This window comes from Salvelinus namaycush, chromosome 1 (genome assembly GCF_016432855.1).
Source record: "Salvelinus namaycush isolate Seneca chromosome 1, SaNama_1.0, whole genome shotgun sequence".
Classification (NCBI taxonomy): Eukaryota; Metazoa; Chordata; class Actinopteri; order Salmoniformes; family Salmonidae; genus Salvelinus; species Salvelinus namaycush.
In genome coordinates this window covers 52,149,656-52,293,834 of record NC_052307.1, presented here as the reverse complement: position 1 = coordinate 52,293,834, position 144,179 = coordinate 52,149,656, and the positions used below count along the sequence as shown (strand labels likewise).

The 144,179-nt window shown below is 43.2% G+C and overlaps 4 protein-coding genes across 11 annotated transcripts; 3 read left to right on the top strand and 1 right to left on the bottom strand.

Annotated features, from left to right (window-relative positions):
- Positions 1-17,089: 17,089 nt before the first annotated feature.
- LOC120045335 (oxidoreductase HTATIP2-like) lies at positions 17,090-23,698 on the top strand. The gene is made up of 6 exons (XM_038990219.1): positions 17,090-17,274; positions 17,720-17,909; positions 20,032-20,139; positions 21,673-21,810; positions 21,902-21,963; positions 22,260-23,698. The coding sequence occupies exons 1-6, from the start codon at positions 17,159-17,161 to the stop codon at positions 22,474-22,476; spliced, it is 831 nt and encodes a 276-aa protein (XP_038846147.1). The 5' UTR covers positions 17,090-17,158; the 3' UTR covers positions 22,477-23,698.
- A 2,475-nt stretch (positions 23,699-26,173) lies between these two features.
- Positions 26,174-28,525, top strand: LOC120055744 (transmembrane protein 208-like). The gene is made up of 6 exons (XM_039003685.1): positions 26,174-26,341; positions 26,639-26,734; positions 26,819-26,878; positions 27,070-27,206; positions 27,404-27,488; positions 27,594-28,525. Exons 1-6 carry the CDS (start codon positions 26,336-26,338, stop codon positions 27,732-27,734), a joined length of 525 nt encoding a protein of 174 aa, XP_038859613.1. The 5' UTR covers positions 26,174-26,335; the 3' UTR covers positions 27,735-28,525.
- A 12,042-nt stretch (positions 28,526-40,567) lies between these two features.
- LOC120045303 (katanin p80 WD40 repeat-containing subunit B1-like) lies at positions 40,568-49,989 on the top strand. 4 transcript variants are annotated; one of them, XM_038990201.1, is made up of 20 exons: positions 40,569-40,778; positions 41,280-41,415; positions 41,534-41,664; positions 41,804-41,921; positions 42,068-42,168; positions 42,596-42,637; positions 42,993-43,076; positions 43,716-43,831; positions 43,968-44,039; positions 44,177-44,327; positions 44,792-44,976; positions 45,334-45,476; positions 45,620-45,667; positions 45,973-46,040; positions 46,206-46,454; positions 48,061-48,210; positions 48,424-48,500; positions 48,665-48,739; positions 48,825-48,941; positions 49,220-49,989. In XM_038990201.1, the coding sequence occupies exons 2-20, from the start codon at positions 41,376-41,378 to the stop codon at positions 49,353-49,355; spliced, it is 2,103 nt and encodes a 700-aa protein (XP_038846129.1). In that variant the 5' UTR covers positions 40,569-40,778; positions 41,280-41,375; the 3' UTR covers positions 49,356-49,989. The 4 variants fall into 4 exon arrangements, with proteins under 4 accessions (XP_038846137.1, XP_038846129.1, XP_038846121.1 ...); XM_038990193.1 differs by having other exon boundaries at positions 41,275-41,415; XM_038990187.1 differs by having other exon boundaries at positions 40,569-41,415.
- Positions 49,990-51,168: 1,179 nt separating this feature from the next.
- On the bottom strand, positions 51,169-116,623 carry LOC120045246 (kinesin-like protein KIFC3). Of its 5 annotated transcripts, XM_038990179.1 has the most exons (20): positions 116,372-116,623; positions 69,999-70,119; positions 68,161-68,312; positions 64,576-64,741; positions 64,041-64,210; positions 63,408-63,551; positions 62,947-63,228; positions 62,479-62,652; positions 61,345-61,492; positions 60,871-61,113; positions 58,465-58,640; positions 58,090-58,194; positions 57,808-57,938; positions 56,938-57,061; positions 56,296-56,425; positions 55,964-56,193; positions 55,653-55,799; positions 53,788-53,914; positions 53,430-53,476; positions 51,169-52,905 (listed from the first exon to the last, which is right to left on the bottom strand). In XM_038990179.1, exons 2-20 carry the CDS (start codon positions 70,078-70,080, stop codon positions 52,897-52,899), a joined length of 2,787 nt encoding a protein of 928 aa, XP_038846107.1. In that variant the 5' UTR covers positions 70,081-70,119; positions 116,372-116,623; the 3' UTR covers positions 51,169-52,896. The 5 variants fall into 5 exon arrangements, with proteins under 5 accessions (XP_038846107.1, XP_038846108.1, XP_038846109.1 ...); XM_038990180.1 differs by lacking the exon at positions 53,430-53,476; XM_038990181.1 differs by lacking the exons at positions 69,999-70,119; positions 116,372-116,623 and adding an exon at positions 69,631-69,852.
- Positions 116,624-144,179: the final 27,556 nt, after the last annotated feature.

Genomic DNA, 144,179 nt, shown 5'->3' with positions numbered 1-144,179 from the left:
CCACCGATAAAAGACAGTACTGTGCAGCCGTCTTCATCAACCTGGCCAAGGCTTTCGACTCTGTCAATCACCGTATTCTTGTCAGCAGACTCAAAAGCCCTGGTTTCTCAAATGACTGCCTCGCCTGGTTCACCAACTACTTCTCAGATAGAGTTCAGTGTGTCAAATCGGAGGGCCTGTTGTCCGGACCTCTGGCAGTCTCTATGGGGGTACCATAGGGTTCAATTCTTGGGCCGACTCTTTTCTCTGTATATATCATCGATGTCGCTCTTGCTACGGGTGATTCCCTGATCCACCTCTACGCAGACGACACCATTCTGTATACATCTGGACCTCTTTGGACACTGTGTTAACTTCTTACGGATCATTGGGATGCTAGCGTCTCACCTCGACATCATCCGGTGAAATTGCAGAGCGTGAAATTCAAATGACAGAAATTGTAATATTAAACATTCATGAAAATACAAGTGTCATTCATAATTTAAAAGCTTAACTTCTTGTTAATCCAGCCGCATTGTCAGATTTCAAAAAGGCTTTACGGCGAAAGCACACCATGCGATTTTCTGAGGACAGCGCCCTGCACACAAAAGTATTACATACATTTTCCAACCAAGTAGAGGCATCACGAAAGTCAGAAATAGCAATAAAATAAATCACTTACCTTTGAAGATCTTCATCTGGTTGCAATCGCAAGGGTCCCAGCTACATAACAAATTGTCATTTTGTTCGATAAAGTTCTTCTTTATATCCCAAAAAAGTCAGTTTCATTGGCGCGCTAGACTCAGTAATCCACCGGTTTCCCTCGTTCAAAATGCATACAAATGAATCCCGTAAGATACCAATAAACTTCTTCCAAACATATCAAACAACATTCCTAATCAATCCTCAGGTACCCTAATATGTAAATAAACGATAAAATGTAAGACGGAAAATACCGGAGACCATTACCGGAGATAAATAACGAAGTACGCGCACTCACCGGAACGCGCTACAAACACTATAGCCAAAATGGGAGCCACTTAGAAAAACTACAAATTCTAGCTCCTTTTTCAAAAAACAAGCCTGAAACTCTTTCAAAAGACTGTTGACATCTAGTGGAAGCCCTAGAAACTGCAATCTGGGAGGTCTTCCTTTAATATTCCCATTGACAGCCATAGTAATCAAGGGTGAGCTGAATTTTTTTTTCTGGATTGATTGTCCTTGGGTTTTCACCTGCCATATCAGTTCTGTTATACTCACAGACATCATTTTAACAGTTTTGGAAACTGTAGAGTGTTTTCTATCAACGCTACCAATTATATGCATATCCTAGCTTCTGGGCCTGAGTAACAGGCAGTTTACTTTGGGCACCTCATTCATCCAAATTTCCGAATACTGCCCCCTAGCCCGAAGAAGTTAACCTCCAAAAGAGCTTCAATGCCATACAACACTCCTTCCGTGGCCTCCAACTGCTCATAAACGCTAGTAAAACTAAATGCATGCTTTTCAAACGATCGCTTCCAGCACCCGTCCGCCCGCCCGACTAGCATCACTACTCTGGACAGTTCTGACTTAGAGTATGTGGATAACTACAAATACCTAGGTGTCTGGCTAGACTGTTAACTTTCCTTCCAGACTCATATTAAACATCTCCAATACAAAATTAAATCTGGAATCGACTTCCTATTTCGCAACAAAGCCTCCTTCACTCACGCCGCCAAACATACCCTCATAAAACTGACCATCCTACCGATCCTCGACTTCGGCGATGTCATTTACAAAATAGCCTCCGACACTTTACTCAGCAAACTGGATGCAGTCTATCACAGTGCCATCCGTTTTGTCACCAAAGCCTCATATACCACCCACCACTGCGACCTGTATGCTCTCGTCGGCTGGCCCTCGCTACATATTCGTCGCCAGACCCACTGGCTCCAGGTCATCTATAAGTCTTTGGTAGGTAAAGCTCTGCCTTATCTCAGCTCACTGGTCACGATAACACAGCACGCGCTCCAGCAGGTATATCTTACTGGTCATCCCCAAAGCCAACACCTCTTTGGCCGCCTTTCCCTCCAGTTCTCTGCTGCCAATGACTGGAACGAATTGCAAAAATCGATCGCTGAATTTGGAGACTTATATCTCCCTCACTAACTTTAAACATCAGCTATCTGAGCAGCTAACCGATCGCTGCAGCTATACACAGCCCATCCAATCTACCTACCTCATCCCATATTGTTTTTATTTTACTTTTTTGCTCTTTTGCACACCAGTTTTTCTACTTGCACATCATCATCTGCACATCTATCACTCCAGTATTAATTTGCTAAATTGTAATTACTTCGCTACTATGGCCTATTTATTGCCTTACCTCCTCACACCATTTGCACACACGGTATATAGACTTTTTTCCTATTGTGTTATTGACTGTACGTTTGTTTATTCCATGTGTAACTCTGTGTTGTTGTTTGTGTCACACTGCTTTGCTTTATCTTGGCCAGGTCGCAGTTGTAAATGAGAACTTGTTCTCAACTGGCCTACCTGGTTAAATAAAGGTAAAATGAAATTTAAAAAATACTACCTGTTCACTCACTACTGCATGTCAACGCATGACTTTAACACCATCATCAAGTTTGCTGACGACACAATGGTGGTAGGCCTGATCACCAACGGCGATGAGACAGCCTACAGGGAGGTCAGAGACTTAGCAGGGTGGTGCCAGGATATCAACCTCTCCCTCAACGTCAGTAAGACCAAGGAGCTGATCGTGGACTACAGGAGAAATAGGGGAGAGCACGTTCCCATCCACATCGCGGGGGCTGTAGTGGAGCTGGTCAAGAGCTTCAAGTTCCTTGGATTTAACATGGTCCACACAAAGCCTTGAATTTACCGGGGTCATCGACGGCCATGGCTGTGGATTCCCCTTGTGTGGCCATAATGCCCACTAAAAAAGGTTGTTGTCCTGGCATCACCCCGCTAAGTCTCTGACCTCCTCCTTGTACGCTGTCTCAATCGATATTGGTGATCAAGCCTACCACTGTGAACTTGATGATGGTGTTGGAGTCGAGCATGGCCACGCAGTCGTGAGTGAACAAGGGGTGGAAGAGGGGATTACGCACACAGCCCTGAGGGGCCCCCGTGTTGAGGGTCAGCGTGGCGGAGGTGTTGCTGCCTACCCTCACCACCTGGGGCCGGCCCTTCAGGAAGCCAATTGCCGGAGTTACCTCTCATTCACATAGCTCTCTCAGATATTTCAATTCTTATTAGCCAATGCTCGTCAAGTGTCGGATCCATCTCAGACATCACAGCTCCAAAGTTCAAGTGAAGACAGGCACATTGAAATGCAATGGTGCGCGTCTCTCTTATCAAATTCCGAGAACTGTCCACATTTACTTTTCTTCAGCCCAAAAGATGAGTAATGAACAGCAAAAGCAATAGCCTATGCCAATTTTATATCCCCCATAGTACAAAAGTTTAGTTAGCCTACTTATTAAATAGGTCAGCTTGTCATTCTGTGCCAGAAACAAATATTAAACAGACTCTGTGTCACGACCGTCGTATGAATAATTGGACCAAGGCGCAGCGTGAGTAGAGTTCCACATTTTTATTTTTTATGTTTTTTATTTTATTATAAATTTTACCCCCTTTTCTCCCTAATTTTCGTGGTATCCAATCGCTAGTAATTACTATCTTGTCTCATCGCTACAACTCCCGTACGGGCTCGGGAGAGACGAAGGTCGAAAGCCATGCGTCCTCCGAAGCACAACCCAACCAAGCCGCACTGCTTCTTAACACAGCGCGCCTCCAACCCGGAAGCCAGCCGCACCAATGTGTCGGAGGAAACACCGTGTACCTGGCCCCCTTGGTTAGCACGCACTGCGCCCGGCCCGCCACAGGAGTCGCTGGAGCGCGATGAGACAAGGATATCCCTACCGGCCAAACCCTCCCGAACCCAGAGACTCTGGTGGCGCAGCTAGCACTGCGATGCAGTGCCCTAGACCACTGCGCCACCCGGGAGGCCCCAGAGTTCCACATTTTAATGATAGTGAAACTTCCAGAACAACAAAGATATAACGATCGTGAAATACGTAGCGCACATAGGCACTCATACAAAACAATATCCCACATCGCAGGTGGGAAAAAGGACACACTAATTATGATCCCCAATTAGAGGTAACGATCATCAGCTGCCTCCAATTGGGAACCATACACACACACCAACATAGAAATATAAAACCTAGAAACCCCCCTAGTCACACCCTGACCTAAAACACCATAGAGAACCCCGAGGGCTCTCTATGGTCAGGGCGTGACTCTGGGACCGTTGTGGGACAATAGATCCCAAAATCATACAACCACTGTACATCAAACAAACTGGTAAAAAATGCCTCATTATATGACAAAAAAAACATCCAGGTTTTAAACAATTATGTTTATGGTTAAATAGTTTCAAGATGTTGACTGCCTCTGCTCAAATTGCAAGGTGTGTGATGTTGCGGTGCACATCAGGCACTGGCCTTTCTCTCCTAACGAACAGTGCTTCCAGTACGTTGACAGAATTAAGCCTTTAGACGTTAATATTAATTACCCTACATTATATTTGCCAAACATGACTGGCGTTAAGGTTATATACAGTATATGTAATTACAAATCTGATTAAAGTTTGGCTACATTTTCTGGTACGTCCCTCATGTCAACATTGGTGTGGACATGTGAGGCTGTAGCCAATACGCATATATCACCTACACTTTTACAGGCAAATGATTTATCTACATTTACACTTGTGTTTTTCTTAACAGAATAGCTAGTGTTTTTTTTTTTCGGTTTTCGAATACATTTAGTTGGCTATTTTGTTTAATGGCCTTGGTGCACTGGCAGATTGGGCACCTCTTGAAGGCCAAATGGCTTTGTCCCTAAAATCTAGAAATGTCAAACCTGGTCCACAAACACCCGCACAGTCGTGAAGAGGGCACAACAGCACCTGTTCCCTCTCAGGAGGCTGAAAAGATTTGGCATGGGCCAAGAGGAAGGCCAGAAAAATTTCCACCGTATCCAGCCGCCCAAGGCACCAGCGGATTGGCTCTCGGACAACAGGCTCCAAGACAGCTTCTACCCCAAAGCCATAAGACTCTATGCACACTCACAAGACTTTATACACTGAGTATACAAAACATGCTCTTTCCATGACATAGACTGACCAGGTGAATCCAGGTGACAGTGTCACACCCTGATCTGTTTCACACGTCCTTGTGATTGTCTTCACCCCCTCCAGGTGTCGCTTGTTTTTCCCCGTGTATTTATCCCTGTGTTTCCTGTCTCTGTGCCAGTTCGTCCTGTATGTCCAAGTCAACCAGCGTGTTTTCCCCATGCTCCTGCCTTTGCTATTCTCTTTTTGCTAGTATTCCCGGTTTTGACCCTTGCCTGTTTCTGGACTCTAAACTGGTTTTGACCTTTTGCCTGTCCACAACCATTCTCTTGCCTACCCCTTCTGGATTATTAATAAATATCAAAGACTCCAACCATCTGCCTCCTGTGTCTGCATCGGGGTCTCGCCTTGTATCCTGATAGTACAAACTGGCCATGACAGACCCTGCACGGAGACAGCGTGGCGGAGCTGATCCAAGTCTGCAGGGAGTCACTATTGGGAGGCATGAGGAGCTACTACAGGACCTGTTGGAAGGGCTTCGTTCCCTGACGGAACACCACGACCAAGGGTTTAAGGCTACCATGGTGCTAATTAAGGAGTTAACTAATAGGCTGTCTGCCATCCCTGAGAAACCCCAATCTCCCGGTACATTTTTTCCTTTTAGTGGTGAGTTGGTTCAGCCTACCCCGGTTCCCCGAGAACCCCGCTTACCTCCTCCGGAGAGATATTTTGGGAATCCTGGTACCTGTTGGGGTTTTCTTTCTCAGTGCTCTCTTATTTTTGAGCTACAGCCATCTTTATTCCCTTCGAATCGATCGTAGATAGCGTATATTATACCTCCTGGAGGTTTTCAGTAAGGTTTTCAGTAAATCCAACGGCCAGTCAGAGCGAGCCAACCAGGACGTAGAAACCACCCTGAGATGCCTGGTCTCAACCAACCCCACTACCTGGAGCCGACAACTGGTCTGGGTGGAGTATGCCCGGAACACCCTTCCCTGTTCGGCCACAGGACTCTCTCCTTTTGAGCGCTCTTTGGGGTATCAACCTCCACTCTTCCCAGAACAAGCGCAGGAGGTCAGCGTACCCTAGGCCCAGATGTTTGTCCGCCACTGTCGACGTACCTGGAGAAGAGCTCGGGCGGCAATTCTCAAGACCAACTCCAGGTATCGTCGACAAGCGGACCGTCAACGTACCCCAGCTCCCCGTTACCACATTGGGCAGAGGGTGGCTTTCCACTCGGGACCTGCTCCTTTGGGTGGAGTCCCGCAAACTGTCCCACCATTTCATTTGTCCTTTTCCCATCTCTAGAGTCCTTAGTTCCACTGCTGTCCGTCTTGTGTTTCCCTCCATATTCACCCTAACTTCCATGTGTCTAGGATTAAGCCCGTGTCTCACAGTCCTCTGTCTTCTGTTTCTATGCCCATCCCTCCCCCCGGGTCATCGATGGCCAGCCAGCGTATACGGTGAGACGCCTCCTGGGGGTTCGACCATGGGGCAGGGGTTTCCAGTACCTGGTTGACTGGGAGGATTATGGCCCTGAGGAGAGGTGCTGGGTCCCTCCCTCATTGCCATCCTGGACCCGGCCCTCATCGCTGATTTTCACCACCAACACCCGGTCAGCAAGGTATGCACCCAGGTAGGAGGCCAGGGTGCCCCTGGGGGGGTACTGTCACGCGCTGATCTGTTCCACCTGTCCTTGTGATTGTCTCCACCCCTACAGGTGTCGCTTGTTTTTCCCCGTGTATTTATCCCTGTGTTTCCTGTCTCTCTGTGCCAGTTCATCTTGTATGTCCAAGTCAACCAGCGTGTTTTTCCCGTGCTCCTGCCTTTGCTATTCTCTTTTTCCTAGTCCTCCCAGTTTTGACCCTTGCCTGTTTCTGGACTCTGAACTGGTTTTGACCTTTTGCCTGTCCACAACCATTCTCTTGCCTACCCCTTTTGGATTATTAATAAATATCAAAGACTCCAACCAATATCAAAGACTCCAACCATCTGTCTCCTGTGTCTGCATCTGGGTCTCGCCTTGTGCCCTGATAGACAGCTATGATCCTTTATTGATGTCACTTGTTAAATCCACATCAACCAGTGTAGATGAAGGGGAGGAGACCGGTTAAATAAGGATCTTTAAGCCTTGAGAGACTGTGTATATGTGTGAGGGTGAATGGGCAAGACAAAAGATTCAAGTACCTTTGAACAGGGTATGGTAATATTTGCCAGGTGCACTGGTTTGTGTCAAGAACTGCAACGCCGTTGTGTTTTTCACACTTAACAGTTTCCTTTGTGTATCAAGAATGACCCACCAGCAAAAGGACATCCAGCCAACTTGACACAACTGTGGGAAGCATTGGAGTCAACATGGGCCAGCATCCCTGTGGAATGCTTTCGACACCTTGTAGAGTCCATGCCCCCACGAATTTTGGCTTTTCTGAGGGCAAGGGGAGGATAAACACACCATATACACATTCACTCACACACATGACACTGATGCATTCACACACAAAAAAACACACACATTCACATACACTACATATGCACACATATAACACACACGCATACTGACACAACACAAGCACACACACACACTTTTACACATCATATGCTGCTGCTACTCTGTTCTTTATTTTACTCTTACTATTATCTATCCTGATGCCGGTCACTTTACTCTGCCTTCATGTACATATCTACCTCAAATACCTCGTACCTCTGCACATTGATCTGGTACCGGTACTCCCTATATATAACCTCATTCTTGTGTATTTTATTCCTCTTGTTTTACTATTTTCCTTTTTATTATAATTTAAAAAAAATCTGCATTGTTGTAAGTAAGCAAACATTTCATGGTAGAGTATACACAGGTTGTATTCAGCGCATATGACAAATAAAATTTGATTTGATTTGCTAGACCCATGCTCTTACCAACTGAGCCACACAGGTCCAACAAAACCCCAGACATCAATATACTATATCCAATCTCAATCAAATAGGCAATCCAGTGGGCCAATATGCATCCTCTTACACTATAGGCTGGGAAGCTTGTCTTTGACATTCGTCCTACACAGAATAGGAGGGGATTTAACATCAGCAGGTCTGACTGACAAGAAACCCCTCATCCTCATCCTCCTATAGTGATACACTGTATAGCAGCAGGCAGGCCAGATGTACCAGTGTTTCCCCTAGTATTATCTCTACCTGCTGGGAGCTGGTAGGAGACCTATCTCTCTCCAGACCCTTCCTGGATCCTATTGTTGAAACCTGCTCTAATCTGTTTGCTCATTTAATGACCCTATTGTTTCCTAGGCCAGGAGAAGAAGGTCTCAGTGCTGCTTGCTCCAGGCTCCATGGGCAGGAAAGCTCCTCCTTGCTGCATCGATACTCTGCTTAGCTCTGGGCACAATATGCAGTCCCTGTGCCTGATGTCTGAGCCTGTAAGAAAGGAGGACATTTCTGGTCTTTCTATTAAGATGGTACTGTTTTCGACCAATCAGAAGTGTTGCAGCTGGCCGCTTTGTGAGTTTGAAGCGACCTAGCTATGATGATTCATCATTCGTCGTTTCACTGAATGGTTCAAAATGGAATGCTTCACACCTATATTCAGCTTCTGAGTGACAGCTGAGGTTGTGTGTAAACCGAAAAACAGAGAAACATGGATTTAGGAAAATTATCAGCTTATTGACAGTTTAATAATGTGTTCTTCTGTGATCTTAAGCTTACATGCATTCATAAATTGAGTAAAAGGTGATGAAATTGAGATGAATTAGAATTGAAATTTATGACAATGAATGGATATCACACCAGAAGGTCACTGCCATAGAAAAGGACAGGGCATCATATTGACTATTGTTACCACCAGCTGAATCAGGAGAGACAGCAACAAATAAAGGCAACAGCCAAGTCTAATGATGTACGTCTCACGACACACACACTGACCGCCACAGGGACCAGTGGACCATCAAACCCCTCGTCTCGACTTGACAGGCTCACTCTAATTGAGCTAATCCCTGTCCCATGGGGCATGAACACACACACACGCACGCACGCACGCACGCACGCACGCACGCACGCACGCACGCACGCACGCACGCACGCACGCACGCACGCACGCACGCACGCACGCACGCACGCACGCACGCACACACACACACACACACACACACACACACACACACACACACATAGAACACACACACCCTGAGAGTAAGCCTCCAGTCTCATCTTTGTTCCATGTGGGCAGCAGAGCTACTGATTGGGAGACAATGGGCAGCAGATTGTGCTGTCAGGGTCCATTAATTGGCATCATTAGCATCACACTCTGGAGTCACAGGAGCTGTGTTCTTCCTAAACCCTAAGCTGTGTGTGTGTGTGTGTGTGTGTGTGTGTGTGTGTGTGTGTGTGTGTGTGTGTGTGTGTGTGTGTGTGTGTGTGTGTGTGTGTGTGTGTGTGTGTGTGTGTGTGTGTGTGTGTGTGTGTGTGTGTGTGTGTGTGTTTCAGTGGGGCAGGATGGGGACAAAAAGTACAGTGGTTAACATCAAACCTTGTCAGCGATATAAATTCAAGAACCAATCAATTATTTGGCACCTGAGACATGTTACAGGCATAGCTGTTGATTGACAGTCAAAAACATTTTATTTGATTTAAATTCAAAATGTCAACCTATGCATTAGCCATACGACTTACCCAACGGAAATAATCCACAAAGTCCTCTTAGGCAACCTAGTCGATGGTCAAAATCACTGACCACTGGCATTGCCCATCAATGGCACTTCCAGTTCCAATATCCAACCGCGGGTCTCTGAAAAGGAAATGGATCCACGCTGCTGCCATACATCCACTGTGGCGTAAGCCACTGCTTCCTCCATTCGACTTGTTGTCTGATCAATGCAGGAGACAATGTCTCAACAGGTGTGACAGACAGGGGCCCAGCGGCAGCCCTCCACCCCACCGCTAGCTCCAATTAGCACCCACTGCTAAAGAACAAAGAGGAGATATTTCACTTTCATTTCATTTCAGCAGAGTGCCAGTTAAAGGCCTCTTCTATCAACCTCTCTCTTTCTCTTTCTGTCACGTTCTGTCTCTTTCTGCTGGCATCTCTCAAAGATCATTTCTCTCTTCATGTTTTGTATGGCTGTGGCCAGTATGGAGTCGATGCCTTGTGTTTTAAGTGGTAGGGGTGTTGAAATCATGGGGTGTTGATTAATTCATAGTAGACTGACTTGCTTTTTGTGTTTTAGTGGGGTTGAGTTCATGAAAACTCCTGGAGGTCTGAGGAAAGGAACAGCGTGTCTTGAAAGGTTGCATATTGCTCACAGAGGAAGTGACCACACTCAATTGCCATGCTTTCAGTACTTTCACATACCGTATCTAAATATAGAGTGTCTAACACATTCATATTTTGCAATACTTTGTAACACTATAACAGCATACCTTAATATTAGTAATTGTTTTCGTACCATAACATATCGGGATTTCTGGTGCATTTCTGAGTGAATTCAAACTATTGGTGGGTTCAATATGGAGCTCATTTTACATGATGTTCAGTTTATACATTAAATTCCATTGCCATGGCCATTCTAGAGGGTGAAAATTATTTCATTATAATGTGATGATATCACAAACAAATGTGTTGATTTGAAATAGTTAACATACATTCTGTTTCACTTCCATGGTGATTGTAAATCATAAGAATACTGACCACATCACAATTAAATGTATAGCAGCTTCAGTAGAATGTTTGAATTTAGAATGTTTGGTTGATAGGCGACAACTCAGTTTTGGTGGCAACAATCAACAAGACAACAAGTGGGACTAGAATCTGCTATCTAAGTTCTCAAGAATGAGCTTCTGGCACCAAATCAAATCAATGAAAATGTATTTATAAAGCTCTTTTTACATCAGCAGATGTCACAAAGTGCTATATAGATACCCAACCTAAAACCCCAAACAGCAAACAATGCAGATGTAGAAGCACTCCTTTAAAATGCAGGAACCTAGGAAGAAAACTAGACAGGAACCAGGCTATGAGGGGTAGCCAGTCCTCTTCTGTCTGTGCCGGGTAGAGATTATAAGAGTACATGGCCATCATGGCCAGATTGTTCTTCAAGATGTTCAAAAGTTCATAGATGACCAGCAGGGTCAAATAATAATCACAGTGTTTGTAGATGGTGCAACAGGTCAGTACCTCAGGAGTAAATGTCAGTTGGCTTTTCATAGCCGAGCATTCAGAGGTCGTGACAGCAGTTGCGGTAGAGAGAGAGAGAGAGAGTCGAAAACAGCAGGTCCGGGACTAGGTAGCACGTCTGGTAAACTGGTCAGGTTTCGATAGCCGCAGGTAGAACAGTTGAAACTGGAGCAGCAGCACGGCCAGGTGGACTGGGGACAGCCAGGAGTCATCAGGCCAGGTAGTCCTAACATGCTGACTACACCGCTCACGTCGCGTTGCAAAATATATTTAGACATACATGTTCTTCAATTATTGCACCCACACTGCTCGCGCGCGCCAATGAGCGTCTGCGTTGCCAAGCGCTAACATAGAAGTCAGTTCTATTTTTGACACTGATCGCGCCGCAAGTCCTGCCTCTCCCATCTCCTCATTGGTTAATAGAAGCTGATACCCACGTGCCATCTCCTCATTGGTTATACCGACGTGGGTGACTGAAAGACGAATGGAGGTCGGTGGTGGTAATACACCTTATGAAAGTTAGTTGCCAATCGCAATATAAAGTCCAAAGAAGAAAAAGCCTGGAAGGAGGACTAGAAATGATTCGGTTGACCATTTTATGTGTGGATTAATTGTCGGAGTAGAGGACCTTGTGCATTTCAGGTAAAATAACAACTCAACGTTTATATCACCGGACAAATTAGCAAGCAACAGCAAGCTAGCTAAATAGGACAAATTAGCTAGCAACTGCAAGCTAGCTAGCTAAATTGCCATAAATGTTTAATGCTTTTCGACCTGTCCCCAAAATAATGTAATTGGTTCAAAGTTGTTTTGATATTTTAACCTGCGTGTCGTGATCGCGTTTGCTGTGGGGGGGGCAAAATCAATTTGTGCACGATGGCGCATGATGGCGCACGATGGCGCATACGCGCGGCCGGTTTGGGTACGGTGTAAGGCATGGTCCTAGGGCGCAAGTCCTCCGGGAGGGGAGGGTGAAAGGGAGAGAAAGAGAATTAAAGGGAGCATACTTAAATTCACACAAGACAACAATACCCCCGGACAGGCCCAACCAGGCAGGATATAGCCCCACCCACTTTGCCAAAGCATAGCCCCCACACCACTAGAGGGATATCAACAGACCACAAACTTACTACCCCGAGACAAGGCTGTGTATGGCCCACGAAGATCTCCTCCCCGCACGAGCCCGAGGGTGAGAAAAACCGGACAGGAAGATCACGTCAGTGACTCAACCCACTCAAGTGACGCACCCCTCATGGGGACGGCGTGGAAGAGCACTAGTAAGCCAGTGACTCATCCCCCGTAATAGGGTCAGAGGCAGGGAATCCCAGTGGAGAGAGGGGAGTCGGCCAGGCAGAGACAGCAAGGGCGGTTCGTCGCTCCAGTGCCTTGCCGTGCACCTTTGGACCCCTGGGCCAGACTACACTCAATCATAGGACCTACTGAAGAGATGAGTCTTAAGTAAAGACTTAAAGGTCGAGACAGAGTCTGCGTCTTTCACATGGATAGGCAGACCATTCCATAAAAATTGAGCTCTATAGAAGAAAGCCCTGCCTCCAACTGTTTGCTTAGAAATTCTAGGGACAAATAGGAGGCCTGCGTCTTGTGACCGTAGCGTACGTGTAGGTATGTACAACAGGACCAACTCGGAGAGATAGGTAGGAGCAAGCCCATGTAATGCTTTCTAGGTTAAAAGAAAGTAAATCTGCCCTAGCCTTAACAGGACACCAGTAATATGATCAAATGTCTTGGTTCTAGTCAAGATTCTAGCAGCCTTGATTAGCACTAACTGAAGTTTATTGAATGCTTTATCCGGGTAGCCGGAGAGTAGAGTATTGCAGTAGTCTAATCTAGAAGTGACAAAAGCATGGATAAGCTTTTCTGCATAATTTTGGGACAAAATGTTTTTGACTTTTGCGATGTTACGAATATTCTTGATATGTTCATCAAAAGAGAGTTCAGTGTGCCTCCCAAGTGGCACAACGGTCTAAGGCACTTGAGGCGTCACTACAGATCCGGATTCGATCCCACGATGTGTCGCAGCCGACCAAGAGAGCAGTGAGGCGGTGCACAATTGGCCCAGCATCATCCGGGTTTGGCTGGCAAGGATGTCCTTGTCCCATTGCACTCTAGCGACTCCTTGTGGCGGGCCGGGTGCATACACTCTGACTTTGGTCACCAGCAGTACAGTGTTTCCTCTAACACATTGGTGCGGCTGCCTGCACGGGTTAAGCGAGCAGTGTGTCAAGAAGCAGTGCGGGTCCAGAGTAACGCCAAGGTCCTTCACGGTTTTATTTGAGACGACTGTACAACCATTAAGATTAATTGTCAGATACAACAGCAGAATTCTTTGTTTCTTGGGACCTAGAACTAGCATCTTTGTTTTCTCCAAGTTTAAAAGTAAGGGTTGGAAATTTTGGGGCTTCACCATGTTTCATCGAAATGTACAGCTGTGTGTCGTCCGCATAGCAGTGAAAGTTGACTTTGTGTTTCGGAATGACATTACCAAGAGGTAGAATATATACTGAAAACAATCGTGGTCCTAAAACAGAACCTTGAGGCATACCGAAACTTACAATTTATTTGTCAGAGGACAAACGGTCCATAGAGACAAACTGATATCTTTCCGACAGATCAGATCTAAACAGGCAAGAACTTATCCGTGTAGACCAATTCGGGTTTCAAATCTCTCCAAAAGAATGTGGTTATCAATGGTGTCAAAAGCCACAATAAGGTCTAAGAGCACGAGGACAGATACAGAGCCTTGGTCTGACACCATTTAAAGGTAATTTACCACCTTCACGGGTGCAGTCTCAGTGCTATGATGGGGTCTAAAACCAGAGTGAAGCGTTTCGTATACATTATTTGTCATTTCTGTTAATTACTGACATTTTTTGTGAGTTTGGTGGATAGGGAGCCATTTATTATGTTCAACATAGGAAGGCCAAGTACAGGAAGTAGCTCTTTCAGTAGTTTAGTTGGAATAGGGTCCAGTATGCAGCTTGAAGGTTTAGAGGCCATGACTATTTTCATTAATATTTATAATTAGTTTTTTAATGATCATGATCTTTTCGTCGAAGAAGTTAATGAATTCATCACTGCTAAAGTGAAAGCCATCATCTCTTGGGGAATTATTATTTTTAGTTAGTTTTGCGACAGTATAAAACATTTATTTTGTATTGTTCTTATTTTCCTCAATTAGGTTTGAAAAATAGGATGATCGAGCAGCAGTGAGGGCTCTTCGATATTGCACGGCCCTGTATTTGCAAGCTAGTCGGAAGACTTCAAGTTTGGTGGAGTGCCTTTCTGTTCCAATTTTCTGGAAGCTTGCTTCAGGGCTCTAGTATTTTCTGTATACCAGAGAGCTACTTTCTTGTGACAAATGTTTTTGTTTTAGGGGTGCGACTGCATCTAGGGTATTACGCAAGGTTACATTTAAATCCTCAGTAAAGTAGTTAACCAATTTTTTTGGACTTCGATGTCCTTGGTTAGGTGGAGGGAGTCTAGAAGGGCATCTAGGAATCTTGGGTTGTCCGAGAATTTATAGCACGGCTTTTGATGATCCTTGGTTGGAGTCTGAGCAGATTATTTGGTGTGATTGCAAACATAATAAGATGGAGGTCTGATAGTCCAGGATTATGAGGAAAAACATTTAGATCCACAATATTTATTCCACGGGACAAAACTAGATTCAGGGTATGACTGTGGCAATGAGTAGGTCCGGAGACATGTTGGACAAAACCCACTGAGTCGATGATGGCTCCGAAAGCCTTTTGGAGTGGGTCTGTGGACTTTTCCATGTGAATATTGAGTCACCAAAATGACTACAAGGTCCGATAGGAATTCAGGGAACTCGGTGAGGAACGCTGTATACGGCACAGGTGGCTTGTAAACAGTAGCTATAAAAAGTGATTGAGTAGGCTGCATAGGTTTCATGACTAGAAGCTCAAAAGATGAAAATGCAGTAATTTTTATTTGTAAATTAACCAGTCTGTACCATGGATGACAGAGGAACATCAATATCTTCCCGGGTACACTTCTCACACGGTAAGTACCACTACCTACCATACTATCTACACTGGTTTTCTTTTTAAATCAATACATTTTATTTCCAATGTACTTTTCATTACTTTATTTACAGTTTACTCCACCCCAGCTTGTGCAGGCAGAGAGCCCGAGTTTCTGGGAGCCAAGAAGTACTGGAGGTACGAGCTCAGAAACAAAGCCATGATCCTCTGCCACAGCCAGCACTTGCCTGAGCTGGACCAACTCTGCCTGGCCGACTGGCACATGGAGGTGGAGCGCAGGGCTCACTTTTACAGTGTGGGAGTAAGAGAGACACTGGGCAGAATGATCCAAGACATCAGAGAGTGAGCAGGAGCAGAGGAGAAAGGATGTGTTGAAAATAGAGAAAAAATGTATTTTGTATAAGTTGTATAAGTATGATAAGATAATGTAAGATAAGATAGGCATATGATTAATACATAAATAATAATTTAATTGTGTATTTTTTTGTGGAAATTTTACTCCATGGGAAATGGATGAAATGAATGAAAATGGAATTGAGCCGGAGGGGATGGCTGCCTTTTAATGGGCTCCTAACCAATTGTGCTATTTTGTGTGTTTGTTTATACTTTAGTTTATTTAGTAAATATTTTCATACCTCTTATTTTATTAAAACTGCATTGTTGGTTCAGGTCTTGTAAGTAAGCATTTCACGGTAAGGTCTACACCTGTTGTATTCGGCGCATGAGGCAAATAGCATTGTATTTTCTATTAATCAAACAAACTCGATTAAAGGTTGAAAAACCATTCTGTTTGTGTGTGTGTGCATGTACACGTGTGTGTGTGGCAATGGTTTATGAGACTATATTTGTTTTCTTCTGTCTCATCCTTTAATCAGTACAGGCCACTCTGATTTATCATTGAAGTCAATATAGTGTGACTATAAACTATTATACAAATGACAAATTCAACCAAAACTGCAATTGACAAAATTGCAAATGAAACCAAAATAGTCACCAACACATTTACCCTCATGACAAAACTATGAGTGGTTTGCTTGTGTGTCTGTGGCTCCATAGAAGGGTGAAATTAAAATGACTTGGTTGGTCTGCCATCAAACTTACCAACAGTGGCTTGAAGTCCTCAATGACACATTTTCTCTTGTGACCAGGAGGAGTCTGAACAGTTGGTCTGAACCACTGGCTGTAAATTAACTATGAAAGGATGGTAACAGATGAACGGATATAAGACAATGCATGTACACAGATACAGAAGCTACAGCTTACTTTTTATTTAATTTCTGAATGTGAACAGGTGATTGGGAATACATGGTTTATCCTGTGATAAAACCGTGTTTGATGTCATTTCATATCCCTTGTACATTTATTTGGACAATTAAAGACACTGACCACATTATGACAAAGACTGGCAGAAATATAGTGTTACCAAATGCTCTTTGGTACTTCCTGACAAGTAGTCACTGTGACTGTGTGTTTCAATGCCTGTAACTTTACTGCCCTCTGTCTAGACTATTGATACGTGCACAGTAATCGTGCGATGACAATGATGTTAATTACTGTAAAAAAAAAAAAACTTAGCAGCCATCAAATAAAACTGTCAAAGCTAGGCTTCTTATTGAATAGATGCATTCGATGTATTTGTGTTTCAATAAAACAATAACTATTCAAAACGTCTTCACAGAATATGTTTGACAGTGTCTCAGGCAGGGTTTATCGATTGAAAATCCTCGATTGGTAATTTCATCTGTTCTACTGCGCATGCCTATCACATATGACTGCAGAACCGGATGTATGTTTCTATGGGCACATCCATTTGTTTAGTTACCTCGCTGATCTGTTATGAAACTACTGGAAATCAGTTGGGGTAAAGCTCTTGGCTTCTTCGCTGTTCTGCTCGCTGTCATTGCAGCCGTTTTACAACATCTAGAAAACTGCGAAGAGACAATATACACCAGGTGAGAGGCAGATGCTAATGTTAGCTAGCTAATCGAAACTACACGGACAGATTGGTGACAATTTACCATGTCAGTCTGCGGTCAGGCTTGGGAATTCTAGCATGTACTATACAGTAACTAGCTAGTAGCCTACTTGTCTGTTTTACAGCTAGTTGTAATGCTGTGTGATTGCCTTTGAGGGAGGCTTGCAAGAAAGTTGTTCCTAGGCCGTCATTGTAAATAATAAACATTTTTTTAACTGACTTGCCTAGTTTAAATAAAGTTTAAATAAAAAAGGTTAATTGCCTTATTTAACTTGCTAGTTGTAGAGCGTTGACAGTTGTAGGGCGTGACACACACCTGTGTTGGAATAAAACTGCTGTATCATGCTGCTTCTGTGTAAAATAGCGATCAACCCATTAGGTCTCTCTTCAGTGGTGAAGCAGTGTCTTGTTTTGTCCTTCAGGATGACACACGACCTGAAAACACTGGCAGAGGACTTCAGACAGAAGAATAAAAGTTGTTTTATCCTGGGTGCCTCTGGCGAGACAGGCAAGGAGTTACTGAAAGAGATTGTGGAGAGGAAACTCTTCTCGAAGATCACTCTCATCGGAAGGCGGCAGCTCACATTTGAAGACAAAGCGTTTGAGAACCTGGTAGGTGTGCGACTTGTCTTATTGTCAGTGTATTGTTGCCTTTTCAAGAAGGGCTGGTTTCCCAAAAGCATCTTAAGGGTAAGTTCATCGTTAGAACCATAGGATCCTATGGTTCTAAGATGAATTTAGCATTTAGATGCTTTTGGGACACCGGGCTCTGCTCTATTTGGCAAAGTAACACACCCATGAGTAGGGTGTTAAGGGGGGAAAATTAGCTTTGGTTCTGGTGTTATACTTTGTATTCTATGTCACAGAGAAGCTTGTCCGGAATACAGAACACTTTATTTCATGAGGAAAAGATTTACCATTGCTGAGATATCTCATTTTCAAGTTCACGGGAAAGGTCAATGTTCATTGCTCTTCAATAATGGCACCAAATCACCTGTATTGTGTTTAGCACGTTTTTTAAAGATGTTACTCCTTAGTCCGAGGACCTTACGTGTTCTGTTTAAAGGACGAATTGGCTCTGGAAACCAAAACAGCTCAATACTCCATCTAAACGTGAATCGATTCTCAGTTGCGGTACAGTTCTAAAAATATAAATCCCTCTACTTTCATATCACATCAAAATAATTTCACAAATGCAAAATACACACCTACTGTACACAGTTGCAGCCGACAGTATTTGTCAGTGACAACACGTTTGTGTCGTCTGTCTTCCGTCTACACACGGGATCAGAGGCGCAGATGGCTAATTAGCACTGTTTTCCGTAAACAAGCGCTGTAACGTGGAAATATGGCCTTGTGGGAACCCTAACCCTATAAAGGTGTGTATCAATTTAACCTTTTTTTGTTGTTGTATAATTTCTCACAATTATGAAAGATAAGGTCCTTATGCTTCCAAAACCGTACCACAAGCAAGGCATGTTAATATTCAGGCCGAGCGTTGCGACTCTTAACAAAACTCCCCCCTAAAGGAGATGCCTTCGTCCAATGACACTTATATCTAATGTAACGGAACTGAGAGTCATGATCAAGGGCTAGGGCTGATGTAGAACAGAGATTTTTCAAATAAAAGTACAAATTCTTCAATTAAAGTGCTGTACATAATTACAGTAATTTAAGCCCAATAATTGAAGGTAGGGTGGTCATATCATTAATAAATATTAATGCTTTATGCAAAACTAAGATATTAACAATTTATGAAATTAGAGTACTACTTTATGCAAATTAAATACTTAAGAGACACACACGCACAGCCTAACACAGACACACACTTCTCAGCATCCCCATACATACAATCACACAACACACACACACACACACACACACACACACACACACACACCACATCAAGTACAGCCTAACACGGATACACACAGCCTAGCATAGATGCATACTTCTCACTAAGTCTGAGCTGTAACACAGAAGGCTACTGGTCTAATAAGATAGAAGTAAGCTAAGGTACGCCTACCATTGAGTTGGGTTACATTGTAATGTTAGTTTTTGTGTTAATGAGTTACTCTGGTGATGGGAGGATAAACTGCAGTAAATAATTAGCCTAGGCACAGAAGAGACAGTGCGCTGCCAGCTGCTAGGACCAATCCCTGACAACCCGTACATCAAAACGTAGCTGTGAAGCTCTACTTTGTGAACTGCAGCCTGCTATATTTTTTTTAGTGTCTCTGAAAACATCTGACAACTGAAGTGAAGGAAAAACTTTGTTTCAGTCAAAAGACATCCCATGACCGTGAAACACCCTCAGGACTTTCCCATACTTATCGGCAATACAATGTCACATCGATCTTACTCTGACACACCGATTTCGATCTTACTCTGACACACCGATTTCGCGGGTTTCACAAAAAGGTCTGTTCCACAGACTTGAACGTTCTTTGCGTGGCACTTGCTTTACGTATGGGCTCATATCGCGTAAATATCATAACCTACAGTATTGGGATCTTTAGACATGGGGAAACAACTGCCACATTTTATGTTTTCAAATCATTTTAATACAGTTCTCGTATAGCGTCCGTTGTTTGTCGCATCACCGAACACCCTACCATGAGCTTTGAATAAAGTACATTCAATACCATTAAATGTGTGTGCAGACTACAACAAAGCCTACATCCATTATTCCACTCTAAAGATTGGCCTCGTATTGTTCTCTGTCCTCTTTCAGGTGCAGGAGGTGGTGGACTTTGAGAAACTGGATGACTACGCTGCAGTATTCCAAGGGCATGATGTTGGCTACTGCTGCCTGGGAACGACCAAAGCCAAAGCAGGGGCTGTGAGTTCACGGTCACTGATAGAGAGACCCCTGTGTATACTGTAACTGGATGAGCAATACGAATATGATAGGGAATTCCTAACAACTATACATAGCTGAACATGTCCCATGAGGGTCACTAGAAAAGAAAGAGGATGTCGACACCCGCCATCTTAGATTTTTCTGGAATAATTTTTGTTTTGAGAAAAAGACGAGATGAGCATTCGATTAGCAACGTTATTTTATTGAAATATAATTTGTTCTCTAATTTATTGCATCCAAATTGGCAATTTTAATTTCTAGGAATCATATAATAATCAATATATATAGTACCTAACATCCGATTTGGACCAACTTTTTTCTCACAATGATTTCTCCAATAGTCAAAAGCTACCCAGGGACACCCCACGCCAATCCCATCCCAACGACAGGTATAGAAACATCCCTTTTTCAGGACCCTGTCTTTCAAAGATAATTCGTAAAAATCCAAATAACTTCACAGATCTTCATTTTAAAGGGTTTAAACACTGTTTCCATGCTTGTTCAATGAACCATGAACAATTAATGAACATGTCCCTGTGGAGCGGTCGTTAAGACACTAACAGCTTACAGACGGTAGGTAATTAAGGTCACAGTTATGAAAACTTAGGACACTAAAGAGGCCTTCCTACTGACTCTGAAAAACACCAAAAGAAAGATGCCCAGGGTCCCTGCTCATCTGCGTGAACGTGCCTTAGGCATGCTGCAAGGAGGCATGAGGACTGTAGATGTGGCCAGGGCAATAAATTGCAATGTCCGTACTGTGAGACGCCTAAGACAGTGCTACAGGGAGACAGGATGGACAGCTGATTGTCCTCGCAGTGGCAGACCACGTGTAACAACACCTGCACAGGATTGGTACATCCGAACATCACACCTGCGGGACAGGTACAGGATGGCAACAACAACTGCCCGAGTTACACTAGGAACGCACAATCCCTCCATCAGTGCTCAGACTGTCCGCAATAGGCTGAGAGAGGCTGGACTGAGAGCTTGTAGGCCTGTTGTAAGGCAGGTCCTCACCAGACATCACCGGCAACAACGGGCACAAACATTAAGTACTGCAGTGCATCTCCTCCTCATGGACTGCCCCAGATTTGCCAGTTCTTGCTGTGAGATGTTACCCCACTCTTCCACCAAGGCACCTGCAAGTTCCTGGACATTTCTGGTGGGGAATGGTCCTAGCCCTCACTCTCCGATCCAACAGGTCCCAGACGTGGGCACAAACCCACCGTCACTGGACCAGACAGGACTGGCTGGACCAGCCAATTTGGGTGCCATCAATCAGCTTAATTTCTCAGAAATCAAATTATATCTCAACAAAATAATGATGCAGAAACATAAGATAAGAATTTCTTTCCACAGAAATGATTTCGGAACAATATGAGATGGTGGGTGTCATGGCTTGCTGAAATGACATTGAACAACCCACCATACACAACCTGCTTGGATCACGTTGTGGTCAAAAGGCAGATTAATGTACACGCATTTTCTCTTATCTTTCTGTCATTGTAGGATGGATTCATCCGTGTTGACCATGACTATGTCCTGAAGTCAGCGGAGCTCGCCAAGGCAGGAGGCTGCTCACACTTCAACCTCGAGTCTTCTAAAGGGGCTGACAAAACCAGTGGTTTTCTCTATCTCAAAGTGAAGGTAATACACCAAATGTTCACCAGAGTAGAGAGACCTCAATTATAGCCTTTCATAATGAAGGCCTCACAAATGCAAATGTTTGCCTCTCCAGGGACAAGTGGAGGCAGACATTGAACCGTTGGGCTTCGAGAGGTTCTCCATCTATCGCCCTGCGTAAGTCTCATTTGCATTAGTCATGTGTAAATTAAAAAAAAAAAAAATCCTATGGAGCAATGACTCACTTGTTCATTACCTTATCAGTCATGGCAAAACAAATGGTGACCGTAGGTAAACATCTCACACCCACGTCATGATTAGCAATATACACATTTCTCCAGTGATCACATCATGTTGAGTTTCATTGCATAAATACACTGAGATATTTTGATACTGTGTTTATTGCCGCAACTTATTTCAATGGTAACAACTCACAACTGAATTCTTCCTCTTTTTTTTGTTTTTCCTCCCAGGGTGCTGATGGTTGACAGGCAGGAGAGCCGGCCTACTGAGTGGTTTGCCAGGAAGGTCCTGGGCCCTATTTCTTCCATGTTTCCCACGGCAATGTCCATCCCCATCCAATCTGTGACCAGGGCCATGGTGGCCAACACACTGATCCCTGCAGGGGAGAAAGTGGAGATCCTGGAGAATAAAGCCATCTATGACTTGGGGAAGGACCCAGAGAAATGAGGGACAGGGAAGAGGGAAGGTGTCTCTCAATAGCTCCATTTCATCATATCCTTTCCTCCATAAACCACTGATGTGGTTGTACCACCACTGGTCTGTCTGGACATGACATGTGAGAGCAATGTGAAGGGAAACCCTATCCAGTCCTTTCACCTGTCAGTGGTAGTGAGGGAAAGGTGTTGAGGAAATTTGAGTATTGGGAACTCAGCCAAAGACTGATGGTGAAGTGTGTTGTGTTACTGCCATTTTAATGTGATGGTGCTTTTTCTTCATGACAATCTATTTTCTACTAACACTTTCCTTTGAAAACACGAAGGAGGGTCAACAACAAGTGTAAAGGTGAATTTGTAGAGCAATGCAGATGCTCTCTGAGCACATGGTCAAGCATTTAAAGCGTCATTGGCTTCAACTTGAGGTTCCTTGCAACCATGATGGAGTCAACACGGTAGCTAGCTCTCAAGTCCTCTAAAAAACATACTTTCCCTGCTTGAACAGGTGTTGTTGATTGTCTCGGTTTCTCTGGGAATGAGTCCAAAGGGGAATATTTCCTTATGAAAAGTGCCATTAAACCGCTTCATGGGTAATGCAAATAAGATATAATTGGGAAATGATGATGTAATTATGAATACTGAAATCTGTTTTCTCTGTAAAGACTTTGTATCCCAAGTGCTTTTTCTGAGTGCAGACTAAAATGTATGGGAAATGTATTTCACTGGTTCTTCTGGGTCCATTACCTCCTCAAAACCTCCTCAAAATGGTTTAGTTAGTAGAAGCGCTTCCATCCAGCCTACAACGTTCATGCTGTTTTATATAAGACCACTTCCTTAAGCACTTTGATAAATGATGCACTTACTTGAAGCAGGAGTTTATTTTCCACAATACTGAACCATTGGAGAGGGATTTTTAAGGCAATATATCTGACTTATTTTATTGTCTTTGAATACTTTTATTTCTGAGCAATGCTTAACATGTAATTGAATCAGGGGTTATGTTATTCATACTCCTATTGACTTGGATTTTTTATTGTGGTGTTATGTAAATTCTATTAAATTAATTATCTGACTCCATAAGATATATAGTAATGTATGCAAGAGCACTATAGTTGAGTAACAGTAATAGGCAATGAAGAAATGCCTGAGAATGGAATTATAAATACAAGTGTATTTAATTACTTTGTAAATTGAATGGTAACATTATTAAAGGCATACGCTTAAGTTACAAAGCATTAACAAGCATTACAAGGCATTATTTGAAACATGGTCAGAGAGAGGAAGAAATGGTCATTGCCCATATCTCATTGGAGAGAGAGAGTGAGAGAGAGAAAGAAAGAGTGTAGGTATCTCACCAGTGCAGGTCAGGAACGTAAGAGAAAGAGACAATCTAACACCCTTTTATAAGCATCTGAGTTGTTTGCATTCCAAATCTGAGTTGTTGACCAATAGTATTACTGTAAATCAGATATCAGACCTACAAATCCTAAGACAACACAGAGGAAATTCTTGTATACAGTCAATAAGAAGAGTCACTTTGGGGGCTGCCTGACACAATCCTCTCTTGAACACATCTGCTTCTGCATCAGACAGAAATGTTCAAAACTGGATGGCCAACACTATAGTCACTGTTGACAATCTTCAGACCAGCAGTTCATGGTCCATGGTACAAAAATAGATTTGCCTTGAAAATGGCAACATATTTTTGAAATAAACAATTCTTGAAGTTATAACAACTTTCAAGCAAATGAAAATATAAATCTAACACACATTTTAGGTTTAGCCTATGTGTGAGAATTACAATGTAGGTCTAGCAATTTGAAAATTCAATGTATTAGCATCTCAGTTTACAGCAACCAACAGCATACCAATGGTGAAAGTTCTAAGGCCATGAAGGGGTCTGAATACTTTCCGAATGGACTGTATATGGCCAAGATATGACTAAGGGCTGTTCTTATGCACAACGCAACGGTGGAGTGCCTGGATACAGCCCTTAGACGTGGTATATTGGCCATATACCACAATATATGGCCAATAAGGTGCCTTATTGCTATTACAAACTGGATACCAACGTAATTAGAGGAGTAAAAATACATGTTTTGTCATACCTGTGGTATACAGTCTGATATACCATGGCTGTCAGCCAATCAGCATTCAGGGCTCGAACCACCCAGTTTATAATTTCCAATAATTTGTAGACGGCAAATTGACTGCAAGAAGCCCAAACAGATATGATGTTTGACTAAAACATAATAATTTCAAACCTTGCTGACATTAGCATATGATCACGTGTCTCTATTATGCGTGGGAATACTTTGGAACAGATTTCTTAAATTAAAATCACTTAGAGCTCATTTCCTGGTGTTTTTACACTTTTATGTCCAACAAAAAAAATACATAAAAAAAGCCTGACCAATCTGAAGATGAGAAGTAAGGCCCACATGGTTTCAACCATGCCTTCCCTAGGCGGGATCACCACACATCACAGGCATAGTAAGTAGCCTAGTGGTTAGAGCGTTGGGCCAGTAATCGAAAGGTTGCTGGATAGAATCCCCGAGCTGACAAGGTAAAAATCATAATGAGGGTGCTGCTATACCACTCCCAGAGCAATCAGACCTTACCCTGGTAACTCCTGCTGGGACTGACCTGGAAGGGAACCCTGAAGAAAATGATGAAAATAGTGATGAATAAATAGTATGTTGTGATGACCATGAGCCCATTGAAGCCAGACGTGACCCAAGCATCTCAGGATTTGTCCACAGCAGATATGACCCAGTCTGACCAAACTACCGAAGACCCTGGCAAGAGGTACACTGATGGTTAACTGTGTTAAAAGATGAAGTACTACCTCACACTGCATTTATGGTTTTAATGTGTTTGCAGGCAATCAAAATGGATTCTCTATCAGTCCAAGTGATGCAGGTAATGGTAGTGATAAAATACCAGTGGTGAAATGAAATGAAAATTAAGTCAGTCAATTCCTAATGTTAGAGGAGGTTAGACTTTATTGCTCATTATGCATTGTTTTCCAGGTTTCAACTGCTCCTGATATGACTGGCGCCCTGCAATGGTCTGACTTTGAATACATGGTTAAATCCTGGGCCCTTGGGAAATCTTTGATTTCAGAGATTAGAAATGCAAAAAATAAGTGATGTGGTCTGAGTAAATACAACATTTATACACAAATTTTAGATGGTCCCATTTATTTTTCTCACTACAGTGGTCAGGGCTTCATCAAAATGGGATAATTCAAAGATTGTCTTATGAGTTGGTGACCTCAAGTGGTGAATATATGAAAATACACTTTTGAACCAGTCAGACCTAACCTAACAGGACAGAGTGCAGTAATACTGAACTCTTCAGGAAAGGAGCCCATTGAACTGCTCTTCCACTGCACACTGCTGGAATGGGTTGGAGCTGATCTCATGAACACCATCTACATGGCCCCATATTTGAAGCAGGTTTATATGGTTGATTTGCTTATGTTTTATTTTTTTTATCTATATAGTTATTGTCAGGCATGACTGTCAAAATGGTTCTGGTTGAGTCGGCCTATTGTTATATTTGTAAATTACAAAAATTGTGCGACAACTACAACCACTGTAGTTGAATGCATTCACGTTCACGACGACAGATGGCAACAAAGTCATTTTGCAAAGTTCAAACACATTTAAATGAGTGACGTCTTACCTGCGCCGGAAGTGTCTTAAACGATGATGTGTTACCTTCATTGAGATCTCGTTACAGTTGAACTTCAAGCCTGTGTTTGGTATAACAGTCCATCCAAATTGCTCAATACTGTACAAGTCGATGTCAAAAAAGGACCTACTTCGCGTACGTGAAAAAAGCAGCAGCACAGGGTTGAGGAACTAATGGCGGTAGGTGGATCTTTGATCTGCTTATGTTTCAGGTTGGGCAGACAAGCTGACGGCAGCTCCTATGCTTTATAACACCACATTAAGTTATGTATACCTATTGACTAATTCATTTAATAGAATGGTAAACTAATGTGTATCGAAAGCTAGTTAGTTAGTTTGAGCCAACGTTAGTTAACAAACCCTACACAGCCTGTCTCCATATTGATGCTAGTAAGTTAATTGCTGGTAAGCTATCTTACTTCTGAAGTCCATACAATGTTGACTACACTAACAGCCCACCTTTTATAATGCAAACAGCCCAAAGGTAAGGTCGGCACTAAAGGCAAGAAGCAAATCTACGAGGAGAATGAGGTGACACTCAAGTTCTACACCAGAGTAATCTTGGGAGCCAACGTAAGACACCATCTTCCTTTTCAATGTTACCTTTTGAATGGAAATTGGGACTAGTACAACACCTGACACTTGTTTCTCTCCTAGGCGATATACACTGCGTTAAACCTCTTGGTCTTCTATAGCTATTCAACGTTTTGGACATGGGTGAGTGAGTTCACTCTGTATGTTATTGACATTGATGGCCCCTCTACTGTTGAGCGGTAAAACTGAGATGGGGACGATTGGGGATTACTAACGCTCTCTACTTTATTCTTTCCTCTTCTTGGTCTCTCCCCCACTCTCATTCCCCCTGTCTCTCTTCTTCCTTCCTCCATCTCCTTCTCCCACCCATGTAGTTTGCGCTGGTGTTTGCCCTGGCAGTGTATGTGGGCAGTTACCGCGCCATGACTGCCATGGCCCAAGCAGTGTTTGGTGAGGATGGGAGTCTGATCGACGGTGGAATAGATCTGAACATGGAGCAGGGGATGGCAGAGTGAGTGCTCACACTGCAGGAGTCTGTTTGTTTCCGTGAACATGAGTGTGCGAACATACAGTGTGTGTGTGTGTGTGTGAGAGAGAATTGGTGAGTATTACAGCATGTTCAACATGCATGTAACAATGGTGCACTTATCTCCCTGCAAAGCTATAATGGTAGTGTGGTGCATTATGATGGATTCTTTGTCATTATAGGCATCTGAAGGATGTTATCCTGCTAACTGCTATATTACAAGTGCTCAGCACCATCTCCTCCTACTTCTGGTACCTTTGGCTGCTGGTAAGAGTTTATCCCATACTTGTTGAACGCTCTCTCTTTGGTTGTTTATTTTCCCTTTCTCATGGCCCTCATTGATCTTTTAATCAATCTGTGTGTGTGTGTCAGGCCCCGGCGCGAGCAATGTTCCTGCTGTGGGTGAACTTCCTAGGCCCCTGGTTTTCGGCCGAGACCCCTGGTGCAGCCCCAGAGGAGGTGAATGAGAAGAAGCAGAGACGACAGGAGCGCAGACAGATGAAGAGATTTTAACTTGGCAGACTGCCATAGTATTTCTATACACAGAATGAATCTAAGTGCAGCCAGGAACTCTACAGTTAAGTTATTCAGGAGGAACTTTTGATGTGTGCACAAAGACATCCAGGTATGGATAAAGAATTGAACTGAACCCTGTGGGTGATCTGGTTTTCCTCTCTCCCTATCCCTCTATCCTTCCAATTCTTCCTCCCCTCTGTCATTATCCTTTTTCTTCACATCTGGAGAGGAAATCGTCCTTGTTGGGCTGATGACCTCGTCACCAGTGCATGTTGTCATATACCTTGGCCTGTAATTTGTTTACATCCAATTGTTCATAATCTAGGTCTGTGTGTCACACCAATTTCATCTGAACTAGTGAAAAGGATGTGGTGATCTTACCCTTTGGCAGACCTTTTATTTTAGACTATGCTCATCAGATCACACGCTCATGCCTAATTCCAAATAGACCACTAGCCACTACCACCTAGGTGCTCATCTAGACCAAGGGGGAACTATTATCTAACTTTTACAGATATTTATTTCAGATCTACATGCGGTGCATAGGGTTAGGTGCTATGTGTTGATTTGGAATTGGGCATATGTGACGAAGGTCAAAATTAAATCCGATTGTGCTTTGTCTGCAATGCACAGTTTAAAGGCAATGTTCTCGCGGAGACTACATTCACTGTTAATGCTGCATATGTTGGCTCAATTGGAAAGGACTTTTACACTGAACAAAAATATCAACGCAACATGTAAAGTGTTGGTCCCATGTTTCATGAGCTGAAATAAAAGATCCCAGAAATGTTTCATACGCACAAAAAGCTTATTTCTCTCAAATGTTGTGCACAAATTTGTTTAAATCCCTATCAGTGAACATTTGCTCATATAATTAATCCACCTGACAGGTGTGGCATATCAAGAAGCTGATTAAACAGCAGGATCATTACCCAGGTGCACCTTGTGCTGGGGACAATAAAAGGCCACTCTCTAAAATGTGTAGTTTTATCACACAGATGTCTCAAGTTGAGGGAGCATGCAATTGGCATGCCGACAGCAGGAATGTCCACCCGAGCTGCTGCTAGAGAATTGAATGTTAATTTCTCTACCATAAGATGCCTCCATTTTAGAGAATTTGGCAGTACGTCCAACTGGCCTCACAACCGCAGACCATGTGTATGGCTTCATGTGGGCGAGCGATTTGCTGATGTCAACGTTGTGAACAGAGTGCCCCATGGTGGGCTTATGGTATGGGCAGGTATGAGCTACGGACAACAAACACAATTGCATTTTAGCGATGGCAATTGTAATGCATAGAGATACCGGAACAAGATCCTGAGGCCCATTGTCATGCCATTCATCCACTGCCATCACCTCATGTTTCAGCATGATAATGCACGACCTCATGTTGCAAGGATCTCTACACAATTTCTGGAAGCTGAAAATGTCCCAGTTCTTACATGGTCTGCATACTCACGAGACATGTCACCCGTTGAGCATGTTTGGGATGCTCTGGTTCGACGTGTACGATTGCGTGTTCCAGTTTACACCAATATCTAGCAACTTCGCACAGCCATTGCAGAGGAGTGGGACAACATCCCACAGGCCACAATCAACAGCCTGATCAACTCTATGCGAAGGAGATGTGCCGCGCTGCATGAGGCAAACGGTGGTCACCAGATACTGACTGGTTTTCTGATCCACTCCCCTACATAAAAAAAAAAGGTATCTGGGACCAACAGATGCATATATATTTTTTTATTTATTTTTTTATATATTTTTTTTATATATATATATATTTTTTTTTTTTGGGGGGTGGATCAGCTTAATCTTGCGGAAAGAATGTTGCTTCCAATGTAATTGTCTGCATCATTTCCAATCCCCCATATTTTTTTGGGTAAATATATATATCCATTCACGTATGCATACATATACACATATATACATACACATACCTACATAGACATACATACTTTTTTTTAAAGAGTATACCTTTATTATTATTCCCCGCAAACCCTACCACCGATCCCCCAATTGGAGTAAACTGATAAACATTTCTGTTTTTACCTTCAATTTATACATCTTATACACATTTTACAGACACAGTCTACTTTATAATAGTTCTCTCTTGTTTGTTCTTAGTCCTTCCTCTATTTCTGTTGTCCATCCAGTTTGATTTCCACTTGTAACTGTGCTATTTCACAATAGCTCCGCACCTATACACATTTCACAGATCCCGTATGCCCTACATTGTTTATCTTGTTATTAGTCCCACCCTTCAGCTCCACTCAACCTTTCCCATCTATCTTCCAACATCATCCATTTCGGATTTTTATTTGCCATATATTTTTCAACTGTGCTGTGATGCTTCACAAAAGATTTGAATCTTCCTATTCTCATAGCTTCCACGGATTGTAAATTAAAAATAAACATTTTTGCTAAAATAATTATTATATTATTGATTGATTGACTATGGCTTTTCAAATCCCCCAGTATTGCTATCTGTAGCGTTAGTTCTACGCAAATGTTGCAATTCTTCAACCATTCCTGGACCTGTGACCAAAAACGAGCTACATGCGGACAATACCAAAATAAATGGTCTAATGACTCTGCCTCCTCACAGCAGAATGTACAGAGCTGGGAAGATTGTATCCCCCATATATATAACATTCTATTAGTTGCAAGAATTTTGTACAATAATTTAAATTGAAAAATTCGAAGTTTTGAATCCGGCGTTGTTTTGCGTATCAATTCATAAACCATGTGCCATGGAATGGGTACATCGAAAATCTCTTCCCAACTATTTTGCAATTTATATGGCACAGCTGTAAGTTTTTTGGTCCTTAAATGAAATTGGTATATGTTTTTATTTATCACACTTTTTTTTTTAACCATTTATGTTCTTTAATATAAGGCCGACATACAAGTTCCTTACTTTTATCCCCTTCCACCTGCCTCTTCCATTTTTGTGGTAATGCTGCAATTAATTGGTTGTAATTTTGGGTAGAGCAGACATTTCCATATGTCTGTGTTAGCTGCATGTGTGACATTACTCCACCAGTCCTATTTATGATATCATTCACAAAAATTATACCTTTTTTAAACATTTCTTCGATAAATACAGTTTTTTTATCAATTACTATATTTGAATTTAACCACAAGATTTGTTGTACTATTTGTTCCGTCCTTTCAGGTGGATTAAACTGAAATTGCAACCAACTTTCTAAGGCTTGTTTAAAAAATAAAGATATTTTGGAGATTATTTCCTTTTCAAGCAACCGAAAGTGAGCAGGTGAAATCTGAATAAAGGGAAAAAGGCCCTTCTTGAACATAGGATGAGACATTCGTACCAATCTACTAGAGAACCAGTTTGGATTTAAGTATAACTTTTGTATGACTGATGCCTTTAGTGAGAGGTCTAATGCTTTAATATTTAATAATTTCTGCCCTCCGAATTCATATTCGTTATATAAATAGGCCCTTTTAATTTTATCTGGCTTGCCGTTCCAAATAAAATTGAATATTTTTTGTTCATATAATTTAAAAAGCAGGTCACTAGGTGTAGGCAAAACCATAAGCAAATAGGTAAACTGTGATATGACTAAAGAGTTAATCAGGGTGATTTTTCCACAAATAGACAAGTATTTTCCTTTCCATGGTAGCAAGATCTTATCTATTTTTGCTAACTTTCTATAAAAATTTATTGGAGTGAGATCATTTCTTTCTTTTGGGATTTGTATACCGAGTATGTCCACATCACCGTCAGACCATTTAATTGGTAAACTACATGGCAATGTAAAATGTGTATTTTTTAGTGATCCAATACGTAATATGGTACATTTATCATAATTTGGTTTTAATCCAGAGAGGATAGCAAATGTATCTAGATCCTCTAAGAGGCCGTGGAGAGATTCTAGTTGTGGTTTTAAAAGAAAACATGAATCATCAGCGTACAATGACACCTTAGTTTTTAGGCCCTGGATTTCTAATCCCTTAATATTAATGTTTGATCTAATTTTAACAGCTAACATTTCGATGGCAATAATAAATAGATATGCCGATAGTGGACAACCTTGTTTTACTCCTCTAGATAGTTTAAAACTTTCTGAGATGTAGCCATTATTTACTATTTTACACCTAGGGTTACTATACATAATTTTTACCCATTTTATAAGAGATTCCCCAAAATTGAAATATTCTAGGCATTTATATATAAACTCCAGTCGTACTTTATCAAAAGCCTTTTCAAAATCAGCTATGAAAACCAGGCCTGGTGTCCCCGATATTTCATAGTGTTCTATTGTTTCCAGTACTTGCCTTATATTATCTCCAATGTATCGTCCATGTAAAAAACCTGTCTGATTAGGATGAATAATATCTGACAAAACTTTTTTTATTCTATGCGCCAAGCATTTTGCTAGGATTTTTGCATCACAACACTGAAGTGTAAGAGGTCTCCAATTTTTTAAATGGACTGGATCTTTATATATACCACTTGGGTCCTGTTTCAGTAATAATGATATCACACCTTCTTGTTGCGTGTCTGATAATCTATCATTTATATAGGAGTGGTTAAAACAAGCTAATAATGGTCCTTTGAGTATATCAAAAAAATGTTTGTATACTTCCACTGGTATGCCATCCAGTCCTGGAGTTTTCCCATCCTTAAAGGCCCCAATTGCATCAAGTAGTTCCTCCTCTGTAATTAGGCCTTCACATGAGTCTTTCTGTACAGATGTTAATTTAACATTATTATTAGGGAAAAAATCCATACAATTAGTTTCAGTTAGTGGAGATGGAGGAGCCTGAAACGAAAATATATTCTTAAAGTACTTTACTTCCTCTTTCAAAATATCATTTGGTGAATCATGCGTGACTCCATCATTTGTAACAAGTTTTAATACGTTTTTTTTGGTAGCATTTCTATATTGAAGATTGAAAAAGAATTTGGTGCATTTTTCCCCATATTCCATCCAGTTCGCTTTATTTTTATAATATATTACACTGGATCTTTCTTGAATAAGTTCCTCCATTTCTTTTTGTTTTTCCTCTAACTTATTCTGTGCCTCTATGGTACCGTTTTTATTGTTATCTAACTGTACTGTTAGTCCTTCAATTTCCTTTGTTAATATGGACTCTTTTGATCGAAATTGCTTTTGTTTTATAGATGAGTACTGAATTGCATGGCCTCTAAAGGCACACTTAAAAGTGTCCCATACAATATGGGGATCTGCTGTACCTATGTTATGTCTAAAAAAGTCAGTTATAAATTCCTCTGTCCTAGTTCTAAACAATTTATCATCTAGTAGGCTTTGATTAAATTTCCAATATCCTCGCCCACGTGGAAATTCTGTAAGAGTAATATATATGCCAATTATGTGATGGTCCGACCGCATTCTGTCCCCTATCAAACACTTTTTAACTTTTGGTGCCAGAGAGAATGATATAAGAAAGTAGTCAAGGCGACTAGCTTGATTAAGCCTCCGCCATGTATATCTCACTAGGTCAGGGTATTTAAGTCTCCATATATCCACTAATTCCAATATATCCATGACATTCCTGATTTCCTTAAGTGCCTGAGGGTGATAGTTTGTAGTGTGATTTCCCCTCCGGTCCATAGAGGTATTTAAGACCGTATTAAAATCTCCCACTATAATAATAGAGTCTAGTGTTGCTTGTAGAGTTGATACATTCTTATATATATTGTCAAAGAAGCTTGGATCATCATTATTCGGACCGTATAGGTTAATAAGCCATATATGTTTATTGTCCAATAACATATTTAAAATAATCCATCTACCTTGAGGATCTGTTTGGACAAGTTGCACATTTGGATCAAAGTTATTATTAATTAAAACCATCACCCCTTTTGAATTTCTTTGCCCATGGGAGAAATATATTTCGCCCCCCCAGTTCTTTTTCCACAAAACTTCATCTAAAACTGTCGAATGGGTTTCCTGTAAACAGTAGATATTATAATCCTTCTCTTTTAGCCAGGTAAATACTGATCGTCTTTTCTTATTATCTGCTAAGCCATTACAATTGTAACTGGCTATACTTATTTCACCACTTACCATAATGAGACACACCTTTCAATTATTTTTATCAAAATATATGTTTGTAAACGTCCTATTAAAAAGTAACATAATGATTGAGTTTCTATATAGTTGTACCATGACATTTGCATCTCCACTAAGCAAACCTCCAATTGGTCCCCACTATTCCACCCGCCAAAAGCCCCCATCTCGAGTTGGGTTGTCATCCCAATGCCCGGCAGACCACCCCCGACCCCCCGCATCGCACAGCCCCAGACCGACTGGGATCCATCCTTCGAAAAGTGCACACAGCGCCATCCACCGAACCGAAGCAGATCCATTGCCAAATGCATTTCCATCGCCCTCACCTCGATTTTTATTACATATTGCTGTGAATCATCCTCTATAGTCCCTAACATCTTTTACTTCTTCCTTCGCAACAGTTGTGGGATACACACATACACCCACACACATTCAGCCCTTACCCCCACACAACCATAAGCTCACCCTCTCAACAATTGCACCATCCCAGAGCCCAACTCAAGATGGGTCATGATTTACAAATGTACTTGCAGCTGCATGAGAAGGCCTGCAAGACCGCGCAAAAAATGAGCATAAATGTAGAGATTTATTTACCATTGTCACATCCTAGATGATGGAGGTCAAATGTACACCTTCTTCCTGAAACACCCACAATACGGTCATCCATTTTGACCATGTTCCCAAGCATCTCCATGCAGTCCGATTGGTTTCGTGCCACCAGGGCCACAATAATATACCCCCTCTCTGAATGTCCGAGTGTGACCCCCTCCCCATGGGTTACTGCAGCTAGTGTTGCCAGCACTGCCACTGCCTGGGTGGGGGCACCCCACCGGAATCCCCACCGGCTAGGTACAAGGTCGTCAAGGTTCTCATTAGCAGCTTTGAGAATTTCCTTGTTTATTATGCTCTCCCTTTAGGGGGCTTTGGCTTTGCAGGACCAACCCTGCCAAGCAGGCTCAGAATCTTGAGGGGGCAGTGCTGCTCTTGGTCCCTGACCTCATTTTGGCTGCATACAGACCGCTTACAGCATGCACATAAAACAGTTAGGGACTTCTCCTTAGTATCTGGGCCATTCATGTGGGTGTCTAGGGTATAGGGCCATGGGCCGTACCATTAAAATAGGATAATAAATAATTAGATATAATTTATTTTAAAAATGTAGTTCCCCATGATAGGACAATAAATAAATAAGACGTATAATTCATTATAAAAGTATATCCATCATCTGAACAACATTGAAAGCCCTCTCATACCCGGCCCACAGCAATACACTGGCTCTGGGATATGCAACTATTTCATTACTCACTCACTCAACTTTCCAAACATAACAAATATAAATAAACACACACCACACCATCCACACATACTGTGCCTTCTGTTTACTTAGTTTTTATCTTCACTATGTAGAAATAGTGCTTGTGTTCAATTAGTTATATGTGAAGATTTATAGAAAAGCTATATTTTGTATTGTATTGTTACAATCAGTAACCGGGCTTGAATTGTGTTTATTTTCCTCATCTATGAGAACTTTGTAATTTTTAAAATAACCATGGAGTAATCTTTGTGTCTCTGAACAACTGGTTATCAATATATAGTTTATCAACGACGAGAGCTACTCGTTTCGCTTTTAATCTATTTTCTTTGAAAATTGGATACAGAACTTTGCGCCGTTCTGCAATTTCTTTCGGAAACTGATCATTCATGCCAATTTTGGTCCCAGCAAGTCTTTTACCCAGGCTTTTAACCATTATTTTATCTTTAAATGAAGCAAATTTGGCAACGATTGGGCGTTCGTACCTCTGCCCTCTCTGTCCGAGGCGGTGTACACGTTCAAGTTGGATCTTATCGATAACTTCGCGTGGAATCTGAAGCGCTGCAAAAAGGAACTCTCTAACTACAGATTCAGGAACCTCTCCTTCTTTCTCTTGGATACCTGTAAGTACCAAATTCTCTCTCATGGATCTAGTTTGTATGTCCAGTAAGCATTCCTTCAGAACGTTGTTCTCCTTTTTAAATTCATTCATTTCGGTTTCAATCTTATTGACTGTCCCTTTTAGCGCGTGTGTTTCCTTCTCCAAAGCCGCAGCTTTTTCATCACTCATCTCTAGGCTTGCCTTCAACTCTTTTATATCTTTACTAACTAATTCAAGTATACCCAGTTTGTCATTTATTGATTTTAACAGATCGGTTTCGACCTTTACCATTGCCGGTGGTGAGAATATTAGATCATCAGTGTCGGTTGAGGAGTCACGTTTTCGTTTTTGAATCGGTTCCCCTGTCTTACTCTCCGTCATGTTTGGGTGTTGCTTGTTTTCGTAATATTTGTCGATAAATGTCTCTAGTCTTAGGATTTGTTTTGTGTTATTATCCAGATTGAAGGTTATCACCCACCAGATTATTTAGTGCTAATATTTTAGTCTAATTTAGCAGATATTTCGAATATTATGTTTTATCTTGAGGTGCTCTACATAACTTCGTTCAGTCCGCCATTACCTTTACGTTACCTTTACGTCCGCCGTCTAAGAAGGGCATCTATTGGTAGATGGGCAAATGTTTACAACATTGTAGTTACTTCTCAATACTAACCAAATTGACAGTGAAAAGAAGGAAGCCTGTACATAATAAAAATATTCTAAAACATGTTTGCAACAAGGCACTAAAGTAATAATGGTCCTAAATAAATTCAATGTGTTGTTTGGGAATGGAATGTAGCTAAGCAAAGGCAAAATCCTAGAGGAGAACCTGGTTCAGTCTGCTTTCCATCAGACACTGGGAGATGAATTCACCTTTCAGCAGGATGGTAATCTGAAACACAAGGCCAAATATACACTGGAGTTGCTTACCAAGAAGACTGTGAATGTTCCTGAGTGGCCGAGTTAGTTTTGACTTAAATCTACTTGAACATCTATGCCAGTACCTGAAAATGGTTGTCGAATGTCTAGCAATTATCAACAAACAATTTGACAGAGCTTTAAGAATAATAAAAAGAAAGAATAATGGGTAAATGTGGAGAGCTCTTAGAGACTTACCCAGAAATACTCTCAGCTGTAATCGCTGCCAAAGGTGCTTCTACAAAGTATTGACCCAGGGGTATGAATATATAATATTTCATTTTCAATACATTTGCAAAAATGTCTAAAAACATGTTTTCACTTTGTCATTATGGGGTATTGTGTGTACAGTAGATGGATGAGAGGGATTAAATAGATTGTTCCATCTTGAATTCCGGCTGTAACACAACAAAATGTGGAATAAGTCAAGGGGTATGAATACTTTCTAAAGGCACTTTAGTATACCTTTTGATGTGTAGCCATCAAAATACTGGATTTCACACCATCTCCATATCTCTCAACTGAATGACCCAGGCTGTGTCATCACTCCCTTTTGGAGATATGATAGAACTGTCGTCTCAGATCCTCAAAGGGGAGTGATGGAGGGTAGATTGTAGAAAACACCTTCCTGTAGCTAATGCTTCCCCAGTGAGTGAGTTATTGCCTGGGTCATTGATGAGCATAGACAAGGTGCTAGGAATGGGACTATGACCTATGACTGGTGTTCTGGCTTTGCCAAAATCATATTTGAATAATACACAAATGAAATGGAAGTATATATTGATGCACTGGTAGTTAGTTGGCAGCAACTTGTGTGATCAATATGCCTATACAATGTAAGCATGTCAAAGCAGGGGTAACATGGTGGTTGATCTCTTCAGAAATGTCTGCCTTTTTATAATCAGCCAACACAGTACCAGTCAAAAGTTTGGATACACCTGCTCATTCCAGGGTTTTTCTTTATTTTGACTGTTTTCTACATTGTAGAATAATAGTGAAGACAAACTATGAAATACACATGGAATCTGTTTAATTTAAATGCATTCCAGATGACTACCTCATGAAGCTGGTTGAGAGAATGCCAAGAGCGTGCAAAGCTGTCATCAAGGCAAAGGGTGGCTACTTTGAAGAATCTCAAATATAAAATATATTTTGATTTAACACTTTTGGTTACTACATGATTCCATGTGTGTTATTTCATAGTTTTGATGTTTTCACTATTCTACAATGTATAAATACAGAAAACCCATGGAATGAATAGGTGTGTCAACTTTTGATTGGTACTGTATGTAAGCCTAGATACTATTGCTACAAGGTCTTAATGTACATATTATTAAATTGATTTCAGTATATAAACAATAACCTGTCATTGTCATTTTTTTCACAACGATTTAACAAGTATATTGTTTGTATTGTTTTGTGTTTTCAATAAATGTATATTAAAGTAACCTTTTCACAATTTTAAATCAAACTTATTGTAAAACTTTGAACTTCGTTCAAGTTTTAATATTCGGGGGACTTTTATGGTCACGTGACCTTAAAGGCAGTTGCTACATCCATTTTTGGACTCTTAAATGAATGATGTGTACCTATTGATTCTTGAAGAATATAACTTATAAATGCCTCAAACTTAGTTCAACTGCTGTACCACATTTGAACCCAAAATATAACTTTGTTTTATGCCAATGTTTGTAAACAAACACTATATAGCCTCAAAGCATGGTTAAAACTATAATTTTGATATCATGGATGGTCAGTCCTTGCATCCATAGCTCAGTCTTTGAATTTGAGAGTGGTTACATTTCTCCAGCCCCATCTATAGCTTTTTACCGAAACAGGTGGCTTGCCCTCTTATTGTTTCAACGGCAGATTACCGCTTTAATGGAGCTTGCTTCACAATGCTTCCAATTCAAAAAGAGATTGTAAACATTTTTGCACACTCCCTGTATTTCTATTTCTATGGACCTCTTCCTCTGTTCAGAGTTTGAACAGGAACCTGGTCTGAACTTTGGGGAAACACTCTTAACGCCACTTCGATACTGAAGTTGCATTTTCGTAGCAGGTTAGGAGACTGAACAGGGTTAGGTAGTGAGGCAGCCTGTTGCTGCTTGAGTGGTGGGGAGGGCCGGAGGGGTGTGTGTATGTTGAGCCTGAGGCTGCAGCTGAGTTACTTGAGTGAGAGGAGACAGTCATGACAACTTTTTACCAGTTGTAGGTAGGCTATTTAGATTTGTCATTATGGAGAAATATATTTCCAACCCTCTTTCCATTAAACATATTAACGTGCTAGAACTGATGCGCATCAAGAAATAAGGTGACAATGCATAGGGAAACGACTAGGCGCTCTAGAGCGCATTATACGAATCCTCAGTTCTTGGGTCTGGAGTGCTGCGCGGGTGGAAATTGTAAATGGAAGTTATGGAACTTCCTAGTGTGCTTCTGATATGGGGGAAAGGCCACAATAAAACTGACATTGAATGTGGTGAGTGATACATCCAGGGGTGCAAATTTCACTGGGGATGGGGCCCCATTCTGAAATTGCATTTTTGTCCCTCACAGTTTTATCATTGGAATGTGATACAAAACGAGGCTAGGTGTGCTTTAGGGCCATGCGGACGCCTCCGAGCAGTCGGGTAGGCTATTTGACGTGTTTATCCGACTGGATAAAAAATATATATATTATGTCCCCCCAACTTCTAAAACCAAAGTTGAGCCCCTGGATACATCTGTTGGCCATTAAGTAACCTATTAATTTATATGGAGGCTACGGTAGCCTACCATTTGATACAATACATTTGTTGTTGTAGAGTTATGTTATTATGCAATTATTAATGGCCATGTTTAGTTAATGAAATTGGAAGTTATCAATTGTGATCATGGTCACAGGTCTATCGCATTTGCATCAGCTGTTGTTAGAATGCATTATATTGAAGGTAACAGGTAGTTAGATTTGGCTACAGGTAAAAAATAATAAGAAAATAACCCTGGCTGTTGTTGACAAGCATAGGCCTATTCAGGTAATATCCATATTATTAATATATTATTTAAATTCAATTATTAGTGATTTAAATTACGACCCCATCCTCAGTAGCCTATTCCAGCAGGCTATTGGGCAACATAAACCCTTCTTACCTAGAAATCGCTTCGCTATTCATGTTAAATAAATTAGTCCGTCAATTTGAATTGAGCAAACTGCTAAATCGTTCATTTTACATCGTGCCTAGGCTACTGTAGGCTATCAGGGGCTATAGGCTACCTGGATCTAGCTAACCAAACTATGGCAATATTGAATTACAACCATAAACCCAGATTGTAGTAGGCCTAGCCTATGCCTATTGAAATGACAAATCAATCTTGCTAATTGGCCATTTATAATGGTTTGTAGTCCTTAACATCAGCCAAACAATAATGGCACAATTACCAGAAAATAGCCTAACATTCTTTTGAAGGTTATCCAAGTATTTCTTGCACAGAGAGTTCGAGATCCTTTGTCCAACTTTCATCCATCAAACTCTCCTGTTGGATTTAGCTATAGTTATGCACATGCGCATAAGAGATTTATTTACAATGAAACTAGTTAAATCCACATCCATTGATGGAAAACGATGTGGCGAGTATAAAATAAGGGCGAATTATATTTTCTCTTGCGACATATACAAATTCCTTTATTAGTCACCTTAGTTGGCAATAATTATAATTTTGATGGAAAACCGAATTTGACTTCTTTCGTCGTTACAAATTACGTCGATATTCCTTCTTAATTTGCTCGATAACGTTATGGAAAAAACAATTATCTTGCTGCTGAAAAAAATGGTTCTAGATTTCAGGCTTTGTGTGAGGGTTTTGCGTAGTCATTGGAATATACATTTTAGTTGGACCTGGCAACCCTGCGTGTGTTCTCTGAACTTCAGACATCCGGAAGTGAATAAGTGATCTCATCGCAAAGCCCAGTTGCTAAACTGCAAGTGTGGATTGGGGTCGGCGTTCCATAGTAAATAGCCACACAAACATGACATCAACAAGGACTGAAGGAGCCAGACAAAAAGCAGATTCGTAGTTGGTATCAACTAGCTAGTGATTCCGGTCTTAACCATTCTCTTTTCACCAATCATAGCTAGAGATTTTCTACTAGCAATTAGCTAAAAATGCAGGTATGTTCTGTATTATATTTTGCCCTGCCCAGGACGAGCAATCTAATTAGGTAGCTACTTGAGCTGTTAACGTTAGCAAGTTATGCTAATTTAGCTAACTAGCTAGTTAGTTGCTAGCTAACGTTAATAAAGTTCAACGTAACTGTTTAACCATCGAAAAGGTGTTTAATAGTTACGTTAACTAGTTAACAGTTATTAGAATGTGCATGACTTTGACATTTGCCCAAATTGCAGCCCGAAATAAATTGTTACTTTGTTTGTTTTGTTTAAGCTAACTACCAGTACATAGCCCGCTAGCTAAGTTAACTAAGCCTGCTAACTAGCTAGCGAACCAGCTTGCTAACGCCACCAGCGTATATTCGAATATCTAGCTTGTAATAATCCTCCCTCAGCTTCAAGAGAAGCCGACAGGGGACATGAAGCGGATGAGTTATGCCACCATCAACAATTTGTCATGCAAAGTATTTTCCCTTTGCCTCTTGTTCATTCATTGGAGATAAGCTAAAGGTCTCATCACACAGTCAACACACATGAACCAGCTAGCTCTGTGTGAATAATAACAACACTCCGTTGAGTGTTGGACGCTCAAGAATCACCATGGCTGTGGCCAACACCACCAAAACATCATGGAGATTACGTGAGTCGAGTCTCCATTTCACTCACCCTTTCAAGACCTTAATTCAGGGCCACAATTTTATTAGTTTTATTGACCCAGCGATGAATCATGGTGAGTTGTGCATAATTTTCTGTTCCAGAGGAGATTGTAGCCCATTCCAGTAATGTGGTGTGTCTGGCCCTGGGGAAGAACTCAGGCCGTCTGCTAGCCACTGGGGGAGAGGACTGCCGAGTCAACATCTGGGCAGTCAGCAAACCCAACTGCATCATGGTACAGACTAGTCAGACCATTAGGGAACTGTGTGTACAGTTTGATCTCTGCTTATTTCAGGTGAATGCTGCCTGTCACTAAAACTCTTATTTCCACCTCTCTCCCTTTCTCTCCCCCTCTCTCCCTGTCTCTTTCTCAGAGTCTGACAGGCCATAATAACCCAGTGGAGTGTGTAAAGTTTAATAACTCTGAGGAGCAGGTGGTGGCTGGCTCACAGTCCGGATCACTGCGCGTATGGGACCTGGAGGCTGCAAAGAGTGAGACAGCGTTTCTCCTATATTGTGTGTGTGTATGGAGAGGTTAGGCGTGTGGGATGTGGAGCTGTTTCTACTAGAGTCAACTAGACCTAGGCTACCAGTTGTTCTGAGAATGCCATAACAATATTTTTGCTATTTTATCCCAGTCCTAAGAACTCTAATGGGACACAAGGCCAATATCTGCAGCTTGGACTTCCACCCGTTTGGGGAATACCTGGCATCTGGTTCCATGGACACCAACATCAAGGTGTGTATGTGTGCTGCGTTAGTGAGTGTTGTTAAGAGCTCTACTGTGTAGAGTACCGGTCAAAAGTTTGGACACCTGCTCATTCCATGGTTTTTCTTTCTTTTTACTATTTTCTACATTGAAGGATAATAGTGAAGACATCAAAACTATGAAATAACACACATGGAATCATGTAGTAATCAAAAAAGTGTTAAACAAATCTATTTTATACAAAATATATTTGTTTATTTGAGATTCTTCAAAGTAGCCACCCTTTGCCTTGATGACAGCTTTGCACACACATAATTAGTGCTGATTTAGATTCTACAATGTAAAAAATAGTGAAATAAAGAAAATTCCTTGAATGAGTAGTGTCCAAACTTTTGACTGGTACTGTATGTGTATTGTTATGTGATATCTGTGCTTAAACAGAGTTTTTCTCTTTCAGCTGTGGGATGTACGGAGAAAGGGCTGTGTGTTCAGGTACAAGGTAAGACTTGCACTCGTGTGTAATTCATACCGAACTGAAGAGCACCTAGGTTAATTATCGACCAAAGCTTTTTTGTGGTTAGAAAGCCCCCCCACCCACTCTCTGTGAGCGGCTTGCTGGCTGGTCAGTGGCTGATTGTTTTGTTAGCCGTGGGAGTGGGTCTGCTAATCAGAACTAACACTGTGTGTCTATGTCTGGCAGCAGGACTAAGCCAGGGATTACAGTGAGACGGCGAACACTGTCTTGTCTGCCTTGGCCCGGGGGGGGAGGGACTGGGGACTGACCGTCTGGATAGGAGTAGGGGGCCCATGTGTGTTTATCAATTTCATATGGCATAATGTGTGTGTTTGTGCAGGGTCACACTCAGGCAGTGAGGTGCCTGGCCTTCAGTCCAGATGGGAAATGGTTGGCCTCTGCTAGTGATGACAGCACCATCAAGGCATGAACCCACCTACACATTGTCAGAAACTTACTTTCACATGTTACTCATCTCACATGACTGTGGTCAGTTTGTAAACCATGGCTCTCCAACCCAGATCCTGGAGAGCTACCGTCCTGTAGGTTTTTGCTCCAACCCTAATCTAGCGCAACTGATTCTAATGATTAGCTGGTTGATAAGCTGAGTCAGGTTAGTTACAACTGGGTCTTGAGCGAAAACCTACAGGAGGGTAGTTCTCCAGGAACAGGGTTGCAGAGCCCTATTGTATACTCTCAACCGTATGTTCAGAGGATTAATGAGTTAGCCAGCTAACTTGCCTAAGTATTCTGAAACAACTTTTTGGGAAAATAAGCTTGAAATGGGCATGGCCTAATTGACTCAAGAACCAAAAACAGAAATCTAAGTTTAACTTTCTTAATGAACCAGAAAATCAATAGTTACTTCTGGTTGTTTATCAAAGTCAGCGGGCTAACTCATTGATCCTGTTTTGTATTTATACCCCTCTGCATATAAGTTCTCCTTCTATAGGCACAGATCTGATATCAGCTTACCTGATTCTTAAGGGCAACATCATAATATTCCTAGCTGTGCCAGTCAGGAACTCATATTGCCCTCTGACCTTTGACCTGTGTGGCCTAGCTGTGGGACCTGACTGCAGGGAAGATGATCACAGAGTTTACAGCACACACCGGCGCCATCAACATCATCCAGTTCCACCCCAACGAGTATCTGCTAGCGTCAGGCAGCTCTGACAGGTATGGTATCCACACACACACTCGGGGGGTGAAATATGGTAAATAAATTCGTATGAGGTAACTGAACATTTGCTTACTATGGCTTCAACTCCATTACTAAAGCGGAATGCCTTAGTTGTATGTCTGTTCCCTACAGGACCATCAAACTGTGGGATCTGGAAAAGTTCAAGATGATTGGCTCTTCAGAGGGAGAGCTGGGACCAGTCAGGTGAGGGCTACCTTCACTATCAACAAGTGTGGTTGGCGGGACACCACGATATTAGAAGTTCAGATACAACTAACACACTATACTGTATATAAACTATCCCTACATCCTTTTTCCTCTCCCCCCATTTGTCTCTCCAGGTGTCTGGCCTTTAACCTGGATGGCTGCTGTCTGTATAGTGGAGCTGTGGACTCTCTCCGTGTGTATGGCTGGGAGCCCGACCGCTGCTTTGATGTGGTGCCAGTGGGCTGGGGCAAGGTGGCAGACCTGGCTATCTGCAACCACCAGCTGGTGTGTGAGCATGACATTGCTTTTTAAATGTTTTACATTTGAGTAATTTAGCGGACACTGAACCAGAACGACTTACAGTCACTGCATTCATCTTAAGATGGCTAGGTGAGACAACCACATTTCAGTCATTGGTAAGTACATTTTCCTCCGCAAAGTCAGTGCTAGTAGGAAAAGACAAGTGCGACAGTTAGTGTTTATTTATAAAAAACAATTTGGTGGGGGTTACTCTTTTAATGTTACTATTACTATGTAACTACTGTTACTGCAACCGTGTGTGTGTGTGTGAGCCATAGGGATCTTATTAAATTACTGTTATGGATTCTTTATATGAATCTGTGGCATCAGCATGGCAATTTTACATGTATTAATGTCACTGGAACTGTTACTGTTGCTGTTAGTGTTACCCAACCCCCTTGTGTTTTTTTGCTCTACTGTTTCTCCTCCACCCCTCATCTCTCTCCAAGATTGGCGTGTCGTACAATCTGACTAATGTCTCGTCTTACGTGGTGGATTTGACGCGGGTGAAGAAGTCTGGCTCTGTGATCCAAGGCGTAATCCAGGACGACCAGCCGCTCACAGAGCCCTCCCCGAAAGGGTCCACGCTGCGACGCAACTACGACAGACCCCTGACCACCTGCAGCACACAGAGGTACTGCCCACTTCCAAACGCCACTATTCTACTTTCTATGGAGCGAATCCTTACCCTAACGTGAGATGGGCACACTTAACTCAGATTTAGCGTTTGTGCCCTATATGCATACGGAATCTGTTTTCAACAAAATCACCTATGAGTTGATTTAAAACCGTAGCGGTTCAAACCATGTGGTCGTCTGTAGCTTAGTTGGTAGAGCATGGTGCTTGCAATGCCAGGTGGCTTCCATTCCCAGGGACCACCCATATATAAAATGTATGCACGCTGCCAAATGGCATATGTTACAGCAAATGCTGCATCAAAACAGCATCCGTTGTATCAATAAGCAGACTAATTGGGGGTGTGCTCTTCCAGGGTCAAGCAGAGTTCTGAGTCAGACCGCCGCAGTCCCGAGGGGGAGAGGAGGAGCCCCAGTAGCGAGGACGAGAAGGAGTCCTCCGCCGAGATCCGTAACCCTGAGGACTACAAAGAGATCTTCCAGCCAAAGAGCGCCATCTGTAGGCTCATATTACATCTTACGTTTCATTGCTATCTATTCAGTGTTCACACTAACAGCAGAATGCATGTATTACTACATTAACATCTAGCAGAATCATTCTTGAATTTCATACTAAAAGTCTCCTTGTTTCCCCTTTTCTAGCTCGCACCCCCCCAAAGAGTGAGCCCTTCCCTGCCCCCTTGGAAGATGGTGAGTCCCTTCTACCAAGCCGTTAGTATGAGCAGTATTACATTTGTGTTTGTGGTAAAACTATCACATTGATCTGTTGTGTATAAGATGCGTTGCTGTCCTGAGTTTCATATTCAAGTTCTTTTTGTTGTTGTATTTTAATATTTATGTATTATATAGAAGTACAGAATGGGAGATGGATAAAGAAATGAAGGGGGCAGTCGGTCGAACTGGGGCTCGAGACCCCGTCGTCAAGGTGCATGTGGGGTCCGCTGTACCAGACTCCGGCACTCATATTCAAGTTCTCTCTCTCCCTCTTTTCTCAGAGAGTTTTGTGGTGAGGGCTAACCAAGGGCTGGTGGAGCTCATGACTCCTATGACTGGCAGACAGCAGGTTTGTACTCTACACCTGTACTGTATAGCTGTACTGTTGTATGTGTGACTGATTTGTGTTTTTTGTCATGCTTGTGTGTATGTGGGATTGTCTCTGTCAGTGTGAGTTTCTCTATGTAAATAAGTTAGATTTGTTTCTAGTATATGTGTGTGTGTGTCACTGCAGCCCGGCCTGTTGTTAAACCTTCCCGTGGCATCGTCCACTCCGGTCCTGAGGGTGGAGCCTACCATGGTTGCCACGGCGCCCCGTCCCATCCCCGTGGTAACCACACGACCTCCGAGCTCTAACCACTCCCCCGCACCCCAACCAGCCCCCCCACCGGTCGTTGCTATGGCGAAGGCCAAACCCCAGCCCAGCGTCATCCTCTCCACCAGGAATGAACCAATAGGGCTCAACGTGGGCGATTTCTTGCCTGTGAGTGTGTATATACATGCATCGCATCACACACACACACACACACACACACAATCGTGTTTGTTTAATTTACCATGGAGAAATTTCACTCAGACACATCACAATTTGTATGGTTAAATTCTAATGTATTTATGAATAATTAAAAAAATCTCATCACATCTTTTCTTATCTTAGTTCTAATAGTACTAAATAATTTATTATTTCAATAGTCCATTCACAGTAGAGGCCCTCATTCTTCGCTCACCCAAGTCTTTCTCCTCTGATCAGTGACATCAGAGATGTCTTGGGTCTCTCTCACTCACACACTGTAAAAGTAAACCCTGCGCTCCACCTCCATGTGCCAGTTGGCCAGGCAGAGTTGCTCCAGCTCATGCAGGTGCTGGCTGTGCTAGCGGATAATCGCTATGTTTCTGAGCTCGTACCTCCAGCACTGCTCGTGTTCCCAGAAATTCAGGCTTGCCACCCGCACAGTGCTCCTCACACTGTACTTACTGTGTGAGGAGTGTACCCAGGAAGATAGTGATGCTCCTGTCATCCATGGTATAGACTGGTCAAATTTTTTTTTTAGAAAAATATCAGTCTTACATAGCAGATGCTGGTCACATGTGTTGTCTTTTGAATGTATTTATTTAACTAGACAAGTCAATTAGGAACACATTCTTGATTTCCACAAAAACTGAGTTTGTGCCTTACAACCAAAGATTGCTATACTCTCAATTGTATTCTTATGGTTTAGAATCACCATGGAACTGTTTCGAATCAGCACGTTTGTTTGTGAGGTCATGAAATTGTTTGCCACCTAGAATCGTCATGTCAATGGAATTTAGTATATAAGTTCATGTTTTTATTACACTCGTATAGCCTTTAATACAAACTGAAATCTGTATGCATGCAATACACATACAAGTAGCCAGAATAATTACTGAAGCAAAGTCAGGAAGTCGGCATGGGAACTGAAGCAGCTACTTTTGGTAGCATCGAGTGGTGGGAGGCAGAATCACGGGATGGAGCAGCATGGCGGTCACGGCCAGCGGGGAATAGTGGGTCAGGAGACGGGTCCGGAATGATCCAGGAGAGCACCTTGCCGCCCTCACAGCTATCCCATAGCTTAGCCACTTGACTTTGTAGGTGGAAAGACCGCTAGCTAGCTACTCGTTCACTGCCAACAAGTAGCACCCACTTGGATGATGCCGGCGCCAGTAGCTCAGTGGAATAGTACAGTTCTCCTATTATTAGCCTCTGACATCTCTGCTGTCTTTAACTTCAGACTTCTTCTCTACCACAAGCCCCATAAGATAAACTGGGTATAGAATGAAATGGAACACAAATAGTAATTTAATGCATATCTGTTACTAATCATGTAAAATCAGCTCAACATTAAACCTACCATAGTGGTACAGTTTTAAATTCACTCAGAAATGCTCCAATCACCTAGTTGCATTGTGTACGCATACAAAAACCAAGATGGTCAGCTTTTTAAAATGTTTTTAAACACATGCGCATCGAAATGGAATTGACCCCTAAATGTATGTAGGTTTAGGGTGTGATCGAACAGGTGTGTGTGTGTATTTACCAGGTTATATACGTTTGGGTATCTCTGTCCTAGCCTGCTCGTAACAACCGGCTCAGTGTGCTGGGTGATGACGAGGCTCTGGCCCAGATCCGAAAGGGCCATGATACCATGTGTGTGATGCTCACCAGCCGACACAAGAACCTGGACACCATCAGAGCCGTGTGGGGCAGCGGGGACGTCAAGGTATGGCACTTAACAACGTCAACACTGCTCAATGTTCATCCGCCGTTAACATCACTTGAAATAAATAATGACTTGACTTTCAATGTTAAACTCGGACAACATCCTTGACAGACGATGAGGTTTTTGATTGATTAGCTGTTTGTGGCATGACGTATGGAGAAACGTTACTGGCTGCCTCTAGGTGTTTTTTTGTGGTTGCTGCTCTGTCTTCAGACTTCCTTGGACTCGGCCGTCTCGATGAAGGATCTCTCTATCGTCGTGGACATCCTCAACATCGTTAACCTCAAACCGTGAGTGGATGTTGAAACGCGTGTGCACAACAAACGACTACAGATCTTTATTTAGCTAAGGAGGCCACACATATACTCTCACTGTCACTCTTGGGGTTGGTGTGAGCACCATGACTGTCCTCTCTCAAGTGACCATTACCAGTAATTTGACCTGTCCTCCCCAGGTCGCTATGGAAACTGGACCTGTGTACCTCTATCCTGCCCCAGATTGAAGAGCTGCTGCAAAGCAAGTATGAGAGGTGAGACAGCAGAGATGAAAGTGATAACAAATCCGTGTGTGTGTATAAATGTGTATTAACCCATCGTCTCTCCCCGTGTGGTCAGTTATGTGCAGACGGGTTGCACCTCTCTGAAGCTGATCCTGAAGCGTTTCTGGCCTCTCATCTCAGACACGCTGACAGCGCCCCCCTCTGTTGGAGTGGATATAACACGGGAGGAACGGTGAGTTTCAGCTCCATTTTAAATCCTAAACCGGCTTGAACTTTTAACCATCTATCTGAAGTGTGCGTTAATGCAACGGTCACCAATCCTGGTCCTGGAGAGTTACACTATGCAGCCCATCACTAAAGAACCATTGTTCTTAAGGGTTCTAGCTCCGTATTCATCCAATATTGCTTGCAGAAAGACTCCGATACATTTGGATAGAGTTCAGACTCTGCCACAGTGAGGCAGGCCATTTCCATTGCATACTGTGAGTTGTTTTTTGTGTTTGAGCCCAGCCACCAGAAGTGCAAGGCATGCTACAAGCAGCTGAAGAACCTCAGCAACGTGGTGAAGAACAAGGCCAACCAGGTGGGACGCCACGGCAGCGCCTTCAAAGAGCTGCAGCTGCTCATGTCCCCACTGGACTACTGACAGTCGACTATGCAACTAGAGACCCGAAATGGCTGAGCACTGCTGTGAGGACTCGAAGTCTGACTGACGGCTGCATTCTCTCATCCACCTGAGTGGTAAATCAGGGGACAATCAGATTCACACTGCGTGTGGATGGACTGAAGCAATGGAGTCACACAGGGTGGGATATGAGTCCTGTGCCCATTGCATCCAGAAGGAGTCAGTAGGTGTGTTTATGGCGTAGCTCTATTTAAACACTGGGCACTTATGATTCCTTAATCTGTATTTGTCTGTGTATGAGTAATTATGTCCTCTGTAACCTTGACTTGCCCACCACAGATGTGCACACACACTTTAATTCCACACACACAAACACCTAGGGCCGGGTTTCATTCCGATTGTGGGTTATAGGCATTGCGGCTTTTAAAGGTAATGTTCACGAGGAGATCCTATTCACAGTAAAAGCTGCGGCTTGATGCCTATAACCTACGATCGGATTGAAACCCGGCCTAATTTACTGTGTGATTTCTATTTAAATATTCTCTCAATCTTTTTCTACATTCTGTACCTAAGATGTCAACCCTAGATGCACTCTTTGAAAGTAGTAAACACTAAAATAACATGTTTTTCAAATAAAGAATTGTTTAAAAAGGAAGGAGTCTAGTTTTAGGCATGTTTCTGGAATTGAAAGGAACAACACTTGTTAAGATGTGTGTAATTCCACTCCCAACAGAGAGCAGCACTGTTTGGGAAGGTGCCACAGATGTCCAAAATTATAAGGACAAGGCAGACTATGGAGTGGTGGATGGACTAGTGTGAAGTGTATAGGGCAATGTTTATTGTAGAATCAGTTGCTACTTTGAGCACGTGGGCAGCGCCATCTACATTTCTTTTCTGGAAGAGGCAAGATCAGGTGGGACCATTCTAGCCAATTAGAGGGCAGATGCATGTGAACACAATTTCCAGTCAAAATGGGCTATATCATAAACAAATAGCTTTTTAGGTTAGCATTGAGAAATAGGCAAGTTCTTCTTTTATTGCCAGGATACTTATCACCTGTAACAATGTCAGTATGAAACAACTATTTGATCAAATAAGCTATCTGCCCAGCTTTAAACTTCCAATAGAATGCACAAGGTGCAATTTCAAAATTGGGTAGTGTGTCATCAGTTCTTCTTTTCATGTTAGACATTTATCCAGAGCAATTAAACCTTGCTCAAGGGCACCGACAGATTTTTCACCTAGTCAGCTCGGGAACTCGAACCAGCGCCCTTTCAGTTACTGGCCCAATGCTCTTAACAGCTGGGTTACCTGCCACATACTTTAGCTGACATTTGTGAATAGCTCTAAAGTAATTTTATTTAGGTTTGTAAGCCCATGTTGTAATTTTGTCACGCATATCACATGAATACACAGACATGGCAAAATGTATAGAATTGCAAGACAATACACTTTAAAACCAACATTTTCTTTGCACCCCATGACTATGTAGAAATGCAGGAAAGAAGCTTTAAACCTGCAAAATTCTCAAAGCCAACAAGAGGGTTGTGAAGTGCTCGTGCCCATAGAAATAGACATGGTGACTGCTTGGGATGTTCCCCAATGCTGGAAGGGGGGGGCCCTAGTGAAAAAGTTTGGGAACTCCTGCTCTATGCAACGCTAGGGCTGCAACCATCCTGAACCAGTTGGTCAAAGAGAATTGTCTCCGAGTAGGTGTAATACAACCTACCGTTTAGTAAACGGTGATGAAAGATATGCAGCTTTCTAGTGGTTATATATTTCAACAAACATCTGTTAGAGTCCTGTGCTCTATAGAGACAGCATAAGAAGACTGTAGAGTTCCATTTGGTAGAGTGTTTATTAAAAAGGGTGTACAAAAACAAGACTGTAGAAACCTACGGCAGCTACAACAAAGACAAAAGCAAGCAGAGATACCCATCAACAACCAACATGATGCAGCGTGTCCTCAATGTTCCTTGGACATCCTGGTAGTGAAGGGAACATTGGTTTAACATTGAAGAAACACGGCCGATTAGCCGATATGTGCTGATCAAATGTACTAAGCATTCCTATTTACACTGGATGCATTTTGAAAAACAGTTCACAAGCTTAATCACTCCCGCAGGGGCAGCAATTTCTGTAGCTACATATGTGTCTGTTCCGTGAGGCGATCCGTTGTCATTGGCTGCTTGTGGTCAGCCATAGTGAGTAGGATAAAGCTGTCCTGGATGCGGATCTAGGGTCAGTTTTGTATTGTGTCCCTATTGGATAACCTGATCCTAGAAATGTGCCTCTGGGCAACTCCAACCGGCAGCATCCAATAACAGGAATGGCATTTCCTGTCTGTCAGGGAGTTTGAATCGGTCTAGCTTTATTCGCTCGGTACAAGAAACACGACAACATGAACGTTTCCATGCAGTGCTGAGGCAGCTCTGTATTGCCCTGGAGAAATCTAAAACACAAACGGCTACACAGGAAGTTAACCGCTCTCTGCACTCACGTCTCTATTGCTTGCGTCTTATTGGGCAAAAGAAGCCCAGCTCCATATCTGTGGAGTACCCTGATTGGATGAGGGGTAGAAAGTGTAGAAGGAGACCAGGATGGAACCCTCGTAAAAAAAAAACACCCCCCCAAAAAAACAACCAAAGGAGACTTAAGGGATTAAAAACATCTCAAACACACATATATACTGTATATGCATTTGATCATAATCTATAACTGGAGCATTGTTAGAAAACACATCAAGAAGGTAACAGCCTTGTTTAAAGTGCATTTTTACCCAGAAATACTGTTGATTAGAAGGGCTATACTGTTAGTGGATGATGGAACTGGTTAGCACTAGGGGTGTGGGTGTGGCATTATTGTGAGGGGTGGGGGGAGGAAGTCCATTGGCCAATGGGAGAATAGATCACAGGCTCAGTTGAAGGGTCAAAGGGGAAGGAGTGAAAGGTGGGGTGGAGTTGTTCTGGGCTGTGAGGAGTAAAGGGTTTCTTTATGAGAGTTGTTTTTAGAATACGGGCCTGTGTTACTCTCAGGTGCTCCTCCCATTTGGCCCCTAGTCAGGTGTGGAAGTCTGGTGTGTTGTGTTCCTTCAGGGGTATAGACGAGGGCACGTAGTTAAGATATGGGGGGGCTGTACAACAGTCCTGGCTAAAATGAACACCTATTGATTCCTTTCAGCTATCAGTGGTAATGAAGAAAAGGAGAACTGGAGGCCATTTTAGAGCATTGGGACTGAGTCTTGCTATGCAGCATGAGGCGGCCTTCCATGAGGGTCAAAGTTCATATCCCCCTCTTCATCCCTCTGCTGTTCAAATAGCTCAAATTAAAATGTCACCGTTCGATCGGATAATTTGCCTAGTCCAGTTGCTCTCACCCATTGGCTGAGTGAGATCAGCAGAAGGAGACAGGGCTGATAGTGGATAGGTTGATCCCAAAGCGGAGAGTTTCTATTGGTGGGTCAAGGTGCTGGTTAACACCCTCCTGTTCAGATGGCCCAATGGCTGACTGGATCAGGGTCCGGTTTTATTCTGAATCCATTGGAGCCTTCAGACAGACAGTTTCAATCGTCCTGTAGGGGGAGAGTAATAGGTTTAGGAAACTGTGAATAGTGGGGAGTGGTGTCCCTGTGTTAATAACGGCTCACTACAACCCAGCCAGAGCAGCACAGATGGAGGAAAGGAAGAGGTGATGTATCCACACACACACACCAAATCCATATAGACAAGACACATAAACACCCTCACATCATACAATATACAGATCACATAGATAGGAATTGCATTCAGACAGTCAGACAGACCGTCAGTCACAGACAAAATCACCAACAGCCAGAAGTCAGACAGTCACAGACATGTACGGACACCTTCACCCACACACACATGGATCTGCAGATAGAGAAACAAAGCTTTCAGTCTCTCACATAGACAGAGGGACAAGAGACAAGACCCACACAAACAGTTTCCTGGGGTTAGAGGCGTGGTGTGTTAGATAGGTAGGCATTGACCAGGTGACATGGGTGGGCACTGGGCACCATGCCATGCTGAGCATTTACTTTCCATGCCAAGCGACCAATCAGCATAAACCCCCACCTACCTGCCCACCGTCCCCCACCAATGGGCTGGCTCTGCCTAACAGCCTGTCTGCAAACCAACCAATCAGACCAGAGGATCAGGACACAGGAGTGAACGGATTCACACTGACCATTCACACCTAACTTGAGTTCACTTTGATTGTGTATATTTTGTATCATCCCAATAATGGTGGCATAAGGTGGTGTGTGTGTGTGTACATGTTAGTGTTGTTGTATATTGATGGGTCCCAGGGTTCTTGGTGACAGAGGACATTTCAAGAGAGGCACGTGTACCTGTTGAGACCTGGGACTAAGGGGTGTGTGTATACACATTTACCTGTAGAGAGCTGGGACTAAGGGGTGTGTGTATTACACATTTACCTGTAGAGAGCTGGGACTGAGACCTCCGTCGTGTGGTGGGCGTTTTGGAGGAGGCAGAGAGGGTGGAGCCGGCACTGCTGGCCCGAGAGATGGGGAGGGGCACGGGAGTCACCGGGGGAGAGTCCAGCTGCAGAAAGGGCAAAGTTCAATTATAGAAATATCAATACCAAAGTTCAAGTTCCTCATTCCGCTAAGGATCCTGTCTAACTGGATTACGATTGTTTCTCTGCTTCGGTTTCGCTCTCATCAGACTGAAACTTAAGTCGATCTTAGATCGATTGTCTGGGGCCAAGTCAACCTCCCATTTCATGTAAGAAAGTCATGACTATGACGCTTTTAGAGAAAGAGGATAAGTTACATGTGAGCTTGACCAGTTCCAGTCCTCTTGCTTTGTTGGGTTAGGGCTACTCCCCGGGATCATTTGTATGTAGAAGGACTGAAGCTCAGTTCTGCTGACATTATAATGAAAATAAAATTATGCTGACACCTGACATTACCATGTTCTGACCACTAGATGGTGTCAAAACAATCTGAGATGGTGGGTGTCATGGCTTGCTGAAATGAAATGGGAGGACCCTGCTGCAAGCTTGCAAGTTCCACTTTCTATACAGGTGTAAACACTTCTCGAACCCAGACGGGATGCATCTATTATGCATTTGAGTGCAGGCTCTGTCTGCCATTAACTCGGGGAGTTTTCATCTGATGAAAGCAGTGTGTTTGAATGGTCATCTGTTGAAGTTAATCTCTTTAATTAACAGTGCATAACTAATCATAACTAAGTGGTCATCAGGAATGGTCCATAATAGAGACCATTTTTCATCACCTTTCCTGAATGTGTAAAATCTATGCACCATTTAGTGGTCAGAACCTGGTAATATGAAGATGTAGAATGGGACATAAACCTTAACTTGAATTACTAATTTCTCTGAACGGGGGGGGGGGGGGTAATCACCAAATTCCCTGAGAATACATTACATAGGATGAATAAACAATACACGAGGCACAGCTCAACACTACACTACTTGTCAAACAGAGGATTGATACTGTATACTCATTGTTGGATTGGGCGTGGGTGGCTTTTGGCCATTTCTTTGGATTCCTCATACTCATTGTTAGAAAAAAAAGTTTGTTCTAAATCGGATGTTAGGTACTATAACCATTCCAGTGTTTTAATTGCTATATTGTATTTACCTCGCCACCATGGCCTTTTTTTGCCTTCACCTCCCTTATCTCACCTCACTTGCTCACATTGTATATAGACTTATTTTTCTACTGTATCATTGACTGTATGTTTGTTTTACTCCATGTGTAACTCTGTGTTGTTGTGTGTGTCGAACTGCTTTGCTTTATCTTGGCCAGGTCGCAATTGTAAATGAGAACTTGTTCTCGACTTGCCTACCTGGTTAAATAAAGGTGAAATAAAAATAAAACTATATTTATTGAATCCTATATGAATGTATATGGCCAATTTGGGTGCAATGAATTACCTTCATTTTTCAAATTATATTTCAACAAAATAATGTTGCAGAAATGCTACTCTTATCGGTTTCTAACAGAAACAATTTCAGAACAATCTGAGACGGTGGGTGTCCTGACTTGCTAAAATAAAATCAAATGACCCAGAGGCTTTTTGGAGATAACCTTTTCAAACATCCTGAGCCTACTAGATCTTCTTTGCTAGACAGTGGGTTTCCCGACCTGGATCATTAAGGGCAGAGGGACAGAATGAAACCTGATGCCCCAGATTTGGCTCAGCGATCTGGGGAAGGTTTGACGTAAGGCCTGGGCTGACCAAGCACACGTGTGTGAGATTTCATGTGTGAGTGCGTCCCTCACTCTCTCCAGGGTGCGTGTGTGTAGGTTACCTCCACGCTGTCGTGGGTGGGCGAGGAGGAGGTGGAGGAGTTCTCCCACTGTCTCCTGGTGGCGTTGCCCAGCTCGATGGTCCGTACCCGCTGGGCAAACTTCAGAGAGCACACCGATTCACTCATGTTGCTGACCAGGGGAGACACCTAGAGAAAATACCTTCTGATATTAGCCTGAAGTCTAGCATTGACAGCTTCAAGCATTGATCGTTTTATCATAGGCTAATATACAATTTAATTTGAAACCCCTTACCCCGCACCCCTCTCTCTCTCTACCTCCCCAATCCCTCCTCTACCCCTCCCTCTCTCACCTGCACCATCATCAGGGTCTTGCTGTCCCCGCTCAGTGAGTCAGACAGCAGGTAGGTGAGCCGGGAGTTCCTGAAGGGCACGTGGGAGTGTCGGCTCCGTAGCGCATTGATAACGTCACCCAGGGCCGACAGGGACTTGTTGATGCACTGGGCCTCTCGCAGGCGGCTGCCCTCTGCCCCGGACTTAGCAATCCGCTCTGAGCCAGCCAGGTCAACCAGGTTCAGCTTACCTAGTAGAGGGTGTACAGAGATAAAATCCTGAATTAGTCTGTGTGTCTGTCTGTCTGTGAGTACCTTGTGTGGGATGTCCGGTACAGGAATTGTGTGTGTACCTTGCGTGCGGTGCCCGGTGGAGGAGTTGACACCTGCTACGGTGATGATGAGGAGGGCGTGAGAGCGGGAGCTGTGTTCGTTCAGATTGGTGCAGGCTGTGGCCCTGTTCATGTGACCCAGCTCAAACACCTACACAGAGGGCACAGGCCAGGGGTTAGAGGTCAAGGGTCATAGGAAGTGAATAACTGCTCCGTCATCTGCACAGGCACATGGCAGAACACACACAGGACCAGATTTAAATCATTAACACACAAACTAATCTGTAGACTAGAGACAAATCCAGGCTTTGGCACATACCACTCGTTCAGGGAACACAAGAGCTCTGAGACATTTCAAGATGAGAACTCAGTCTCAGGCCTGAAGAACCGTGGGAGCCATCTTATTAACTGACATATGATTGTAAACAAAGCCCAATATCAGCTTTCTCTAAACCTCTATTTAATTGGAAAATAGTACTGAAGGAAAAGTACTGCTTTGGGGTTTAGGTAAGGAATACCATTTGGCACTTTGTGACTGGTAAGTAACACCATATAAACAAAATGTGATTCACTGATTGCAGATCAGAGCACAAAGCTACCTCACTAACCCAACGTCCTGTGGCAGGCATAGTATAAGTGGCAGTAGTAGAATGGTGGCCTCACCCTGTTGATGTCCTCAGGGCTCTGGACAGTGAACTCCGTGAGGCCCGGCACATAGAGCTGACCACTACCGTCTGGGTTCATCTTGATGTCCAGCTTCTCACCCTGGTTGTCCCCCAAAAGGTTCCTACAGGAAACAGCAACACACTGTCACAAAGATGGTTCCCACTCAAATAAAAATACCGTCTTAAAATGATACCCATACGGCACTACTTTGGGTGTATGGTGTCATTTCCTATGATATCCCCCAACAACATTCGGCAGATAGAGAGATAGATGGATAACTAGATAGATAGATACATAGCTCAAATTAACAAAAACTATCAAGATAATCTGTAGTCAACTCTCCAACTAAGTGGGGCCAAAACGGCTTTTCTCATGTGTTGTGCCATTCCACCCCTCCAATTCTCTTCTCGTGGTGAGTCCTGCTGTCATGCTTTGGCAGAAAGGACACACAGATGTTCAGAGATTACATAACAGAGAAACGGTGAGATAGACGGAGGAAGGGGATAGAGGGAGAAAAAGAGGGAGGAAGGGAATAGAGGGAGGGTGGAGAGGAGCTCGTGTTGAGACAGATGAACCAAGGACGTTAAATATAATCCACTTTTATATAACTGCTGGCCCCATGCACTCAAATTGCTTACACACATGCACACAGGAACTGTGACAGCTTAGGTCTAAATCACAATGAAATAACGCTTCAGCCGTGATCTCAAAAAAGCCTTCTCATAAAGGTACGTATTGTAACTACGTGACCCCTTGCTTCCCCTCTGTCATTGTGTAACCTCTGAGGCAAGGCCGCACCTGCACTCAAATCCAAACCTACCCACCCTGTCTGACCTTACACTGATGCGTGTGTGTGTGTGTCCTCACCGTAGGGTCTCGTTGTAGATCTCCACCATGCTAACAGTGATCTTGAAGTCCCAGTCGGGCGCTTTCTCAGTCACCTCAGAGAACAGCAGTCTGAGAGCCCTCTGGTTAATGCCCGGGTCCTTGGCCACACCCTAAAGACATTTGCTATTAACAATCACTACAACACATCTCTTGATTTCTATTTAACCTTAATTTATCTCCTGTGGTATGAGAGAGAAGGAGAGAGAGCGAAAGTAAGTAAGTGTGTGTGTGTGTGTGTGTGTGTGTATTAGCAGCGAATACCTCCATGGTGTAGGTCTTTCCTGAGCCCGTCTGTCCGTAGGCGAAGATGCACACGTTAAAGCCATCAATACAGGACGTCACCAGGGACTGGACCTCCTGGAACACCTGGTTAGCCAATCAGAGAGGGACAGTTAGGATAACAGGTGTTGTGATTGGTGACAGTAAACCATTAGAATATATAGAGACAGCAACATCCTTTTGGTATACCTCGATAATTTAAAAAAAGGGGCTTCCTCTCATGTCATTTCCTTCATCTGTGCTGATGAGAAACATGTTGCTTTTACCTGTGGTTGCGTTTTCAGATCAGTAAAGATGAAGGCAAGGAAGCCACTTCAGACTATTGAGATGTACTCCAAGTCATGATGCTCTACTGACCTCTTCCTGTGTGGCCTGAGGGTGGAACACCTTGTCCAGTTCAAAGGTCATCAGTTTGACCTTGTTGGAAAGATAGAGAAGGGCATCGTCGTCTGGGTCAAAGCTGACCATGTTTTCGGCAGAATCATGCTCCCCCCGGCACACCGGCCGCACCCGACAGAACACCCTGATGTTACCTGGGAAGTGAAGGCAGAGGAGAGACACATAACAATACTGTTTTGGGACAACAAATGCAAAGATCCACTGCTTTTGAACAGAATTGATCTGTTATGTACACAGATGCACCTGTGGAATCAAATCAAGCTTTGTCACATGCACTGAATACAGCCTTACTGTGAAATGCTTACTTACAAGCCCTTAACCAACAGTGCAGATCAAGAACAGTTAAGAAAACATTTACCAAATAAACTAAAGTAAAAAAAATTATAAAAAGTAACACTAAAATAACAATAACGTGGCTATATACTGGGGTACCGGTCCCGAGTCAATGTGCTGGGGTACAGGTTAGTCGAGGTAATTTGTACATGTAGGTAGGGGTAAAGTGCCTATGCATAGATAATAAACAACGAGTAGCACCAGTGTAAAAACAAATGGGTGGGGGGGGGGTCAATGTAAATAGTCCGGGTGGCCATTTGATTAATTGTTCAGCAGTCTTATGGCTTGGGGGTAGAATCTGTTAAACCTTTTGGTCCTAGACTTGGCGCTCCGGTAGCGCTTGCCGTGCGGTAGCAGAGAGAACAGTCTATGACTTGGGTTATGGGAGTCTAACAATTTTTGGGGCTTTCCTCTGACACCGCCTAGTATATAGGTCCTGGTTGGCAAGAAGCTTGGCCACAGTGATGTACTGGGCCTACCCACTACCTTCTGTAGTGCCTTATGGTCAGATGCCAAGCAGTTGTCATGCCAGGAGGTGATGCAACCGGTCAGGATGCTCTCGATGGTGCAGCTGTAGAACCTTTTGAGGATCTGAGTACCCATGCCACATCTTTTTAGTCTCCTGAGGGGGAATAGCTTTTGTCGTGCTCTCTTCACGACTGTCTTGGTGTGCTTGGACCATGTAAGTTTGTTGGTGATGTGGATGCCAAGGAACTTGAAGCTCTCGACCGCTCCACTACAGCCCCGTCAATGAGAATGGGGGTGTGCTCGGTGGCTCATTTTCCTGTAGTCCACAATCATCTCCTTTGTCTTGATCATGTTGAGGGAGAGGTTGTTGTCCTTGCACCACAGATGCGGATGTGCTGTTACCTACGCTTACCACCTGGGGGTGGCCCGTCAGGAAGTCCAGGATCCAGTTGCAGAGGGAGGTGTTTAGTCCCAGGGTCCTTAGCATAGTGATGAGCTTTGAGGGCACTATGGTGTTGAATGCTGAGCTGTAGTCAATTAAGAGCATTCTCACATAGGTGTACCTTTTGTCCATGTGTGAAAGGGCCGTGTGGAGTGCAATAGAGATGGCATCCTCTGTGGATCTGTTGGGGCGGTATGCGCAAATTGGTGTGGGTCTAGTGTTTCTGGGAAAATGGTGTTGATGTGAGCCATAACCAGCCTTTCAAAGCACTTCATGGCTACAGATGTGAGTGCTACGGGTCAGTAGTCATTTAGGCAGGTTACCTTCGTGTTCTTGGGCACAGGGACTATGGTGGTCTGCTTGAAACATGTAGGTATTACAGACTCGGTCAAGAAGAGGATGAAAATGTCAGTGAACACACTTGCAAGTTGGTCACCGCATGCTCGGAGTACCCATCCTGGTAATCCGTCTTGCTCAGCAGCTTTGTGAATGTTGACCTGTTTAAAGGTCTTGCTAACATCGGCTACAGAGAGCGTGATCACACAGTCATCCGGAACAGCTGGTGCTCTCATGTATGCTTCAGTGTTGCTTGCCTCGAAGCGAGCATAAAAGGCATTTAGCTCATCTGGTAGGCTCGAGTCACTGGGCAGCTCGTGGCTGGGATTCCCTTTGTAGTCGGTAGTATTCAAGCCCTGCCATATCTGACGAGGCTCACAGCCGGTAGGATGTAGGATTCAATCTTCATCCTGTATTGACGCTTTGCCTGTTTGATGGTTCGTCTGAGGGCGTAGCGGGATTTCTTCTAAGCGTCCGGAATCGGTGTCCCGCTCCTTGAAAGCGGCAGCTATAGCCTTTAGCTCGATGTGGATGTTGCCTGTAATCCATGGCTTCTGGTTGGGATATGTACGTACGGTCACTATGGGGAGCGTCGATGCACTTATTGATAAAGCCGATGACTGAAGTGGTATACACCTCAATGCCATTGGAGGAATCTCGGAACACATCCCAGTCTGTGCTAGCAAAACTAGCGAATCTACTGGATGTACACACTATACACTAGCTAGTATGAACGGCTGATATCACACACACACCCCACAGAATGCACGATCAAGGGGTCGTACCTTTGATGCGCACCAACTCGTTGTGGCATTTCTTCCTCAGGTTCATCTCTCTCTTGTACTTCCTCAGCAGCTCTTGGTTGGCACTGCTCACCTCGCCTATCACCTGGCAGATCTCCTGCTTGGCCTCGGTGATGGCCTTCTCCAGCATGAAGGGGAAGTCCTGAACCTGTCTCTTCAGACAGTTGTAGTCACAGGTGAGAGTACGCAGGGCTGGCTGCAGGGTTAAAAGGTTCATACGCACACCTGGGGACAGGGAGGGACACACACATTTGTTACATCAGTAAATAACGACAAAAAACAGAGCACACAAACATTCCTGGGTAATATTCATTAGGAAGGACAGCAAAATTGAATAAAACCTAAAGTGAAAAATGTTTCGCAGTGTGCCCTAATGAATACTGCCCGGGACTACGATGTGCAGACGCGCAAATGCAAAAAGTACATTAACATAAAAGTCCTAAACTTTCGGCTTACCTGCCAGGTTCTCATGCACGGCCTTCATCTCGCTTTCGGCCCTGATGAAGGCCTCCTCTATCACCCTGTTTTTCTCCTCCTCCAGGTTCTGCATTTCAGCCTCTAACTGGCCCTGGGCCCGCTCCATCTCCCCCTCGTACACCAGGATCTACACGGGACAGAGAGAGAGAGGTTAGAGAGGGTTGGACATGGGGATTGGAGTATATCTCGGGACAGTACCAGCACACCATACTGGTCTAGGTGGGGACTGGAGCGTGTTTGGTGGTCTACCTGGAGCTAAGGGCTGAGAGCTAAAATGTAGCATAAAAGCTAACACAGCACTGGAACTCAGATCGAATAGGAAGCCTATAACTAACTCATGGAACTAATTAAAAGTTAGCTCCCAGCAAAACAATCGGGTTTGCTTCTTCTCAGCTACAGGATACATTAATGTGTTCACAATGGGTTGTGAACCATCATTACAGCTAAAAGCTACTCCAAAACCACACACTGCACCCCCAACACAAGACTGGATGACCCTCAAAGAGATTTAGGGTACAGTTTATGCATGTCACTACAGCACACGGGTTTTTGGTAGGGGTTGAAACCACACAAGTGGGCAAAGTTTGGGGAGCAGGGTACCTGACACAGGAAGTGATGTGAGAAAACAGGAAGCACTATGGAGGGACCTAATGTGCCTATCAAGGGGGGCCAACCTTAGACAACCTGCAAATGACCTCGCCATTGCCCCTTCCGACGGCCTTGGAGAGCAGGCCGCAGATACGGCCACGGTCCGCACGCAGCTGGAACCAAACGTAAGCGAAGAGAGAGGTGTTAACACGGCCCATGCCACTACAGGGGAGGGGATGGGACGAGGGTTGAACCATTCACCTCTACTGGGAGGGAAGGGTGTTTTTGTGAAGGACCGTACCGCCACAATCTACTACAAGGGGGGTGAGTTGGATTGTACCAATGCTGGTACCAGGGGGGGGAACGAGGAGAACTTCAGAAATAACAAAGACCAACTGGTTAAGGAGCCAATGGGATTAGGAAGGGGCACAGAGGGTTATGCGTGTGTGAGAGTAGTATGTGTGTGTTGTTAGATGGTTGTGTGTGTGCGCGTCTGTGTACATGTGCATCTCCTTATGTGTGTACCTGAGCTCGGAGCTGGGTGCTGGTCCTCTGGGAATCGTGCAACTGTGTCTCCAGCTCTCGGAGCAGCTGTCTCTGCAGTGATAGCTGCTCCTGCAGGGCGGCGCTCTTGGCTTGGGCCTCGGCTACGGCCTGCTGAGACTCTGACGACTCCACCTCCACTGTCTCAGTCACATACTGGACGGATAGAGAATAGAGAGAGCGAGATAGATAGGGTAGGAGAAGAGAGAGAAAGGTGGGGAGCAGGAGAGAGAGATTGATATCGTAAGATCATCAGGGAACACAATTCAGCAGCAAATGCTCTCGTAACATCCCAGTCATTCATATAACTCAAAAACATTGGATAGGTGGTAAGCTACCAACATATAACGTACCCATCCTATCATCTCAGATCTATGAGGGACCATTAAGTAACATAGGAGCTAGCAAGGGGTTGTTTTTGAAATGGGACAGTTTTTTCCGATTCCTCACCTTGACCTGATGGGGCCGGGCGGCCTGTCTGGCCAGCTCCTCCTCACAATCTCTGAGCCGGACGCTCAGCTGCTGCTCCACCTCCCCCTGCTGACACTTAGACTCCTCCAGTTGCCTCTGCATCTCCCCCGCGTGGCGCTTGGACTCCTCCAGCTGTCGGCTGAGCGTCTCCACCCTGCTGGCCTTCTCCAGGACCTGCTGCTCCAATTCAGCCAGCCTCTTCTGCCTCGGTCTGACCTGGCTCTCCCAGCGAGACACCGCTTCACGCAGGGCCTCCGCATCCTATTTAACACATAATACACCACACATACTTATCACACAGCCTCTTCTCACTCTCTGGCCTGGTTCTTCCAATGAGATACCTTCCCAAACAGGGCTTCCGTATCCTACACACAGAGCTGTAATAGACACATAAAAAACACATTTTCTACAGCCTCTACCCTCACTTGATTCACCCATACCTGGCTGTGGGGGCAGTCAGTGGCTGTGCAGGCCGGTGGAGGAGCCTCCTGGAGCAGTGAGGTCTTGCATGCCTTCAGCTCCTGCTTCAGCCGCTCGTTCTCGACCACCAGCAGCTCCAGGTGCTTCTCCAGGTCGGTCGCCCCCTACAGGACAGAAGGAACAGGCACACGTCAGTATCACACTCACAAAGGCACCACAGAGGGATATCAATATAAATAGGAAGGAATTAACACACATTCACACACACAGCAATGCACAAGCACTTTGTCCTCTGACTATTGTTCATTATCTGCCCCAAACATCAGGAGACAGTGAAACAAAAGAACACGTACACGTACATAACATTGCAATTGCCCCCTCTCCCTCACCTCCCCATCTCCCCCTCTTACACACACTCACACGCAACACCTTAGAATGCATGTGAAGCAGAAGTGTGTCACGGTGCAATCTTACACCTGAAAGAAAAGGTGCCAATTATCTTGAGCTTGTCTTTCCCAAGCTTCCCAAGAATGTAGGCCAGCTGGGCTCTGCCCTCATTCTCTCTTTCCTTTCCTCCTCTCCCCTCCTCCCTTACTCACCAGTCTTTCTCCTCCCATTTCCTCCATTCCCATCTCTCTCTCTATTCTACTCACCAGCTCCGAGCGCAGTCTCTCCACCTCCTGGGTCTGGTCCAGCAGCTTCTCCTCCAGCTCCCCCACCTGTGTGCGCAGCGCTGCGATGAGCTGCTCTCCTTCCTGAACGAGACGGTTGCTGTGCTGCTGATGCTCCTGCGGCTCACCCAGCCTCTGCACTGCCCTCACACCTGCAACACACACACACACAGACAGTGATAACACATTATATGCACGCACCCACAGAATTTAAAAACAGACACACACGCCATCCAGCCCCACAGTATTGGATAATGCGTGTTGACAGTCGGTCACAGCCGTGACACACAGCTCTCTTCTTGCTGACAGGCTGGTTTGTGTCAGTACTGTGAACACCGTCCTGACAGACACACACCATTCGGAGTCATTCACGTCACAGTAATTACTGCCGTATCAGTCACGACTCACAGTCCTGTTTTTACATCTGCAGTTCTCCTTCCTAATACTCTATTACGGTTCTCCCTCTCTCTTTCTTCCTCCCTCCCTGTATCCATCCATCTCCCCGTTCCCCTATCACCGTTGGGCAGTGCTGTGTGCAGCTCCTCTTGTAGAGTGTGTATGACGTTAGTCTTCTCCTGCAGACTCTGTTCGTGACTCTGCTGCAGTCTCTGCAGCTGCAGACACCGGGAAGCTTCCTCGCGTCGCAGACGCGCCTGGAACTCACACACTTTCTCCTGCAGTGTCTAGACACATGCACACGCACACACACGGCAAAGGTCACAGGTTAGAAGCCAGACAGGTCATTAATAACGTCACATTTCCAAGGGAACAAGGATGTGTCAAGGAGGATTGATCAGTTTATAACATCATCCATGTTCACAGGTCTGATCAAAACTGAGCCATCCAGTCAGTCTATAGGTAAATCGATTTGAATTCAATCACTTTTTGACTGCATCCATTTTGATTTAAGCAACATTTATTATACATGTTTGCCCATGGAAGAAGCGGTCAGAAAGGGACTTTTTGGACCTGAACGACAAAACTTTCAGGAGATAAAGGTGCTCTATGTTGACCCATTTTGCATACCCCACCATACCATGAGACATCCATGTGTTCATCACTGGAAAAGTGATGAGTTTTATATCATTTAAAAGCTTATTAACAGTGTTGTCAAACTGTATTATTTCTTGAAAATATATACATTTCAAACATTTTATATTTTAAACCTTGAACATCATTTATCAAAAAACGGGTAAACTTATTTAAGAGTGTCTCAACTGATGGCGGGCACAACACAAAAATCTTAGATTATGGAAATGGGCTCTAAACTACAACAAAAATCAGAATTTTTGCGTTTTTAGATAATTGACTTGAAAAAGTAAAGAAATTACAATTTGTATCAAAAACAACAAAAAAAAATTTTTCTCCAGAAATTATAAAAAAGTTTGACAACCCTGTTTGCAAGCTTATAAATTATATAAATCTCAACCAGTTATCTTTTTTTTTTCCAGTGATGAAGACATGGATGATGTCTCATGGTATGGTGGGGTATGCAAAATAGGTCAACTATGAGCACCTTTATCTCTTGAATGTTTTGGCGTTCAGGTCCAAAAAGTCACTTTCTGAGCACTTCTACAACAGTAGATTTCATTCAAATCAAAAGGGGTGCTGTCAAAAAGTGATTGAATTCAAATAGATATACCCCTACACCAGTGGTTCAAACATCTCCTCTGGGACCCCAAGACATTTCACAATTTTTTTACAGCCCTGAACTGCACTCACCTGCCAGTTTATTAAGTACACCACCCAGGTTACGAAAATGGATCGCTCCTACAGACAGTGAGTCACGTGGCTGTGACTTGCTATATAAAGCAGCAAGACAGGCATCCAGTTACTGCTCGATTGAACGTTAGAATGGGCAAAACGAGTGACCTAAGCGATTTGGAGTGTGTTATGATTATCGATCCCAGGCGCGCCAGATCCAGTATCTCAGAAAAACGGCCGCCGAAAAACATCCAGTCAGCGGCAGTCCTGTGGGCAAAAACAGCTCGTTGATGAGAGAAGTCGGAGGAGAATGGCAAGAATCGTGCAAGCTAACAGGCGGGCCACAAACAGACAAATAACTGTGCGGTACAACTGTGGTGTGCAGAACGGCATCTCGGGAACACACAACTCGTCAATCCTTGTCACGGATGGGCTATTGCAGCAGACGACCACACCGGGTTCCACTACTATCCACTAAAAACAAGAACCGGCTCCAGTGGGCATGTGATCACCAACACTGGACAATTGAGTAGCGGAAAAACAGCGCCTGGTCCAACGAATCCCAGTTCCTGTTGTGTCATGCTGATGGCAGAATCAAGAGTTGGCGTAATCAGCACGAGTCCATGGACCCATCCTGCCTGGTGGCGGTGGTGTACTGGTGTGGGGAATGTTTTCCTGGCACACGTTAGGTCCCTTGATACCAATTGTGCAACAATTGAACGCCACAGCCTATCTGAACATTGTTGCTGACCAAACCCAATAGAGCATCTTTGGGATGAGATGGAATGGGATGTTTCGCAGCATGACTGTACCGCTGTCCAATCTGCAGCAGCTGTGTGATGCCATCCCTGTAGAACATTTGACACCTTGTAGAATCCATGCCCCGAAGAAATCAGGATGTTCTGGAGGCAAAGGTTGGTCCGACACGGTACTAGATGGGTGTACCTAATAAACTGGCCGGTGAGTGTAATTCACCTAATCAAGGGTTTGATGATTAATTGAAGATTACAATCAGGTGTACAAGTTCTGGAATAGATCAAATACATGGAACTGCATGGGGTCCCCGAGAAGAGGTTTGAAAACCACTGGTCTATACAACTAGACTCGGATGCAAAGATGAAACTGCTATTCTACCAACTGAAACCACCTACAGCCATACAAATCAGACTTAAGAAACCAATACATACAGAGACACGCAGAGACAGAAAGAGAGACAGACAGAGAGAGCGAGACAGATCTAACTAGAGACTGTAGAGAGAGCGAATGAGGACATTACATAGGCAGATGTCCAGGAACAGGACCAGGTGACCTTCTGTGGATGAAAGCGGGATGGGCAGAGGAGAGAGGGATGGGAAGATGTACAACAATGAAAGGTGTAGAGGAGTGGAGGAAGACAAAGCGAAATGGCCGACGAGATGAAGGAGAAACAGCACCAATGATAAATGAAATTGGAATATGGAGAAAATGCAATGATTTGTTGAAAAGACCAGACAGCTTTTTGCGTAAGTTCGTGCGTGTCCAGTTAAAAGCCACGCGTCAAAAGGCACAGAAAGCACAGTCATCTTTAATCTGCAAGACCTGTCGCTATGAGGCACCAATGTCATTTTATGAGGTGCTGATGTGAGCTTTATGACTCAGCACTGGGGCTGTCAACTGTCATAGGGTCAGATTAGGATGCTTGTCACGAGGCGTTGGGCAGAACAGTGCAGAATACCCACACCTGAGGGATCTACTACAAAGCAAGATCAATGACTTAGCCAGCTAACTTGGCTAAATATTCTGAAATAACTTTTTATTGTATAGAAAGATAAGCTTGAAATAGGCATGTCTGATTGACCCAACAACCAAAAACATATTCGTTTATCTTTCCTAATGAACCAGAAAATCAGTACTTATTTCTGCTTGTTTATCCAAGTTAGCTGGCTAACTCATTGATCCTGCTTTGTAGTAGACCCCTCTGCGCTGTGTTCAGTGGGGCACAACATTGTGGAATGCTCTGATGGAAATATACTATGTAGAACAGACAACAGGTGTGTTGTTGTGACAGTGTGTGCTCTACCCTGTGTTTTTTCCAAAGGCAGACAAAGTAACACAATCCCGAACACACATGAAATGAAACCACAAGAGGGATACTATGCAGACACAGGGTTCTCTGTTCTGCAGAGTACATACAGAGTATACAGGATAACGACAGCTAGGCTGTGTGTTAGAAGCTCATTAAAACCTGATCAATGAATCGACTTGAGTCTCACTCCCCAGGGCTCTTACTGACCTGAACCACCCCACCCCACCCCACCAGTTTAGCCAGTGAAACCAGGACAAACAAGTGCCATGTTGGGAAAAGTGTGTGTGTGTGTGTGTGTGTGTGTGTGTGTGTGTGTGCGCACAGTCATCTCACCTGTATGAGTAGCTGTTGGTCGTGGTTGTGCTGGCTGGTTTCTAATTGGTCAGTAGTGGTCAGAGCGGTGCGTTGTGGGAAAGCGGCTGCGGGTAGAGGCAGGAAGGAGCAGTCCTCCTCACCATCAGTCATCAAAAAGTCCACCGAGCTCGCTACGGACACACGGGAGAGACAAACAAAGTTTGGAAACACAGAAATACACTGCACACTCACAGTTAAACACAGTACACAAACCAGCAACAAACAAGCCTGAGCCTAATGGGTTGATTATGTTCTTATCCACTGTGGCAGAGCTGATCCTGTATTCACTTGAGTCAGAAAACAGTCTCTATACATCTTTGTCCCTCTACCCTTCTCCATCTTATCCCAATCTCTCATTCCCTCTCTCTACCTCCATTTATACATGCGAGAGGTAATTTTCTATGGCCCGTTCTTCTCCCCACTTACACACCCCCCCCCCCCCTTCTCCCTCCACTAACCATTATCATCTCCTCTCCCCTCAGTCAAGAGTGATTCTAGGCCTCTCTCCCCTATTTTCCCTCCCCGACCTTCCAAGGTTCGCACAGACAGTACCATGGAAACGAGCACAGCTAGATAAGCAGTGTGATAACACAGGCCCCAGCAGGTGATGCATTAACTCCATACAGGCCTGTTTACCTGTGTGTATGCATGTGTGTGCTTGTGTGTCTGTGTGTATGGTCACCTGTATGGGGGCCCAGTCTTATCAACCTGAGGACCATCAGTGCACTGTACTACTGCACTGGGTCTATTCTACACACAATCAACCCTACAATATTAACCTGTATTGACACACATACTCACACTCAAACGTTTATTTCCTAATACACACGTAAAAGCAATTTAACTGAACAAAGCGCCTTATACATACAATGGGTCACACACTAAGGCAAACGCACACCAAGAAAAAAAATACACTTATTCAGGGAAGTGGTGCTTAAAGTATCCCCCACACAGTCCACAAACACGTGATGTGTACAGACTGTGTGTACACACTGCGCAAATCAGTTTAACACACAGGTTTACTCGTACCTCTGTAAGGCTGGGGGGGGAAAAATACAGCATGCATTCGGTAACTGATGACACAGCAGATTAAGTCCCACAGCGGAGTCACGCACGTACAGACCAACGTACGATACATACACACACACACTCGCACACCACTAGGACACACGTCGTTAAGTATTATACAACTGGACACGTTAACGCTACCATCCTCTCCTCCTCTACCTTCTGCCCTCCGCTCGCAACATTGTCCCTTTCTCTCTTGCTTTCTTTCCTGCACTAGCACAGTCACAGTTCTGCTGCTCCATCGTCACCTTGAGCAGTCCCGCAAGAGCATTAGCGAGGAGAAATGCACACCCACAGACCGATGGACACACACATACAATAGGTCCAGTGTTTGCGCTCCTGGCCCCTGGACTGTAAGGGGATCAGCTTTAAGATCTGTACCTGCTAGACGCACTCCTTCAGCTGAGAGAGGTAGAGAAAGAGAACACTCACTCCTCACCGCTTTCTCAGACAGCTGACATACACTCCTCCTTTCCCCTTTCCAGTCAGATACAAGAATTCCTTCTCTTCTCCAGTATTTCCTGTTCCTCCCAGTTTCACTGAGGCACAGCTCATGGGAATCTGTCACGCACTCCTCTCCTCTTAGTAAGAGTCCTGTCAGACAGGCAGCACACACCTCTCCCATTCCCTCCCTCCCTCCCTTCCTCTTTGTCATCCCAAAAATGCAGCCACACTGGTTTAGTCCCACCCCTGTGTCACAGAGGGACTCCCTTGCTGCCCAATGGGGTGGGCCTACAGAATCCACTCACCATCCAATGAGACCTCTTTCTTCCAGAGCTCCTGCAGACAGGGGGCGTGGCCAAGTTCCCAGGTCTTTCTTGTTCCGAACATGACCGCAGGGCTGAGCAGAGCACTGGGTCTCTGGACCGGCTAGAGAGACACAGAATGAGATAGAGAGAGAAAAGAGAGCGAGAGAGAGAAAGAGAGCGTGAGATGTAAACGTCTTTCTATTTTTGTCACCTAGCAGACGCTCTTATCCAAAGCGACTTACACTAGTGAGTGCATACATTTTTCATACCGATCCCCGGTGGGAATCGAACCCACAACCCCGGTGTTGCAAGCGTCATACATGGGATTACATACACAGAGTGAGAGAGAGACAAGAGCGATAGCTTGTGGTCAATATTCCCTTTGCTATAATGTCATTGATATTATTGATTTAATAGGTTCTTCTTTGGCAATATAAGATAACTTGTCATGCCAATAAAGCTCATTGAAAGTTCAGCAGTAATGTGTCTGAAAGAGAGAAAAAGACAGACGGTACGGTATTTGAGAGTGATAGGAGAGAGGAGAAAGAGCATTTGTGTGTACATCTGTTTACACAGTGGGCGGTGGGAACAGCCTTCAGAGTTCATGATGAAACAGGAGAAATGAGAAAGAGATGGACAACATTCCTGCATGACTGAACCACATTCACAGCCAATACTGGGTTGTATTCATTAGTCAGACACCATTTAATCCAAACAGAAAAAACGTTTTCTAACTATTGGCCAATTTCAGGTAGGTCCCTCCCTATGTCATTTTGTTTGCTTCAGCTCGGTTCCTAGTGAATACACCCCTGGTAACCAGTTACCAGTTTACTACAGCCACACTGGATACACGAATACTGATCTGGGCCCGGTTTCCGATAGCGATGGAACCTAAGCTGTTTTTTCATCACGTGTAGTCTGTTTTAACGATGTATCGTTCCTATAAAATGGCCAAATAACTCACATGCATTTCCCAAAACACCACGTAGGGAGAACTTTCACAGTCTGTCGATACGGATAGGACTGAATAAGAATGCAGTACTGCTCTCGGATCAGCTTTCTCCATTCAAATCTTACCTTAACATTGGGAATTATTCCACAATACTGACAATGGATCAGCTCCTAGAGAGAGATCACCTATAGTGCCTTCAGAAAGTATTCACACCCCTTGACTTTTTCCACATTTTGTTGTGTTACAGCCTGAATTTAAAATGGATTAAATGTAGTTTTGTCACTGGCCTACACACACACTACTTCATAAAGTCAAAGTGGAATTATGTTTTTAGGTATTTTTTACAAATTAGTAAAGATTTTCTTAACAAGTCAAACTCACTGTGTGCAATACTTTTTAATGACTACCTGATCTCTGTACCCCACACATGCAAGGTCCCAGTGAATTTCAAAACGATTCAACCACGAAGACCAGGGAGGTTTTCCAATGCCTTGCAAAGAAGGGAATCGATTGGTAGATGAGTAAAAATCTTAAAAGCAGACATTGACTAAGTTTACATACACACTAATAATATTCGATATTAAACTGATTATGGCAGTAGGCAGATTATGCAATATTCATGTAAACACCTTACTCTGCTGACATTAAATTGGCGTGAGGTCAAAATCGAAGTAAGCATACGGCGATTAAAATACCCGAGCAATCTTTCGAATTATTAGGACATGTAAACACCTTAATTGGCTTTCCATCAGTATATTTGATCTGTGCATCTGCTAGCACCAGCCGAGTGAGCCTCCCTCTTCAGCGTGACTGAAGTGTCTTCAGAACAACTGAATGTATGCGTTTTAGAAGTAGTTTTCACATATAAAATTTGTATGTCCGAACTCAGAATCAAATATGCTTCCCAAAATGAACATGTTCGATGTGGTAGAAATTTCATTTTGATTGCCGATTTTCTGCCATCAGGTAGCCTGATTTCCGATGTGTCAATGTAAATAGGACTATTAGGGAAATCGTTCTTCTTGCAAAGCATGTACACGTTTTAATTATACTATTATATTATCTGACAATCTAATTATTGTGTGCATATAACCACACTCATTGAATATCTCTTTGAGCATGGTGAAATTATTAATTACACTTTCTATGGTGTATCAATTCACCCAGTCACTACAAAAACACAGGAGTCCTTCCCAATCTGTTGCCGGAGAGGAAGGAAACCACTCAGGGATTTCACCATGAGGCCAATGGTGACTTTAAAAGTTAGAGTTTAATGGCTGTGATCGAAAACTGAGGATGGATCAACAACATTCAGCGGTGGAAAAAGTACCCAATTGTCATACTTGAGTAAAAGTAAAGATACCTTAATATAAAAATGGCAAGTAAAAGTGAAAATCACCCAGTAAAATACTACTTGTGTAAAAGTATTTGGTTTTAAATATGCTTAAGTATCAAAAGTAAAACGTAATTGCTAAAATTGCTAAATATTCAAATACCTTACATTAAGCAAACTAGACGGCACACTTTTCTATATTTTTTTTTTAACGGAAAGCCAGGAACACACTAACACTCAGACATCATTTACAAATGAAGCATTTGTGTTTAGTGAGTCTGCCAGATCAGGAGGGATGACCAGGGAATTGGACCATTTTCTGTTCTGCTAAGCATTCAAAATGTAACAAGTGCTTTTGGGTGTCAGGGAAAATGGGCTAAAAAGTTATTTTCTTTAGGAATGTAGTGAAGTAAAAGTTGTCAAAAATATAAATAGTAAAGTAAAGTACAGAACATGCATCAAGTTTGCAACAAGGCACTAAAGTAAAACTGCAAAAAATGTGGCAAAGCAATTCACTTTTTGTCCTGAATACAAAGAGTTATTGAATTTGCCCCAAGCATACAACACATTACGGAGTATTACTCTCCATATTTTCAAGCATAGTGGTGGCTGCATCATGTTATGGTATGCCTGTAACTGTTAAGGACTATGGAGTTTTTCAGGATAAAAAAAAAAAAATCAATGGAATGGAGCTAAGCAAAGGCTAAATCCTAGAGGAAAACCTGGTGCAGTCAGCTTTCTACCAGACACCGAGATTAATTCCCCTTTCAGCAGGACAATAACCTATAACAGAAGGCCAAATCTACACTGGAGTTGCTTACCAAGATGGCAGTGAACGTTCCCAAGTGGCCGAGTTGCAGTTCTGACTTAAATCTAGCTGAAAATCTATGGCAAGACCTTAAAGTGGTTGTATAGCAATTATCAACAACCAAGAGTTTAAATAATTTTAAGAAAAATGGGAAAATGTTGTACAATCCAGGTGTGGAAAGCTCTTTACATTTAATTATATAAACGTAACCTTTATTTAACTAGCCAGGCGCACCGGTTTGAGTGTGTCAAGAACTGCAAACGCTGCTAGGTTTTTCACACGCAACAGTTTCCCGTGTGTATCAAGAATGATTCACCACCCAAAGGTCATCCAGCAAACTTGACACAACTGTGGAAGTGGGAAGCATTGGCGTCACATGGGCCAGCATCCCAAAGTGACACCGAAGGGCAAAAAAAAAGCATCCAACAACGTTTTATCTGTTCTACGAGTGGTCTGAGGCAGTCGGTAAATAAACTTTAGAAACAATTGTTTTGAGAAATAGCACAGATTTAACGATGCTCCTCTGAAGGTTGTAACGATGAACTTTAGCCTTATGATGCTTGGGAAACTTGGTCCTGGTTGGCTAAGTTCATCGTTAGAATCTTCGTACGAGCATCGTTAAATCTCTGAGCTGTTTCTCAAAACCATCGTTATTAATGTTGCACTTGAAAATGCTCGTAATCTAACGCCTGCCTCAGGCAGACCACTCGTAGAAAAGCTAAGCGTGTCGTTAGATGCGTTTTGCCCTCCCGCTTTACTTTATACACTGAAGATCTCCGCTAACAATAGAATCACATGGTTTATCCGTCGTTGTGACGACCAATAACGTGAGACAAAAGTTGACTACAAATACAAAGTTGCCAATGTTTTTGCAATTGATACAAACAAGCGATGCATAAAAATATGCTTCAAATAAAAACCGAAATTACTGCATTAAAATATAAAATCGGTAGGCTATAGGCTTATTTCAGTCATATTGAAATTAATTTAATGTTCAATTGATTGAATTCTATTTTGCTACTTGTAGGCTACTGTCTAATGTGTCTCAATCCATTTCATCACTAGTAGTCTAACATGTGCGCTCAATGATGTGCCAAATCGGTGATTTTGTGCATTTTTATAGGCTAAGCATTAGAATAAGCCGCCTCAATATTTGCAGTCGTAGGTGGTGATATCTCTCTAGTAGCTGATCCGTTGTCAGTATTGTGAAATAATTATAATGTTAAAGGTAAGATTTGAATGGAGAAAGCTGATCCGAGAGCAGCGCTCCCTTTCTTTCGATCCTATCCAGTGGCGGTTCTAGCTTGTATTTTTTCCCCCACCTTTATTTAACCAGGTAGGCTAGTTGAGAACAAGTTCTCATTTGCAACTGCGACCTGGCCAAGATAAAGCATAGCAGTGTGAACAGACAACAACACAGAGTTACACATGGAGTAAACAATAAACAAGTCAATAACATAGTAGAAGAAAAAAAAAAAAAAAAAAAAAAAAAAAAGAGAATCTATATACAATGTGTGCAAAAGGCATGAGGAGGTAGGCAATAAATAGGCCATAGGAGCGAATAATTACAATTTAGCAGATTAACACTGGAGTGGTAAATCATTAGATGATCATGTGCAAGTAGAGATACTGGTGTGCAAAAGAGCAGAAAAGTAAATAAATAAAAACAGTATGGGGGTGAGGTAGGTAAATTGGGTGGGCTATATACCGATGGACTATGTACAGCTGCAGCGATCGGTTAGCTGCTCAGATAGCAGATGTTTAAAGTTGTTGAGGGAGATAAAAGTCTCCAACTTCAGAGATTTTTGCAATTCGTTCCAGTCGCAGGCAGCAGAGAACTGGAAGGAAAGGCGGCCAAATGAGGTTTTGGCTTTAGGGATGATCAGTGAGATACACCTGCTGGAGCGCGTGCTACGGGTGGGTGTTGCCATCGTGACCAGTGAACTGAGATAAGGTGGCACTTTACCTAGCATAGCCTTGTAGATGACCTGGAGCCAGTGGGTCTGACGACGAACATGTAGCGAGGGCCAGCCGACTAGAGCATACAGGTCGTAGTGGTGGGTGGTATAAGGTGCTTTAGTAACAAAACGGATGGCACTGTGATAAACTGCATCCAGTTTGCTGAGTAGAGTATTGGAAGCTATTTTGTAGATGACATCGCCGAAGTCGAGGATCAGTAGGATAGTCAGTTTTACTAGGGTAAGTTTGGCGGCGTGAGTGAAGGAGGCTTTGTTGCGAAATAGAAAGCCGACTCTAGATTTGATTTTGGATTGGAGATGTTTGATATGAGTCTGGAAGGAGAGTTTGCAATCTAGCCAGACACCTAGGTACTTATAGATGTCCACATATTCTAGGTCGGAACCGTCCAGGGTGGTGATGCTAGTCGGGCGTGCGGGTGCAGGCAGCGAACGGTTGAAAAACATGCATTTGGTTTTACTAGCATTTAAGAGCAGTTGGAGGCCACGGAAGGAGTGTTGTATGGCATTGAAGCTCGTTTGGAGGTTAGATAGCACAGTGTCCAAGGAAGGGCCAGAAGTATACAGAATGGTGTCGTCTGCGTAGAGGTGGATCAGGCAATCACCCGCAGCAAGAGCAACATCATTGATATATACAAAGAAAAGAGTCGGCCCGAGAATTGAACCCTGTGGTACCCCCATAGAGACTGCCAGAGGACCGGACAACATGCCCTCCGATTTGACACACTGAACTCTATCTGCAAAGTAGTTGGTGAACCAGGCAAGGCAGTCATTAGAAAAACCGAGGCTACTGAGTCTGCCGATAAGAATGTGGTGATTGACAGAGTCGAAAGCCTTGGCCAGGTCGATGAAGACGGCTGCACAGTACTGTCTTTTATCAATGGCGGTTATGATATCGTTTAGTACCTTGAGCGTGGCTGAGGTGCACCCGTGACCGGCTCGGAAACCAGATTGCACAGCGGAGAAGGTACGGTGGGATTCGAGATGGTCAGTGATCTGTTTGTTGACTTGGCTTTCGAAGACCTTAGATAGGCAGGGCAGGATGGATATAGGTCTGTAACAGTTTGGGTCCAGGGTGTCTCCCCCTTTGAAGAGGGGGATGACCGCGGCAGCTTTCCAATCCTTGGGGATCTCAGATGATACGAAGGAGAGGTTGAACAGGCTGGTAATAGGGGGTGCGACAATGGCGGCGGACAGTTTCAGAAATAGAAGGTCCAGATTGTCTAGCCCAGCTGATTTGTATGGGTCCAGGTGTTGCAGCTCTTTCAGAACATCTGCTATCTGGATTTGGGTAAAGGAGAAGCTGGGGAGGCTTGGGCGAGTAGCAGCGGGGGGGGGCGGAGCTGTTGGCCAAGGTTGGAGTAGCCAGGAGGAAGGCATGGCCAGCCGTTGAGAAATGCTTGTTGAAGTTTTCGATTATCACGGATTTATCGGTGGTGACCGTGTTAACTAGCCTCAGTGCAGTGGGCAGCTGGGAGGAGGTGCTCTTGTTCTCCATGGACTTTACAGTATCCCAGAACTTTTTGGAGTTAGAGCTACAGGATGCAAATTTCTGCTTGAAAAAGCTGGCCTTTGCTTTCCTGACTGACTGCGTGTATTGGTTCCTGACTTCCCTGAACAGTTGCATATCGCAGGGACTCTTCGATGCTATTGCAGTTCGCCACAGGATGTTTTTGTGCTGGTCGAGGGCAGTCAGGTCTGGAGTGAACCAAGGGCTATATCTGTTCTTAGTTCTGCATTTTTTGAACGGAGCATGCTTGTCTAAGATGGTGAGGAAGTAACTTTTAAAGAATGACCAGGCATCCTCAACTGACGGGATGAGGTCAATATCCTTCCAGGATACCCGGGCCAGGTCGATTAGAAAGGCCTGCTCGCAGAAGTGTTTTAGGGAGCGTTTGACAGTGATGAGGGGTGGTCGTTTGACCGCGGACCCGTAGCGGATACAGGCAATGAGGCAGTGATCGCTGAGATCCTGATTGAAGACAGCAGAGGTGTATTTGGAGGTATGGCTCCCTGGGCGAACCCCCCCTTCAGCCCCCCCACCATTTTTTTAAATTTTTATTCAGACATTCGGAACACAAATAAATAACATTTTAAACTATATAAATATAAAAAGATATACAAAAATAAGTAACAAAAGACAAATAGAAACAAATTGTAGTATATAAATACAAATAAGAGAATAAAATTCTTACATTATTACCCTATTGCTAACAAAAAACTAAATCGCACAAATAGAATAACACACTTATAAAGAAGAGAACCTGATTATTACACTTTTGCACTTCAAACAAGAAACACAAACTAAATTGCACAACTAATTGCATTAGAACTGTACAAAAGTTAGAGGTGCGCTATTTGATAGATTCCCCCGCTCCCCCTACCTCGGGCTTCCAGTGGTGAGACCTGAGGACAACCTACCCCCGCCCCCCTCCTCATCTCGTACTTCTGAGAGGGAGACCTTTCCAGCTAACAAACTAGAATCAGGACGCCCACTCCGACAAGGTTAATTGACCCACAGTCCCACACAGTGAAATATCATTGACGTGACGTGCAAATGAGCGATAGAAAACCGATCACGCAAATGTCACCATTCCGATTTTTGGGGGGTTTTGTGGCGGCGCCTCGTGCTGCCCCCGGCAAGATGCCGCCCTGGGCGGCTGCCCATGTCGCCTATACCTAAATCCGCCACTGATCCTATCAGTACCGACACATGCTCCAACAACGCACTTAGCGACCGTTCTCTCTGTGTGGTGTTTTGGGAAACTCATGTTACATCGTCGGCAGTTGTAGGAAAGATGAATCATTAAAAAACACTCGTAAACCTAAGTTCCATCGATATCGGGAAACCGGGCCCTGGACAGTTGGAGGTTAAGTAGCACATTCAGGTATGTACTGTATTTGTCAATGACATCGGGACATTGGTCTCAATGAAATGCCTGTATATTTTGATTTAACCTTTGTCAGGCCATTCTGGTGGCTTCATCACCACCCGTCCTAAATGGGCCAGAACTTCATCCTATTCAGTCATCCCACTACCTTCCAGACTCTCCCTGGTCCTGATCCCTGGTCTGAGCCGGGGCATGAGGGTCAAGCCAATCAGATTACACAGGACTGACCTCAAACTGGTCAATACTGGCCAATCAGATTATACTGACAGTGATGACCAGTTTACAGTTCACAGCCCCACACAGACTGCCCTGATATTAACACAATCAGTGGGAGAGTAAGGGTCAAGACAGGCGCGCGCTACATTACATTACACACACTTCCATGTTGTTCTACATCACCACACACACAGCAATACAATTCTATTCAACTACGGTATACATACAACTCTACACCACACACACGCCACATCAATTCATTACTCGACTCTATTCAATAGCGACACATTACAGAGTGGGATACAATACATGTGAATGCACCCAGTGTGCAAATATAGCAATGCCTGCACAAAGAACCGGGCAGAAACGTCAAAAAAACTCACACCTGTGTGTTTGGTGAGTCCCGTGATTGTGTGTGAGTGAATGTGTGAATGTGACAACTGATCGTGTGGTCAGTCTGGTTCAACCCTTGTGTGTATGTGGTTGTACTGACCGTGACCCAGAGTTGACCGTTCTGTCGGAGACATGGTGGGTCAGCAGGTCCAATCCAGTGCTGCTGTATTAGCTAGGCTAATCTCTCAAAGCGGGACGTTCCCCAAAGTACTGGCCACATAGAACACAAGGAACTGTATTCAGCAAGTGTGTGTGTTCATAAATGTTCTGTATGTTGTACTGTTTCCTACAGCAGAATATCCAGAACAGTTGTTTACCGTTAAAAGGTCCTCAGAGTTCTTCAACAAAGTGCTACAATAGCTACAGTACTATACTAAGTTCGGTCCTTGGTTCATACAGGGTCTATCCGGGATCCAGAGCCCATGGATGGATCTCAAGTATAATGGGTCTGCCTTTCCTCTCCTCATCTTATTTCCTTCATGGACACTGATGTGATGAAACTGGGCAGCTGAAAGCAAATGCCTAATGTACGGAGTTGCTGTCACCTGTCATTGAGCTGCTGTCACCCGTCTTCAGGTCAGACTATGGAGATGCACCAAATTAACTGGACTATACTCTGGGCCTCCATCTACCCTCCCATAGAGTGTGTATATCAGACTTTACCCTCAGTCTATACATAACCTAAGACCCAATCCTGTGTCCCTGAATGAAACCATACCCTGTGTGTAGGAATCCGGTCCTGTGTGTAGTAGCGGTCTTTGTCTCGATCTCGGTCCAGCCAGCGTTTGTTGATCAGAGATCCCATCCAGCCAATCATCCTGCCAGCCCCTTAGCCAGACTTGTGGCAGTCACCCTCCTTCTAGAGCCTGAACAACACGCACTCTACCATGTGACCACTCTTACACACGCCTATGTATTCCAAATAACTCCAAATGAAATAAGGCAACTTGAACACACCTGCAGTCCCTTCCCCAGGCCTGGCGGCCATCATAACATCCTCACTCTACCACCTGACCACACGCTTGGCATCCATAGAAAGACGTCAGTATCCGTAGCGACAGGCCATAGTTTACTAGCGGTATGGACAGGGTTAGTCCCCGCCCACAAATACACAGGAAACGCAGAATGGACGTTGCCATTAATCACGGATCTAAGATCGGGTTATTTAACACCCCAACCTAACCTTAACCATTAGGCTGATTAAATAATACCTGACCCTGGACCAGTGGTAAGAGGCAACTTCTACCGTCTCCACTTATTTACCCATAATCCTTTAAACCCCACAACAGATGGCCTCCTTCATAAACACCTCATCTTCCTCTGAGGAGAAGGATCAAGGTGTCCCTAACCACAGATCTCGGATCAGATCTATCAACAGGGATCTATCTTCAAATCCTAGCTTTTAGCATTAGGCGGGAATCCAAAACTGACATCATACTCTCTGGGGAGACTGGTGTTTACTTGAGGGATTTTGTTCTCACTTGTCTCCCCTTGTCCACCCCAACCTGCTGTTTCTCCCTCTATGACTGCAGGAGAAAGGTGGGGTGGCCTTTTGATCTCTGCTTCCTTCCCTCCCTCTATCACCTTATTTCCATTCTTTCTACACTCTGAATTCACAGCTCATAGCAAAGTGTCGGGAATGTTAGGCTCTAAGACGGTTGTGCCAGAAAAATTAAAAGCGTTCTCATTATTACAATGCTCCAGTGAGATCAGGCACCCCCTGTGGCTTTTCCTAGGTAGTAGAAAAGGAGTCGGTAGAGGCAAGGTAATGTAATATCATCATGTAAATCTGTGGTTAAAGGCAACTTTTACAATGAGCTTGTGATACATGAGGCGATACAGTATAGAGTTGTGGGTGCCTTTGTGGTAAATGCAATTCTCTGCCAGCCCCATAGAGGGTGTTATGAGCACAAAGGGCTAACAAAAAAAGAAAGAGTAAAGTCATTCAGCTAATCTGGTTATTTACTGCTTCCAAGGTATTGTCCACACACACACACACGCCTGACAGGTTTCTAGGTTACCACGCTCTCCATGGTTCTTTGAGCACAAGGCATGGTGTGTAGGATAAGGTTACACACTCCTGTCGGGACTCTGCCTTCTATAGTATCACCTGCCCCCTCTATGCACCTGGACAATTGCAAAAAACTATTTAGCCCTAGTACAGTGGGTGATATCAATGTGCTTGGGTGGGAGACTACTGTTGTGGAACAGGGGGAGAACAGGAGGGGCTGGAAAGCTGTGAGGCGCTAATGTTGCACTCCCTCCCCCCCGGTACTCTCCCTTCTACTTTAGCTAGTGTTTAGCTTCACTCTGCTAAAGCAGAGCATTCTAATAGTTGATGACAGCACAGAGGAAGGGCTTAACATAAAGCAGAGAGGATAAGATCGGACTCCCCCCATCCCCCCTGCCTCTCTCTCTTACTGTTTGTATAACCCGCCCTCAAGTATTTTCATCCCTCTTATCGCTCTCCTTCCATTTGAGTGTATCCTCTGAGTATCCCTCCCTACTCTCTTCCTCTCCACAGTATGTGAATCTCATTAGCCCAGTTCCAGTTCTCCCTGTTAAGACTCAGCTATATATAAAATAGTGTATATATAAAATAGTATATATATATATATATATATATATATATATATATATATATATATATATATATATATATATATATATATACGTGTGTGTACATACACACACATACTATATACATACACAGTGATAATTAGTATAGGACCAGGAACTTGATAGTGTTATGATAACGCTAGAATAATGCTCTGGAGATGTTGTGTTCATGTTTTATCGTTGTGCTCTCGTGGCTCATGAAGCCGGGGTACCTGAGCCAGGGAGTAGTGTGTTTCATCTATAGTTCCTTGAGGAACAGTGACTACCCTGAGAACACCTTCTGTGTGTGTCTGCTAGTTTCTCTGTATATGCAGTTGAAGTCGGAAGTTTACATGCACCTTAGCCAAACACACATGTGCAGTTGCAAACCGTAGTCTGGCTTTTTTTATGGTGGTTTTGGAGCAGTGGCTTCTTCCTTGCCTTGTGGCCTTTCAGGTTATGTCGCTCTAGGACTTGTTTTTACTGTGGATATAGATACTTTTGCACCGGTTTCCTCCAGCATCTTCACAAGGTCCTTTGCTGTTGTTCTGGGATTGATTTGCACTTTTCGCACAAAAGTACGTTCATCTCTAGGAGACAGAACGCTTCTCCTTCCTGAGCGGTATGACGGCTGCGTGGTCCCATGGTGTTTATACTTGCGTACTATTGTTTGTACAGATGAACGTGGTACCTTCAGGCATTTGGAAATTGCTCCCAAGGATGAACCAGACTTGTGGAGGTCTACAATTGTTTTTCTGAGGTCTTGGCTGATTTCTTTGATTTTCCCATGATGTCAAGCAAAGATGCACTGAGTTTGAAGCTATGCCTTGAAATACATCCACAGGTACACCCCCAATTGACTCAAATTATGTCAATTAGCCTATCAGAAGCTTCTAAAGCCATGACATCATTTTCTGGAATTTTCCAAGCTGTTTAAAGGCACAGTCAACTTAGTGTATGTAAACTTGACCCACTGGAATTGTGATACAGTGAATTATATGTGAAATAATCTGTCTGTAAACAATTGTTGGAAAAATTAGTTGTCATGCTCAATGTAGATGTCCTAACCGACTATGGTTTGTTAACAAGACATTTGTGGAGTGGTTGAAAAACGAGTTTCAATGACTCCAACCTAAGCGTATGTAAACTTCTGACTTCAACTGTATGTATGTATGTATGTATGTATGTATGTATGTATGTATGTATGTATGTATGTATGTATGTATGTATGTATATATATATATATATATATATATATAACATAAACTCAGCAAAAAAATAAACGTCGCTTTTTCAGGACCCTGTCTTTAAAAGATATGTATTTTTACGAATTAACTTCACAGATCTTCATTGTGAAGTGATTAAACACCGTTTCCCATGCTTGTTCAATGAAGCATAAGCAATTAATGGACATGCACCTGTGGAACGGTCATTAAGACACTAACAGCTTACAGACAGTAGGCAATTAAGGTCACAGTTATGAAACCTTAGGACACTAAAAAGAGACCTTTCTACAGAAAAGAAAGATGCCCAGGGTCCCTGCTCATCTGGGTGAACGTGCCTTAGACATGCTGCAAGGAGGCATGAGGACTGCAGATGTGGCCAGGGCAATAAATTATAATGTCCGTACTGTGAGACGCCTAAGACAGCGCTACAGGGAGACAGGACGGACAGCTGATCGTCCTCGCAGTGGCAGACATCGTGTAACAACACCTGCACAGGACCGGTACATCCGAACATCACAGCTGCGGGACATGTACAGGATGGCAACAACAACTACCCAAGTTACACCAGGAACGCACAATCCCTCCATCAGTGCTCAGACTGTCCGCAATAGGTTGAGAGAGGCTGGACTGAGGGCTTGTAGGCCTGTTGTAAGGCAGGTCCTCACCAGACATCACCGGCAACAACGTTGCCTATGGGCACAAACCCACTGTCTCTGGACCAGACAGGACTGGCAAAAAGTGCTCTTCACTGACGAGTCGCGGTTCTGTCTCACCAGGGGTGATGGTCGGATTGACGTTTATCATCGAAGGAATGAGCGTTACACCGAGGCCTGTATTCTGGAGCGGGATCGATTTGGAGGTGGAGGGTCCGTCATGGTCTGGGGCGGTGTCACACAGCATCATCGGACTGAGCTTGTTGTCATTGAAGGCAATCTCAATGCTGTGCGTTACAGGGAAGACATCCTCCTCCTTCATGTGGTACCCTTCCTGCAGGCTCATCCTGACATGACCCTCCAGCATGACAATGCCACCAGCCATTCTGCTCATTCTGTGCGTGATTTCCTGCAAGACAGGTATGTCAGTGTTCTGCCATGGCCAGCGAAGAGCCCGGATCTCAATCCCATTGAGCACGTCTGGGACCTGTTGGCTCGGAGGGTAAATGTCCGGGAACTTGCAGGTGTCTTGGTGGAAGAGTGGGGTAACATCTCACAGCAAGAACTGGCAAATCTGGTGCAGTCCATGAGGAGGAGATGCACTGCAGAACTTAATGCAGCTTGTGGCCACACCAGATACTGACTGTTACTTTTTTCCCCCTTTGTTCAGGGACACATTATTCCATTTCTGTTAGTCACATGTCTGTGGAACTTGTTCAGTTTATGTCTTAGCTGTTGAATCTTATGTTCATACAAATATTAACACATGTTAAGTTTGCTGAAAATAAATGCAGTTGACAGTGAGAGGACAATTCTTTTTTTTGCTGAGTTCATTCATATATATATATATATATATATATATGGCCTAAAAATCCTCAATTAAAAAACGAGAAAAAAATAGGATTTTTAGGACATATCAACAAGCCCTTCTTCAAGGGGGGCTTCAGGCCATCTGACTATACAGTAGGAGCTAGACAGTGACAGACTGCCTGACCACAGGAAGCTTGTGCATGTGTGTCTTTGTGTCTGTTGGATCTGTCCTGTCAGAGACTTCCTAGTCCCTATAGCCCTGTCTGTTTTAAATAATGCATGTTATAGGCTGGTAAATTAAAGAGCTCTTTGTTAGTGACACAAAGCCTGGGAGCACTACAACTCAGTCCTCATACATTCGTCTGTTAAAGCCCCCCTTAGAGGACAGTGAGTTCAATAAAAATGTGTTTTGATGTCATTAAAACTCAAACTTCATAACTCAAAACCTTAACCCCTTGGTCAGGACTGTTCCAATAAACGGCTTTATGGTTCCCAGGTAGAGCCTGCTCAGACAGGTAATGGATCTGCAGCTGTGTTACACTGAAAGTCCTCTCCACACGATGAGACTGAGAAAAGGAGCTTGCTGGTCGACTGTTTCTTTTTTCCTATTTTCATAGCCATGAACAGACTTTATTTATTTGCAATCTTTTTTACTGTATTCCATTCAATGTTTACTGTGCCTGGTGTCTTTCATTCTATGGTCCTCTCCCTGTTGTCGTAGCAGAAGGACACACATCGCTTCGGTCTCTGTAGCCCCGAGGGAAACACGGATTCAACACACACACACACACTAGAACATACATGTCACACATATATACATATACATACATACATACATAGATATATGAGTGACAAGGTCAATACGCTGCATTTCAAACAGTCAGGAATAATCTAATCAGGGTTTGTAAAATTATACCTAGGCTAAATATAAGCCTTCCACAATCATAAGTAATAATTTAATTATTTTATCAAAATAGTTTAACCTGCTTTTTTGCAATAATCACTGATCCGGCTTTCAAGTCTATGAAAATGACCTTTTTGTTACAAATTTAACCAGAACCATGCATGATGAGCAGGTTGACTTTTATTGTTATGAGTCTTGTTCTGGAGACAGAACTAAGTGATTTCCCCTTAGATAGGCCAACTGCAAAGTCAAAACTGGCTTTATTGTAAAAATTCATGAAAACGAAAATGTGCTTTTTAATCTTAAAGGGATACTTTGGGATTTTGGCAATTAAGCCCTTTATCTACTTCCTTAGAGTCAGAATAACTCATGGATACCATTTGTATGTCTCTGCATCCAGTATGAAGGAAGTTGGAAGTAATTTTGCAAGCCATTGCTAACTAGATTTAGCAATGACTAGAAGTCTACGGTATCTACTAGCATCCTAGCAGTTACCCATAGACGTCCAGTCATTGCGTTAACGCTAGTTAGCAAATGCCCTAACGCTAGTTAGCAACTTCCTTCAAATTGCACACAGAGGTACAGCATAAAAATGGCATCCACTGGTTCATCTGACTCTGGGGAAGTAAATAAAGGGCTTCATTGCCAAATTCCAAAAGTATCCCTTTAGTTTAAGGTTCACGTTTAGGCATTAGGGTTAGCAGTGTGGTTAGGGTTAAAATCAGATTTTATGACTTTGTGGCAGTGCCAGCTAGTGACCACTCTGCAAGAGCTGCCTCCAGAACAATATTCACGACAAAAAAAACACTAACCTGCTAATAATGACCAACAGGCACTACAGATTATTTTTTTTTTTTTAAACACTATCTTTTGGTATTTATTTCATTAGTCCATTGTTGATATAGTCACAAAATGTTTTGCATGTCAGCAATCACGTTTTCAAGAAACTGCATCGTATTGGCTGTAGTCTTTAAAACTTGATTGCTGACAATGCCAAACATTTTGGGACTATATCAACAACGGACTAATGAAACGCATACCAATAGATAGTTTGTGGGTGGAATTTCCTTTAACATACAGTAGGTCTCAAACTATCTCTCAAGCACAAGCCCACATGCTTGTGAGTAGCCAGCTAATATGTTTGCTTGATAACAAGTCAGAACAGTTGAACTGCTATGAATACACCCTCCTGTCCATCTCCAACTGTTTGAACAACACAGCCTGTTCACTTTGTTTTGATGTTGAAATCAAGTGGCCTACCTGGATAAGAAAATGCCTGTTCCTTAGATTGAGAACGAGTTGCCAATTCCTTATATAAAATGAGTATCTTTATGTTCATTGCACATTTATAAAACAAACTAGATAAGTCTGTAGCTAAAATGCTGTTGGTGGACAAGGAGATAGACATAGCCTGAGACAGACAGGATAGACATAGCATGCCAGACAGGATAGACATAGCATGCCAGACAGAGCGAGCACAGGGCTCTGACAGAAGGAATCTGCTTCCTGTTATAATGAGCACATCACAGAACCCTTACTTACAGGGTTCAATCCCCCCCCCCCCCCCCCCTCTCTTCCGCGCTCATCCCCCTCTCCCTCCCACTAAACTGGGTCAAATCATTCGGTGGTAGCTCCGCTCAGCCACCATGCGTCAAGTGTCAGAAACTGTCTGCTCAAAATCACACAGCTCTGGGAGGTTCAGGGCTGTTTTTACTACCAACACACACCACCGACATGAATCTGAATAAAACCCAATGCATCAGAGTAAGGTTGAGATGAATTCATCAGCACGACATCATATAGACTGGGATTACTAGATATGGGTAAAACCTGGACAAAGACAGAGGGAAAAGGAGAGAATCCTACCATACAGGGAAAATCAGCCAACAACAGGGAAACAACACTATAACGAACCTTTCTCTCCTTCTCCTGCAGTTATTCTATCGCTTTTTATTTCTCTCCATCTAACCTGAGTGGCTACCTCTCATACCTCGTTCAACATGCCCCCCCCTCTTTTTTCCCCCTCTCTCTCTCTCCATTTCTCACCCCCCCATTCCTTTTTCTTAATCTTAAATCGGTAGGATACTCACCTCCCTCCCTGCAGTCTCTGTGTCCTGATCATCCCTGCATCGCTGTAGAGACCATCTTTACGCGGCGGAAACACACACACTCGCCAATCAACACACCCCCACGGCTCACTGTCACTGTCACCAGCCAGCCCCCCTTCTCTAACACACACACACACTCTGCACTCTCTCGCTGTTCCTTAGTAACAGCAGAATTGGAGCCAGCATCATATCCCTCCTGTAGCCACCCTCATTCTTTCCCCCTCCAGTCCCCTCCCTTTTTTTCGCTCTGCAGTGGAGGAATAAATATTTTAGCTACAAATGAAGCGTGGCTCTTCTCAGCTCTCCTCCCCCTGCTTGCAATATGTAACAGAGAGCTGTGTGTGTGCAAATATGAATTTATGAAACACTGTCTCCACACATCCTTTATTACTTAAAAAAGGCAAATGGCTCTCGTAACAAGCCATACACTTGTTCCTAAACCATACAGTATACATAATTGTACACTGCAATATGCACACACAAAGAACAAATGGTCTCCTATGGCTGCCACTGCTCAAATGTATATTTACCCAAACAAGTAGTGCTGTAAATCACACCTTGTGAAAGCTGCTTCACTGACAATTCACAAGCACTCAAGCCAGAGCCCCTCCCCACTCACTAGAGGCTGCTGGGTAATGGAGTTCTGGGCCAGGTCTGTGTGACTAGTCATAATGAGGGAAACTGAGAAAAAGGCTGGTGTGTGTGTGTGTATACAGTTGAAGTCGGAAGTTTACATACACTTAGGTTGGAGTCATTAAAACTCATTTTTTCAACCACTCCACAAATTTCTTGTTAACAAACTATAGTTTTGGCAAGTCGGTTAGGACATCTACATTGAGCATGACAACTCATTTTCCAACAATTGTTTACAGACAGATTATTTCACTTATAATTCACTGTGTCACAATTCCAGTGGGTCAGAAGTTTACATACACTGTGCCTTTACAGCTTGGAAAATTCCAGAAAATTATGTCATGGCTTTAGAAGCTTCTGACAGACTAATTGACATCATTTGAGTCAATTGGAGGTGTACCTGTGGATGTATTTCAAGACCTAGCTTCAAACTCAGTGCCTCTTTACTTGACATCATGGGAAAATCAAAGGAAATCAGCAAAGACCTCAGAATTTTTTTTGTAGACCTCCACAAGTCTGGTTCATCCTTGGGAGCAATTTCCAAACACCTGAAGGTACCACGTTCATCTGTACAAACAATAGTACGCAACACCATGGGACCACGCAGCCATCATACCGCTCAGGAAGGATAAGCATTCTGTCTCCTAGAGATGAACGTACCTTGGTGCGAAAAGTGCAAACCAATCCCAGAACAAGGATCTTGTGAAGATGTTGGAGGAAACAGGTGCAAAAGTATCTATATCCACAGTTCTATTTTTGTTTCATCAGAGCAGAGGACATTTCTCCAAAAAGTACGATCTTTGTCCCCATGTGCAGTTGCAAACCGTAGTTTGGCCTTTTTTATGGTGGTTTTGGAGCAGTGGCTTCTTCCTTGCTGAGCGCAGTAAAACGAGTCCTATATCGACATAACCTGAAAGGCCGCTCAGCAAGGAAGAAGCCACTGCTTCAAAACCACCATAAAAAAAGCCAGACTACAGTTTGCAACTGCACATGGGGACAAAGAATGTACTTTTTGGAGAAATGTCCTCTGCTCTGATGAAACAAAAATAGAACTGTTTGGCCATAATGACCATCATTATGTTTGGAGGATCAAGGGGGAGGCTTGCAAGCCTAAGAACACCATCCCAACCGTGAAGCACGGGGGTGGCAGCATCATGTTGTGGGGGTGCTTTGCTGCAGGAGGGACTGGTGCACTTCACAAAATAGATTGCATCATGAGGCAGGAAAATGATGTGGATATATTAAAGCAACATCTCAAGACATCAGTCAGGAAGTTAAAGCTTGGTTGCAAATGGGTCTTCCAAATGGACAATGACCCCAAGCATACTTCCAAAGCTGTCGCAAAATGGCTTAAGGACAACAAAGTCAAGGTATTGGAGTGGCCATCACAAAGCCCTGACCTCAATCCTATAGAACATTTGTAGGCAGAACTGAAAAAGCGTGTGCGAGCAAGGAGGCCTACAAACCTGTCTCAGTTACACCATCTCTGTCAGGAGGAATGGGCCAAAATTCACCCAACTTATTGTGGGAAACTTGTGGAAGGCTACCCAAAACATTTGACCCAAGTTAAACAATTTAAAGGCAATGCTACCAAATACTAATTGAGTGCATGTACCACTGGGAATGTGATGAAAGAAATAATAGCTGAAATAAATCATTCTCTCTACTATTATTCTGACATTTCACAACCTTAAAATAAAGTGGTGATCCTAACTGACCTAAAACAGGGAATTTTTATTAGGATTAAATGTCAGGAATTGTGAAAAAACTGAGTTGAAATGTATTTGGCTAAGGTGTATGTAAACTTCCGACTTCAACTGCATATACAGAAACTAGCAGACACACACAGAAGGTGTTCTCAGGGTAGTCACTGTTCCTCAGGGAATTATAAATGAAACACACTACACCCTGGCTCAGGTACCCCGGCTTCATGAGCCACGAGAGCACAACGGTAAAACACGAACACAACATCTCCAGGGAATTATTCTAGCGTTATCATAACACTATCAAGTTCCTGGTGTAGTTTGTCCTTTACTAATTAATCATGTGGCAGATGTTTAATGTAGAGGACATCAGATGCCTGCACAGTAACCATGCTCCCTCTGATGTTACTTAATAGAAATACCTTAGCGTTCCCTCAAAGTCTTAGTTGTGTAACCAAAGCGTTGTTTAGGGATTTACAGGGACAAATGTCAAAGGAGGGTGATTCAGAGAGAAGGCCCTCCCTATGACCAGGAGGAATGGGGTTAGGGTTGAGAGAGAATGGGTGGGGTGAGGTAAAGGTAGGGCTGGGCAGTATACAGTATTTTACAATATACCAGTATTGATGCACAGTATTTATGTTTTTACTTTACCTTCTATAACGTATTTGAATGTTTGGTTTGTTTAAGGTGATACGCCGTGTGTAACGTCCATTTTTACAGTTTACTTCGCTTCTTCATCCCTGTCCGCTCTCTCTCTCTCTACATGCTGCTTTTCACACAGACCTAACCCTGCCCTGTCACTAAAGGAGCACATTTGTTGTTCCTCGACCACGAGACACTGCAAGGTCAATGCAGCACATCAAATAAAATTTTATTGGTCACATATACGTGATTAGCAGATGTTATTGCGGGTGTAAGCGAAATGCTTGCCTGCAAAGTTTCCTAAGAGCTAGAAGCGAGGCAGCCCTCTCTCCGACAGTTCACCGAAGTGTTTTGCTCTAAATCGCAAGTCAAATCATTGTTTGCCCATAACGTGCAGACCTACGTGGCAGTGTGGAAATGATTTCAAATGAGTGCAGGAAATGCAGATATTGATGAAAACGCAGAAAAATGTTTTGGGGTTGAATTGAACAGTATAAAACAATCAGAATGGAGAAAGACCAATTTAAAATCACTTAGAATGTATGTGTTGCCACCCTAGGGTCACACACTATTCATAAAGAAAATATATAATGTATTATTCAAAAACATAAAATACTGTCAAACCGTCCATTTTTGTTTTGTTTTACTGTGATATGAAATGTGTCATTGGGCCGACAGCCAGAATCACAGCATTGTGAGGGATTAAAGCCCACTTTACCCCAAACACACAGAGCAGAGATAGTGAGGCTGTCCTCAGATTAACAACATGGTTACATAAATGATGATCTGAATCCGTTTCCCCGGAATGCAGGGACACTCCGGCCCACTTTAGCATCAGCACGCATTCTGCCATTACTCATTTCTCATACCACCAATAGATATATAGTCAGCAGGTTAGGAGGGGATTTGACTGGGCTTGGGGGGAGAGGGGGGAAAATAAGAAAAACAGAAGGGGGGAAACACTTTTAAAGAATAAGGGAGAGGGAGAGAGAGAACGAGGGAGGGAAAAGGAGAGAGATGGAGAACAGGAAAATCTATTTGGCTATACAAACCCAAGTGAGCGGTAGGGAGGTAGGAATGGGCTACGGTCATCACTAATGTGAACCTCAAGGTAATCAATGGTGAACTGCCAAGGTCCATAAATCACCCATAAACAACCACACACATTCCTTCAATAGCCCAGAAAGGTTAAGACTGCTGGAGCAGCGCTTAGATTCTCTCTCCAACTTGGTCACACAAGCACATAATTACTTAAATACTAAACCAACATGGTGCTGCATCTCATTAAAAAGGATTTCAACATACTCTTTTTAATTTTTGGCCAATTTCATGATATCCAATTGGTGCTGCAACTCCCGTACGGACTCGGGAGAGGCGAAGGTCAAGAGCCATGCGTCCTCTGAAATATGACCCCGCCAAGCCTCGCTGCTTCTTGACACACTGGTCGCTTAATCCGGAAGCCAGCCACACCAATGTGTTGAAGGAACCACTGTATAACTGGCGACCGTGTCAGCGTGCATGCGCCCGGCCTGCCACAGGAGTCGCTAGAGAGCGATGGGACAAGGGCATCCCAGCCGGTCAAACCCTCCCTTAACCTGGACAACGCTGGGCCAATTGTGCTCAGTCCCATGGGTCTCCCGGTTGCGGCTGGCTGCGACATAGCCCTGGATCGGACCCGGGTCTGTAGTGACCCCTCAAGCACTAAGATGCAGTGCCTTAGACCGCTGCGCCACTCGGGAGGCCCCAAACCTTGGACTTCTGTACCACAATATTTATGATTGGTACTTCATTAATTAGATTGGTGCCTTATCCGTGTCTGTTTGCACATCTGGGTACACTGCTCTCCCCTCCCTCCCGTTCTGTTTAGCATGCCCTCCCTCTCTGCTCTTTTCTCAAACACCCTCTATCCCCATCTTCCCCTCCTCTCACCTGCAATCGTTTTCTGCTGTCCGGCATATTCTCCAGGCTGCCTTCTCCGCATCCCAGCCTGCCCTGGTTGCAGCGCAGCTCCCCGTCACCTCTATGTTTGTCTGTGAAATTGCAGCCTGCAGCCTTCCTGTCTACAGCAGGAGCCCTCTGCCTCTTATCCTGAGAGAGGGCTACAGTCATCCCTCTCTCCTTCTCCCTTGGCCCCACACCCCCTACAAGACCTCCAGGCCCAGGGTCCCTTGACCTGCCTCCCTCCCCTAGTAGAGGGGCCTTGTCCCCAGGCAGCGTGGCCCCATCTCTAGCCTCTTTGTCACCGGGCTCCAGGGCCTTGTGTCGGCTCTTAAAGAGGCTGTGGATACTCAGTACCACCAGAGTGCACAGCACGTACATGATCCCGTCCGTCCGTGGAGACTGGCAGGTTGGTTCGCTCCGTTCTCCCCCAAACAAAGTCCCCCTTGTTTGAATGGGACAGGAACTGTTGAAGTTCCACAGGTTGTTATGATAGCTTATAAATTGTTATGGAGGGGTTCCATTGTTGAGGTCTAGGTGTGAATGGCAGTCAGAGCTCCAAGCGTATCTTCTGTGGTCCGAGTCCTTGCATAGTTGTCATCAGTTGGACAGTTCCAAAGTTCTATCCTGTACTGTAGTGTCTGTACTGTGCAATTGTGCAATCTGTACTGCAGCCAAGTTCAAAGACGAAAAGACTACAAATATCCAGTCTACTCTCCTCTTTTAGGGCATTCACCACAATACACAACGCCGGTGCTCTTCAGAGGGCGAGAGAGGTTCCAGTAGGGAGTCTCACTTTCTCTCCTCTGTGTGTATGTGTGTTGATCCCCTGGACAATGGCAGTGCCCTAAAGCTCATCAACTGTCCGATAATCCCCAAGTCTGTTCTCTGGTCAGCAGACGCAGACGGACGAGCGGTGAGTGTGATCCTCAGATACACACGGTCACACACACCTGCTATTATATCTCACCCGTGTCACCTCTGTCCCTGTGCCTCTACTAGTCCCTCCCACTCTGAGACTACACTTCCACAGAACTACACACACACCAAACACACCACCTTTACAGTTCCTCAGAACAACAATAAGGTTTTGGACTCTGTCCTGTAGTAAAGGCGATTGCTGTCCCGCTGCCAAGCCGGTGGAGCTCAGGTAACCCAAACCTCTAGGAGCAGACGGCTGGCTAAGTACCTCCAGGTAACTACAGACACACACCTCGTCCATCAACCATACACAGAAACTAGTAGATATTAAATCTACACCCAAGCAGGTAACTCACTCAACCTTCACACACGCACTAAAACCTTCACAAAACACACACACGCACACACACCCTAAACCGTTGCAAACTTCGAACAGTGTAGGAATGTCTCAGATGTTGATTCATCCTCCTCTGCCCTGCTAATTTAGTCCAGGATGGTGTAAAGATTCTCATTAAATTATTAACAGGTCCAAAGTAATGCCTCTCCCCTTTCCCTCTTCCTGCTGCGGACAGCCGGGGGACTGTCCAGTCCTCCCTGAAAAGTCCCTGGACAGAGAGAGGGGCGATATCTACACCCCTTCACTTGTTCAGTCGCTCTCCATCTCCCGCTCCACTCATGCACAGAGTTTACGGTCCGATCATGTGCTGTTCTGCAACTCTCCAGAAAGAGAGAGAGAGAAAGTATCTTCATCCACTCTCGCTCTCACCCTCCCCTCCTGTGTCTGTCCATCTGTCGCTGCGGGATAAGCACTGGAATGGGACAGAGCCGGCCATGCGCTGGTGATGTAACACATAATACACTATTGATATGGATGTATGTAAAAAGCAAAACCAACGCGGAGTGTGGAAAGAGTAATAAAAAATAAAAAAAAGCTTCCCACCTGCGTCCGTTAGGAGTTCCGCCATATCAATTCAAGCTGATCTCTCGGCTCTGAGGGGCGACCTCGTTAGTTGGTGTCCTGTATGCCTGACCGTCTTCCTGGTACGTGACAACCCTGCACGGTAACGCCATGACAACCGTGCAGCTATGGAACCAGGCCACAATGGGAACTGACAGTGTCGATCACGGCGGTTGGATCGTGATGCGCGGTCCACGGCAGTCAGCGAGGTCACTTTGTGCCCAGCGGTCCTGGTCATTCACAGTTCTGGTTTCCTGTTCTGTGACATACTGTAAACATGGAGTGATTCTCTAGCCTAACTTGGTCCTATGGGGCCAAAGGCGAAGTCCTCCGCTTGAGTGGTCACTTTCAGGATCCTAACGAAGGGGACGGGAAGGGACAGGGCACACACACACTTGGGGAGGGGACCCCAGAAAGGAGGCTGGCTAGGATGAGCTACTACACACAATGAATAAGACACTATGACTGAATGAATCCCAAAATGTTCAGCCCAGTGACCCAAACCAGTTTTGTGACCCACCAAGTCAAAGTGGGCTCAAGGTAATCATTATTCTGTTTGTAAATCCGTTACACTCCATTTAGTATGATATATTATGTTAGGTCACATTATACGTCTTTCTCTGAGACAAGGTTGCTTGTTGTACCATAAAAGGAGGATTATGGGGAGAATTTATGTTGGTGGTTAGGGGAACTAAAAGGACAGATGTCGGAGAAATTTACATAGCAGGTTAGCCGAATTGGGTTAAGTTAAGAATAAGGGTTAGCTAAAATGCTAGTTGTCCCTGACGCGACCTCACAACTTCTGGATTGCTAGACCGACCCATTCGCCCTAACCAAATAGGAATTAGACCAAATATTATGCCAAAATGTGTTCCAACAGACCATTTGGGTAAAACAATCTACGCACACCCTTTTGGCCCAAATTACCAGCACTCTCGTGGGACTCAAAATGGCACTTTCAGCAACCCATGACAATACATAGCACGTGGCAGGCCAGCTGAGCAACCACAGGAAGTGACCTGATTAACAAAAACAGATTGGTTAAGAATTTCACCACCACTTAAGACCTGTACCATCGGGCAGTATAGAATAGACCATTCTACTCCACACACAGTAAACCCTTACAACCAACAGAGTAAGGAAAGGCCACAGAGAGAGACTATTAAACAAGGTCTGAGGTTCAATAGCAGATTAAGTGGCTGATAAGTTTGAATCAAACCATAAAGCTGATAAGGCATGGGTGGAGTGATCAGATTTGATTCCAGTGTATTAGTGGTTTGGTATTAGTGGTTTCCAGTGTTACATGCTGACCAGACCGGACACGTCGCAAAATAAATTTAGAAATCCTTGTTATTCAATTATTGCACCCACACTGCTCGCGCACGCCAACGAGGGTCTGCGACGCCAAGGGCTAAAATAGAACTCATTCCTATTTCTGACGCAGATCGCGCTGCAAATCCTGCCTCTCCCATCTCCTCATTAGTTTATAGAAGCAGGTACCCACGTGCCATCTCCTCATTGGTTAAACCCACGTGGGTGAATGGAAGACGCACTGTTTTGCCGGTAGTCGTGGTAATACAATGAAAGTTTAGATGCCAATCACCATATAAATTAAACGATGAAAAGGCCTGGAAGGAGGATAGATGACTAGAAACGATTCGATTGGCCGTTTTATGTGTGGATTAATTGTCGGAGTAGAGGTCCATGTGCATTTCAGGTAAAATAACAACTCAATGTTTATATCCCAGGACAAATTAGCTAGCAACAGCAAGCTAGCTAAATAGGACAAATTAACGTTAGCTAGCAGGTGCAAGCTAACAAGCTAAATTGCCATACATGTTTAATGCTTTTCGACCTGTCCCCAAATTAATGTCATTGGTTCAGAGTTTGTTTTGATATTTTAACCTGCATGTCGTGATCGTGTTTGGTGTGGGGGGGCAAAATACATTTATGCACGATAGCGCATGATGGCGCACGCGCGCAGCCAGTTTGGATTCCGTGTTATAGTGGTTCCAGTGGTTTGGGCGGCAGGAAGCCTAGTGGTTAGAGTGTTGTGCCAGTAACCTAAAGGTTGCTAGATCGAATCCCCGAGCTGACAAGGTAAAAATCTGTCGTTCTGCCCCTGAACAAGGCAGTTAACCCACTGTTCCTAGGCCGTCATTGTAAATAAGAATTTGTTCTTAACTGACTTGCCTAGTTAAATAAAGGTTAAATAAAATAAAATTAAAGAACCATAATCTCAGCCTACATTACAGAGACAAGTCAAAACAATTACAGTGGGACACATAGTGTGGTGTTACACAGAGTCAACCAGGAAGTCAACAAACATTTCGCTTGGCCTAGAAGTAAGTGAGAATTTGTGTGAAAGAGAGACGGTGAAAGAGAGAATGTGCTAAAGTGTGAGAATGTGCAAACCTGTGTGTGTGCGCGCGCGCGCGCGCGCGCGCGCGCAAGAGATCTCAGGTGTGTGAGTTGGTCTCACTTTAAGTAGCTTAGACCCCCTGGATTAAAGGACCCCTACAGAGGAAGTTAGCGCCACTATTTTGACATCATTTCCTGACAGAGAAGAAATGCACGTATTCAAAATATATTTCAAAATATTTGCCAGCTGGCTCTTTGGTTGTTTCTGGAACTGAATTTGTCATAAGCATTGATTTAGGGAAAACTTAGCCACAGTTGGAAATGATTGGCCTATCTTTGACTTCGACATCTATTGTTATCTCCAAAGTTTTGGCATCTTCCATAAATTGCGGCCACAAATCCGCCATAAAAAATGGTTACAAAAAGAATAAGATGAAGTTCCGGTAATATGGATAACTATTGAAAGATGGCTGATATGAGTTTATCTACATTGTAATGGACATGGTGCAACCTATGGTAGGTAAGCTGCTGGCAGGCTTTGGCTGCAGTACAGCAAAGTCAAGTCAGCCCGAGCTCAAGGTTCTCACAGGTGAAGTGAAATGATAGGCTCCAATGACTTTGCTCATGATCATACATGCCGCAAATGACATATGACAAATTACTTGTTGAATGCATTTGCTGCTTGTGTTTCAGACTATTTTGTGCCTAATAGAAATGAATAGTAAATAATGTAGTGCCATTTTGGAGTCACTATTATTGTAAATAAGAATAGAATATGTTTCTAAACAGTTTGTAAATGTGGATGCTACCATGATTACGGTAGTCCTGAATGAATCGTGAATAATGGTGAGTGAGAAAGTTAGACGGACAAATATCATTCACACAAATTTGTCACTTCAAGCACAAATGTATCATACTTTGACTAAAACGATGACTTTTTGACTTAAAATCATTGTGTAACATGGGTAAGCTCTGGCCATCATCTTTCAGCTTGAAAAAGTGGATTTCTACTGGTGTGGGCGTTTAAGCAGCTTACAGGAGAAATGTGCCACACTTCACTTTATGGCTTTAGGTAAAGGCTTTAACTCAGTCACCCCACACCCAAATATGGTATTAGAGGCCGTCTGAATTAGGGATGGGCATATTCAAATATCTGAACGGACGTTAGTATTTGATTACTTGTGATTATTTATTTAAAAAATAAATAATGTCTATTTTAACAATGAAAAGGCTTTTTCTTAATACAATAAAAATATCCATGTGACATTGTTACTTACAAGGATATGCCATGTCATTACAAATACTTAATTTAATAAAACAAACTTTTGAATGTAGTTTTTATGACACACACCCCTTAAAATGACCGGTAGCCTTCTTTCTGTAGCTTGTTTTTGTCAGCCAATCAAAGCAGCACCACCGTCAAAGGCTCAATGTGTAACAAGAAGTGAGAGTTCACTAATGCAATGCAAGATGGATTTACAAGTTAGCGGAGTTAAATGAGAAAGAATAGGCTACAACGAGCAACCAACAGGTAGGATGTTCTTTAACAATCCCTGAATGGGGTTGGGGAGCAGCAGCATGTAGCCTGCAATTAGCCTAGGTAGTTAGCTAGTTTCTCTAGGCTACTCCAGTCAAGACAGGCACTGTTATATGGGATGATACATAACATTGTGGCTGCTACAAGTTAGGTAGTCTTGGCTGTAGCTGAGTTGGCTCTCTTCCCCTCTCTTCCCACAGTTGCCTCTCTTACCACACACCAACCCCACCCCTTGCTCCAACAATAGAGCGCAGGGTCTCTCCCTCGTGCAACAGTGCTCAGGTTAAAAACTGTGCATATATTTTTTTAAATAAACTGGATATCCAAAAACATTTCATGATACTATTCGAATAGTGACATTATTTCAAACACCCATCCATCCCTAGTCTGAGTCAAAGAGGGGAGGAGGGGAGGAAGACAGAACGATGTGAAAGAAAGAAAGAAAGAAAGAACGATGTGAAAGAAAGAAAGAAAGGAGAGAAAGAAAGAGAAAAAGAGAAACAGGCAGAATGAGGCTTTCTGCACAATATCTTAACTCTTGGACTAGCCCACAATGCACTACACACGCCCTTTTCATCTTTCTCAACTGGGCTATTTCAGAGCTAAATTACAGTGACACAGCAGGGAGGGACAGGCACACACATGCTTAATAACAGGTTAGAGGGTGGACCATCCCTGCCACAGTGTGGCCAACACACCACTGACGTCACTCCACTAAGGATGAGGTTTGAGAGGAAGACGATGGGTGGAGAGGCAGCCAGACAGCCAGAGGGTGGAGAGAGAGAAAAGGGACAGAGGGAGGCTGTTGAGAAACAGTGAAGGGGGAAAAAGGGCTAGGGAGAGTGACAGAGGGAGGAAAGAAGAGTGCCAAAATCCCTGAGGTTCTGCCTCCTCCCCCTCTTCCGGTCTTTGTGCTCCCACCCTGGTTGGCCCTTAACATGTTTCACTCTCAACCCGTTACAGCACATGGTTCGACCTTACAGACAAACAGGCGTGTGGAAAACCGACTTGCCCTTGCAGCCTTTTTCGACATATGTGACACACATGTTCCTTCCTCTCATGGCTGTTCACATGCCAAGACGACTCCCACTCAAACAAACTGGTGATTAACGCATACAGGCCAGACTTAACTGCATATACTGTAGGTCTACACCATGAGCTCATGGCCAGAGGGGACTCTATGTGAACAACAACTGCAAAGCAGCACTGAGTGGCACACGAAACAGGGAATATATAATCTCCAAGGTTTGTCAACTCTTCTGTGCATCTACCATGGTAACAGTCAGACTCACGAGATACTCACAAACTATATATTTCTGACTGACACACACACGGACATGGCTTAGTGCTGAGAGAGGGACCTTGGGCTGGTGGGGCGCTGCTTCAGATATGCAAACATAGACCTGCTAAAAACCAAATACCTCTGACCCGGGGTGCTAGTCACACAGGTAGTGACTGTGTGACTAGCACCCGTTGTCTCCCTCTCCTCCCTGCTGCTGCAACCACCACAGAACATCAACAGTGTTTATCGAGCTGTCAGTGCTGCTGAAGCTGCAACATAATTACGGCCATTTCGGACTGAAAAGTTGTTACCGAAATCCCTCATTTGTTTAGGAAAAACATTCCCTATTCCCTCAACAATTGCTCTCTTTACGTGAAATGTATGCATCAAATGCACGTGACCAATAGGGCCTGACCTATAGCCTATCATAATCACATCAATAAATAGGTTAAATAGGTTATAACAAACTCCGAAAATCATAACACATTGACATAAAAATGTTTACTGGTTGCTCAGGAGGTAAAGGGAAAGCCAGATGGGTGGAATAAATTTGACTAGTTGTGGAAAATACTGGAGATCAAGAAAAAGAAGTTAAGAAGCAAGCGCTGCATGCATATTATGTCTGCCAAAGAGGTGCTGTTAGATTACAATCACATTTTGGAACCATGTAAATAGGGTTGCAAAGGGTAAGACTCCATCAAATCATCAGCGCTCCCTCTACTTCAATTTGAGGTGAAAATTATGAATCAGACACCTTATCAATAGCAACAGATCATGGTCCTTCTGGAATCAGAAGTTTTTTTTGACTCAATGGAGGAACGTAGTCAAAGAAATGCTGATGAATGTCTTGCTCGAGCTGTTTATGCAACTGGTTCAACTCTGATGCTCATAGGCAATGAGTATTGAAAGAGATTTCTGAATGTTCTTCGCCCAGCATACACCCCTCCAACCAGACATGATTTATCTACTAAATTTGCTGGATGCAGAGTTCAACATAGTTCAAGTGAAGGTCAAGGAAATCATAGAGAAAGCAGACTGAATTGCAATCGCCTCTGATGGGTGATCAAATGTTCGTGGGCAAGGAATAATTAACTACATCATCTCCACCCCTCAACCAGTGTTCTACAAAAGCACAGACACACCGGTCTCTACATTGCAGATGAGCTGAAGGCAGTCAATGACCTTGGACCACAGAAGGTATTTGCACTTGTGACAGACAATGCTGTGAACATGAAGGCTGCTTGGTCACACCCATTGGCTGTGCTGCTCATGCATTGAATCTGCTCCTCGAGGACATCATGGCACTGAAAACAATGGATACACTCTACAAGAGAGCCAAGGAAATGGCTAGGTATGTGAGGGGTCATCAAGTTATAGCAGCAATCTACCTCACCAAGCAAAGTGAGAAGAATAAGAGTATCACATTGAAGCTGCCCAGCAACACCCGTTGGGGTGGTGTTGTCATCATGTTTGACAGTCTCCTGGAGGGGAGGAGTCTCTCCAAGAAATGGCCATATCACAGTCTGCCTATATGGACAGCCCCATCAAGAGGATCCTCCTGGATGATGTATTTTGGGAGAGAGTGGTAGGCAGCCTGAAAGTCCTGAAACCTATAGCAGTAGCCATTGCACGGATTGAGGGAGACAATGCCATCCTGTCTGATGTTCAGACTCTGCTTGCAGATGTAAGAGAAGAAAGCTGTACTGCCCTGCCCACTTCACTGTTGCTCCAAGCAGAGGAAACTACAGTTCTGAAATACATCTAAAAGCGTAAAGACTTCTGCCTGAAGTTCATACTGGCCGCAGCGTACGTTGGACCCCAAGTATGCTGGCCAAGTATGCTTGGTCTCTGCATCTGGTGCAGAGACCAACCAGGCTTATGGTATCATCACTACCGTGTCTCGCTCCCTTGGCCTGGATGAGGGCAAGGTTTTTGGCAGTCTGGCGAAGTACACTTCCAAGCAAGGGCTTTGGGATGGAGATGCAATATGGCAGTTTTGCCAAAATATCTCATCAGCCACCTGGTGGAAGGGACTTTGTGGATCCGAGGCTCTTTCCCCAGTCTCAACATCAACAGTGAAGAGGTGACTCCGGGATGCTGGCCTTCTAGGCAGAGTTGCAAAGAAAAAGCCATATCTCAGACTGGCCAATAAAAAATAAAGACTCTGGAACTCTGCCTAGAAGGCCAGCATCCCGGAGTCGCCTCTTTACTGTTGACATTGAGACTGGTGTTTTGCGGGTACTATTTAATGAAGCTGCCAGTTGAGGACTTGTGAGGCTTCTGTTTCTCAAACTAGACACTCTAATGCACTTGCCCGCTTGATCAGTTGTGCACCGGGGCCTCCCACTCTTTCTATGCTGGTTAGGGCCAGTTTGCGCTGTTCTGTGAAATGATATCTTCAGTTTCTTGGGAATTTCTCGCATGGAACAGCCTTAATTTCTCCGAACAAGAATAGACGAGTTTCAGAAGAATGGTCTTTATTTCTGGCCATTTTGAGCCTGTATTCAAACCCACAAATGCTGATGCTCCAGCTACTCAACTAGTCTAAAGGCAGACAGTTTTATTGCTTCTTTAATCAGGACAACAGTTTTCAGCTGTGCCAACATAATTGCAAAAGGGTTTTCTAGTGATCAATTAGCCTTTTAAAATGATCAACTTGGATTAGCTAACAACGTGCCATTGGAACACAGGAGTGATGGTTGCTGATAATGGGCATCTGTACGCCTATGTAGATATCCATTAAATCTTTTTAAAAAAAAAGCAGTTTCCAGCTACAAGTCATTTACAACATTAATAATGTCTACACTGTATTTCTGAGCAATTTGATCTTATTTTAAATGGACAAATAAATGTGCTTTTCTTTCAAAAACAAGGACATTTCTAAGTGACCCCAAACTTTTGAACGGTAGTGTACATACAGTACCAGTCAAGTTTGGACACACCTACTCATTCAAGGGTTTTTCTTTATTTTGACCATTTTCTACATTGTATAATAATTGTGAAGACATCAACACTAAAGAAATAACACATGGAATCATTTGCCACCATTTGCCTTTGACAGCTTTGCACACTCTTGGCATTCTCTCAACCAGCTTCACCTGGAATGCTTTTCCAACAGTCTTGAAGGAGTTCCCACATATACTGAGCACTTGTTGGCTGCTTTTCCTTCACTCTGCGGTCCATCTCATCCCAAACCATCTCAATGTTTTACGAAGTGAAATAAAAGATCCCAGAAATGTTTCATACAGAAAAAAAGCTTATTTCTCTAAAATGTTGTGCACAAATTTGTTTACATCCCTGTTAGTGAGCATTTCTCCTTTGCCAAAACAATCAATCCTTCTGACAAGTGTGGCATATCAAGAAGCTGATTAAAGAGTGTGATCATTACACAGGTGCACCTTGTGCTGAGGACAAAAGGCCAGTCTAAAATGTGCAGTTTTGTCACACAACACAGATGTCTCAAGTTGAGGGAGTGTGCAATTGGCATGCTAACTACTGGAATGTCGGCCTGAGAATTTTCAAGATAAAGCTCCTTTTCTTACACATTTCAAAACAGAGATAGCTCAAAAACGAAGAACAAATAATTACAACTTATTAAGAGCACAAGCTCTTCTTTAATATGACACCACATTCATCTCAATAAGAAAAAAACTCACTCTTCCATTGTGTAAAGACACTCACTATCAAAAACAATTAACAAAAAAACCCTAGAGTATTTAAATTGTAGTACAGTTGCCTAAAATATTCAATGTACCAAGTATAACATATTAAACTTCTAAATATTATTTACATATAAATAATAAAAATTTTATCCAAAATATGACCAATGGACAATATTCAGAATGTATTTGAAAACCCACAAAGTAGGCTATTTGATTGACAACGATTCTTACTTCTGTAGTAACTATTCAGAGACTATTTAAAAAATGTAGATAACCTCAATTAGATTTAGTACAGACTAGGTCTGACAAAATGTAGAAATGGTAGCCTACTTTGGCAACAATTGAGTAAATTGGATTGTGTTAAACACCAGATCTGAAGAAAGAAAAAAAATAGACTGCTACCACTTTTAATAACAACTCCTAAACCCCTGCAACTGTAAACTTTAGACCCAGACTCTGTGGTACAAGAGTGAATGGTGGGACTTGGGGCAGATGCACTCCATGGAAATGTAGGCTCCCTCTCAGCTGTGCTTTCCCTCTGCTTCCTCTCCATGTTCCCTCGCTCCATTTCTATCCCCCCTATCATCTCTAAACTCCTCTTCCTCCCTGCTGCTGAGCCCCGACTCTCCACATCAGTTCCCTCGCTTTTACTGACCTTGAGGAACAGACTAACAGAGGGAGAGAGAGCAACAAATAGGATACAATTGTGGTCAGGAACATCATCCCTCTTCCTTACTCTCTTCCTTACTTTCTTCCTTACTCTCTTCATCTCAACCATAAATTGTGATTGTTACACGCCTCCAATTCCACCCACACAGTATCATCATGATGCTACACAGCACAGTATTTATATTTTATCAATCTACACACAATAACCCATAATGACAAAGCGAAAACATGTTTAGACATTTTTGCAAATGTATTAAAATAAAAAACAGAAATACCTTGTATACATAAGTATTCAGACCCTTTGCTATGATACTCAATTGAGCTCAGGTGCATCCTGTTTCCATTGATAATCCTTCAGATGTTTCTACAACTTGATTGGAGTCCACCTGTGGTAAATTCAATTGATTGGAAAGGCACACACCCGTCTATATAAAGGTCCCACAGTTGACAGTGCATGTCAGAGCAAAAACCAAGACATGAGGTCGAAGGAATTGTCCGTAGAGCTCCGAGACAGGATTGTGTCGAGGCACAGATTTGGGGAACATAACCAAAAATTGTCTGCAGCATTGAAAGTCCAAGAACACAGTGGCCTCCTGCATTCTTAAATGGAAGAAGTTTGGAACCCCCAAGACTCTTCCTAGAGCTGGCCGCCCAGGCCAAACTGAGTAATCAGGGGAGAATGGCCTTGGTCAGGGAGGTGACCAAGAACCCAATGGTCACTCTGACAGACCTCCAGAGTTCCTCTGTGGAGATGGGAGAACCTTCCAGAAGAACAACCATCTCTGCAGCACTCCACCAATCAGGCCTTTATGGTAGACTGGCCAGATGGAAGCCACTCCTCAGTAAAAGGAACATGACAGTCCGTGTGGAGTTTGCCAAACGGCATCTAAAGGACTCTCAGACCATGAAAAACAAGATTCTCTAGTCTGAAAACAAGATTGAACTCTTTGGCCTGAATGCCAAACGAAACCTGGCACCATCCCTACTGTGAAGAATGGTGGTGGCAGCATCATACTGTGGGGATGTTTTTCAGTGACAGGGAGACTAGTCAGGATCAAGGCAAAGATGAACGGAGCAAAGTACAGAGATCCTTGATGAAAACCTCCAGAGCACTCAGGACCTCAGACTGGGGCGAAGGTTCACCTTCCAACAGGACAACGACCCTAAGCACACGGCCAAGACAATGCAGGAGTGGTTTCGGGACAAGTCTTTGAATTTCCTGGTGTGGCCCAGCCACAACCCAGACTTGAACCCGATCTAACATCTCTGGAGAGACCTGCAAATAGCTGTGCAGCGACATTCCCCATACAACCAGAGCTTGAGAGGATATGCAGAGAACAATGGGAGAAACTCCCCAAACACAGGTGTGCCAAGCTTGTAGCATCATACCCAAGAAGCCACAATTCTTTTTGTAAATGTGATATTTCAGTTTAATTTGAATAGATTTTCAAAAATTTCTAAACACACAATATATATGGTACACACAGAGTAGTGTGCAGATTGATGTGGAAAAAAATCTTTAAATCAATTTTAGAATAAAGCTAACAAAATGGGGAAAAACTCAAGGGCTTTGAATACTTTCCGAGTGCACTATTTAGTGCTCAATATGTCTGGAACAGCAAATCGCAAAAATAAATAAATAAATCACACTATCAAATTGCAATACATACAGTTGAAGTCGGAAGTTTACATGCACTTAGGTTGGAGTCATTAAAACTGGTTTATCAACCACTCCACAAATGTCTTGTCAATAAACTATAGTTTTGGCAAGTAGGTTAGGACACCTAATTTGTGAAAGACAAATAATTTGTCCAACAATTGTTTACAGACAGATTATTTCACTTATAATTCACTGTTTCACAATTCCAGTGGGTCAGAAATTTACAAGTTCACTGTGCCTTTAAATTGCTTGGAAAATTCCAGAAAATGATGTCATGGCTTTAGAAGCTTCTGATAGGCTAATTGACATCATTTGAGTCAATTGGAGGCGTACCTGTGGATGTATTTCAACGCCTACCTTCAAACTCAGTGCTTCTTTGCTTGACATCACGGGGAAATCAAAAGAATTCAGCAAAGACCTCAGAAAAAAAATTGTAGACCTCCATAAGTCTGGTTCATCATTGGGAGCAATTTCTAAACGCCTGAAGGTACCACGTTCATCTGTACAAACAATAGTATGCAAGTATAAACACCATGGGACAACGCAGCCATCATACCGCTCAGGAAGGAGAAGCGTTCTGTCTCCTAGAGATGAACGTACTTTGGTGCGAAAAGCGCAAATCAATCCTAGAACAACAGCAAAGGACCTTGTGAAGATGCTGGAGGAAACCGGTACAATAGTATCTATATCCACAGTAAAACGAGTCCTATATTGACATAACCTGAAAGGCCGCTCAGCAAGGAAGAAGCCACTGCTCCAAAACCGCCATAAAAAGCCAGACTACGGTTTGCAACTGCACATGGAGACAAAGATCGTACTTTTTGGAGAAATGTCCTCTGATCTGATGGAACAAAAATAGAACTGTTTGGCCATAATGACCATTGTTATGTTTGGAGGAAAAAGGGGGAGGCTTGCAAGCCTAAGAACACCATCCCAACAGTGAAGCACGGGGGTGGCAACATCATGTTGTGGGGGTGCTTTGCTGTAGGAGGGAATGGTGTACTTCACAAAATAGATGGCATCATGAGGTAGGAAAATGATGTGGATATATTGTAGCAACATCTCAAGACATCAGTCAGGAAGTTAAAGCTTGGTCGCCAATTGGGTCTTCCAAATGGACAATGACCCCAAGCATACTTCCAAAGTTGTGGCAAAATGGCTTAAGGACAACTAAGTCAAGGTATTGGAGTGGCCATCACAAAGCCCTGACCTCAATCCCATATAAAATGTGTGGGCAGGAATGAAAAAGCTTGTGTGAGCAAGGAGGCTTCCAAACCTGACTCAGTTACACCAGCTCTGTCAGGAGGAATGGGCCAAAATTCACCCAACTTATTGTGGGAAGCTTGTGGAAGGCTACCCAAAACGTTTGATCCAAGTTAAACAATTTAAAGGCAATGCTACCAAATACTTATTGAGTGTATGTAAACTTCTGACCCACTAGGAATGTGATGAAAGAAATAAAAGCTGAAATAAATCATTCTCTCTACTATTATTCTGACATTTCACATTCTTAAAATAAAGTGGTGATCCTAACTGAACTAAAACAGGGAATTTTTACTAGGATTAAATGTCAGGAATTGTGAAAACTGAGTTTAAATGCATTTGTCTAAGGTGTATGTAAACTTCCGACTTCAACTGTATATAGTTTCATATCGCAATATTATTTTGGTCGATATTATAGCGATACTTTGACTCCAAGTATCGATTTGTAAAAAATGCTAGGTTGGATGTACCTGCGGGGCATAGCTAGAAGGGATATAACTTTTGTCAAATTAACCGTAAAATTGAATTTTGGGGAATTCTGGCTAACCCTATTCTGCGCGTTGCCATTCCTCCAAAATCATGTCGTTGTCACGCCTCCCTTGGAGGTCTGGAGAATTTTGTATTGCCAGAAGTGTGCTCTATACACAAAATTAACACATCAACATCTTTTGATGGGGTTTTAAGCTGCGATTTCCTGGCCATCTACACGCACTGTTGCGCCTACAACACTAATCTAGTTAGTACTATTGGAGCTCCACCCAAGAAAGGCATTTTATTGACGGGTTGCGAGGCGTCACTGATTTACACTGGGTCCCCACCCCTATTTAGCTATCTTTCTACCATGGACTTCGCCAGGCTTCCCATTTTAGGGAAGCCAGTTACATTACGAGGCTAACCCTTTTCCTAATCTTAATTTTCCTAACCTGCTACGTTAATTATCCTAACCTGCTATGTAAGTTCTGCTAACCTGCTACAAAATCCCATCTAGTCAAAAGCGTACCTGCTCCAGAACTACAGTATGTTTCATGCTGCAGCTTGTTCTCCAACTTTTTAAATAGTGAGCCAGCATGTTTTTTTCACTTTTATTTCCATGACTGATCAAAACTAAATTCTTATGCTCTCTCGTCTAGTGCGTAATATGTTTGGAACATCAAATCTCAAAAAATGAATACAATCGCAATACATATAGAATTGTGAGAATCACAATACATATCGGGAGGTCCCTGGCAACTCCCAGCCACGACACACACACACCTCCCGTCTCCTCGACCTCAGAACACAGCCTCTCTCTAACCTACTGCTTGTGATGCCTCGCGGCAAGGCTAGGCAAGGAAAATCAAATCAAAGCGCCGAATACAACAGTTGTAGACGTTACAGTTAAGCCCTTCCCAATGATAAGGATTATATACTGAACAAAAATATAAAAACGCAACAATTTCACTGACTTACAGTTCATGCAAGGAAATCAGTAAATTTATTAGGCCCTAATCTATTTCATATGGACTGGGCGGGGACTCAGCCATGGGTGGGCCTGGGAGGGCATAGGCCCACCCACTGGGGAGCCAGGGCCAGCCAATCAGAATTAGTTTCCCCCCACAAACAGGCTTAATTACAGAGAGAAATACTACTCTGTTTCATCAGCTGTCCGGGTGGCTGGTCTCAGATGATCCCGCAGGTGAAGAAGCCAGATGGAGGTCCTGGGCTGGCATGGTTACACGTGGTCTGCGGTTGTGAGGCCAGTTGGACGTACTGCTAAATTCTCTAAAATGACATTGGAGGTGGCTTATGGTAGAGAAATGAACATTAAATTCTGGCAACATCTCTGGTGGACATTCCTGCAGTATGCCCAGCATGCACAACCGCACGCTCCCTCAACATCTGTGGCATTGTGTTGTGTGACAAAACTGCACATTTTAGAGTTTCCTTTTATTGTTCCCAGCACAAGGTGCACATGTGTAATGACTAATGATCATGATTTTTAATTAGCTTATTGATATGCCAAACCTGTCAGGTGGGTGGATTATCTTGGCAAAGGAGAAATGCTCACTAACAGGGATGTAAACACATTTCTGGGTTCTTTTATTTCAGCTCATGATACATGGGATCAACACTTTACATTAGTGACGCACGATATAGTCGGTGAACATATCGGAATCGGCCGATGTTTAGTTTAACGCCCGATGTGCAAAACCGATGTCAAAGCTGATGTGCATACCTATAAAACAAAGATACATGATGTAATGATGCCACGTAAAATTTTGCGCTATACGTGCAACACAGCATTTCTAAACTAACCCACAATGTCTGCTGTATGGATTGAGCAGTCAACAAGTCAAGCAGTCATTTGAAAGAGTAACAAAATTTCAGCGAGACAACTCAAAGGCAAAATCCATTAAAGCCAAGATAATGGAATTCATTACCCTTGACAATCAACCGTTCTCTGTCGTGGGTGATGTTGGCGTTCGCTGACTGGTTGAGCACCAGTTAACACTACCAAGTGCGCTATTTTTCCGATGTTGCCCTACCAGAATTACACAGTAATAGCGTCACTGCTATTAGCTTCACGACATACATACTATGGAACGCCGCTTGGGTCTTTGCGTGTCAAAAAAGATACAGTAGCACTGTCAAAGCTATACAAAAAAGTCTGCAAACACAATGTGAACGATGTGTTTACAATACCACGTTGGTAATAAAGCATAATTTGTATGACCGCAACTTCTGGGGTAGCTAGCTTTAGCTTGGTACCTAGCTAGAACCAATACAACCAGCCTGAAAACAATGACCAGTAGAAACTGCAGTAATTTTCGTTATTCTTAGCAATGATTTAGGAATCCTTGTGAATAAGTATTAGCTAGATTGCCACTTGTTCGCCTATTGAAACTGAACTTCAGTTCATGAAAATAAATAGCTAGCCAGCTACAGCCAAAAGCTAATGTTATAAGCAGCCAGCTAGCTTCATCTGGCTAGTGATGCTCGACCAGACCGGGTTATGTGTTGCGAAGCTAGCCACAATAAGGATTAGGCACAATAGTGGAATTTGTGGTTTGCCTTCACAATAAAAGTGTGTCATTGACAGTGATGCAAATGAATACAAATAGTAGAATTATGCTATACTTTTATTTTGAAGGCTACCCGCAAAGTCCCCTATGTGACTAATCCTTATTGTGGCTAGCTTCACATAGATGGGTCCGACCACCATTAATCAAATAAGAACCGTCTTATAAATTAGGGTTATTTTAGATGACATTTTGCTATGTTTTGGTGAAGAACATTGTTTGCATCCATGAGCTAGCTAGCTTTTTTTATGACCAGCACTGTAGGAGCATGAGACAATTTTACCAGCATCATAGCATACGTATCGATAAATCGTTGTGACATATGAAATACGAGTGATTGTGTAATCAATGTGTAATAACTACGTAAAAAATGTATGAATGTGTTAAATTGTGACGTGCAGTCATTCAGGTCCTGATTGGTCAAATAGTGTTATTTGACACGTCAAATAGTTTTAAATAGTACCTTTTTTGACACACGCAAAGACCCAAACGGGGTCCATAGAAATCCCGGCTGAATGAAACGACTGAACAACGAAACAGCACAGCAAGTAAGTGAAATAGGTTTTGATTATGTTTTACTGGTAATGGGGACATACGTAAATGGCAACAAAACGTTTTGGTCAGTATGGTGTGTGTGTATCATTTATTTACCTAGTAAAATCAGTTAAGAATAAATTCCCCGGGCCAAACCCGGTCGACGCTGGGCCAATTGTGTGCCTCCCTATGGGACTCCCAATCACGGCCGGATGTGATACAGCCTAGATTCGAACCAGGGACTGTAGTGATGCCTCTTGCACTTAGATGTAGTTCCTTAGACCGCTGTGTCCATGTGTGTGTTAACTATTCAACTGTTCTAGAATGCTTAAAAGGCCACAAAAATGTTAAATATCGGTATCTGTTTTTTTTTTGGCAAGGACAATATCGGATATCGGTCAAAAATGTCATATCGGTGCACTTTACATGTTGCGTTTATATTTTTGTTGAGTATAATAAAAAATAGTAACAAGAGAATTAAAATACACAAGAATGGAGCTATAGTCAGGGAGTACCACTACCAGATCACTGTTCAGGGGGGGTACAAGGTATTTGAGGTAGCTATACTGAGCAAAAATATAAAGTGACTAGGCATCAGAATATATAATAAGAGTAAGAGTAGTAAGAATAAGAGTAGCAGCAGCATATGATGAGTGTAAAAGTGTATGTGTGTTTTGTGTAGGTATGCACGTATGTAGCGTATGTGTGTGGGTTTTGTTTCAGTGTAATGTGTGTGATTGAGCGTGTATATAGCGAAGGGGTCTAGGACTCATTTTGCACGGGGACCGCAATGAAAATTGGTTATATTTGCTTGCTGTCAAAGTGTGCAAAAGAATTGTCCTCTAGCCATCGTTTTTGGAATTTGAGACACTCACTGTCATTTTAAAAGTATATTGAGTTTGTTCCACCCCAAAAAAAACATTTTTTATTTATTTACTCAAACCACCCACAGGCCGGATTGGACCCACAGGCCATATGTTTGACATCCCTGATATAGTGTAATGTTCTAACCCACGCTCACACTGAAAACAGCCTAGTCATTTTCTTACTGTGTCTTTTAGCCATTAACATGCAGAATGAAGTTAGGCAGTAATCCGCGGTGGGCAACATGGCATGAACATTTCCTAATATAAAATCTACCCCTCTTTCATACACAGTTTAATTGGGCCAGATTAGCTACAGCTGAACTGAGGCTCTGCTGTCGTTTCCACATCTTCTCTTGTTCAGAATCTAATCCGATTTAAAAGTTGTGTTGAAATGACCATGAGACTAAGTAGGATGAAGATGTCAGTTTCCCTAGATCAGGGGTGTCAAACAAATTTTGACACAGGGGTCCGCATTCGGTCTTCAATGAGGTCCGGAGGGCCGCATTGAAAATTGGTTGCGTTTCCTCACCATCAAAATGAGCAAAAAATGAAATAGTACTTTATCCATAGTTTTTGAATTGCAGATGCTCCCTGAAAAAGTATATTTCACTCAAACAACCACCCAGGGGCCGGATTGGACCCTCGTGGTCAGTTTTGTGATTCACCTCATAACGAATTGCGGGAAGATAAACTGATCCTAGATCTGTGCCAAAGGGTAACTTCTACCCTGAGCATCCCATCCATGTAGACTAACCAACATCAGTGCCAAGAGACTGTAGTCCATCTATGTGACAGACACTGCAGCAAACAGCACCACCTACTGGTTATCTGGTAATGTTCACATTCTACAATAATATGCTTCCAATCAGAGCCGTTACATAATGCCTGAATGCATGGAGAAGTCACAACATGCCATCCTTTATATGATGAAAGGGAAAAAGTGGTTCACACGCCCCACTCCCTAACCTCATCATCTCGACTACCGCAGCAAAACAAGTCAAACCGTCCAGGACTTATTTAACAAACAGCCTACAATAGAGCACCAAACCAGAGACTGACTGTGATCCAAACAAACACTATCCTCATGTGTGAGCTCACGCACATTTGTGCAAACACAGACATGGCACGTTTCGGAACAGATTTCACCATACAGTGTCTTGGGCAAATACTTTACGGAATACATTGTCTGATGTGTAGCTAGTAGCTACGCACGCACGCACACACACGGTTGGAGCTACATAATCCTTCTGCATGACATGTAATTTCCACGAGTAGTCTCTTATTCTCTTTACAGCCTGTGACTCAACCAGCCTATCGTCCGGAAACCACAGACTGTGTGTGTGTGTGTCTGCTCTCTGTCTCCACACCCTCCCAGCCTACACTGGTGTCTTGTCCAACTAAACCTTGCTTGGGGGACCATGATTATTATAATTTGTTTATTATTTAACTAGGCAAGTCAGTTAAGAACAAATTCTTATTTACAATGACGGCCTACCAAAAGGCAAAAGGCCTCCTGCGGGGACGGGGACTGGGATTAAAAATACAAATAAATTAAATAAAAATATAGGACAAAACACATCACGACAAGAGAGACAACACATCATAAAGAGAGACCTAAGACAACATAGAATGGCAGCAACGAGATGGTAGCAGCACAAAACATGGTACAAACATTGGGTACAGACAACAGCACAAAGGGTAAAGACAACAACACATTACGCAAAGCAGCCACAACTGTCAGTAAGAGTGTCTATGATTGAGTCTTTGAATGAAGAGATGGAGATAACTGTCCAGTTTGAGTGTTTGTTGCAGCTCATTCCAGTCGCTAGCTGCAGCGAACTGAAAAGAAGAGCGACCCAGGGATGTGTGCGCTTTGGGGACCTTTAACAGAATGTGACTGGCAGAACAGGTGTTGTATGTGGAAGATGAGGGCAGCAGTAGATATCGCAGATAGGGGGGAGTGAGGCCTAAGTTCTAGAGGGGGGCAGAATTGTGTCTCCATCTCTATGGGAGTCCAACATAACATATGAACTGTCTAAGCAGTTCCCACAATAACAGTCCGAACAGCTAGACTTAGCAGACATGCCCTGACCATCTTCCCTCACATCAACATGAAATTGAATTAAAGCGGTGTAATTCTTCTCAGCTATGCAGGTCTAACAGAGAGGGGTAGGGTCAATGTGTTCTGCTCGTGACTCCTGCCTCTGGAATGCCATGCCAGTGATGACGCGAGGAGAGGTACTGTAGGGAACATGGAGAACAAAATGGAATGTCCCTGTACTCTGTGCGTGTGTGCTCTAGCGTTATGTATTTGACAAACACAGCCCCCTCTGGTGCAGTAACAACTGGGAGGGCTTTTTAAAACAGTGGTCTGTCAAAATAAGTCTGCCCCACATTGACTGAGCTATTACATTTTCTAACAGTAAGAGGGGAAGGATGTTACCCACACTTATTCCTGAAGCAAGATTTGTAACAATCAACAGGCTCTCCATTACCCAGCGTGTAGAAAATCTGCTCCGATTCCAAATCAAGATCACTGTCCCTGACACTTGTCTGTAATTTTTTTTAAGGATAACTCATAAATAAACTCTTCTATTTTTAGATCATACATCCGTTCATTGGCACGGTCTGTAAAGACGACTAGACACACCCTGGTCTCTCTCAACAAACAGAAATAACTTATTTACATACGTATCAGCTCAAGTGCATCCTGTTTCCGTTGGTCATCTTTGAGATGTTTCTACAACTCCATTGAACTCCACCTGTGGCAAATTCAATTGATTGGACTTGATTTGGAAAGGCACACACCTGTCTATATAAAAGGTCCCACAGTTGACTGTACATATCAGAGCAAAAACCAAGCCATGAGGTTAAAGGAATTGTCAGTCGAGCTCCGACGAGACAGGATTGTGTCGAGGCACAGATCTGGGGAAGGGTACCAAAACATTTCTGCAGCATTGAAGGTACCAAACTGCAAGAAGTTTGGAACCACCAAGACTCTTCCTAGAGCTGGCTATCCGGCCAAACTGCGCAATCGGGGGAGAAGGGCCTTGGTCAGGGAGGTGACTAAGAACCCGGTGGTCACTCTGACAAACCTCCAGTGTTCCTCTATGAAGATGGGAGAAAATTCCAGAAGGACAACCATCTCTGCAGCACTCCACCAATCAGGCCTTTATGGTAGAGTGGCCAGACTCAAGCCACTCCTTAGTAAAAGGCACGACAGTCTGCGTGGAGTTTGCCGAAAGGCACGTAAAAGACTGACTAAGAAACAAGATTCTCTGCTCTGATGAAACCAAGATTGAACTCTTTGGCCTGAATGCCAAGCATCATGTCTGGAGGAAACCTATTACCATCCCTACGGTGAAGCATGTCGGTGGCAGCATCATGCTGTGGGATGTTTTTCAGCTGCAGGGACTGCGAGACTAGTCAGGATCGAGGCAAAGATGAACGGAGTAAAATACAGAGATATCCTTGATGAAAGCCGGATACCCGAGACCCACTCCAATTTGCATACCGTCCCAACAGCTCCACAGATGACGCAATCTCAAACGCACTCCACACTGCCCTTTCCCACCTGGACATAAGGAACACCTATGTGAGAATACTGTTGATTGAACACTGAGCTGTAGTCAACGCCATAGTGCCCACGAAGCTCATCACTAAGCTAAGGACCCTGGGACTAAACACCTCCCTCTGCAACTGGATCCTGGACTTCCTGACAGGCTGCCCCTAGGTGTTAAGGGTGGGCAACAACACGTCTGCCACACTGATCCTCAAAACTGGGGCCCCTCAGGGGTGTGTACTTAGTCCCCTCCTGTACTCACTGTTCACCCACGACTGTGTGGACACAACAGTGGCAGGCCTGATCACTGACAACGATGAGATAGCCTATAGGGAGGTCAGAGAACTGGCAGTGTGGTGCCAGAACAACAACCTTTCCCTCAAAGTGAGCAAGACAAAGGAGCTGATTGTAGACTACAGGAAAAGGCGGGCCAAACAGGCCCCCATGAACATCAACGGGGCTGTAGTGGAGCGGTCGAGAGTTTCAAGTTCCTTGGTGTCCACATCACCAACGAACATTCATGGTCCAAACACACCAAGACAGTCGTGAAGAAGGCACGACAAAACCTTTTCCCACTCAGGACACTGAAAAGATTTGGCATGGGTCCCCAGATACTCAAAAAGTTCTACAGCTGCACCATCGAGAGCATCCTGACCTGTTGCATCACCGCCTGGAATGGAAACTGCTGGGCATCTAATCATAAGGCGCCACAGAGGGTAGTGCATACAGCCCAGTACATCACTGGGGTCAAGCCTCCTGCCATCCAGGACCAATATAATAGGCAGTTTCAGAGTTAAGCCTATTCAATTTTCAGAGACTCCAGTCACCCAAGTCATAGACTGCTTTCTCTACTACCGCACGGCAAGCGGTACCAGAGCGCCACATCTAGGACCAAAAGGCTTCTTAAGAGCTTCTACCCCCAAGCCATAAAACTGCTGAACAATTAATAAAATGGCCACCGGACTACTTACATTGACACTCCCCACCATTTGTTTTGTACACTGCTGCTACTCGCTGTTTATCTATGCATAGTCCCTTCACCCCTATCTACATGTACAAATTACCTCAACTAACCTGTACTGCCACATATTGACTCAGTACTGGTACCCCCTGTATATAGCCTCGTTATTGTGTTAGTTTCTATTATTTTTTACTTTAGTTTATTTGGTCAATATTTTCTTAACTCTTCTTGAACTGCACTTTTGGTTAAGGGCTTGTAAGTAAGAATTTCACAGTAAGGTCTACACTTGTTGTATTCGGCGCATGTGACAAATAAAGTTTGATTTGATTTACCACAGAGCGCTCAAGACCTCAGACTGTGCAAAGTTGTTATAAAGGCAAAGGGTGGCTACTTTGAAGAATCTCAAATATATTTTGATTTGTTTAACACATTTTTGGTTACTACATGATTCCATGTGCCATTTCAGTTTGTCTTCACTATTATTCTCCAATGTGGAAAATAGTAAAATAAAGAAAAACCCTTGAATGAGTAGGTGTGTCCCAACTTTGACTGGTACTGTACGTAAATGTGATTTCAGTTTTAGATTTTTTTTTATAAATTAGGAAAAAAATTCTAGAAACCTGTTTTTCCTTTGTCATTGTGGGGTATTGTGTTTAGATCGATGAGGGAAAAATACTATTTAATCAATTATAGAATAAGGCTGTAACAAAATGTGGAAAATGTCAAGAGGTCTGAATACTTCCCGAAGGCACTGTGTGTGTAATGTAATGTGTGATATATATTTTATATGGGTGGGCGCGCGCACACACACACACACAAACGCACACCCCGTTCACTGTCCCACAGCTCAGCACTGAAATGAAAACGCTGAGAACATTTTACTTTTTGACAGAAGAGGGAGGCTTTTTGACATGCGTGGAAACGGCTGGAATGGTGTAAACTACAGCTGTTTTCAGTGAATTGGATGTGCTCCGTTGCCATTTTCTGTAAACACCGGAAACAAAACGGAGCAATTTGATAATGTGGCTTTGGGCTGTAGTCTAGGGCGCCTTGCCAAGTAGCCTAATATTGATAGTCAGTTAAACCGCACGACCACGCTGCCAAATCAGTGTGCAACTCGCGGTTTGATAAAATTGTTAATACAAACCAACATTACTTTGACAAGGCAACTACAACTTAGTGTGAACACAAACGTGTGTGCAAATTTTACAAACAATTTACTATAAAATGGCGAAATGGAAATCAAACAATGTGCTAGAGGAAAGAAAAATAGTGCAACGTTTGTAACTCTTACCTCTCGGTCCAACACGCGAAACCTCGCCTTCTTATTTTATCCGTAATTTTCCCGAATTGACTAAATAAATCAACCTCACATCAAGAGTCTCAATCAAAAAGCGGTTGGACTGTGTTGTAGAGTCCAAAACCCTGAAGTAGCCTATCCAGAGTTCAGTGGAGCAAATATTCCCGTTAAGTTATTTTTTTCGGCTACGGCCGAAAGTCAAGTCTCCTCGCGATTTTGGAGTGGAATTCACCAGCTGACAGCGCTTCAGAGACCATGACGTAGATCAGACATTGTCGCGTTCAAATCAACTCGGAAATCTCAGACTTCTGACTTCAGTGCGTTCAAGACAACTATGTACTCGGGAAAAGACAAGCTCAGACTTAGAAAAATAGTTTTGAACGATCATGCACGTCGGAATTCCAAGTCGGGAACTTGGGCATCTTTCTAGAGAGCTTCAACTTTCCCAATGACCGAGGTCATGATTTGACCTAGGTTATTTTTCGAGTTCCCAGTTGTCTTGAAAGCACCAAAAGAGAAACTTTTGACAGATGTTTAACCCGTTGTATTGTTGCTTGACCGCTGACCAATCTCACACAACTGTTTGGAGTAAATATCTTAACGTTATACTCGTTTATCCAATAAAAATACTTGAAGAAGCAGAATGTAGTTACAGTATATGCACACTAACCTAACATTACAGGCATAAATACACGCCTGAAACTAGATCCCCTACATACTGGTCTTGACGTAAGAAAAACTTATTATTTACGAGCTGCTTACATGTAATGCATTCACCCGCATACCTATAACAATATTAGGCAAATCATCATCTACAAAACATTCCTCTTCTTCATTGTCAAAAATCAATCTGAATCTAACAAGGGAGCTTACATAGCCAGTTGTATTCAGCTGTTGGTTCCAAAGATATTATTTTAAACACTAAATATATATATATATATATATATATATATATATATATATATATATATATATATATATATATATATATAATATACAGTTGAAGTTGGAAGTTTACATACACTTAGGTTGGAGTCATTAAAAACTTGTTTTTCAACCACTCCACAAATTTCTTGTTAACAAACTATAGTTTTGGCAAGTCGGTTAGGACATCTACTTTGTGCATGACACAAGTGATTTTTCCAACAATTGTTTACAGACAGATTATTTCACTTATAATTCACTGTCACAATTCCAGTGGGCCAGAAGGTTACATACACTAAGTTGACTGTGCCTTTAAACAGCTTGGAAAATTCCAGAAAATGATGTCATGGCTTTAGAAGCTTCTGATAGGCTAATTGACATCATTTGAGTCAATTGGAGGTGTACCTGTGGATGTATTTCAAGGCCTACCTTCAAACTCAGTGTCTCTTTGCTTGACATCATGGGGAAATCAAAAGACATCAGCCAAGACATCAGAAAAAAATTTGTAGACCTCCACAAGTCTGGTTCCTCATTGGGAGCAATTTCCAAACGCTTTAAGGTACCACGTTCATCTGTACAAACAATAGTATGCAAGTATAAACACCATGGGACAACGCAGCCATCATACCGCTCAGGAAGGAGAAGCGTTCTGTCTCCTAGAGATGAACGTACTTTGGTGCGAAAGTGGAAATCAATCCCAGAACAACAGCAAAGGACCTTGTGAAGATGCTGGAGGAAACAGGTACAATAGTATCTATATCCACAGTAAACGAGTCCTATATTGACATAACCTGAAAGGCCGCTCAGCAAGGAAGAAGCCACTGCTCCAAAACCTCCATAAAAAAGCCAGACAGCGGTTTGCAACTGCACTTGGGGACAAAAATCGTACTTTTTGGATAAATGTCCTCTGGTCTGATGAAACAAAAATAGAACTGTTTGGCCATAATGACCATCGCTATGTTTGGAGGAAAAAGGGGGAGGCTTGCAAGCCGAAGAACACCATCTCATCCGTGAAGCACGTGGGTGGCAGCATCATGTTGTGGGGATGCTTTGCTGTAGGAGGGACTGGTGTACTTCACAAAATAGATGGCATCATGAGGATGGAAAATTATGTGGATATATTGTAGCAACATCTCAAGACATCAGTCAGGAAGTTAAAGCTTGGTCGCCAATTGGGTCTTCCAAATGGACAATGACCCCAAGAATACTTCCAAAGTTGTGGTAAAATGGCTTAAGGACAACAGAGTTAAGGTATTGGAGTGGCAATCACAAAGCCCTGACCTCAATTCTATAGAAAATGTGTGCACAGAACTGAAAAAGAGTGTGTGAGCAAGGAGGCCTACAAACCTGACTCAGTTACACCACCTCTGTCAGGAGGAATGTGCCAAAATTCACCCAACTTATTGTGGAAGGCTACCTGAGGCGTTTGACCCAATTTAAACAATTTAAAGGCAATGCTACCGAATACTAATTGAGTATGTAAACTTCTGACCCACTGGGAATGTGACAAAATAAATAAATCATTCTTTCTACTATTATTCTGACGTTTCACATTCTGAAAATAAAGTGGTGATCCTAACTGACCTAAAACAGGGAATTTTTACTTGGATTAAATGTCAGGAATTGTGAAGGTGTATGCAAACTTCCGACTTCAACTGTGTGTGTGTCTATCTGTCTATCTATATCTTTCATTTCCAAAATGGTTCAGTGTGTCTGATACTTTCTCAGTTGAAAATTTCACCAAAAGCACATCCAGTCGACTGAAACATATCCATGTTAAAAACAGTCTCATAAAAACATGAAATATGGGCATAATCGCTGAGCGTTACACTTAAGGGCTGGATTCAATCCGTATTGCGGAAGTATCTAGGAAGATCTGCGTTAAAATGTAAAGGTCATTTTCGATTGAGCCGACATATGCAGCGTTTACCGTGAATCTAGTATCCGCGAATGTGGGAACACATTGAAATCAAGCTATAACGCAGATCTGCTGCGATATCCTACTTCTGCGATAGGGATTTAATCTAGCCCTAAATCTTCTAGTAGCACTTAGGCATCTATGCTATGGTGTTTAAAAAGAACCCACTGTGTCTATGACCTTAGGTCACTGATAGAAATGGGAAGGGGTTGGAAAGTTAACTTCAATTTAAGTTAAAATGCGACTCCTACCACAAGTATGCACACACACCCACAGCCTAAGATGTAGCACACTGTTGGACAGAGGTTAGTTCTGAGGCTTGCTCAGCATTGTTTTATTCCCGCCTTTTTTCATTCTGCCTTTTCCCGTTTGGTTGAGACGGAAACAATGAACACTTCCTCTGGCTTTCTGCACCTCTTCCTGCTCATACACACTCATTTCCACATCTTACACACACACACACACACACACACACACACACACACACACACACACACACACACACACACACACACACACACACACACACACACACACACACACACACACACACCTCGAAACTCAGTAACTCAGTAACTCAGTAAAATCATTGAAACCCATTTGTGCTCCTGCTGTATCAGACAGGAGGACACATGGCAACGACCCTGAATTAGTCAATCAGATATCGACCTGTGTGATGCATCACAGCGCCATGGAGACCAACACAGGACCACTCACTCTCAGAGTTCAGATAAGAAAATGCTTTTTTCCCATATTCCTCAGATAAGAGAAACAGATGTTTTCCCAACGATTAAATGCTAAGCATTCTTTTAGAGTGAAAGACTAGTGTTCACTCTTGTGGCACAGACTACAAAAGAAAATGGCCTCTCTTTAAAAAAGGAATGGCTAAGGAAATATAGAAACCAGCAACATCTAGGTTTGGTTAAGGCCATATTGCCTCTGTCACAGGTCCTTGGGGAGAATGGCAGTACATAGAAGCAGGAAGCAGTAGCAGACCTGGAGCTAAGCCCCCTGGGTAATGGAGTTCTATAACCATAAAGGCTCTATAGGATTATGAAGCATCAATAAGGATTAAAGGGGCAATCTGCAGTTGCTACATACATTTTTGGACATATAAATGAATTATATGTACCCATTGATTCTTTAAGAATATAACTTATAAATGTCTCATGAGTTTAGTTCAACTGTCGTACCATTTCACAATCCCAAATCTAAGCTTGTTTTACTTCAATGTTTGTAAACAAAGTAAACGTAAACAAACGCTATATAGCCTCAAAAGAAGCATAACACTACATTTTGATATCATGGATAGTCATTTTTTGACAGTGGTTACATTTCTTCAGCCCCATCCCTCAGCTTTTAACCGAAACAGGGGCGGGAAGTACGCTTTCTTATTGTTTCAACTGCTAATTGCCGCTTTAAGGTACTAAAACGTATTTAACACACACAACATCAGTGAGACCACGAGGGAGTGAGGGGAAGAAGGGGTACACAGAATATGAAAGGATAACTCTGTAAAGGGAACTTTCCCGAGGGGGACATATGCCGTGTTCACGTCTTGTCGGAAACTCCGACATTTCCGACTTGCTTACTCATTATAGAAAGATGGTACCCGAGTTTCCCACTTGGAAAATCAACCAATAGGAAGCACTATGCAAATAACTTACGTTCATTTTGTCTCGGAGGTCCAGAGTTTCTAACATGAAGTGAACGCGGCAATAGAGAGAGAATGTTTTTTTTAACCATTTCGGTCTGAAATCTCAATGTCAATATATACCTAGAAGAGTAGTGGAGGATCACAACATTTCTTCCCCTTCTCTTTCTGTCTATTTCCTTTTCAGTCTCCTACTCCTTCTCCTCCTCTTCATCTCCAGGCTTCTGCTCGACGGACAGGAGCTCCTCGCTTTTGTGACGGCGTGTCATGCGGATGAGCATCATGCTGTCGGTCGCCTCGGGAACCGCATCTTCGTCATCCTCGACGCGGGGATGTGTAGGGGGGATGGGGGAGCGACGGTGCACCATCGGGGAGGGAGGAGGTATGGGGAGTCCAGAGGACTGGGGGGAGAGGGGTTGGGGGTGAGAGAGAGAGAACAAAGATTGATTTCAGACCCATTTTTAATCCACCCACAAAAAGAGAGAGAGAGAGAGTAAGAGGGAGGGTGTGAGAAGGGAGAGTTGGGGACAGACACAGAGGTAGTTGTTTATGACACTAGGTGTGTGCATGTAAATGCATGTGTGTACTATTTACCTCAGTCTCAGTAGGTTTGAAGCCCTCTTTCAGCTTGGCAAAGGTGCCCTTAATGCCTGCCTGCTCTGTAACCACCATGGCTGCTTTGAACAGCTTGGGGGTCTCTGGCCTGTCTGGGATCACCTCGGCAGTCTCCTTCGCCTCTCCCTTTTCCTCTGGCTCTTTATCCTTAGTCAGCATTTTCCTAGAAAGGTAGGGAGGTAGGGAAAAGTTGTGGTCAGGTCAGTCAGACTGAAGTAAACCTTTTAGATATGGTCTCACTGTGCATATACACTGTGTACATTGATGCATTTTGTGGGCTTGAAACATTTAGGCACACACACACATATACACACACACACTGCAACGCCCTGTCCTCACTCATGAGGTAGATTGATGCCACAGATGAGTTAGAGTAGGTCATGAGGCTCTGTTTATCCAGATCTAATTCCCTCTGAACTTCTGCCTGCCTCTCACTTCAACCAATAATACTTCATCAGGAGCTCAAACTCCTCTTAACCATTATCAAAGAGAGAGAGAATTACAGTGGAGAGGGAAAGGGAAAGAGATAGAGATAGAGACAAAGAACGGATGAACAGACAGGGAGATAGTTACAGATGGATGAAGAGATGAAGCAGAGAGATAGAGGCTTGGTAAAGAGGGAGAAAGAGAGAACATATTTTGCCTCGCCATCACGTGAGCGATCACAAGATCGGTGGGTATGATAAAAAGCGCTATGTACAATATGTAGTGGGATATGTGTAGGTTATCCATCCCCTCCACCCTTCCCTTCTCCAAGACTCATATCCCACGTCCCAGCCTTTCCATTTGACCTCCCTCCTCAGGCCTTTTGGCTGTGTCCTGGGTAAGAAGAGAGGGATAGGGGAAGTGGAAAAGGTAGGAAAGTTGGATTCGAGAGGTCACCCCCTCACTTTGCCTTCTTGCGGAGGAGTTTCTGGGACTCGGGGTAGTGCACCAGGATGTCTGAGAGGTCCCTCTTATCCAGGATGAAGAGGTTAGCGAATCGGTGAGCCATCACGTTGGCCGTGCGTCTGTTTCCCCCGCCCCCTGCCAGCAAGCTGTCCAATCGGAGGACATATATGGGTTATATGCCAAACAAACACTAAACACATGCTTCATGCTTAGAGACAAGCTAGAGGCAAGCTAGAGGCATAGCATGCACATTTTTGCATGCATGAGAGCTGAAACAGGTTCCCTGGGATTGTACAATGTACAGCCCTTAGATATACCAAAACATGATACTGTATATGAGGAAAAGATTTGGACCAGGGATTAAGGGGGAGCTCTCACCTGATTTCTCCAAACACAGAGCCGGCCCTGATTGTTACAAACACAGTTTTCAAATCAGGTCCTCCCACCACCTGAACCTCCCCCTGCTTGATGATATACATCTCCCTGCCGATCTCACCCTGCCCACACGGGACACACAGCACATTATAGCAGATCATAGCAAACACGCACAGGTACAATTAGAGGTATTGTTTACAAAGGGAGAACGGACCATGTGCAAGTGATTTAGGCTAAGCTTGGGGTAAAGCTGTAATGGGAGGGTGAGGGCATCACTCCATTGGCCTACCTTTTTACAGACAAAGTCCCCAGGCAGGTAAACCACAGACTTGAGCCTCATCAACATGTCAAATATCATCTGTCTTTCACAGCCCTGGAATGAGGGCTGCAATGTCTGAGTATCTGCATTAGACTTTCCCTCCCCTTACTCCCCCCCCCCCCCCCCCCCCCCCCTTACCTGGAACAGGGCCACTTTACTGACAATGTAGTAGTTAACATCCACAGCCATGTCCATCCTCATCTTATCTGGCAGCTGGATCAACAGCTCTTGCTCATCTGTAGGGAGAGACAGAGAGAGGGATAAAGGTAAGGAGGGAGACAGATGGACAGAGTGGTGAGTGAGCAGATAGGCCCATAACAGAAACAGCCTCTTCGTAACGTTTTCACATGCAGCACTTTCACAACATTCAGCCAACGTTCCTCACCCAGCATGCCCTGTATCTTCCAGGTGTAGTCGTACCAGGTCTTCACTCGGTTCTGGACCTCTTTGGGGATGTGGTAGGAGGACATGTACTTGATGGTGTTGTCCATGCAAGCCCGGTAGTAGTTCTGAAACAAGAACATACTATCTGAGCCATCAAGAAACGCTTGTTTTCATTTTCTGTTGGAAAACGTTTTGCTACAGCGTGCCCTAATGAACCTACCTGACCAATCATGATGGAGAAAGCAAAGACGCCAACAAAGTAGTTGACGAGCTGGAATGTGATCTCGAACACGGTGGTGGGGTCCGGGAGACCACCGATTGTGATCAGGGTCTTTACAGCAAAGTAGTAACACCGGATATAACTGGGCACACAGACAGACAGAGGTACAGTATACACACAGATGTCAGACAAATACATGCACACACACATCTGGGATAAATACACATTTTAAAGGTGACAGCAGAAGAGGACTTAGAAAAAGCTGTTATGTATTGTGGTAATGTGGTTGGTATGAGGTTTTTGACTGTTTGGCGGTATTCTCCTCACCTGTTCCCTCTGCCGTCGTAGACCCACTTAGTGGACCCCAGCCCCTCGTAGTCAGAACCCCAATAGAACAGACACGCATTGATGTGGAGAGAATACAACAGGTAGGAAGTGGTCAGGATCACTCTGAGAGAGAGAGAGAGAGAGCGAAGGGGGAATGAGAAAAGTTATTTGAGTTCAGTAAGGGCTACAGCACCCTCTGCTGGCTACATATGTGTATTGTGTTTTGAGTGTGTTTGCTTAGTTTTCTCTGTGTTTCGTGCTGAAACCGTATACCACGGGTATGACGGCAAATTATTTGTTTACTGTTCAAATTACGTTTATAATAGCGAAAAGGCACCTCTGGGGTTTGTAGCATATGGCTAATATACCACGGTTAAGGGCTGTATGCAGGCAATCCGCGTTGCGCCGTGCCTAAGAACAGTCCTTAAACATGGTATATTGGCAATCTACCACACCCCCTAGTGCCTCATCGCTTAAATACAAAGTCCACAGGTGGACTTTATTGAATTAATTATGTGACTTCTGAAGGTAATTGGTTGCAACAGATCTTATTTAGGGGCTTCGTAGCAAAGGAGGTGAATACATATGCACGCACCACTTTTCCGTTAGAATTATTTTTGAATTCTTTGAAACAATTATTATTATTTTTTTTCACTTCACCAATTTGGACTATTCTGTGAATGTCCATTACATGAAATCCAAATAAAAATCTATTTAAATTACAGGTTATAATGCAACAAAATAGGAAAAACGGCAAGGGAGGTGAATACATTTGAAAGGCACTGTATGTTGATAAGCAGTTTATAATAGCAGTAATGCACCTCAGGGATTTGTGGTATATAGCCAATATATCACGGCCAAGGGGTGTGCCAAGGCACTCCACGTTGCGATGTGCATAAGAACAGCCATTTGCCGTGGAATATTGGCCGTACACAGTACCACACCTCATCGGGCCTTAATGCTTAAAGGGAAATTTTCAAATATTTTCAGAAACAGTATGTTGATGTTGGGGTGGTGCTGGAGATGATGAATATGAAGTTGAAAAATTGTGAAATTTCCCTTAATATTTTTGAGCATAGGCATATTTATTTCTACAACAACACACTAACTCATCACAAATTGTAAACAAGGTATACTGAAAAAAAATACAAACGCAACATGTAAAGTGTTGGTCCCATGTTTCATGCGCTGAAATAAAAGATCCCAGAAATGTTCCATTTGCACAAAAATCGTATTTCTTTCAAACGGTATGCACAAATGTGTTTACATCCCTGTTAGTGAGCATTTCTCCTTTGCCAAGATAACTCATCCACCTGACAGGTGTGGCATATCAAGGAGCTGATTAAACTGCATGATCATTACACATGTGCACCTTGTGCTGGGAACAATAAAAGCCACACTAAAATGTCCAGTTTTGTCACACAACACAATGCCACAAATGTCTCAAGTTTTGAGGGAGCAGGAGCAATGATCACAAGTCAGTCATAACGTGGCTAATAAGCTAGCGTATCTATTTATGTATCTATTTATTTAGCAAGCTAAAAAAACAGAGCCTACCATTAGCTAGCTAGCTAGCTGCTTGAAAGATGTCATGTCATTGGAAGAGTGGGTGAGTGGCCAACTTTATCGCCTCGTATCGTCTTTTGTTGGCTACAGCTAGAGAATGCAGGTGTCATTTGGTTAGCTAGCAAGAAATGTGAATTGCTTTGCTAGCTAGTTAAATATACTGAACTTGAATAACTGTTAAACACAGTTAGCATACATATTTCTTAGTTGTCAATCAAATGCAACACGTGACGTGGTTAGCCATTGTGGCTGGAACTGCGGATTGTTCCGGGTTTGTGGCTGTCTAGATCCCTGCTGTTTGTTGTTTTCAATCTTCCCTGTGACCTGCCCTGTCTGGATCTTCGAGGACTGGAATAACAGCGTAACCGACGTTGCTAGGTACCATGACAAAGACCAAAGCTGGAGGGAGTACCGTTGAGGACAGTGGTGTCTCTCTATCACAGGTGAAGGATCTTTTTTAAACAAACAAAAAGAGTTCTACAAGCATTATTTTAACCTTTATTTAACTAGGCAAGTCAGTTCAGAAAAAAATCTTATTTACAATGATGGCCAAACCCTAACGATGAAGCAGTGTGCCAGAAGAGGAAAGAACTTATCCCAGCCATGAAAGCTACCAGAGCACATGAGGACATTGATTGCATCCGCTATAGCAGGCTAATTGCCCCCGCCCCCCCTCCCAGAAGCCTGGAAGGGATGAGAGAGCCAAGCCTATGGGTTCGTAGCTTCAACCCCGCAGCACACACACACACACACACACACACACACACACACACACACACACACACACACACACACACACACACACACACACACACACACACACACACACACACACACACACCAATTGATTAATGGACTGCTGAATGCATATTTTTTTCTCTTGGTTTGTTTGCTCTTTTACATGTTATGTCTATTTCTGATAAGCTACCTAGTAAAGGGCTGAAAATAGTCCATATTAATATATGTAGCCTTAGAAATAAGGTTCATAAAATCGATAACTTGCGAACACCAGATAACATTTACTGTTCCTCGGGCACCGATGACGTGGATGTCGATTAAGGCAGCCCCCCGCACCTCTCTGATTCAGAGGGGTTGGGTTAAATACACATTTCAGTTGAATCCATTCAGTTTTTACAACTGACTAGGAATCCCCCTTTCCCTTTAATATTTTAATATATGAACCATTTCTGAGACTCACTTAGATAATTCATTTGATGATACAGCAGTAGCATTACAAGGATATAACATGTATAGAAGAGACAGAAATGCTTATGGGGGAGGTGTTGCTGTATATATTCAGAGCCATATCCCTGTAATGCTTAGAGAAGATCTTATGTAGAGTGTTATTTAAGTGTTGTGGTTGCAGGTCCACTTGCCACATCTAAAGCTTTTTCTTTTTGGGTGTTGCTATAGGCCACCAAGTGCTAACAGTCAGTATCTAAATGATATGTGTGAAGCGCTTGATAGTGTATGTGATGTAAACAGAGAGGTCTACTTTCTTGGGAACCTGAATATTGACTGGTTATGATCAAGCTGTTCGCTCAAGAGGAAGCTTCTCACTGTAACCAGTGCCTGTAATCTGGTTCAGGTTATTAGAACTTTGTTCTAAAGTTGTATCCGTACCCATTGGATGAAGTGATCAGATCATAGTGGCTATATCCAGGAAAGCCAGTTTCAAAAGCTGGGCCTAAAATATTGTTTAAGAGATCATACAAAAGATTTTGCTGTGACTCTTATGTGGATGATGTTACAAACATTTGCTGGTCTGATGTGATTAATAAGGCGCATCGAGACGCTGCACTTGATGAATTTCTGAAATTGCTTCTTCCAATTATTGATAAACATGCACCTGCTAAGAAACTGACAGTTAGAACTGTTAAGGCTCCATGGCTTGATGAGGAATTGAAAAACTGTACGGTTGAAAGAGATGGGGCATGATGAATTTCTGAAATTGCTTCTTCCAATTATTGATAAACATGCACCTGCTAAGAAACTGACAGTTAGAACTGTTAAGGCTCCATGGCTTGATGAGGAATTGAAAAACTGTATGGTTGAAAGAGATGGGGCAAAAGGAATGGCTAATAAGTCTGGCTGCACATCTGACCGGCTGACTTACTGCAATTTGAGAAACTATGTGACTAAACTCAACAAACAGGGGAATAAACTGAATTATGAAGCCAACATCAATGATATACAAACTTTGGAGTACTTTAAATGTAATTATGGGTAGAAAGACAAATTCAACTCCATCTTTCATCGAATCAGATGGCTTATTCATCACAAAACCATTTTATGTTGCCAATTATTTGAATGATTACTTCATTGGCAAAGTGGGCAAACTTAGGCAGGAAATACCAACAACGAACAGTGAGCCATCGTAATGAAAGAAAAGCATTGGGGGAAAAAATGGTTTCACCAAATACAATGCTATTTCTCTGTAAACAAATGAACAACAGACTTTCTGGTCAGGCTTCGTAAACGGGCACATCACTCACCGCTCCCGAGTGTACTACTCGCCAATGTCCAGTCTCTTGACAACAAGGTAGACGAAATTTGAGCAACGGTTGCCTTCCAGAGACATCAGAGATTGTAACATTCTCTGTTTCACGGAAACATGGCTCTCTATGGATATGTTGTCGGAATCGGTCCAGCCACCGGGCTTCTTCATGCATCGCGCCAACAGAGATGAACACCTCTCTGGGAAGAGGAAGGGCTGGGATGTATGTTTTATGATTAACCTTTCACTGCTACCAAACCCGGATCCGGGATCCCCCCCATCACAAAAGCTGACTAGCATAGCCTAGCCTAAAGCTACAGGGATATCATATAATAAAATGTTCATGAAATCACAAGTCCAAGACACCAAATGAAAGATACAGATCTTGTGAATCCAGCCATCATTTCTGATTTTTTAAATGTTTTACAGGGAAGACAAAATATGTATTTCTATTAGCTAACCACCATAGCAAAAGACAACTTTTTTTTGTCCACCATTTTTCCCTGCATAGGTAGCCATCACTAATTCGACCAAATAAAGATATAAATAGCCACTAACCAAGAAAAAACTTCATCAGATGACAGTCTGATAACATATTTATTGTATAGCATATGTTTTGTTAGAAAAATGTGCATATTTCAGGTATAAATCATAGTTTACCATTGCAGCCACTATCACAAAACTCACCAAAGCGACTAGAATAACTACAGAGAGCAACGTGTATTACCTAATTACTAATCATAAAACATTTCTTAAAAATACACAGCGTACAGTAATTGAAAGACACAGATCCTGTGAATCCAGACAATATTTCAGATTTTCTAAGTGTTTTACAGCGAAAACACAATAAATCGTTATATTAGCATACCACATGTGCAAACATTATCCCAGCATTGATTCAAGGCAAAAAGAGCGATAGCGTTATCACCACCAAAATATATTAATTTTTTCACTAACCTTCTCAGAATTCTTCCGATGACACTCCTGTAACATCATATTACAACATACATATAGAGTTTGTTCGAAAATGTGCATATTTAGCCACAAAAATCGTGGTTATACAATGAGAAAAGTAGCCAAACTGGACAGAAAATGTCGGGCGCCATCTTGGAGAGTGACTTAGTCTAATCAATAAATAATCATAAACTTGACTAAAAAATACAGCGTGGACAGCAATTGAAAGACAAATTAGTTCTTAATGCAATCGCTGAATTACATTTTTTAAATTAACCTTACTGCGCAATTCAGGGTGCGCCAAAGCGAAGCTACCCAAAAAAAAATGGCGGCTTATGCGTTTAACATTTTTCAACAGAACAACGATTTATCAGCATAAATAGTTCTTACTATTAGCTGAGCTTCCATCAGAATCTTGGGCAATGTGTCCTTTCTCCGGTCTAATCGTCTTTTGGTCGAAAGATGTCCTCTTGTCCTGTCGAAATGGCCACTAACGTTCGGCATGTACCGGAAAAGTGTCCAACTCTTGAAAGTGTGTCACAAAGAAATGCCAGAAAATCGCACTAAACTGATATAAACTGAAATAATTCGGTTCAAAATAACAAGATTATGATGTCTTTAAAGCCTATATCGAATAAAAACATGACCGGAATTATCTAAGGAGCTAAAACCAGAGCTTCTACAACGATATGCCAAGCTCCTCTTTGCGCCCGAGCGAAGATCCAAAAGAACGGCCACCGTGATTCCAATCAATTTATAACCTTTGGGAACTACGCAGAGACTCCATTTCAAGTCTCCCTATTCGCTGACACCCAGGGGAAGGCGTATGCAGTGCATCTCAACCAATAGAGGACAGGCAAATTAATACACAGGTCTCAGAACAGCCAGTAAAATTCAGCATTCTGACATACACATAGGAAAAGTCGAGTTCTGTTTCACCCACAGATATAATTCAAACGGTTTTAGAAACTAGAGAGTGTTTTCTATCCAATAGTAATAATAATATGCATATTGTACGAGCAAGAATTGAGTACGAGGCAGTTTAATTTGGAAACGAATTTGGACTATGTCGAAATGGCACCCCCCTAGTGGCAAGAAGTTAATCCACCTATCGTGTCAGATTTTGAAAATATGCTTTACAGCGAAAGCAATCCAAGCGTTAATGAGTTTATCAATAACTAGACAAAACAGTAAGAACAGCTAGCCTCAAATTTACTTGGTCACGAAAGTCAGAAAAGCAATCAAATTAATCGCTTACCATTGATAATCTTCGGATGTTTGCACTCACGAGACTCCCAGTTACACAATAAATGTTATTTTTGTACGATAAAGATTTGTTTTATAAACAAAAAACGCCATTTGGTTTGCGCGTTATGTTCAGAAAACCACAGTCTCGTTCCGGTCCTGAAAGGCAGACGAAAATTCCAAAAAGTATCCGTAATGTTCGTAGAAACATGTCAAACGTTTTTTATAATCAATCCTCAGGTTGTTTTTAACATACATAATCGATAATATTTCAACCGGGCGGTAACCTATTCAATACAGCAGAGAAAGAAAATGTCGAGCTACATCTCTCGCGCGCAGGAACTAATCAAAGGACACCTGACGCGTTTTGAAAAATCTCGCTCATTTTTCAAAATAAAAACTTGAAACTATGTCTAAAGCCTGGTCACAGCCTGGGGAAGCAATTGGAAAGGGAAACTGGTTGATAACGGAACAGGGATTTTTCCAAATAAAAGTCACTTCCGGGTTGGATTTCCTCAGGTTTTCGCCTGCAAAATCAGTTCTGTTATACTCACAGACAATATTTTGACCGTTTTGGAAACTTTAGAGTGTTTTCTATCCTAATCTGTCAATTATATGCATATTGTAGCATCTGGACCTGAGAAATAGTCTGTTTACCTTGGGAACGTTATTTTTCCAAACATAAAAATTCTGCCCCCTAGCTGAAAGAAGTTGAGTACACAGGAACTTGAGTTCCTGTGTGTTGAGTTCCTGTGTGTTGTTATGATCACAACATGAGTTGTTAACAACTCATGTTGTGATCATAACAACACACAGGAACTCAAGTCCTTCTGCGCACCCGATTTACAATTCCTTACAATCAAATGCCGGCCATTCTACAAGCCAAGAGAATTCTCGTCAGTTATAGTCACAGCTGTCTACATCCCCCCCCTCAAGCGAACACCAAGATGGCCCTCAAGGAACTTCACTGGACTCTATGTAAACTGGAAACTATATACCCGGAGGCTGCATTTATTGTAGCTGGGGATTTTAACAAAGCAAATTTGAGATCAATGTCACCTAAATTTGATCAGCATATTGATTGCACGATACGTAGGGCAAATACTCTCGACCACTGCTACTCTAACTTCCGCGATGCATACAAAGCCCTCACCTGTATTCCCTTCGGCAAATCCGACTGCCATCTCATTCCAAACGTCGTAAATTGTTGGTTATCTGCACGAACCCAGTCTTCACTATGAATCATCTATACACCAATTGTCTTAATCATTTATTTACTAACTAACTAACTAATCACAGAAATGCACACACAAACAACACAGTGGATATGGTTACAAGGAAATGAGTGGGCTAAGCCGATATGACGGCTTGGTGGACAAAGGGAAGTGGGTGTGGACTGAAAATGGCGGGAAAGACAAAAGGAGTCACTACACAGTTGATAATTATATTAATTGAAATGCTAATCCTTTGCACATGAATGCTCACTCATTCGGGAATAATTGCAATCAATATATATTTTTTCCAGTGTGTCGTCGTGATCTCTGTTGGAATCGTCAATCCTTCTGTTGGAGAGTCAGTTCATCATCGTCTCTCGATCTTCCTGAAGATCAGTCTTTCCGTGGTTAGAATGGATACTTCAGAGTACCATTCAGAAATGTTTTCATAGAGTAGATGTTTCGGCGGTTGTCGGCAATCCCAGGTTTACATAATTTCTAGCTGCAGACTAGTAATTAGTATCTAAGATTTGCTCTTATTCTGTAGGGATCGATAGTCTGAAAGTTGAACCATTTCCAGCCGTGTAGCCAATGCTCCACGTGGTATGGTTAGGAATTCAATAACTATTCGCAATCACAGCTCACGCTGTGGGTTTGCTTAGTCTCTACACAAACCTTTGCCCCCTCAGCTGACCGAGATACGCGTGGTCTGAAGAGGATTTCCTCAGGAGGGGGATTTATTCATAACAGTAGAAAAGGGCTGTTCCATGACGCCAGATCATGGCTGTGCTCACGGGGGCGGGTCAATGACTTAGTTAAACTTTTAAGGGAATACAATTATCTTTCATTAAAGGTTTAACATCACCTTACATCATTTCACAAATAGTTTCATCTTTACTCATTCATTTTATACAAGAATTAGATGCAAACCCCATAATTGAGAAATGCACATCGTCAGAGATATGTCATGTGTGTTTTCTGTGCTCTCTGCGGTCACCAAATGAAACACACTCGTCATACCCGTCCCTTAAGTGTCCACGGACCATTCCCACCTTCTCATAAGTGGACATTTTGTATCAAATCCTCATTTTGGGAAGTTAGGAGTTCGCCATGTGAAATCCTTTGTTCTCTCTATGTGTCTCTTTCTGCATGGCCAGGTGGAGAGAGTCTCCTCCAGGAATTTATGACCTGAGATAACAGAACCTGGAGATAGAGATAGAGATAGAGAGAGAGAGAGAGAGAGAGAGAGAGAGAGAGAGCGAGAGAGCGAGAGAGCGAGAGAGAGAGAGAGAGAGAGAGAGCGAGAGAGAGAGAGAGAGAGAGAGAGAGAGAGAGAGAGAGAGAGAGAGAGAGAGAGAGAGAGAGAGAGAGAGAGGGGGGTTAGGAGTTAAGTGGGAGATGGCCCAGAGGTGATGTGTAATCTGACATGCAGGTAATGGAAGATATGGAATAACACTGCTGGGCACTGATCTCATTTACACTGAGAGAGATGGAAATGGAGAGAGGATGGAGAAAGAGACCACACCCAAAAAGGGCCACGTCATGCCACTCGTTCCAGCTTATAGGCAGAAACTCAAACAGGTTTTACCAGTGACGAGATCCATTCATTGCTGGTCTGACCAATCAGAAGCCACGCTCCAAGATTGTTTTGATCACGCGGACTGGAGTATGTTCCGGTCAGCCTCAGAAAATGACATTGATCTATACGCTGACTCGGTGAGTGCGTTTATAAATAAATGCATTGGAGATGTCGTACCCCCTGTGTCTATTAAAACCTACCCTAACCAGAAACCGTGGATGGATGGCGGCATTCGCAAAAAACTTAAAGCGTGATCCACAGCATTTTACCATGGAAAGTGGTCTGGTGATATAGATGAATATAAACAGTGTAGTTATTCCCTCCGCAAGGCAATCAAACAATCGAAATGCCAGTACAGGGACAAGGTGGAGGCGCAATTCAATGGCTCAGATTCGAGACGTATGTGGCAGGGTCTACAGGAAATCACGGACTACAAAAACATAAACAGCCATGTCACGGATACCAACGTCACGCTTCCAGACAAACTAAACACCTTCTTTGCCCGCATTGAGGATAATACAGTGCCACCTTCGCGGCTCGCTAACAAAGACTGCGGCCCCCCTCTCTCCTTCTCAGTGGCTGACGCGAGTAAAACATTTAAACATGTTAACCCTCTCAAGGCTGCTGGCCCAGACAGCATCCCTAGCCGCGTCCTCAGAGCATGCGCAGACCAGCTGGCTGGTGTGTTTACGGACATATTTAATCGCTCCTTAGCCCAGTCTGTTGTCGCCATATGCTTCAAGATGGCTACCATTGTTCCTGTACACAAGAAGGCAAAGATAACTGAAATAAATGACTACCGCACCTTAGCACTCGCTTCTGTCATCATGAAGTGCTTTGAGAGACTAGTCAAGGATCATATCACCGCCACCTTACCGGCCAACCTAGACCCACTTCAGTTTGCATACCACCCCAATAGGTCCATAGATGGTGCACTCGCCATTGCACTGCACACTGCCCTATCCCATCTGGACAAAAATAATACCTAGGTAAGAATGCTGTTCATTAACTACAGGTCAGCATTCAACACCATAGTACCCTCCAAGCTCATCATCAAGCTGGAGGCCCTGGGTCTCAACCTCTCCCTGTGCAACTGGGTCCTGGACTTTCTGACGGGCCGGCCCCAGGTGGTGAAGGTAGGAAACTTCGCTGACCATCAACACTGGGGCCCCACAAGCGTGTGTGCTCAGCCCTCTCCTGTACTCCCTGTTCACCCACCACTGTGTGGCCATGCACGCCTCCAACTCAATCATCAAGTTTGCAGACGACACAACAGTAGTGGGCTTGATTATCAACGACGAGACAGCCTACAGGGAGGAGGTGAGGGCACTTGGAGTGTGGTGTCAGGAAAACAACCTCTCACTCAATATAAAAAAAACAGAGGAGATGATCGTGGACTTCAGGAAACAGCAGAGGGAGCACTATCCCTATCCACATCAAAGGGACAGCAGTGGAGAAGGTGGAAAGTTCCCTGGCATACACATCACAGACAACTGAAATGGTCCACACACACAGACAGTGTGGTGAAGAAGGCGCAACAGCGCCTCTTCAACCTCAGGAGGAGGAAATTTGGCTTGTCACCCAAAACCCTGACAAACTTTTTCAGATGCACAACCGAGAGCAGCCTGGTACGGCAACTGCTCCGCCCTCAACCGCAAGGCTCTCCAGATGGTGGTGCGGTCTGTACAACACATCACCGGGGGCAAACTACCTGCCCTCCAAGACACCTAGAGCACCCGATGTCACAGGAAGGCCAAAAAGATCATCAAGGACAACAACCATCCAAGCCACTGCCTATTCACACTGCTATCATCCAGAAGGCAAGGTTAGTACAGGTGCATCAAAGCTGTGACCAAGAGATTGAGAAACAGCTTCTATCTCAAGGCCATCAGACTGCTAAACAGCAATCACTAACTCAAAGAGGCTGCTACCTACATTAAGACCCAATCACTGGACACTTTAATAAATTGATCACTAGTCAATTGAAACAATGCCACTCTAAATATTGGCACTTTAATAATGTCTATATATCTTATATTACTCATATCAGATGAATATACTGTATTGAGACCCAATCACTGGACACTTTAATAAATGGATCACTTGTCACTTTAATCAATGCCACTTTAAATAATGCCACTTTAATAATGTTTACATGCCTTACATTACTCATATCACATGTATATACTGTATTTTATACCATATACTGCACTTTGCCTATGCCGCTATGTACATATTCTCATTCACCCCTTAAGATGTGTGTGTATTAGGTAGTTGTTGGGGAATTGTTAGATTACTTGTTATATTTGTGTGTATTAGGTTGTTGTTGGGAATTGTTAGATTACTTATTAGATATAACTGCACTGTTGGAACTAGAAGCACAAGCATTTCGCTACACTCGCATTAACATCTGCTAACAATGTGTATGTGACCAATAACATTTTATTTTATTTGATGATGATTCAACCATATACACATCAGCAACCACAGCTAATGAAGTCACTGAAACCCTTAATTAACAAAGAGTTGCAGTCTGTTTTGGAATGGGTGGCCAGTAATAAACTGATAAGTGAATTTTGTTCTCAATGTTCATAAATTGAAATTCAATTAAAATACTCTGTCTGTTACTAAGAATTTGTAAGGTTCTTATTAAAATGAAACAGACAGAGACCAGTCTACTTAGTCAGCAGGTTTATTTACGAGAGCTCTGCTTACCATTTCCTGTACATTGGTCTATATACCTCACATTTTGTCATAAATGTCCCTCCTCCTCTCAGAAACAATGACAATATAGTTCATGAGTCTTCTCCTTCTCATACATTGCCTGCCACCTGTTATACAATCTACTACAAGCCCAAGGTCTCTCCCCTCCCTGGGTGGAGACAGAATGTCCTGAAAGGAACACAGTAGTACAGCTTGTCTGTCGCACTTGCACCCTGCTTACGTACTAAAAAGGAACAAAAAGTCCTTGTTCTAGTTCTGACTAAAACTACACGGATCAGATTTAAATGTATGATTCTAATACATTTCATACAATCATACAGTGACAGGGTAGAATTCTGTTAGTTATAGTTCTACGTTAAATGTATACTTCATTTAGTCATTATTCATAGAATTCATAACATAAACTGGTTGTGAACATCTCTAAACCTAAGAGCATTGTATTTGGTACAAATCATTCCCTAAGTTCTAGAACTTAGCTGAATCTGATAATGAATGATGTGGCTGTTGTACAAGTTGAGGAGACTAATTTACTTGGCGTTACTTTAGATTGTAAACTGACATGGTCAAAACATATAGATTCAATGGCTATAAAAATGGGGAGAGGTCTGTCCGTAATAAAGAGATGCTCTGCTTTTTTGACACCACACTCCAAAAAGCAAGTCCCTCAGGCCCTAGTTGTCTTATCTTGGTTATTGCCCAGTCGTGTGGTCGAGTGCTGCAAGGAACGACCTAGTTAAACTGCAGCTGGCCGAGAACAGAGCGGCATGTCTTGCTCTTCATTGTAATCAGAGGGCTGATATTAATACCATGCATGCCAGTCTCTCTTGGCTAAGAGTTGAGGCGAGACTGACTGCATTACTTCTTTTTATAAGAAACAATGTGTTGAAAATCCCTAATGGTTTGCTTAGTCAACTTACACACAGCTCTGACACACACACTTACCCCACCAGACATGCCACCAGGGGTCTTTTCACAGTCCACAAATCCAGAACAAATTCAAGAAAGCAGTATCATATAGAGCCATTATTGCATGGAAGTCCGTTCCATCTCATATTGCTCAAGTGAACGGGAAACCTGGTTTCAAAAGACAGGTTAAGCAACACCTCACGGCACAACTCCTCTCCCCTATTTGACCTAGATAGTTTGTGTGTATGTATTGATATCTAGGCTACGTGTGCCTTTTATCTAAAAAAAATATACTTATGTAGTTCTGTCCTTGAGCTGTTCTTGTCTATTAATGTTCTTTATTATGTCATGTTTCATGTTTTGTGTGGACCCCAGGAAGATTAGCTGTTTCGTTGTAACAGCAAATGGGGATCCTAATAAAATACCCAATACCAAATGCATTTGGAATCGATCAAATGGAGTTGCAGTTCCCAATGAAGCTAACTTAAATTTGAGAGAGAGAGAGAGAGAGAGTTCCATATGACCCGGTGGCCTAGTTGGCTGTGGGCACAAATGGTATGCCAGGAGGATAGAGAGGATCAGACCAGGATCATAGGATATCCTATAGCGGAATGCCATTGAGCCCACATAATGCAACATGGGTTGTGACAAGCATACATAGATAGGCAAGCTGCAGAAAGACGAGCAGGCTACTATTCCCCATCGTTCATCAGTGCAATTTTGACGGTCAACTACAAGCTGAAAAAGTTTGAGAGGATTTATTTACTCTTGCCTGGTTAGATTTTAGCTTATCTCGCTCTGGCTAACATTAGTTGTTGATCTTAGGGAGGGAGAGAGAGCCTACCTGTTCATTTTTTTTAATAAATCAATAGTACTGTAAAGTTCCCAAATGAAGAGGACTCCCGTGGTATTGATATATTTGCAGAAATCCATTTAGGTGTGGTCTAATGGTCTAAAGTGGTGCCTGTAAACACACAGTCCAGGTCAAAGTGAATGATGTCTGGGCCTTGTGGCAAATGGCTTATTTGCATATAGGCCTACTGTAGCTCTGATTGGCTATAGCGCAGCGGTCTGTGTAGAGACTTACATGTTTTTATTATGTTTTATTTACTGTAGTGTATTCATTTAATTGTCCAAAGCACAGCTGCTTTTCCACTATGTATTGCTATAGAATCTTCACAATTGTCTTATTCTACCTCATTCCCAAACATTCTATGAAAGTTCGAAAATGTGAAAATACCATATATAAGTGCTCGCTTGTCATAAAATGTATAATTAAACTAGGTAGCTTGCTACACACACTCAACCGGTGACCGCATCTCAGGCCATGGTAGAGGTCAGGGGTGGCGAACTTGATGACGTCACAACGACTTGGGTGCAGTGGGTTCAGAACAACAACGCCAAAAACTGTATTGAAAACAAACAATAATACCACCACCCAAAAGGGCACTTGGCGAGTGGGAGGGTGAAGGGGCAGGTAATTGGGCACAGGTAGACCCCTATCTGTGCATGTGCCCTGGTGTGTGTGTATGTATGTGTGTGTGTGTGTGTGTGTGTGTGGGGGGGGGGGGGGGGGGGGGTTGTGTGCATGCGCGCGTGCGTGTGAGTGTATAGAGAGGATGATGTCTGTACAATCTAGCAAATTGATGTACATTTTGATCAAAAATGTTAGTTAGCTACTGGAATTCTATATTATAGTCCAGTACTGTAAAGAGCAATGCATTATGTGGGCTCAATGGCATTCCGCTATAGGTTATCCTCTGATCCTGGTCTGATCACTCTGATCCTCTCTATCCTCCTGGCATACCATTTGTGCCCACAGCCAACTAGGCCATATGGAACTCTCTCTCTCTCTCTCTCTCTCTCTCTCTCTCTCTCTCTCTCTCTCTCTCTCTCTCTCTCTCTCTCTCTCTCTCTCTCTCTCTCAATTGGCAAGGGGAAATCAATGTTGCCAAAGCAATACAATACAGAAAGAAATAGTGTCAAATCAATGTTGAAAGATCCCCTCCCTTTCTCTGTTGGTGAGCATTGACAAACTATAAGTATTGAATTCCGGCCATAGATACACTCACCTATTCTCCTCGGCGACCTCCTCCTCTTTGGCCTTGGCAGGTTTTAGAGCTGTCAATCATAATTAGAGAACAGTGTGAGACGGATGTCGCTCTATGCTGCTGACACAGATCAGTTTACTGACTTGTTAGTACACAAAGGGAATTGTTTATAGATTAGGTTTAAGACAGCTATTACCTTCTTGTTTCTTCTCTTCTTTGAATGTTACTTGTTTTACCTGTTTTTAACACAAAGAGATATAGTTTGAGTAATAGAACATTTAAATGGTGATTAAACCCCCCCCTTTTCTTTCTCTCGCTTGTGGGGGACTTACTGGTGCAGGTGGGGCATTGGTCTTCTCCTCTTCTCCTAGTTTCCCAGGCGGCTCAGTAGACTGGGGAACCACTTTCACCACCCAGCTGAACATCCTGCAACATACACGTACAGTTGTGGCCAAAAGTTTTGAGAATTACACAAATATTACTTTTCACCAAGTCTGCTGCCTCAGTTTGTATGATGGCAATTTGCATATACTCCAGAATGTTATAAAGAGTGATCAGATGAATTGCAATTAATTGCAAAGTCCACCTTTGCCATGCAAATGAACTGAATCCCCAAAAAACATTTACACTGCATTTCAGCCCTGCCTCAAAAGGACCAGCTGACATCATGTCAGTGATTCTCTCGTTAACACAGGTGTGAGTGTTGACGAGGACATGGCTGAAGATCACTCTGTCATGCTGATTGAGTTCGAATAACAGACTGGAAGCTTCAAAAGGAGGGTGGTGCTTTGAATCATTGCTCTTCCTCTGTCAATCATGGTCACCTGCAAAAAGGGCTTCACAGGCAAGGATATTGCCTAGGATATTGTAAGATTGCACCTAAATCAACCATTTATCGGATCATCAAGAACTTCAAGGAGAGCGGTTCAATTGTTGTGAAAAAGGCTTCAGGGCGCCCAAGAAAGTCCAGCAAGCGCCAGGACCATCTCCTAAAGTTGATTCAGCTGCGGGATCCGGTCACACCCAGTACAGAGCTTGCTCAGGAATGGCAGCAGGTAGGTGTGAGTGCATCTGCACGCACAGTGAGGCGAAGACTTTTGGACGATGGCCTGCTGTCAAGAAGGGCAGCAAAGAAGCCACTTCTCTCCAGGAGAAACATCAGGGACAGACTGATATTCTGCAAAAAGTACAGGGATTGGACTGCTGAGGACTGGGGTAAAGTCATTTTCTCTGATGAATCCCCTTTCCGATTGTTTGAGGCATCCGGAAAAAAGCTTGTCCGGAGAAGACAAGGTGAGCGCTACCATCAGTCCTGTGTCATGCCAACAGTAAAGCATTCTGAGACCATTCATGTGTGAGGTTGCTTCTCAGCCAAGGGAGTGGGCTCACTCACAATTTGGCCTACGAACACAGCCATGAATAAAGAATGGTACCAACACATCCTCAGAGAGCAACTTCTCCAAACCATCCAGGAACAGTTTGGTGACGAACAATGCCATTTCCAGCATGATGGAGCACCTTGCCATAAGGCAAAAGTGATAACTAAGTGGCTCGGGGAACAAAACATTGATATTTTGGGTCCATGGCCAGGAAACTCCCCAGACCTTAATCCCATTGAGAATTTGTGGTCAATCCTTAAGAGGCGGGTGGACAAACAAAACCCCACAAATTCTGACAAACTCCAAGCATTGATTATGCAAGAATGGGCTGCCATCAGTCAGGATGTGGCCCAGAAGTTAATTGACAGCATGCCAGGGAGGATTACAGAGGTCTTGAAAAGGAAGGGCCAACACTGCAAATATTGACTCTTTGCATCAACTTCATGTAATTGTCAATAAAAGCCTTTGACACTTATGAAATGCTTGTAATTATACTTCAGTGTTCCATAGTAACATCTGACAAAAATATCTAAAGACACTGAAGCAGCAAACTATGTGAAAATTAATATTTGTGTAATTCTCAAAACTTTTGGCCACGACTGTACACACAATGGTCTCATATACGTGTGTTAACTCAATACCAGGTGCTATATATCTTATGTCTTCATACAGAGATCAAGCTGATGAAAGCAAGCCCTGCAAAGTGACAATTGCTGTGCTAAATATTTACTTTAATCCACTCGCAAACAGGGAAACCACTGATAAACTGGCTCTTGAGGGAAACCACCAGGCAAATACACAAATAACTTGTTAAAGGGGCAATCTGTACATCCATTTTTGGATTTATAGATTAATAATGTGTACCCATTGATTCTTGAATAAATAACAGTGCATTCAGAAAGAATTCCGACCCCTTCACTTTTCCACATTTTGTCATGTTACAGCCTTTAAAAAAAAAATGATTACATTATCCCCCCCCCTCATCAATCTTCACACAATACCCCATAATGACAAACCAAATACAGATTTGTATAAAACATTTAAATAAGAAATAAAAACTGAAATATAACATTTACATAAGTATTCAGACCATTTACGCAGTACTTTGTTTAAACACCTTTGTCAGTGTCCCAAAGCCACTCCTGCGTTGTCTTGGCTGTGTACTTAGGGCCGTTGTCCTGTTGGAAGGTGAACCTTTCCCCAGTTTGAGGTCCTGAGTGCTCTGGAGCAGGTTTTCATCAAAGATCTCTCTGTACTTTGCTCTGTTCATCTCTCCCTCAATCCTGACTAGTCTCCCATTCCCTGCTGCTGAAAAACATACTCACAGCATGATGCTGCCACCACCATGCTTCACTGTAGGGATGGTATTGGCCAGGTGATGAGCGGTGCCTGGCTTCCTCCAGAAGTGACACTTGGCATTCGGGCCAAAGAGTTCAATCTTGGTTTCATCAGACCAGAGAATCTTGTTTCTCATGGTCTGAGAGTTGTTGCGGTTCGTGTCCTTGTTCCTTGTCAATCATTGGCTCATAGGTGAAATTAGCATTATGACAATATCTTTAATTAAATCATTCAAAAACCTTTATTTAATGCAATTGCAGACAGTTGACAACAAGAACATAGCGCATGTTTCCCGAGTAAGTTCTGCATCAAAGAAAAGGTCCCAAGTTATTTTATTAAAGCCGAAGTCCAGCCCTGGTGATGTCACTGCCTACGTCATTATCTTTTACTCATGAGACCAAAACCATACCTACTCAACACTAAAACTCTTGTTTATATGGCTATCTAAAAGCTTAGCAGTAAATGTCCAAGTTGATTTATAGTGGAATGTCTGACTAATCTCTTATCTCTTACACTCCCCTGTAGAGTTCTGTCTTCACAGTCACACATTTCTCAGAGTGGTCTCTTTATGAGAGGCAAAGAGACCAGAACACAACTGTGGAACAAGACTAAACCTCTATAATGAATATATATGTATTGTTAATCTGTAGTCTAGGACCCTATAAATGTAAGGAGGACGGGGTCTTATAACCCCTCCCCTTCTATTAATACAACATAAGCATAATCAATTATTATAATACATCAAACATTTGGTACAGCCCCTATCATGACCCCTAGCTGAACCCCTTTCAGAGTACTTTAGGTGCCTTTGGGCAAACTCCAAGTGGGCTGTCATGTGCCTTTTTACTGAGGAGTGACTTCCGTCTGGCCACTCTACCATAAAGGCCTGATTGGTGGAGTGCTGCAGAGATTGTTGTCCTTCTGGAATGTCCCCGCATCTTCACAGAGGAACTCTGGAGCTCTGTTAGAGTGACCATCGGGTACTTGGTCACCTCCCTGACCAAGGCCCTTCTCCCCTGATTGCTCAGTTTGACGGAGCGGCCAGCTCTAGGAAGAGTCTTGGTGGTTCCAAACTTCTTCCATTTAAGAATGATGGAGGACACTGTGTTCTTGAGGACCTTCAATGCTGCAGACATTTTTTGGTACCCTTCCACAGATATGTGCCTCGACACAATCCTGTCTCGGAGCTCTACGGACAATTCCTTCAATCTTGGTTTTTGCTCTGACATTCACTGTCAACTGTGGGACCTTATATAGACAGGTGTGTGCCTTTCCAAATCATGTCCAATCAACTGAATTTACCACAGGTGGACTCCAATCAAGTTGTAGAAATATCTCAAAGATGATCAATGGAAACAGGATGCACCTGAGCTCAATTTTGAGACTCATAGCAAAGGGTTTGAAGACTCATGTAAATAAGGTACTTCTGTATTTGTTTTGTTTTTTCCCAAAAATGTCTTAAAACCCATTTTCACTTTGTCATGATGGGGTATTGTGTGTAGATTGATGAGGAACATTTTGTATTTAACCCATTTTAGAATAAGGCTGGAACGTATCAAAATGTGGAAAAAGCCAAGGGGTCTGAATACTATCCGACCGCACTGTAACTTATAAGTTGCCTCAGGAGCTTAGTTCAACTGTTGTACCCCATCAGAACCCCAAATATGAAAAGGTTTGTAATTGTTTCAACAGCTGATTGACTCACATATACTCAAATACTTTAAAGTGGCAATCTGGGCACGCAGCCAGACACCTGCTGTGTTGCCTGTCTATTTGTCTAACCCTCTATCTCCTTACCCTACCTCTACTATTCCTCTCTACCCTGCCATTAGCTTGTTAACCTGCCTGTCCCTGTCCTGCTGGACTGTTTGTCTCTCCATCTAACCCTTCCGTATCTCTTTGCTGTACTTCTCCTGTAATTCCCTTTCCTCCTTTCTTAGCTTCTTAACATTTCTGTCTAATCTACTGTCCTGGATAGGGTCCTGCCACCTGAGCATGGTAGATAGAGGGGTGTTGACAGCCATGTTTGGTAAGAAGCTCTTAACACAGTACTCTAAATGGCTCACAAGACAGTCTTGATGTTTACTTTCGGAAAACACTCACCCACCAAGAACCACATAATGTAAAAAAATTGCCAAAATACATTAGTTAAACCAAATACTGCTACAAATCATAGCTTTATTGATTTAATATGCAGATAATTCTGTAGTAGGCCTACGAGTATTGTAGAGTTTGTGAAGACATTTCCCTACATAATGGAGGCCCGTGAGAGTACAATTCCCTGCATATGGTGGTGCCCCATGTGAGGAGACAATCCCCTACAGCAGTGTTTCTTAACCTTTTCACGCGTAAGTTCCAAATATTTTTAATGGTCCCCCCAGCGTGAGTTAAAAAAAATGTGCGTTATGTCAGAATGCACTCACCGTTCAAAAATTTGATTGTTATGCAACAGGACAGTTAACCTGCACTGCCCTCACCCATGCTAATTATCTATAGGCTGTGTTTCAGTTTGTACATTTCAAATTAGCTAGATTAACTAGATGAGCCTGACAAACTTATCTTGTCAATGAGAGCCCCAGGTCAAGTATGCAGACATTTGTGCATCGCCAGTCAGAACAGTACCTGCCCAGCCCCCGCCCCCCCCGGCACATTTTCCTGCTGGCACCTGCATTGCCTTCATTGTTGTTTTCCTTACAAATAATTACTTTAGACATGTGTGAGG

Excerpts from the sequence above, each read along its gene's own strand:
- LOC120045335 (XM_038990219.1), top strand. The coding sequence starts at position 17,159 with ATGAAACTACTGGAAATCAGTTGGGGTAAAGCTCTTGGCTTCTTCGCT. Across the intron at positions 17,275-17,719 it reads GAAGAGACAATATACACCAG|GATGACACACGACCTGAAAA; the intron begins GTGAGAGGCAGA and ends TTTGTCCTTCAG. Across the intron at positions 21,811-21,901 it reads TTCTCTATCTCAAAGTGAAG|GGACAAGTGGAGGCAGACAT; the intron begins GTAATACACCAA and ends TTGCCTCTCCAG.
- LOC120045246 (XM_038990179.1), bottom strand. The coding sequence starts at position 70,080 with ATGTTCGGAACAAGAAAGACCTGGGAACTTGGCCACGCCCCCTGTCTG. Across the intron at positions 61,114-61,344 it reads CGTGCATGAGAACCTGGCAG|GTGTGCGTATGAACCTTTTA; the intron begins GTAAGCCGAAAG and ends CCCTGTCCCCAG. Across the intron at positions 53,915-55,652 it reads CCACCCACGACAGCGTGGAG|CTGGACTCTCCCCCGGTGAC; the intron begins GTAACCTACACA and ends CCCTTTCTGCAG.
- LOC120045303 (XM_038990201.1), top strand. The coding sequence starts at position 41,376 with ATGGCTGTGGCCAACACCACCAAAACATCATGGAGATTAC. Across the intron at positions 41,416-41,533 it reads CAAAACATCATGGAGATTAC|AGGAGATTGTAGCCCATTCC; the intron begins GTGAGTCGAGTC and ends TTTCTGTTCCAG. Across the intron at positions 44,328-44,791 it reads CTATCTGCAACCACCAGCTG|ATTGGCGTGTCGTACAATCT; the intron begins GTGTGTGAGCAT and ends TCTCTCTCCAAG.
- LOC120055744 (XM_039003685.1), top strand. Across the intron at positions 26,735-26,818 it reads GAGTAATCTTGGGAGCCAAC|GCGATATACACTGCGTTAAA; the intron begins GTAAGACACCAT and ends TTTCTCTCCTAG. Across the intron at positions 27,489-27,593 it reads TCTGGTACCTTTGGCTGCTG|GCCCCGGCGCGAGCAATGTT; the intron begins GTAAGAGTTTAT and ends TGTGTGTGTCAG.